The following is a 103,727-nucleotide window of genomic DNA, read 5'->3' as shown; positions in this document are numbered from 1 at the left end:
AAAATACTAATAATATGGCAATTATTTACTATTACTAATATTTAAAAGAACTGTTATAAACAAACAATATACACTCACCGGCCACTTTATTAGGTACACCTTACTAGTAGCGGGTTGGACCGCATTTTGCCTTCAGTACTGCCTTAATCCTTCGTGGCATACATTCAGCAGGTTATTGGAAATATAGTGTATAGTGTACAAATAATAAAAAATGTCCTTTCTTTGATTAATCTACGAAACTGCACTTTTATATCAGACTTCCCTGGTTGGGAAATCGTTTCAATAAGGTGTTGACTTTCTCAGAGAAAAGTAGTGATTTTGGTTCATATTGACATGATAACATTACACAGTTGCTGCAGATTTGTCAGCTGCTCATCCATGATGCGAATCTCCTATTCCACCACATCCCAAAAGTGCTCTATTGGATTGAGTTCTGGTGACTGTGGAGGCCATTTGAGTACAGTGAACTCATTGTCATGTTCAAGAAACCAGTCTGAGATGATTCGCGCTTTATAATATAGCACGTTATCCTGCTGGAAGTAGCCATCAGAAGATGGGTACACTGTGGTCATAAAAGGATGGACATGGTCAGCGACAATACTTAGGCAGGCTGTGGCATTGGCAGGATACTCAGTTGGTACTAATGGGGCCAAAGTGTGCCAAGAAATTATCCCCCACACCATTAAACCACCAGCAGGAGCCTGAACAGTTACAAGGCAGGATGGATCCATGTTATGTTGTTGATGTTAAAAATTTTGACTCTACCATTCGAATGTCACAGCAGAAATCGAGACTCATCAGACCAGGCAACGTTATTTCAATCTTCTATTGTCCAATTTTGGTGAGCCAAAATTGGGGTTACATTCAGTATAGGGGGGTGCGAAGTGGATGGCAACATCAACAGCCTGAGTTATCAAGACATGTGTGCTGCACATTACATTTCAAACCACTGGAGAGGGCAAATTCTTCAGCAGGTTAGCGCTCCTTCTCATACTTCAGCCTCCAACATCAAAGTTCCTGAAAGCAAAGAAGGTCAAGGTGCACCGGGATTGGCCAGCCCAGTCACCAGATTGAACATTATTGAGCATGTCTGGGGTAAGATAAAGGAGGAAGCATTAAAGATTAATCTAAATAAAAGAATCTTGATGAACTCTGTGAGTTCTGCAAGAGCGCTTTATTTGTTGTTCCTTAAACTTGGATAGGGGACAAGACTTTTGTCAGGTAGTGTATAATATTTAATATAAGGCTATAATTACATATCACTTCTCATAACACTGAAACATCAAGCTTTCCTTTTACAAAGAGCTGGATGAAAGTGCCAGACTATCATTAACTGCAGTGCCAATTATGCAAATGGAAAAGCAATACGGTCATTTAGGATGCATTGCACAACCAGCACTAATACACACAGATCTAAACCACAATTGAGAGGCAGCACTTCTTGACATGGCCCAGAGTGGAACCATTAACCTGTGGTTATTTTTCTCTCTCTCTCTCAATACAAGTACAATCCATCTGGGACTCGCTTCCCCGCAAAAAAAACACACACACAACGCATGACAGAGACGGCAGCTCAAGCACTGCTGGAGTATATGAAGATGTCTATCAGTCAAGGATAATGTTGAGTGTTAGATGTCTCACCATGATTCGATTGTCTTGAAACAGGATCTTGAGATAAAGGGAGGGCGCAGAGTGAAAAGAGACGGGAGGGAAAGAGAGAGTGAGGAAATGGACGGGACTCAGATTGGTGAACAAAGTCATCAATGCGCCAAATGCAATAATGAGCAAAGTGGTTTTTAGCGCCATGATTGGGAGGGAGACAAAATCCACAGAAACAGAACAGATACAAATAAGGGGAGTGACGCAAAAATAGGACGTTGTGGCAGTGGAAAAGAGGTGGGAGACACACACACAAACTAGCTCACTCACTTTCCTTCAGGACTTACCCTGATTTGTCAGGAGTCACCACAGCGGAATGAACTGCCAACCACTCTGGCATTAGTACAAGTGTTGGACAATGAAAAACAAACAAACAAACGCTGGTTTCATGGCTAAATGTGAACAGCCTGGTGGCCAATCTTCATCAAATGCAAATTCTACCCATAAGAGCAGAATGTGCAGGTTTAATCAGCAGAGTAAAAGCAGAGTTTTGCTTGAAATATTGCAGTGCACACAACATTATGGGTGACATATCAGAGAACAAAAGAGAACAAATTGTTAGTGCGCATCTTGCTGGCACATCTGTGACCAAGACAGCAAGCCTTCGTGATGTATCAAAAGCCACGATATCCAGGGTAATGCCAGCATACCACCAAGAAGGATGAACTAAATCCAACAGGAGTAACTGGACACAAGAGGAAGCTGTCTGAAAGTCATGTCTGGCTGCCAACTCGGATTGTATAAAAATAAAAATAAAAAAAAAACACAGCTGCTCAACTCACTGCAGAATTAAATGTGCACCTCAACTATTCATCAGGAGTTCCACAGGGTCAATACCCAGCAGGTACAGGATGTCAACATGAAGTCAGATTGACATTGTACCCAAACTTCGGGGGTCGTTGAATTTTGTTTGGAAATGAAAATTAGGTTGATGTCAGAACCCAACAATAATGTCCAACCTAACATTAAACAAATATCAACGTCTAATGACAGTTTGGTGTTGTGCGGTGGTTACCACTATGACGTCTATCAGACTATCAGTTGGATTTTGGTTGCCAGACCTGACAAATAAATGTCAGTATTTGATGTCAATATGATGTTGGCTCAACATTGGATCTTGGTCATTTTCCAACACAACCTAAAATCAACCAAATGTCAACGTCATTTGACATCATCATTGGACGTCAAAATAACGTTGTCCTTAGACGCTGGCTAGACATTGAATTTTGGTCACCTGACGTCACAACCTAAATCTTACCTAATATTAACGTCTTATAACGTGTGCCTGCTAGGTACATGGCCGGGCTGCTATAGCCAAACCTTTGGTCACTCGTGCCAATGCCAAACCTCTGTTTTAATGGTGCTGACAGCTAAAATTTTGGGTACATGTGAAACGTGAATTGTTTTCTGGTGAGTCCACCTTCACTGTCTTCCCCACTTCTGGGAGAATTACGGTGTGGAGAAGAAAGAAGCGCACCACCCACAATGTTTCAAGCCTAGAGGAAGGCATGGGGGGGATAAGTGATGGTTTAGGCTGCAAAATCAAGGCATTCCCTAGACACAATTCTTGTGCTAGATGGCACAACTGCCAAGGACTACTAAACCATTCTGGAATACCATGTGCACCCAATGGTTCAAACATTGTATCCTGAAGGCAGTTCCATGTATCAGGTATAAATTATAATACACCAAGCAAGACTGGTGACAGAGTGGTTTAATGAACATAAAGATGAAGTTGAACATCTCCCATGGCCTGCACAGTCACCAGACCTAAGAATTATTGAGCCAGTTCGGTATGTTTTGGAGGATCGAGTCAGGAAACATTTTCCTTCAGCATCACAGTGACCTGGCCACTTTTCTGCAAGAAGAATGGCTCAGAATCACTCTGGCCACTGTGCATGACTTGTATCTGTCATTCCCAAGACAAACAGATGCTATATTGGTTGCAAAAGGAGGGCTCTATACCATACTAATGAATTATCAAGGTTTAAAACCAGGCATTTCAGTTTCATTATCCAAACCTTGTATATCTTGCTAGTGCTTTTTGCATTCAGAACTGCCTAATTTTTTGTGGCAAAGATTCAACAAGGTGCAAGAAACTATATATCATCTCTCAGCTGCTGTAGATTTGTCGGCTGTACATTCTGTTCCAGAACATCCCAAATGTGCTCAGATGGACTGAGATCTGGTGAATGTGGAGGACATTTGATAGTGAACTCAATCACATGTTCACAAAAGCAACAGTATGAGATGATTTGAGCTTTGGCATGAAAACCTGCTTGAAGTAGGCACCATAAAATGGGTACTCATGCAGTGGTCAAGGTCAGCATGATGGTGTCATGAATAACTTAATTGATTTCCTCACATTTACAAACACAAACTCAGAACTGTACCATTGTATAAACAACAAACCGTCTTGTCAAAATCAAATATAGTGCAGTCAAGAACACATTCACTTCGCCTGACAGGATACAACTTTGACCTCAGATGACATACAGCGCTTACAAATACACAAGAGTACTTCTCTGCCCACAGAGCACTAATAAGATCAATTCAAAACACTGTTACTAAAACCTATTATTGGCAATTAGCAATCATTTTGCTGCTCACAGCAAAGAGAGTGTATACTGTCAAATGCATCAAGTTTATAGGAAAAAATACTTTCATATGAACAAAGTGTAGCCTAAAATATTAGTGTAGCATTTTTTTTGTTTATAGACTTCTGGTTATAGCAATGGCAAGATTCTTTGATTCCCAAGTAACACAAATAACAAATGCACTATAAGTTGATTTGTGAGATAAATGAGCGTAACTTTAAGTCTTTATTAAAGTCTGGCGCAAAGTTTGGAGGTCATAAAGTTTTGTCCAATGTTAAGTCAATGGGACTTTTCCAAATTTTCCAGGTCAGTTTTCGGAAAACTGTAAGTCAGATCAAGTGAAAAAGATATAGCAACCCGAGTCAGACCAGTTTGGAGGTTTGGAGTTGGTTGTAGTAAGAACGGTCTAGGAGGAGATGCATATAGAAATGAGTCTCAGAAGAAGACGGAAGAATAATAAGTTTATGTGGTATAAGAGTACTCAAGCCGCCATAATAATACCCTTTTAACTTTTATTTAACGTTTACAATGCAAATCCAATAAGATCCACTTATTTGGTAAACAAAGCAAGTCTCACATGTAATATATACACTAAAAGGCGGAAAATTCATTCATTCATTTTCTTGTCGGCTTAGTCCCTTTATTAATCTGGGGTCGCCACAGCGGAATGAACCGCCAACTTATCCAGCAAGTTTTTACGCAGCGGATGCCCTTCCACCCGCAACCCATTTCTGGGAAACATCCACACACACACACTCGTACACTACGGACAATTTAGCCTACCCAATTCACCTGTACCACATGTCTTTGGACTGTGGGGGAAACCGGAGCACCCGGAGGAAACCCACACGAACGTAGGGAGAACATGCAAACTCTACACAGAAACACCAACTGAGCCGAGGATCGAACCAGCGACCTTCTTGCTGTGAGGCGAACGTGCTACCCACTGCGCCACTGCATAACTCTGCATGTGCAGATTCTGTGTGGGCCTACTTGTGATTGATCAGTATTGAAATAACATCACAATTCATGCATGTAAACATGATCAGCATTAATGATTAGCATATTAATTCTGAAGATTCACAGGTGCAAGTGAAAGAATGTTGCTAAAACTTTATACCTCCATTATCAAACGCAGGCTATCAGTTGGGTTTTTACCACTCTTAACCCCTTTTACTGCTGCTACAACCACATTATCTTAAAAACCACACTACATTTCCTCCTGCATTCCTGACGAGTATTGATGAGCATGTATAGGAGGATGCGTTGCAAATTGTTGCATGGGTTGCTGTTTCATGGGGCTATTCAATTATTATGCCTAGTAAATGAATATACTTGTTTTAAATTTCTAGAAAAAAGTAATAGACAATAAAGTGTTTTTTTATACATATTTTAATGCACAACAAATGTGTATAATTATTAATGTGCACATTTCAAAATAGCGTATAAAATACATGTTGAGCACTGATCATAACCGAAAATGGTTAAAGAAAAAATGAAAAAATGATTTGACAATTTGTTTCATAATCTGCCATTCCAATGCAAATATGTGTAGAGCAAGCTTAAGAAATGTCAACGGTACAGTTTCTAATCTTTCTAAAAAGCAGCACTGTAAAATATCTCTGTACAAACAGGCAAACAGTGGTGGTGTAACGGATCACAAATGTCACAGTTCAGATCACACTACAGTTTTTGAGTGACGGATCAGACCATTTTTCGGATCAGCAAAAAAAAAAGGAGACAAATGTCATTTGCTTTCCATTTATACAAAAATATTACTGCAAAAACTACTGGTTTCAACAAACAGAACTTGAAACCTGTAGTGTTAATAAAAATTAAAATCAAAATCAAGAATGAACCAGCTGAAAAGTAAAATATTCAATATGAAAAATGATCTTTGCTACTGTTTCTGATAATGCTAAATATAAAAACCTAACATTTTGTGCAACATATATTTATTTCAATTAATGATTCAACAATTCACACATCAAACTTCTTGTTTCACTATAGGTGTATCATTTTTGAAAACCTTTTCAGTGACATCATTTTGATGGTTGTTTGTCGCCACCCATTGGTTAAACAATGTAATTACTACAACATTCACCAGCGTCAAGTTCCAGTAGTTGGTGATTTTAATCTTTACTATAAACGTGTTTATATCTGAACTATAGACTGTCCCAGCAGCCACACAACATCATAAGATGTTAATATTAGGTTAGATTTAGGTCATGATGTCAGATGACCAAAATTCAATGTCTAGCCGGCGTCTAAGGACAACGTTATTTTGACATCCATTAACATCGTCAAATTATGTTGTTGGAAATGGAGAAAAATCCAACCTCTGGTAGATGTCATAGTGGTAACATCAACACAACGTCAAAGTGTAAGTAGACGTTGATATTTGGTTGATTTTAGGTTAATTTTAGGTTAGACATTGACGTCGGCCTGACATTGGGTTTTGATGGCAAACTCATTTTCAACGTCAATATGTCATCATGTTGACGTCCTGTGCCTGCAGGGGTTATCCCAGTACTTCTGTGTAATGTAACTGTTTGTAACAAACTGAAAAAGTGTAAAAACTGAATCTCTCTCGATGAAACCCAGATTCGACAGCAGCTCTTTGAAGGATTAATAAACATTTGCAAATTATTATCATTTATAATTGATGTTGCGCGGTTTGAATAGAGTTCAGTATCTTTTAACGTTTAATTGTGCAGCTTTACACTGAGTGCATTAATGCCAGCTAAACAAACTGTGACAGAAAACACCTTTAATTAATAACCTAAGGAAAGCATTTAGGTCCCACCACAACTTGTTCCGTCATCGTAATATTTATATCATATTACAGGAAAGCCAAAATGCTTTCATTCACTTGATTTGATTGACGCGGGAGGCGATCTCTCTGCAACTGTTATAAATGTTGGATTAACCTACAAATTTAAAAGAAGTTATTAATCCGGTGGTCACGTGCATTCCGAACTGTGGGTTGTGATCCGTACAGATCATGGATCATCCGTTACACCTCTAGTAAACAGTCATTAGAACACGGACAACACTAAAAGCAAAAGTAAAACGAATACACAGCATTTTTAAAGGGACAGTTTACCCTTGTGTTCTTCTGAGCCTTGATGTACTGTAAAATAAGTAATCTTGAATCATGACAGCTCCAGTCTCCTTTAACACAATATTAGATCATTAGATTAGCAATAAATGACAGAATTACAATGTTTGGGTGAACTGTCCCTTTAAAGTGAACATCACCATTTCCAAAGGTATAAACACTTCAGAATCTTAGCATGTTACGATGCATTATAGACTAAAATAAGAATTTCATCAGGTCATGTGCAATACAATGTAGTGAAAAAGTAGGTTAAGGTTATGTTCCACTGTCCTGTTTCTGTGTCTTTCAGTCTGAGCCGGACTCTGAGCTGGCTGGAGTGCTGACCGCTTCCTCTTCTTTTTCATTATCAGACCCCTGTGTAAAGGGCAGCAGGAATGAGAGCGAGACTGTTAATACTGTACACCCGTTGGTATAAATAGATGTATACCAGCATGCATAATATACTGTGTTTTAAAATGGAAACCCAAAGGCCCAGTCTGCACCTGGTATTAAAGTGCTTTTTGTCTTTTGTCCGATCACATGTGGACACAGCACTAAATACAGATGTAAAGGGGAACTGAAAAACTCAGAGCTTGGCCACTTTCTACGAAAATCAAATCTAGTTTCATATTATCATAGGCCCTTTTTGCACCTGGAATACTGTATTAGGTGCTTTTTGCTGGCCTAATCACCTGAGGACATTGCTAAAAACAGATGTACACGGGAACTGAAATATCCTCAGTGGTGGAAAAAGTACACAATTTAGGCACTTGAATAAAAGTACAGAGACACTAATAAAATATAACTTGTGTCAGCGCAATAGCCTAAAGGTTAGCACGCTGACATATGGTGCAGTAGCACTTCAGGGCATCCCGAGTTTGAATCCCGGCTCAAGGACATGTCCCAACCCTACCCTCTCTCTCTCTCCCACTTCGTTTCCTCTCTAAAATACTGTCCTATCCTCTTAATAAAGGCAAAAGGGGCAAAAATAAATCTTTAAAAAATATATATAACTTGTTAAAATTGATAATATTGTTATAAATATTAGTCCTTCTACTAAAATGTCATAATACAAAAATACTATATTTTTATATACTTAGTAAAAATTTATTTGCAAGACAAAACTCATCACACTATGATAACCACGATAATTTATGATAAATGAAGCAAAACCACATTCACACGCTGAACCTCACTTAGATCTGTTCATAAAATCAGTGAATCATTTCCTGGAGACTCACTCTAAATAGATCATTTAAATCAGTAAATTGTTTACTGGAGGCTCAGGGTCCTGCCTTCAGAGGGTCCCTGTGGGGATGGGCACTTCTAAATAGAGTGCAGTGTCTGACACCAAACAACTTCCCTGCCAAACCAAACAAAGGATCATGGCCTGAAGTGTCCATCAGTTGTATTTTACCGTTTCTATGTGCGCCTGCAGCTTATGACCGCTGGATGACGTTTTAACCATAGATTTTCAGCTTTACCCCTTCACAAGACTAGATAGCGCGATGGCGATGCAGTGGCGCAGTAGTGTCGCCTCACAGCAAGATGGTTGCTGGTTTGAGCCTTGGCTGGGTCGGTTGTCATTTCTGTGTGGAGTTTGCATGTTCTCCCCACGTTCGCGTGGGTTTCCCCTACAAGTCTAAAGACATGCAGTGCAGGTGAACTGGGCTATAAACTGTCTCAGCAGACACACAACATTAGATGTTGATATTAGGTTAGATTTAGGTCACTCAATGTCTAGCCAGCATCTAAGGACAATGTTATTTTGACGTCCATTAACGACGTCAAATTATGTTGATATTTGGTTGATTTTAGGTTTTGTTGGAAAGTGAGCCAAATCCAACGTCTGATAGATGTCATGGTGGTGTAACATGAGTAGACGTTGATATTTGGTTGATTTTAGGTTGACAGTTTACCCTTGTGTTCTTCTAAGCCTTGATGTACTGTAAAATAATTCATCTGGATTCATGACCGCTCCTGTCTCCTTTAACATAACATTAGATCATTAGATTAGCAAATAATAACAGAACTATTTCAGGTGAACTGGGCAAGCTAAAAGTGTCCGTAGTGTATGTGTGTGAATGAGTGTATATGGATGTTTCCCAGTGATGGGTTGCAGCTGTAGTAAAAATACATGCTGGTGAATGTTCGCAAGAAAATGGAATTACCAAAACTTGTCATACTCCTCAATGATAATTTATGATAAATTAAGCAAAACCACAGTCACACGCTGAACCCCACTCAGATCTGTTTATAAAATCAGGGAATCATTTCCTGGAGGCTCACTCTAAATAGATCATTTAAATCAGTAAATCGTTTACTGGTAACTAAGGGTGGGTTTCATTCAGAAGGGATCATCCCTATGCCCTAATTCCTTCAGAGGGTCCCTGTGGTGATAGGCACTAACACAACTTCCCTGCGAGAAGAGTCCATCAGTTGTATTTTTCATTTTAAAATGTAATTTAAAAGCACCCGTCTAAATTCACCAGCATGTGCAGCTTCTATGGTAAACAGTGTTGCTGAAACAAATTTCCTTTCAAGAGTTCACACTTAGCCGATGATTGATTATAAAGCTTGTTTGGCATGCTGTCCCGGGAGAGAGCTCTGAGCTCAGAAGATCCTCGAGCCCGGGGCTCCCTCTTGTTGCAAGGCGAGAAGGGAGTTTGAGCTCGGGTAGATCTCGAGAACTCTCCTGCTGTAGTAGCTAATGAACAGAGAGTGATTGCTCTTAAAAGATAACTACTTACTATGAGCATTTCTATGGTGCTGATTTGGATAAGTCAAATAACTTAAGGTGCATGTTCTCCCAGTGGGCAACCCGGGAGAAACCCACGTGAGCATGGGGGGAAACCCACATGAGCACGGGGAGAATGTGTAAAGTCCGCACAGAAACGTTGGGTGACTTGGTAAGGACTAGATCCAGTGACGTTCTTGCTGTGAGGCAACAGTGCTAACCACTAGGCCATCGTGCCACCCATCTAGGAAAGAAGGAGGAACTTAGGGTATTTATAGTGACTTAGGAATCGTCTGATTGGTGAATCATAAAGTGGATAATGTGGGACCAGCCGCAAACAATCATAACCACATGATCCTCTCGAAATTAGTTTATAAATAAACTTCACTTGTGTACATTATAATCAATTCGAAATCATGCATCGAATATTTAGAAAACTAAATCTTTGCATTTGCAAGTTTCATTCCCTTAAACACTACGATATGTACTTGACATGTTGTAATGTTTACGTTTGTAATATTTGATAATAATATTATTAATATTATCCTGATGAGGATTTTTATAACTCTGAATCTGCGTCTCATTTTATAGGCTGCTTCTGTCCTCTTAAGCTCACATTTTTAGCCATGCCTGCATAAAGTCTTTATGGATGAAATGCAATACGTTGTTTTTTGCCATGGCAACACGGGGTGCTGAAATACAATTGGGTAAACTGGCGTTAGGCGGAGATACACAGACTAAAACAGACATTCCGACAAGGAACGCACAAACAGTTGAAGTCTTAGTTATTAAATTCTGTTTAACTGAGAGCAGATTTCTTCAACACATTTCTAAACATGATAGGTTTAATAACTCATTTCTAATAACTGTTTATCTTTGCCATGATGACAGTAAATAATATTTGACTAGATATTTTTCAAGACACTTCACTACAGCTTAAAGTGGCATTTAAAGGTATAACTAGGTTAATAAGGTTAACTAGGCAGGTTAGGGTAATTAGGCAAGTTATTGTATAATGATGGTGCTCTTTAAACTATGAAAAAGTATATAGCTTAAAGGGGATAAAGATTTTAACCTTAAAATGGTGTTTAAAAAAATTAAACTGCCTTTATTTTAGCCAAAATAATACTAATAAGACTTTCTCCAGAGGGAAAAACATTATCTGACATATTGTGAAGATTTCCTTGCTCTGTTGAACATCATTTGGGAAATATTTCATTTTCTTGTCGGCTTAGTCCCTTTATTAATCCGGGGTCGCCACAGCGGAATGAACCGCCAACTTATCCAGCACGTTTTTACGCAGCGGATGCCCTTCCAGCTGCAACCCATCTCTGGGAAACATCCACAAACACTCATTCACACACACGCTCATACACTACGGACAATTTAGCCTACCCAATTAACTTGTACCACATGTCTTTGGACTGTGGGGGAAACCGGAGCACCCGGAGGAAACCCACGCGAACGCAGGGAGAACATGCAAACTCCACACAGAAAAGCCAACTGAGCTGAAGATCGAACCAGCGACCTTCTTGCTGTGAGGCGACAGCACTACCTACTGCGCCACTGCTTCGCCCGGAAATATTTAAAAAAGAAAACAAAATTAAAAGGGGGGCTTATAATTCTGACTTCAACTGTATTTAAAGGGGTGGTCCACTACAATATCATATTTTAAACTTTAGTTGTTGTGAAATGTAGCTGTGTGAACAAACAACATCTCTGAACATCTCTGAATGTAATACGCTCAAAGTTCGATATGTAAAAAGTCATGAATTATGAGGTTTATGTATTTGTAACCGTGTTACCTTGCGCTTGCGTTTCTTTCCTTTGTCAGACTCTGATGAGCTCTCTTCGCTGGATATGAACTCTCGACTCTTAAAGCTGTCGTTGCCTGTAGATCGCTCCTTCTCTTTCTCTCTCCCAGCCCCTGATTTCCTTTTCCTCTTTTCTTCATTCCTCCCTCTTTTCTTCTTCCTTTCCCTTTAGGAATGAATGTGGTAAAAGAGTGAGAAGTCGGTTACTCAATGCTGAGATTGTACTTTGGAACAATTCTCCATTTGGATGAACTCTCCAGTAAAATCTGATAGTTGTGAGTACTTTTTGGAGCTGCCAGATGAGCCTCCGCCACTCTCCCTATACTCTCTCATTGCTCGATCGTACTCTTTCTTTGCTTCCTCTGCTTTTCCATCCCACTCCTGATGAAAGGATTAAGACACAGTTATCAGTTTGAGTTTAACGTTGACCAGTGAATGTGGTGAAGTGTGTGTGTGTCACCTCTTTCTTGTCTTTGCCAAGTTGTTTCCACATTTCTCCGGCCTTTTTGGAGATTTCTGTGATAGAGATGCCTGGATTCTCTGATTTAATGCGGTCTCTGCTTGAGTTAAGCCAGAGCATGTAGGCACTCATTGGCCTCTTGGGGGCGCCGCTGTCTTTGACCTTTTTCTACACACAAAAAGACAAAAGCTGCTTTTTTAATGTACAATATGGTAGGGTTATCAAGTGGTTGAACTAGCTGTTGAAGTCCAAATTCAAAATATTGAAGAGGGTTTTTTCACCCGGCCCCTTCTCCTTTATCATGAGACACAGCTAGGTTGCCAGATTAAAGACACCAACAGATATTGAGCATGTCTAATGTTGTGTTCACACAAGATGTGGAACGCACGGATAAATCGCGCTATTTGCGCGTAAATAGCCGCGTGAACATTTGAGTTTACTAGCTTCATTCACGCATTAAATCCGCTTCATTCGTGCATCAAATTCACTTCAGAACTAGTGGATTCGCATGATGGGCAGGGCTTCTGTCTGCCCGGTGACTCTAGCTTTGTTGCTAAATGGCTAACATGTATTTTATTAAGAAAATAACTGTGTTTATGTGCTTTAAGAAGGCTGAAAAACAGCATCAATATGTTTAGGGCTGTGTCTGAGTCCACTAGATCCTTTCAGAGGTGCGTCCAGCTGTGTGAGCTCATAAACTCCTCCAGAAACGTAACATGGATGATAAAGGCTTTCAGCAGTGCTTCTGACTGAGCCGAGTTCAGTTTGATGAACTGTTGTCGGTGTCTGCTGGAGGATTTCACCCAGGACACCAACAACAAACACGCCCCTACAAGAGCAAGCTCCTGATTGGTTAATGCGGCGCGAATGTCCGCTTAAGTTCCGATTTTTAAACTCGAGCGATTCAAAACGTGCAAAGTGCTAATTTCGCGCCCTACCATTTGCGCATATTGCGCCACGCCATTCGCGCAATTCTCGTTATTCCCACTGTGCCTTTCGTGTGTATCGCGCCGCAGGATGTCTATTCACGCGTTTGCATTGATTTAACATGTAAATCACTCGCGCTTGATGCTCCTTCTGCGTCTGGTGTGAACACAGCATTAAGGTTAAGCCTTACACTGTATGTCGATCAGCTAATGTTTATGTCTGTAATATTTGTTCCTCTGTAATATTTGAACCTTTTATAGGCTGCTGCTGTCCTCTTAAGCTCACATTTTCAGCCATACTTTCATATATTGAGGCAGTTTTCATGGATGAAATGAAATATGCAGCGTTTTCCACCATGGCACCCGGGGTGCTGAAACATAATTGGGTAAACTGCCGGTGGGTGGAGATACACAGACTAAAACAGGCCTTCCAACAAGGAAAGCACATATTTAAAGGAGAAAATGTACCGATAAATAAATTTCTGGAGTTGCTAAATACTTCCTAGGAGGTACTTTTTTTGCAGTTTTTGTTTTTCGCAAGTGCCATTCGCACCTGCTCTTCTCACATGAATCCACCAGAGACTGCTGTTGACTGACTGACTGATTGACTGACTGATCAACTGACCTATTGTCCTCCTTTCCTAAACCCAACCAATAGTGTTTTCAAAAGCACAGATTGACCTAAACCACCCTCATCCCTAAACCCAAACGACCGTCTTTTAAAAAGCAATCTAGAATAAGAAAAGCCCACGTTTTCAGATTTTACCACATTCTCACCCTGTTATTTACTTGTTTGTTTAATTTTTGGGCTTCTGTTTTCGTCTTACCTACTTTCTGGAACCATTCTTAACCGGACTCAAACCCCTGTCTTTGTGGTCAACTCCTCCATGTGTCTCAAGTCCGTCGATGTACATGGCGAGCTACTGGACAAATTGGTAACAGCAGGAAAGCCGTCGACACGAAGGTAATTGGTCAGCTGCTAGCGCAAAAAGAAACAGCGTAATACCGCCTCGTAGCATTCGTTTTAAAGACAGAATGCAGCCATACGTATTTCTGGCTACATAACTTGCAATCTCCAGAAATGTATACGTTTTCAGAATGAGCCTATGTTGTCAACTGTATTATGGAATTTTGTATAATTTAGAAGAGTCAAAAACTTACACATACTGCACCTTTCAAGTAGGTGGGATTATTGCTATAGTTGCACAACATCTACTACCATCATCGTAAATGGAACATTAACAAACATGGAACACAAATCAACCCACAATGTAATAGCAATAGATGCTACTGATGGAATGGTGTTCTGCTGACAATTTAAATATAGTGGGTTTGGTTTCTAAACCAATTATGCTGGAATTAACGATACTTTCAGACCAGAAATCATCATATACGACACGTTTTGTCACAAAAAATAAGATATGAAACAAGGCCCAAAAAGTGAGCCCTACCCAACTGTACCCATTCAAAAATGATTGTTTACATTTCATGCTTTCCTACTCCTCACCTCTTTCTTGCGTGGTTTTCTTTCCTTGACAAATTTGACCTTCTTAGCTGATTTCTTCTTGCGGTCTTCATCACTGTCTCCTTCTTCAGCACTGCTTTCACTGGCAGAAGCCTTACTGTCATACCTGACACACACATTAGATTGTTTAACAAAGTAGATTGTTATTCATGCTCTGCAGATAGGATAGTTGTGATATGACAGTAAAGCTGTGAGCGCAACAGAACTACATCTCTGAGTTTAAACAAAAGGCTAGACGCTAGACTTTAATTGATTTTAAGTGATTTTAAGTATTAAGTAATTGAGTAATTAAGTAGTGGGAAACATTCGTACACTCTCACATTCACACACATACTTAAAGACTAAGCGCATGCCTATAGCGCATGTCTTTGGACTGTGGGGAAAACTGGAGCAACCCGGAGGAAACCCACGTAAACATGGGGTGAACATGCAAACTCCACACAAATGCCAGCTGGCGCAGCTGGGACTCGAACCAGTGACCTTCTTGCTGTGAGGCAACAGTGCTGCTAACCACTGAGCCACCGCAACAGTAATTGAAATAGTGGTAAATGTGAAAAGTAAAGCTTCCTACTCTTCTGCTATGTCCTCATCTTCTTCACCAGGATTAAACGATTCATCTGAAAACAGAAAAGTCCATTCAAATTTAAATGACATGTTGTGTTTATCGTGTTATATTAGTTATTATTTTATCAATATAGTTCACCCCAAAATAAAACTTAACAGGATAACAGGATATCACAGTATCCAATTAATGCAGTACTGTGCAGCCCTACCCTAGTCATATGCAAAAAAAAACATTAGCTTGCCATCTGATTGGCTCATAGAGCTGTCACTCACCACTCTCGCCCTCCGAGTCATCGCTGTCATTGCCCTCTTCGCGGATCTTGCCCTCTTCTTTCATACGCTCCAGATATGCATCGTGCTGGTCTTCGTCAGAGTCACTGTACATGTCATCGTTACCTTTCATACCCTGACAAAAGCACAAAGTCATATTAATGGAATATCAACATCACAACAAAGCAAAGTTAGCATCTGTAACAGTGCAGACAAAGGAAAGCATTTTTCAAGCAAATATTTCAAGATTTCCTTTTTCCTTACTGGCATTTTTTACTCTCTCTCTCTCACACACACACAAACACACACGCAAATGTTCGTATAAGCAATCAGTGTTAACTCATTCAAAAGCACTCCCCTGAGCTACACTGTGTTCATCGCACACAGAACTGTCTGGCACACAAAAGCTTTTCTCCTAAAGTGACCACAGATTTCAGGGGAAACACTTTTGTAATCCTAATGAAAGTCTCTCATGTAGAAATCTGATACATGGAAACATATGAACAAATTACAAATATGACATACAGTGCTCAGTGTATATGAGTACACACCCCGTAACAAATCTCTCTCTTAAATTAATATTTTATATAAGATGCTATACAGTGTTATATTTATGCATATACATTAGATTAGTCAGTGCTGAAGCCAAATCTAAATATTAATTTACAATCACGAAAGGCAGAGGGTTGTTGAAAAACTTTCAGAGAGATTTCAGCTGCTGTGTGGGCTTTCACTGCCTTTCTACACCTCCCATTCTCTTATGCGTTCAGTACTTTTTTCCTGTGTCATTTCACTTTATTATGCATAACTTTATTTTTAAACTGATTCGATTTGTTTTTTTTGGTTCGATGGATTTCTTTGGTTGTTATCAAAATCTGGCGAAAACTTTATTAGGTACACCTCTCTAACTGCTTGTTAACGCAAATTTCTAATCAGCCAATCACATGGCAGCAACTCAGTGCATTTGGGCATGTAGACATGGTCAAGACGATCTGCTGCAGTTCAAACCGAGCATCAGAATGTGGAAGAAAGGGGATTTAAGTGACTTTAAATGTGGCATGGTTGTTGATGCCAGACGGGCTGGTCTGAGTATTTCATAAACTGCTGATCAACTGGGATTTTCACGCACAACTATCTCTCGGGTTTACAGAGAATGGTCTGAAAAAGAGAAAATATCCAGTGAGCTGCAGTTCTGTGAGCACAAATGCCTTGTTGATACAAGAGGTCAGAGGAGAATGGCCAGACTGATAGAAAAGCAACAGTAACTCAAATAACCACTTATTACAACCGAGGTCTGCAGAAGAGCATCTCTGAAAGCACAACACGACCAACCTTGAGGCAGATGGGCTACAGCAGCAGAAGACCACACCGGGTGCCACTCCTGTCAGCTAAGAACAGGAAACTGAGGCTACAATTGGCTCAGGCTCATCAAAAATGGGCAATAGAAGATAAGAAAAACGTTGCCTGGTCTAATGAGTCTCAATGTCTGCTGCAACATTCGGATGGTAGGGTCAGAATTTGGCATCAACAACATGAAAGCATGGATCCATCCTGCCTTGTATCAACAGTTCAGGCTGTTGCTGGTGGTGTAATGGTGTGGGGGATATTTTCTTGGCACACTTTGAGCCCTTTAGTACCAATTGAGCATCATGTCAACACCACAGCCTACCCGAGTATTGTTGCTGACCATGTTCATCCCTTTATGACCACAGTGTACTGATCTTCTAATGGCTACTTGCAGCAGGATAATGTTTCATGTCATAAAGTGCGACTCATCTCAGACTGGTTTCTTGAACATGACAATGAGTTCACTGGACTCTAATGGCCTCCACAGTCACCAGAACTCAATCCAATAGAGCACCTATGGAATGTGGTGGAACAGAAGATTTGCATCATGGATGTGCAGCCGACAAATCTGCAGAAACTGCATGATGCTATCATGCCAGTATGGAGCAAAATCTCTGAGGAATATTTTCAGTACCCACATTTACATTCCAAACATTCCACACTGTCATTTTTTTTTGACAAGAAAAAAAGGAGTGCAGTGCGCTTTTTTATGTCCCTAGGCAATGACTAACTATGCTGGGTATTGTGCGAGAGTGTTGCTATCGACATTGGTTTAATTTTAATACTTAATAATATTGTGGTAATCAAGATTTGTAAAGTCATACAGCTCCGGATAACTCAAAACAGCAACCACAAGTCTTTCCTCCATCTTCAAAAGTCTTTTTTGTTGTGTTCGGTGTAATCGCAGTTCTAAAGGCAAAAGGGGTCCAACCCGGTACTAGTAAGGTGTACCTAATAAAGTGGCCGGTGAGCGTACAGTATGAATACTATGAATACTGTACTTATATATATATATATATAAGCAGCCATTATTGCAATATTTCTAAATATATCCTGCGTATATGAAATATATTTTAAAAATGTGTGTAACTTGCGTTTATCACATATATCAGATTACTACATGAGCTGAGTGATCCAAACACAGTGATCTGCTTCTAAAATCATTATCAGTGAGCATTTCCACCTTCTGATCTGCTTATAGCCATCAAAGATAAACGAGAACACATTTGACACTCGAGTTGTGATTAAGACACGCAAACAAACACCATGCAAGCAAGTTAAAGAAGGACCCACACCAGACCAAACCAAAACAAACCGCACGGCAATACCAACCTTTTTCTACATCAACACAATATAGACACATAGCACAAACACAAAGAGTCATGTAAGTGTCTTTCCACTGTAAGATGGGTACATAAGGACGACCGGCAGGATGAATATTATGTGCTGGTTGGCAAGATGAATAAAGGATTGAAGGTGTACCTCTTTGAAGCCTCGGTTCTTTATGCTTAGCTTCTTAGCATTGACAAAGTCGAAGAGCTTCCCATATTCCTCCCTGTAAAAGACAGAAGAGTCAAACTGAACAAATAGAAGGTAAAAGCAAAGTCAAAGAGGTTAAAGGGGATAGTTCACTCAAAAATGAAGACTTTTTCAACAGTATAAGATTTTTTTAGCTGAAAAATGGTCCCTTTGATTCATATTTCTTTATTTTCATTGTCAGAAGCTGTTGACTTGATTTTTATGAACATAAAAAACAATCTGCATATATTATACAAATTTGATATAATTAACAGATATCACCCATTATAAAACAGATTGTAAGTAAATAACTAATGTTCTCCACTGCTGGAGAAATCATAAATGCTCAGAGGAGTCTGTGCTCACCTCTATAAACATTCTGATCATTGAAGAAAAAATATTCAACTAGTACGAATGCATGGTTTTTTATTAAAAATAATCCAGGGCTAAGCATAAAATGTTTGCATGTTTACATATAATAAGAGTCTTAAGTTTACAACATTTTTACATTTATTTGACATCTGTGCGCTTGTTTTACTTTGTCATAATTCTATAAAGCATGTGTTGTTAATAAAAGAAATGCATCTTATAACTTTTTGGTGCCTTTTTCCCCTTTATTTACAAAAATTGTGGATGGTTTGCTTATGATATATCCAAGAATTGCTGATATCATGATATATATCAGGGGTGGCCAACCCTGTTCCTGGAGAGCCACCTTCCTGCAGATTTCAGTTGCAACCCAGATCAAACACACCTGAACCAATTAATTAGGACCTGAACACCACGTGATAATTACAGGCAGGTGTGTTTGATATAGTCTTTTGTTAACTTATCGTGTTTATTGTGAAATTCGATGCGTATGTTTTAACAAACACATGTAGACTGCAGAATTGTATCAAATCACTCAGTTCAACTGTTCATGCAGACGTTGATGTTAATTCCTGGCAGTGTTTTCTTTGAATTTAGCTTAGATCCAACCCGATAAATATCTATCACTCTCTTTTGTCAAGTTTAATCATAATTTAGTTTTTATCCACAACAGAAATGAAGAACAAAATAGGTTAACATTACTCGGATTGGGTTTTATATTTGTCCGTGTTCGCATACATTATGCTCTGTCTGTGTGTCTGTAAAGGGAGCACAAGCTTATTAATATTCATGACATGAACCATATATGGTCAATCATGGACCTTCTGATTCTATGGGTACTTTATAGAGTATTAAATGACCTTATAAAACAGTTTCTGGAGATTTTTTTAAACCCAATATGTAGATATCAGAGAATAATTTAACTAATTAAACTAATGCAGTATATGGCATAGCCGTGAGCTAGCTCTCTGCAACTTTCACATGGTCGCCCACTGAAGCTAAGCAGGGCTGCAACCTGTGCTCTGTGTGGGTCCCAATGCCCCAGTATAGTGACAGGGATAGTGAGCGGTGTCTTTCGGATGAGACATTAAACCAAGGTCCTGACTCTCTGTGGTCATTAAAAATCCCAGGATGTCCGTTAAAAAAGTGTAGGGGTTTAACCCCAGCATCCTGGCCAAATTTGCCTACTGGCCTCTGTCCATAATGGCCTCCTAAATCATCCCCATACCATAAATGGCTTCATCACTCTGTCTCCTTTCCACCAATCAGCTGGTATGTGGTGTGTGCTCTGGCGCGATATGGCTGCCATCCAGGTGAATGCTGCACACTGGTGGTGGATGAGGAGATTCCCCCCAATGTGTAAAGGGTTTTGAGTCTCCAGAAAAGCGCTATATAAATGTAAAGAATTATTATTATTATTATTATTATTATTATTATTATTATTATTATTATATTAATATTTTAAGGCCCATTTACACAAAACATTTCTTTGTGTCTAAAAATGTGCTCAAAAGTAGTAGAAGTAGTTTTTTTTTTAAATTCCGCCATGTTGCTGTCAAATAAAACAGCCGTCTCCCAACTTGCTAATGTAAACAAGACACTTGCCCCGCCTCCAACACCTTCTGATTGGCCCACAATCAGAAGACTTTGAAGTAAATTTATGTAAAACTTTAAATTCTTAAAAAACTTGACATGGCGTCTTAAAGTCTATGTACACATCAAGCACATATTACATAGAAAGACAATGGAAAAGTTGCACACTGGAATATAAAAAACGTCTTCTGTGTGAACGGTCCCTTAAAAGTTTTCCGGACACATTGTTTCTGGCACATTAGTGTGATGTGATTAACTGATGCCTTGCTGTATTGATTCAGTCATAATGTGCACCCAACAGAAAATACAATAATGTCCATAAAGCAGCTTAGTTTTTGCCCCCTCAACGTGCAGATGGGGGTCAGGTCACTAAAAGAGAGGGGCTCTTTTACACCAGTGTTAAGACAAAAACAGAGAGAATGACCACAAAGAGCAGGCATTGATTTTCAATGGCAGATGGGGGTTAAGTGCTCAATGACATAATAGCTGGAAGTGCCTGGAAAAGGGTATGAACAATGCTCTTTTCATTACTGCTGTGATCTAGTTCCCTTCAAAGTGATGTTCCCGACAGCCAGACAAGAGTATCATCGGGGGTTCTGGGTACCTCTCGATGCTGCTGAAGGTGTACTGATTGCCTTGCTTGGTCTCGATCTCGAAATCGAAGGAGCGGGTCGTGGTGGTCCCGCGGGCGAAGTTCACACAGGCGATCTCCTCAAAACGCAGGTGCACTGGGGGCTTGTGCACGTAGATGAAACCTCTTTCCAGGGGATACAGCAGCCCTGAACTGGCCTTATAGGAGCAGGTTATACACTGAGCTCCTGAGTGACTACAGAGAACAGAGAGAGACAGGAAATTAGACACTTTTATTACAATAAATTACCACATTATCAAGTAATTGTTCAGTATGAATGCAAACACTATATATATATATATATATATATATATATATATATATATATATATATATATATATATATATATATATATATATATATATATGTGTGTATATATGTATATATATATATATATATATATATATATATATATATATATATATATATATATATATATATATATGTATATATGTATGTATATATATGTCAGTGTTGAATGCAAATGTCATTGAGTGTTTTCAGTGTTTTACTGTATCGTTTTCTACAGTGTAAATATGCGTTTTACCCTTGGAAATTTCCAGGCACTGTGATCTTCCTGTTGACCAAGGCTTTCATGACCCTGCTGACCATCTCATAGAGAGAGCCGGACATGTTTTTATTAAGTTTTCCTTCAAAACGCCTCTCCACCTCGTCCCTGCACAACATAAGAGAACGATATTGCTGGATGGCAACCACTGCACACAACACAACACGACACGATAGAAACATTTAAATACCAGCCATTCTTTCAAATACCAGCCACTGCACTCACAATAAAATGGTAAGAGTTATAAACTAATTAATACACTTTAAACCTCTTTAACATTATTAACAGGCTACTGAGTGACGGATGTTGTTTTTTTGCACAGTTCACACACATTTCAGAGTCATAGTCCTAACTTTTATTTTCAAACCGATTGCTAGTTATTTAATTTTTTACATCTGAGATTAACTATTTGCTACTGCCTTAAGTAGTATGTCACGTAAAATGGTGTTCAAACTCACATTAACACTGAATAAAGCACATAGTCTGATTGTTGTTTATTCATATATTTTCTTTTCAGCTTAGTTCCTTTATTAATCCGGGGTTGCCACAGCGGAATGAACCGCCAACTTATCCAACATATTTTTACGCAGCAGGTGCCCTTTCAGCCACAACCCATCTCTGGGAAACATCCACACACACTCATTCACTATGGACAATTTAGCTCACCCAATTCGCCTGTACCGCATGTCTTTTGGACTGTGGGGGAAATCGGAGCTCCCGGAGGAAACCCACGCGAATGCAGGGAGAACATGCAAACTCCACACAGAAATGCCAACTGACCCAGCCGAGGCTCGAACCAGGGACCTTCTTGCTGTGAGGCACTACCTAGTGCGCCACAGCTTCGCCATTGTTGTTTATATAAAACATTTCTATAAAGCATTGTGGATGGTTAGGACAAAAGGTCAGACTTTAGTTTGATGGTGCTTTTGTTCAATGTAAGTTACATTGTATCTACATGCTAACTAATTTTCATTAGATTATAAGACCATTAGGTTGGGGTTAGGGTTGGTGATAGAGATAGTGTGAGTTGGCATGTAATTGCAAATTTTCTTATAGTATGGTAAATGTCTGTTGAAGGAGCATTTCAACAGATATTAAGCAGACAGTCTACTTATACTCAAACTGACCATCAAAATAAAAAGCTATCGAACAAAAATGTGTAATAAAGGACACCATTATGCAAAAAAATTGAGTTGTGAATCTAACCAGCTTCTAATGGTAAAAAGTAATAATATTTTTATAATCACACTTGATAAAAACAATCTAATGAGACACTTTTATTGACATTCTCCCTTTGTAAATGTCTTCAGAGGGAAAAAGCCCCGCCTATTGGTGAAGAACTCTCCCTCATTGGCATAGGGGCTTAGTCTTTATTTTGAATATGCCACTATGCTGACTCACAGCCATTTGTAGCTCCGCCCTATTTTGAAAAGATCTCATTTGAATTTAAAGGGTCACGAAACACCAAAACACATTTTTTGAGCTGTTGACAGTCGTATATGTGTCCCACACTGCTAAAAACACTATTAGGACACCTATATTTCACTAAAAAGTGTAAATTGGTTGTTTTTGCGTTATTTCAAGCAAATTCGTACTTCCGGTTTGAAACGAATTTTTGAAGCCGCGTCACGGTCATGACATAATAGCGTGTATTGCAGCGTGCAGACTGGGCGTCTGTGCCAGAGTGTGTCTTATTACGTCTTACAGTGTGATGCATTAATGCATGAGTAAAGCTTGGTTCAAACCAATCAGCGCGCTCTATTGTGCAACTTCATTAATATTCATTACTGTCACATGAAGAGATGCCACGTTGTGTTGGCAAAACAAGCGTGAAGTGTTGCTTTTATTGTTTGCTGCAGTTAAGTTTCGTTTTCATTTTCTCTCTGTGAGAGCTCATCTGGAGTCACGTGAGGATTAACAGTGTACGCGACGCTCGACAACAATAGCTTACATGTCTAAGGAGGATTATTGTTTACCTGAGAGCTGTTCTCATCTGCAAACGCAGAGATCCGGATTTGCTTGTAGTATTCTCTTAATAAAGACGCGGCTCTAGTTGCTGGTGATTGTCCTCTATAGATTTGGTAAGTGAGCGACCAGTGCTCTTTGTTTATTCAGTTTATTCGTATCGAACTAAGTTAACTATTGCACCGAGTGTAAACACGTTAGCACCACAACCAAACTTTAACCTCGTGTAGGGTTTTTACCGCATTTAGTGACCGGAATAACACGCGCAGCTTTCTGACGCTACCTGCCGTGTGCATCTAAGTTTCCGGGAAATGCGGAGGTTTTTTTTCTCTCATTCGGAGTGCGGTATCAAACATTGCATGGAAAATACACGCTTAGAGCAGTTCCTCGAATCAAATATCTCATTTGTCGGGAGGGGCATGAATAAATCCCTGAATTAAAGAGCCAAACTGCATTTAAAGTCCACCATTTAATAATTTGGCAAATAATTCCACTACAGATGTCCATGTAGGTTAAACACCATCACTTACTACTGTGTGTGTGTGTGTGTGTATTATGACTCTGAAGCTCGCGCGTGCCCAAATAGACACTCCCACACCATCCCACTTTTCTTCCTCCGACACTCCCCCCTAAACAGAGCTGGACACGCCCACTTTTCTGACTTTTTCCAAAGTAGAGGTGTGAAAACACCCTGCTGAAACGAGGGGGTTTCATGGCCCTTTAAAGTGTCACCAAAAAGACACAATTTGGATCAAAAAGGTAAAAAAAAAAAGTCAAAAAGAGACAGTTTCAAAGAGTTATGAAACATTATTTGTGAGGTCTCTTGAGCTAAAACTTCACATACACGCTCTAGGGACATCAGAGACTTATTTTTACATCTTGTATAAAGAGGCATAATAGATGCCTTTTATCTTTATTTACATGTCGCAGCATCACGCCGCATCGCTTGTAATTAGGACACATTGCAATTCCTTTAACCTCAGGTTGATTTAAGCTAATATTCTTCGTAAATAATAATACATTTTTGGTCATCTGCTTTTAATACTGTTAGTAAAATGTAAATAGCGGACTTCTGACATCTTTCACCAGTGTCTCTCAATCTCTTTCAGGTTTTACTCACTCATTCATGTTGAGTGTGAGGCTGATGGTTTCTTCCTTGGAGAACAGAAGAATGAGAAAGTGATAGCGTGTTTGACCCTGTTTAATAGGGGGGTCCAGACTGATCTGAAACAGAAGATGGCCTTATAACCATGACATGGCATGAATATGAAGGAGATTATATCTATTCTTATGATCACTGTCATTGAGTGCCATTTGCTCAGCTATGTCGTGTTAAAAGCAATGATGACATTGTTTGAGATGTCTTTGCTAAAGTACAAATGAAATCAAAACTAACCAGATGATTTTAATAGCTCATTTTGCCATTTTGAAAAGTTCATCTGTGCATGTCATTAAGAAAAAATAAAGTTTGCTCTTGTAATCTTTAATTGAAATATGAAAGCACACTTCCTGTTTGTTTTCAGTTAAATTTTCACATTAAGTCTATCTGAGATAATGGGCGTGGCTAACATATTTAACCACACCCCTCCAACTGTCAGTTTTGACAACAGAAATGGTGAGGAGGAGGAGTCTGTTAGGTTGTAATAACAATCCTAAAATTTTCCTGATGTTTGTGAATGAAATGCCTACTTTACTACATCCAATCAGCTCGCAGTAGAAAAAACAAGCCACACCCACTGTTTTCTTATTTAATATTCTCGAAGAACAACGTCACAATACAAAAAAAAACATGGTCGCAGCTTCAGGTTCATGCAGACTTTAAGGCCAGTTGACATAAATATATTCAAATTTTTATGTCATCAAACTTGACTATTATTAAGACAACATAACCAGTCATAAATCCGTCATAAACATGATTGTCATGAGGCAATGAATTGACACCAACAAGTTGTGACACATTTGACTTAGTCAAGTTGTCATAACAAAGACATATCAAATAATGTCATCTTTGAATTAAAAATGACATAAAGGAGCCAATGACACTTCACAACTATTGTGATAAACGTAAATAATATGCATAAAATCACTTTTATATTTACGACACGTGTCATGTCACGATTATAACCGTACGCTCACACCGAAAGTGGCGAGAGCGTCAAAGTAGCTAGAGGTCATTCGTTTTCAATGAGAGCCAAGATAAGTGGCAAGGAGCAGCGCAGCGCATCTTCGCCGGTGTGGGCGTCGAGAAGAGTTGAAATCAAGTCAACTCTATGGTAATGAGGTATGACGCGGTTTGGCGGCAAGCAATCAGAATGAAAAATCCACCGCTTGAGAGGAGTTCAGAGAACACAGACCTGTGAACTTTGGTTTTGACCAAAGTTGTTCCCAAGGGTTTGATCATTGCGGTTGCGGATTTTCAATTATTTACAGTGTTTTCTTACAGAAACATACATTAAATAAGTTACTGGCGAGTTACTAATGTGCATTCATGTTATAGATATTTATCTTTAAAAAAGCAGGAATCTCATGCGACAGTACAAAACAGTACTGCTGCTTCAGGATATTTCAGACATATAGACACAATGGATAATTAAGTGGAGCAAAGCCACATCACATGTAACTTGATCTTCCATGGTTAAATAAATTTAAAAAGAACTGCGCAACAATTTCCCGCTAGAAAGCATGTTTTATGCAGGAATGTAACTGATATAATCTTGCAGCGGCCCCTTTAAATATCAGATCAATGTTTTGAATTTTGACACTCTCGCCGCCAGAGCTGAAGGCAGACAGCGTTGTCGCTAGGGCAGCCAGAGTGACCTTAGACGCTCTCACCGCTTTTGGGGTGATCGCACAATTAGGGTGTCATGACAGTCTTATGAACACCTCTTCAAGTAGTTACCACCCTGTCTTACTATATATATTGACAACACACAACAAAAATAAATGAATGCTATGATAAAGCTGTTTAATACTAGCTAGAAAAAATGGATCCAGATCCATCAAATTTGTATAGTTTTAAATTTGTGAACACAAAAAAATATGATATGACAATTAGCATATCACAGTGAGCATAAAAAATACATGTAATAGCCATAATGCAGGGAGTTGTGCAATAATAATCACAACCGCAATAATAAAAAGGGCTATCTTTGAAAGAATGAAAGAAATATAAATTATGAAAGAAATATAATAAAAAATAATATAAATTAAGAAGATTTTTTTAATGTATCAAAGGTTAAGTAAAGGTAATATTAATGGTTCCAGATCCAAATAAAAGATTGCTTTATAGACCATGATCCTCCACTCACCACGAAGAACATTTGCCGCTGGTCTTTATGAGGCAACAGGAAGAGGCGGAGCACTGTGGTGTACGGGATCTTGTAGTCAAATGTCTTACCGTGTAGATGAAGGAATGTTGGATAAATACGGATATCGTACCTAAAGAGAGAGCAAGAAAAATCAAATCACACAATGCCAGTTCACACCTTTGACATTTTTATGTTAAATAAACAACCAAAAAGTATGATGAGAGTATCCAGATGTGTGTATGTATGTACCTGCCCCTAGGCGTGAGGCACTGCAGCTCTCTGAAGATACAAACAGCATCTCCTGTGGCCTGGATGACATCTGCCTTCGACAGCACATTCTGAGCAAATGCCTGAAACATAACGGTTTTCATTACTTCTCAGATTAAGCGGGATTTACAGATATAAATATTGTACAGTAGGACTACAAGAAGAGGGACAGAGGTTTTACGCAAATGTTTAGACGTGTCCCATTGCTTGAAGTCTTTTCTCTTATAACAGGCATCACCAAACTTGTTCCTGAAGGGCCGGTGTCCTACAGATTTTAGCTCCGACCCTAATCAAACACACCTGAACAAGCTAATCAAGGTCTTATTAGGTATACTTGAAACACCTAGGCAGGTGTGTAGAGGCAAGTTGGAGCTAAACCCTGCAGGGCACCGGACCTCCAGGAACGAGATTGGTGACCCCTGCCTTATAACATTTCGTCACCTTGGAATTGTAAGATTCTATCTGCGTTCTAATGATTTTGAGATATTGAGCTTCGAAGTTTTCGCATTTCATATAGGAAACAATATGCATGTAACAGTTCTCTTTCTTACATTAACATGACAGAGAGCCTAAATGTACTCTAAATGTAAAATATCAAAATTGTCTTAAAAAAAAAACTGGGTGAATGCAGATGCAGAACCTTGTAATTCTAAAAAGTCTTATTCTGCTTAGAATTATAAGGTTCTATCTAGCAGATCAATAATTGAAGCATTGCTTTTCAAAAATACGATCAGTCTGCTTATTAATTTAAAAAATAAAAACTGGTATGTTTTATTAAGTTGTTGTTATATTTTTGCTTTCTATGACTTTATTTAATGTTTTAGGATGAAACTTGTTTCTTGTTCAAATGAACCATACAAGGCTGTGCTAAATATTTTGTCCAGTGCAGCTGTTAATTGTACACTAAGAATTGCTAGGTTATTTACACCCAAACTGGGTAAAATATGGACTAACTCAAGCATTGGGTTTAATTTAGTCTTTATTTATTTAATTAAAAAATTAACTCTGCAGTTGGTTTAGTCCATATTACACCCAGCATAAGGCTGAAATACCCCTAGCATTTTTAAGAGTAAATGTAATTAATATGGTAATATTTATTGAATATATGCTTTATAAAAATAATTGAATTATATTTATTGAATTATATGCCGCATTAATTAAATTATCTAATATTTGCCCTTCGAGGTTTAAGATTAAATTTAAAGACTCTAAAAAAACGCAGACAATGAGTGAATGAGTTTTAATAAACACTGAAAAATGTTTCACTGACAATATATACACAAATAAAAATATTTCACATTTAATATATTACATTTTTTAAATAACTGTTTCTTTTTCAACAATGTAAAATTGAACCTGCTTCTAAATCATCACATTTACACACATCTTTTCAGTTTCAGGTTTCTTTTTAATTTTGTGAGGTGCGGCATAATTTAGTCGACTTGTATTGTGTTTCCTTCTGGTCTTTCCAGCTGTCGACAGAGCAATCTGGCGAAATGACAAAGAAAGCTGTTCCTGATTAGTCCTCGTGGGTGCATAAGAATGGCTCACAGAAAAAAACTTATAAAGCCAAGACAGAGTTCGACTTTGTAGTTTTGTAAATAAAACCTCTTCAAATGTAAGCAACTAAAAAAACATTCCATAATGTAAATAAGTTGTCATTTAATAAGAATATGTGAATAACTCAATTTTGACAAAAATGTCAGATAGAATCTTATAACTCTAAAGTGACAATATTTTAATGATCATTCAAAAGCTTTAAAAATAAATATCCTTTATGAAATCATTACTTTTGTATATGCCACATTTAAAGCTTTTAGATTGTCCCAACCAACCCCCCAGTAGGTGTCAATCTTCATATTACAAAATGCACTAGACTATTTTATAATCTTAAAATTTATTTAATCTTGAAAAAGGACATAAACATGCATTTGACAATCAGGACTCCATATTTAGTGTCTGTTTTGTAATAGACGTACTAAATGCTTTGACAGAAACTGATTGATTTGTGACACAGAAATGAATTTCAGTATCACCTGCTGTGTACTTTTATGTAACTGCAACTTTATTTTTAACTACAAGTTTTAGAACATACCTTAATTAGACATGGCCATTTAAGTTGGGATAGAGCCAATAAATGAATAAACAAAATAAAAAAAAAAGATATAATGAACTAATTAAAATAAATAAATACAACTCAGTTGATATGTATTGTATTACAGTTGAAGTCAGAATTTTTTGCCCCCCTGAATTATTAGACAGCTTGTTTTTTCCCCCCCCAACTTCTGTTTAACGGAGAGAAGATTTTTTTTCAACACATTTCTAGTCATAATAGTTTTAATAACTCATTTCTAATAACTGATTTATTTTATCTTTGCCATGATGACAGTAAATAATATTTTACTAGATATTTTTCAAGACACTTCTATTCAGCTTAAAGTGACATTTAAACGCTCGACTAGGTTAATTAGGTTAACTAGACAGGTTAGGGTAATTAGGCAAGTTATTGTATAACGATGGTTTGTTCTGTTGACTATTGGGAAAAAAATTGCTTAAAGGAGCTAATAATTTTGTCCCTGAAATGGTCTTTAAAAAATTAAAAACTGCTTTTATTGTAGGCAAAATAATACTAATAAGACTTTATCCAGAATAAATAATATTATCAGACATACTGTGAAAATTTCTTTGCTCTGTTAAACATCATTTAGGAAATATGTAAAAAAGAAGAAAAACTAATTCAAAGGGGGGCTAATCTGACTTCAACTTTAATTCTTAGTTATAATTAAAAATGTAGTATTTATTTATTTTTCATGTTTTTATTTTGTCATTTTATATATTGTTTAATTTTTTATCCGTCTAACGGTATATTGAGTAAAAATTATATTTTCCAAATAATATTTCACTAAATGTACGCAAATATTACTTGCATCTTTATAAATGAAATCTTCATACAAGGACCCAATGGTGATGGTTATATTTGGGCATCTCTAATTTTAAGACTAAAAAAGGCTCCTGCTTTAGGGGAATTGATCTCTTGGTAACCTGCGCCATCTGCTGGTCAGTGTTAGACTGGGATGAACATGCACACTCTTACCTCTACCGGGTCTGAACCCTCGTCCCCTGTGGTGGGTGGGACGTAGAAGCGCACCTCCATGAGAGACACCTCTGTGTCATCATTCTGATGAAACTCCACTGTCACCTCATTCTTACCCGTCGTACACTGGGATACACTGGAGAGAGGAATCTCAAATGTAGGGCTGTCATTCACGTCAAAGGAAAGCAACGGCCCTGAAAATACACAGGAGAGCAGTTTAACACATAGATGAGGCCGATTTTTTAAGCTGAGTTTAATAAAATACAAAGCTTGAACATGGTTAGTTATTAACAGTGTTTCATTGTTCGGCCCTGGGGTAACGTTCAGTGCTTGGCTGTATCAGAAGGAAGTAGACCTGTGCCAAATGACGACAGTATATAAATTTTTCTGCTTTAGCAACCCTGACAGAGTTACAGAGGGACAGAGAGCAGCCTTTACTGTTTCTATATAAAGTATTTCATTATATATTGTGGTCAACAGGTCAACAACTTAAAAATGTACCAAACTATGCTTTAAAAATGTATCATTACTATTATAATTGACACACACACACACACACATACATACATATAAATATATATATAGAAATATAGAAATAAATTTTTACTTGCATAGAGCTTGATACTGTAAGCCTCTTTTACTATTTGTTGCATTATAATGAATAAATAAATAATGAATAAATAGGTGGCGCAGTGGGTAGTGCTGTCGCCTCACAGCAAGAAAATCACTGGTTCGACAAACGACTGGGTCAGTTGGAATTTCTGTGTGGAGTTTGCATGTTCACATGGGTTTCTTCCGGGGTACTCTGGTTTCCCCCACAGTCCAGACTCCAAAGACATGCGGTACAGGTGAAATGAATAAGCTAAATTGGCCATAGTGTATGGGTGTGAATAAGAGTGTATGGGTGTTTCCCAATGTTGGGTTGCAGGTGGAAGGGCATCCACCGCATAAAACATATGCTGGATAAGTTGGTGGTTCATTCCACTGTGGCGACCCCAGATTAATAAAAGGACCAAGTCAAAAAAGAAAATGAATAAATGAGCCGATATATCCACTGTCCCATTAAGCAGGGTCTAAAATGAAAACATTTTTGAAAGCAAGGAAAAAACAACAACTATAAATCTAAGCTTTGTAATGGCACTGTTGTTATTAATAATGTAATTACGTTTATTTACACAATGTATATTTATTAAAATTATATTAATTGTATTATTATAAAAATAATATTACTGTTATATACTGTGCAATAGTATCACAATAATATATATTTTATGGACTTATTACATTTTTATAATTAATTGAAAAAAATCTAAAGCAAATTGTAATTACAATTGAAAGTAAAATGCTACACAGAATGCATTGCTTATTTTGTCTTACAATAAAGTCAGCTGGCGAAAAGGCGAGGCGAGAACATCTTGTAAGACATCTTGTATGTCCTGCTCTTAGTGCTCCAACAGCCTGAGTATTTACAACATTTACACTACAACATTATGTATTTACCTTGAATTAGCTACATCATGTTTAATAATATGTATTTTTGTATTTATTACATTTTTATAATTAGTTAAAAAAATCAAACATTTTAATTACAATTACCGATTCACATCACCATACATAACATACAAGAAACCTATTTTTATAGTGTTATTTTGCTTTTGATTATTAAAAAGCTTTAAAGATATGTTCATCGAAAGGTTCTTTGATATGGAGCGAATAATATGCCAAAACAATCTGAATTTTCTTCACTGTTGATGACCCCTGACCTACTTTTTGCTAAATCTGAATTTCACAATCTGATTTTCTGGTTTTAAAATTTAAAATATTGAATTCGATGCTCTGAATTTCTTCATCTTGAAAACTCAAAACTGTATTTTCACAAGCTCAATATCTGCAATCTATAAATTTAGAACGAAAAAATCTGAAGTTTGAAAATACGTCAATAGAAATCTGAAAAAATTCAGTTGTCTTAAATTTCAGATGTTCAATATTCAAGTTAAGAAATTCAAATTCAAACAGTTTAATAGCATTTAATATTAAATTTTATTAAATTACAATTGCTATTGTGATTCAAATTTGCACAATTTAAATTCAGATTGTTTTTCCATATTATTTGCTCCATACTTTTGGAAGACAAACATACTAAAAAACAGTGTTTAAGGTCACTACTGTCACAATCACCAGCGATCTAGACCAACGAATCCTGTCATGCACCTCACACACACCTGTTCCAGTTCTCTGTTGATTACACACACACACACACACACACACACACACTTTTTTGAGTCTTGTTTATCTGTGAGCATTACGACGTGTTTTCTCCCTGTTTAGCCTAGCTGTGTTTTAACCCTTTGTCTCTTTGTTTTGATTCTTTGCTGCTTGTTCCGACCATTCGCCTGTTCTATGACCACGACTCTGGATTCTCTGTATGTATCTGTTTTACCCTGTTGACTGTTGCCTGCCTGACCATTCTAGTAACAAACCTGTTTGTTAAAACAGAGCAATGAAATTTTCACAGTATGTCTGATAATGTTTTCTTCTGGAGAAAATCTTATTTGTTGTATTTTGGCTAGAAGAAAAGCAGTTTTACATTTTTTAAAAACACTTCAAAGACAAAGTTATTAGCCCCTTTAAGCTATTTGTGTCCGATGGTCTACAGAACAAACCATCACTATACAATAACTTGCCTAATTACCCTAACCTGCCTAGTTAACCTAATTGACCTAGTTAAGCCTTTAAATGTCACTTTAAGCTGTATAGAAGTGTCTTACAAATATCTAGTTAAATATTATTTACTGGCATCATGGTAAAGATAAAATAAATCAGTTATTAGAAATGAGTTATTAAAACTATTATGTTTAGAAATGTGTTGAGAAAATCTCTCTGTTAAACAGAAATTGGGGGAAAAAATAAACAGGGGGGCTAATAATTCAGAATGGCTAATAATTCTGACTTTAACTGAATATCTCAGACAAAAAGCGTTGCAACAGGAATGCACTGACCATTAAATTTAGCAGTGCCCCAATTCCAGCCCTTAACACACATGTCTTTCTCTGTTAGCTCCACTTTGTAGTTGTCTTTGAAGTATTCTGAGATCTTCTCAAGGTCCTGCGCAAAAAGAAACGGATGAAAATTTAAGACCTGGAATGAAACAGCGGATCAAACTGAGTGATCAATTGATCTGTAATTTGCATCTCAGACTCACTGCGTCTTTAAAGCCATCATATTTGTAGATGTGGCCAGTGCTGGTCCATAGTTTGATGCCGTGACCCAGACAGACTCTCCTCCACTGGGCCTGAGTGAGTTCAGGGACCGGAATAGTGTCCACCTTCCCGGTCTTACTGTTTTTATACACCACTGTCTGCTTACTGAAGCGCAGGCGGCCGTCATTCTACAAGAAAAGACAGTCGGTCAACTTTATTGAGAGTTTGATAGAAAAACACCTCAAGTTAGAGAACAAAACCTTTTTTAACTCACCCATGAGCCCTTGACCTCCTGATAAATTTCATTGAACTCCAAAGTGTCACTCATGTCAGAGTAGACAGAATGGACCTGTGACGTTTAAAAGCTGCGACAGTTATTAATATACATTATACATTATACAATTTCCACTGCAAATGGCAATATGAATGTGTTATGAATGATAGAAAACTCCCAGTTTACTCTGGTGTCAACAGTAGACTTTTATTATAGGTTGTTTTGGATGTAAAAATCTAGCTTTGTGCTTTAAGAAAAGCTTTTGCGAGTGTTATTATTTTGTGGCTGCACAGCGAGATGATGTCTAATAATAAACAAATAAAGCTAGCAAAGCTGGCGTTCAGGCATCAAACAGCGGCTTTTGTGACGAACGACACGTTTGCAAATTTACAGCAAATTTACAGCAGGCTTAGTACATTTCGAACGCTTTTGTTGCATATGTTATGAAATATGCGAGAAATTTGAATGAGTATTACTGTTATTCGGCGAGAGGATCAAGGCCGAGTCCCGTGAGCGTAGATGTGCGGCGCGCAGGAACGCCTTCGTCATGACGCAATCGCGCAGTGTGCGTGGCTCAGCCCTGCCTATCGAACGTCAGTCTGTTTTGTAAACGATCGAAACACAAAGGGAAAGTTAAAAGGCTTTATTGATGAAGACTGCTGCTGTCAACATTTACAAATAATTTATCATATGACGATATCCTATCAGCGTCCAGGTATGCAATATATTTCAGATATACTTTTTTGACAGTAGTGTTTCAAGCACTGTTGTTCGATGGATCAATAAATAAAGATCGCCTTTACTGGTGATTTTAATGCAATTTATTTAGAAATTAAAATGAAATGCTACACAGAATGCATTGCTTATTTTATGTTTTAGACCGAAAGCATCTAGTAAGATAGTATTTGCATGTCCTGCTCTTTGTGCTCTCACAGCCAGAGTATTTACAACATTATTGACGTTACAACATTATGTATTTACCTCGATTTAACTTGTTGATATATCTTATTATGCTACATCACGTTTAAACTAGGAAGCTAACACGTTAGTTAACATGTACTAACAATGAAAATACTGAAACTGTTGTTTACATGTGCCTTGTACTTACTAAAGTAATAACAGTGAATTATTTATAATTACGCATGATAAACTGATACCAACCCCTTTTCTTAAACATATACTATTATAATAAGTTAAATATAGTTTTTTTTTTGTGTGTGTGTGTGTGTGTGTGTGTAAAAACACTGGAACAAAGACTCTTAAAGGGGATAGTTCACCCCAAAAAAAGAAAATTCTGTCATCATTTACTCATCCTTCACTTGTTCCAAACTTGTTTGAGATTCGTTCTTCTGTTAAACAAAAACAAGATAATCTGAAGAATGTTGAAATAAAAAACAGCCTATGACTTGTTTTTGATAATTTTTCCAACATTCTTCAGAATATCTTCTTTTGTGTGCAACAGAACAAAAGTTTAGGAATTTTCATTCTGTGTGAACTATCTCTTTAATTATTGTATAACTGAAAACACTTTCAAAGTATATATTCATTTTAATGCATTACCATTTATCGATAGTTCATTGATTGAAGTTACATACATACTGTAGCATATGTATTGCTCATTGTTTGCTTTATTTCAGATATGACACCAAAGCGTGGCCTCATCACCGACACCTTTAAGGTTGTGAAGAAGGCAAGGAGAGGAGGCAAGAGAAGCAAGTCTCCTTCACCACCGAAAGCAGGTCAGATAGTATTTTGTTCTGTGTGTTAACATGCATCTTTAAGCAGAAATCATTCCATATCACTATGGTCCTAAAGTGTGCAAATGCTTTAGAGGCACATGCAACCATGTAATGCATTTATAACCTGTTATTACTGCTCAGAGCCTGAACCCCCACAACTGAGTGAAAGAGAAAAAGATATACAGGAGCTGAAGAACTTTGATCTGGATTGGAAGTTTGGACCATGCACAGGTAAACGTCTGTTTTTGATTTTACATTGATTATAATAACGGCAGCATGGTTGCGCAGTGGGTAGCGCTGTCGCTTCACAGCAAGAAGGTCACTGATTCGAGCCTTGGCTTGGCCTGTTGTCATTTCTGTGTGGAATTTGCATGTTTTTTTTTTATTACAAGATTTTAAGCTTTAAATATATATATATATATATATATATATATATATATATATATATATATATATATATATACATTATAAGAGCAAACATTGGCTCATACTTTAGAAATACAAAAGACAGTATAAAATAAAACTAAAAAGAAAGGAGACAAAAAACACACACACAACATCACAAAACATACATCAAAACAAGAGGGGTTATATAACTTAAACCTCAGAGTGGTCAGTAGATTGCTTTTTAGATATTGATTTGTCAAATAAATCAAGAAATTGACTCCAAGTAGCCAAATATTTTCTGATGAAGCTAGTCCTTAAAAATCTGAGTCTCTCCATCTGAATAACAGACATGATATCAGAAATCCAGTTCTGCAATGAGAGGCGTAAAGGTGATTTCAAATTTATTACACTATATTTGTTTAGCCACCATCATGCCTTGCATTAAAGACTTTTGCATTGTTTGAGAGAGAGAAGATGTGATTTGTGAGAAGTCAAAGATGGCAAGTTCGATATCTGGCAGAAAAGGCCTGCTCTAAGCTCAGCCTTCCAGTTCTGTTTGTCCAGAATCTGTTCAGTAAGGGAAAAATTGGCATGTTCTCCCCGTGTTGCCATGGGTTTCCTCCAGGCTCTCTAGTTTCCCTTACAAGCCCAAAGACATGCGCTATAGGTGAATTGGGTAAGTTAAATTGTCCGTAGTGAATTGGAGTGTATGGGTGCTTCCCAGTGATTGGTTGCTGCTGGAAGGGTATCCACTGTATAAAACATATGCTGGATAAGTTGGCGATCCATTCTGATGTGGTGACCCCAGATTAATAAAGGGACTAAGCTGAAAAGAAAATGAATGAATGAATGAATGAATAAATGATAATAACTATTGATTAACCCTTAAAGGGATATTTCATCCAGTAATGACAATTCTTTAATGTTTTACTCATACTTCTCTTGTTCAAAACCTGATTCAGTTTCAGTCTGCTGTTAAACATAAAAGAAGATTTTTTGAAGAATGTTGAAAACAGGTAACCATTGACTTCCATTGTATTTTTCCCCATACTATGGGAGCCAGTGGTTACCAGGTTTCAACATTGTTGGACAAAATAACTACTTTTGTGTCCAACAGAAAAAAAGGTATGAAGGTTTAAAACTACATAAAGGTGAGCAAACGATTACAGAATTTTTTTGAGAGGTGAACTATCCCTTTAAGGACAGACCTGTTGTGTTCTCTGATGTTTCTTTTGGTTGTAAATGGTCTGGTTGAATCCTCCTGTTTGCATTTTTCAACTTATTTTTAAAACAGCCATGTTCAATAGCTATATTTATGCAGAAAACTGCATCATCCATGATGCTTTACTGAAACCAACAACCTAAACGAATAATTTCATTCAATTCATTTTTATATATATTTTTATTAAATCACTTTATCATTTGCAATGCTTGATGGGATTATAGTTCTCTAATTAAAACAGCTAAAGTAGTTCACTCAAAATGGAAAATCTCTCATTATTTACCCTCTCCTGACTGTCACAAACCTGTTCTTCCTCTTTTTTCTGACAAAATAAGTTATTTAGAAAAATCTTGGAAACAGGTAACCATTGACTTCCCAACTTTGTTTTTCTCTGCTATGGTTGTCTATGGTTACCTGTTTCTAACATTCTTCAAAATGACTTATTTTGTGTTCAGAAAACAGAAACTCATAAATGTTTGGAAACACTTGAGGGTGAGTAAAAAATGTTTATTTTGGGGGGAACTGTCCCTTTAAGTACGTAATCCTTGCCTTTGTTATTATGTCTGATTTGCATACATATCTTTGCTTTACATCAAATTTGGTAGGGCTATGATTCTCATTGTAGTTCATGGCTCATAAAGCTTCAACAAAGACTAAAAAATCCCTAAGGGGAAAATGCGTCCTGGAAAAGTGTATGCGCGCTAATGCACTCAGCATTGTGTGTTTGTGCGTTAGGGATCAGTCGACTGCAGAGATGGGAGAGGGCAGCACTGCATGGGCTGAATCCCCCGCAGGAGATTAAAGACATTTTGCTGAAGGAGGACACTGACCCAGAGTACACACAGAGGTATAACTAACACACGCTCGCATATTCTCTCTCTTCCGTTTACACAGAAACCACAGAAACCGAAACCTTTGTATCTTTAACACTTTGCCTCACTCTGTTTCAGTCTCTGGCGTGACTATCCTTTCTGACAAACAGATGGAGAGTGACAGAAACGGAAGGAAAAAGGAAAATAGTTTTGATATGTTCTGCTATGTTTGCTTTGCTGTTTACTACACTACATTTTATTAAACATTTGTATGCAAAAGCTTTAATTATTGAGTCATTTTATGCTTTACTTTACACACACCATGCTACAGGTGCATAAAGAGATCAGTCACTCATATCACTATATACACTTTTTTAATCCCATGTGAAAAAATACTATAGTCATTTATAGTAAATACTATAGTGTTTTAGCACCATACTACAGTAAATACATGAAATATTTCTATAGTTCTGGTAATCAACACACTACAGTAACATAAAAACCGACCCAATAGTGTAATAAGCTTTCTATAGCTTTAGATAATATATTCATTTTCCTTCAGCTTAGACCCTTATTTATCAAGGAGACCTGATAAGTATTTATCAGTTCACTACAGTTAGTTAGTGTTGTAAATACTATAATATATACACTATACACTAGTTACTTTAGATTACTGTGATATTTTTTCATGTGTGTTGTACTTTTTATATTCTCTGACAGTTTTTTTTATACACTTGAATTGCATTTACATTTTAGGAGTTTTTCATAATCTAAATCACAGAGTGAAAGGCAAAGGGCCATTGAATGTAAACTTCAGTCTATAACGGGGTGTCAAACTCAATTGTTGGAGCGCCACAGCCCTGCAGTGTTAAGTTCCAACCCTGCTTCCACACACCTTCCTGTAGGTATCAAACAAGCCTAAAGCACATAATTAGTTTAATCAGGTGTGTTTGATTTGAGTTGGAACTAAACTATGCAGAGATGCAGCCCTCCAGGAATTGAGTTTGACACATGTGGTTTATAATCACCAATAATTGATCATCTTACACCATTTTGAGACTACATGCCTGTAGCCAGCCTGGTGAAAGAGGCGGTTCTTTTTTGGACATGTCTTGCAGTTATTGGCCTCATTTTCTATTTATTATGAAATTTAAATACTGACTTTTTGTGAGATTTTAAGCACTGTTTTTATTCTTTTGCTGGATTAGTTTGTCAAATGGTCACCTTTTAATGTACCAAAAACATTTTCTAAAGATTTAGAATAAAGAAATATAAAAAATAGGTTACTAAAATGCAAATTCATTACATCATACTGTAAATCACTAGGGGAAAAACAACAATCTGTTAAGGTTTTAAATTAAAAACTAGCCTAGTGCCAGATATTAGGCAAATAACAAACTGGCCAGCACATTCAACTTTTCTCTGCCAGAATTTGTCCATTTGAATAATAATAATAATAATGTAGAGCTTTACATTTTTCCTAAAAAAACATTTTTAAATTCATGGATAACAACAATAGCCTATAAGTAATAAAAGTAACTTTATTTATAAAGCTTTACTACTTTTTATTGGTCTTTTTTTCCAAGTGTAAGGTCCAAGATTTAGAATAAAAGTTACTTGTAAAATGTTTTCTCTGTTTAACAACAATACAGTGGAATTTGACTTTTCTTGCGTCAGTTTCCGCTTGGTGTTAAAGACTTTTTCAATGGGTTAGTTTGATCATTTATGATGGCAATCATGGCATAAAAGTCAAAATAGGACAAATGAGCTCATGTATGGGACTAATTCTGCATCTTTGTCAGTGGAGGGGTGGGTCTTTCGAACCATCCAAACACCCTCAGGCCTAAGCTATTTGTGGTGAATTTCCCTTTTAATATTTGAATGATTATATTCAAGTTGGAAGCATTATTGTCAAACCGATGGATTAATAAAGATCACACTACATTCCTGGTGATGAAAATGTGTATACTAGACATTTTAAATATATTTTTTTACATTCATACACTTGTTTTGGTGCAGCAAGAAGGTCGCTGGTTTGAGCCTTGGCTGGGTCAGTTGGCGTTTCTGTGTGGAGTTTGCATGTTCTCCCCGTGTTCGTGTGGATTTCCTCCGGGTATCTGGTTTCCCCCACAAGTCCAAAAACGTGGTGTAAGAATTGGGAAGGCTAAATTGTTCGTAGTGTATGAGTGTGTGTGAATGAGTGTGTGTGTGGATGTTTCCTAGTGATGGGTTGCGGCTGGATGAGTTGCTGGATAAGTCGGCGGTTCATTCCGCTGTGGCTATCCCATATAAATAAAGGGACTAAGCTGAAAAGAATGAATGAATAAATATTAAATGCTTGGTTGTGTAAAAAGGTTTGATGTATTTAGTCAGTAAATGCTAAATACTGTGCAAGGAGTGGAGAAAAAAGTAAATATTCTGATTAAATATTTTCCAAAAAGTTTTTTAAAATAATCGTTAGTGTTTTTCCCACAGTACAAATTTCTTTGTTCAAAATTTATAAATCAAGTGTTTTAATAGTATAATAGTTTATTAACTTGTAGTAACCTGTTATGGTCAGACATATCATTTATATCTAAAAGATATCCATTCAAAGAATTACAGCATTTTCCTCTAGAGAGTGATATTAATTAGGGGCAGATAATTATGGCACAATTGAAATAGGTCAGATCCCTCTCCATCCATCAGCCTCAAATGTTGTCTTTGATATCCTCCAAATATCGCTTTTAAATCTATATAGTTAATGAATTTAGGCAAAATCTACACGATAATCACCTCGACCTGGTACACTCATGACCTCACTATACACTAGCGCGTCACCAACGCAGCCACAATGTACCTTTTTTTGAGTGACAGATGGACGCGCGGGGGGAGGGGCTGGATTATTGACCCGAGCGAAGTTGTCCCGCCTCCCTACGAAGAAAAACGGTTTCTTATTGGTTTACATCTGCGTCACTTACCATATACGCGCCCAGAGTGGCTTATGTAAATATACATGTTACGGCGTACACTGTCGCACGCAACGGTCACTGGTTAAATGGAAAACCTCAGTGCGTGTTGAAGCCCCGCCCTCCTGCAGCAAGACCGAGTAGGCGGGATTATCAGTAAAAGAACAACGATGATTCGTCCGTTTTGTGCGTCGTGATGAAGTCTTGAGTGCTGATTGGCTGCAGCGCCGTCCATCGATCCCTGAAGCACCTACGGTAATAATGTCGCTCAGTGACCTAGTATTAAATAAAGCGACGGTTATGTAGATAGGAGGTAGCGGCGGATTACAGCATCGACTTTACCGTTTTGAATACTACCGGCGCATTCAGAAAGACTTGACAGCGTCGAACATTCCCTGAAGACGTAAATCATTCACCTTCCAGTGGATGTTTGTTTGAATAATTTCCCGGATCATGCTGAAATCAGAAGGAAAACGCATAGCAGAAAATCATCATCATTCGCCTTGAGCAGCGCTGCAGTGCGATCACTCTCTGCCCCTCTCTCTCTCTTTCTCTCCTATTGGATTTCAACAACAGATCGATCCACAATACCACACCGCATTGGGTTATAACCGGGTTATTCTCTCTTGTCGCGGTTTAGTGGAATAGTTAACAGTATAACGGACGTTATTGGTTGACAGGAGGACTGACTTACAGTTAAACTGGTGAGTAAGGTTGTGGTCGGCATCACGCTGTGTTTGATAATACGGTAAATGGGGAAATATCGACCCCTGTGCCTGCAGGATCAGTCATTTCGAAGGCATCTGATCAGCGGTGTGAACGCGTATTTTGTCCAGTCAGCTGAAAGTCAAACTATAAACAAATGACAGCTTGCGATCTGTCACTATTATGTACGTTACATTAGCATCGCCATTTGCTAGAGCATCAAATTAGCTACGACGCTAAAGCATTTTTACATTTATGTATACATTTATGCATGTATAGTCTCCAAATATGTGTTTTAAGTGATAAATATATGATATGAAATGGTTTACTTAAAAAAAGTCAACATAATAACTGAACTTGCAGGTACAGTAACAGGTGCTTAGTAGTTTCGCCATTTATGAATGTTGGTTATTTTATTTAGCTTAGTTAACATTACATTACGTTTATGTTAGTATTCTTACACTGAATATATATATTTTTTTATCGTCCTCCATTTTTTATAATTACCATTCAAGAAAAAAAAACATATACAAAGACACAATAGGAACAAAGAGACAAAATTGGTTACATAAATAGAATAAAATAAATTACACAGTCATTATGCACATCTGTCTAGTTTGTTTACACTAATTAACATTAGAAAAGTGCCTGTCAACATCAACATGAACAGTTGAAACACAGGAATTGATGAGTAGTTAAGGATGAGTTAATGATGATGTGCCCCTTCAAATAAAGTCATGGCATAATTATGCATTAAAAGCTCATGAACTCATGTTGGTTGCATTTAGCTTTAACATAAATGTTAAATAATGCATTAATTAACAACATGTACTAACAAGTAGTTAAGGTAGCCGTTATTTACACATCTGGTGACTCATGTTGTCGTTAAAGTTAATTCATAAATAGCGGATGCCTTTATGTATTAATTTAGTTTACGCATTATTACATCATTATTCATGTACTGTTATTGTTTAGTGTTACCCAAGTTTAAATGATTTACACCAGGGAATAGTTTTACATGCAAATATACATATTAGAGTCTTTTAAGGAGTTCACATATAAATCAAAATCCTTTCTGAAAATAAAAAAGTGAGGGTGTTCATTTATGGATGTACAATTTAGCCAGAAAATGCAATAAATTAATGATACATTTACAATGAGAGGGATCTAAATTCAGAGAGTAACCAAAGAATAAAATTTTTGGGGATATACAAAAGTTTGGACATTAGAATGGAAAAGTCAACCCAAAACACTCCCAAAATAAATCGTCCTCCAGTTGCAGAGTTCACCATTTGGAGTTTAAAATGCTGCGGCTGTCCTTATTTGTACTTTATTTCTGTTTAAACCTGTAAATGTTTGACACAAATACTCGCCATTAACTTGAATTCCTTCTTTATTTCTAAGAATGAAATGTGAATGAGATTATATCGATTGTATTTCACATATATGCATGCTTCGTTATGTTTGAAACATCATACATTGCATTGAGTAACCAATGATGGAGTTAGATTTTGCTGTGTTGTCCCTTTAAAAGCATCTTAAAGGGATAGTTCACCGTAAATGAACGTTTGCTTTAAAGGGATGGTTCAGCCAAAAATGAAAATGTCTAAATTTCTTTCTTCTGTTGAACAGAAAACAAGATATTGTGAAAAAATGTTGCTAAAAACCATGCGTTGATATCCAGAGAGGGAACAAAAAACACAGCAGAAGTAAATGGCTGTTTTTGTTTTATCGTTCTTCTGTATAATATTCCTTTGTGTTCAACAGAAGAAAGAAACTCAAACAGGTTTGGAACAAGTTGAGGATGAGTAAATGATGACAGAATCTTCATTTTTGGGTGAACTATCTCTTTAATTTACTCACCATCAGGCTGTCCAAGACATAAAGCTATTAAAATGATTCATAAAAGGAGGTCAAGTGGATACAGGGGCACTCCGAGAGTCAAAAAACATACAATGTGAACACACCAAGTCAATGTGAAGATACATGAAGTGAAACGATCGGTCTGTTATTTACGACAGGTATTAATCCACAGCCTCTGTAAACAATCCCAACTGAGTCAACACAGTCTGCAGCGTGAACTTCCTGTCGTGTAATGACATATCAAACATTGGGAATCTGTTTCAAGTCAATGTTGTAAAAACAAAGGGTGCCAGTTTACATGTGACTAATCGTTTTACCCTATTTTTTTCTTGTCAGGAGCTGCAGGTATCCATTTTGTTTTGCTTATAGATGTTTGTTTTGTGCTGTTAGCACTGTTAGCGCCATTTTGAATCATTAGATTAATTGACAATAGTTCCAGCTCAATTAGGTGAAAAAAAGGCTAATTTTGTTTGAACTATCTCTTTAAATGTATACTTTTGTCTGGTAGGGATGGACAATGCCCATACAAAGACGGTTGAGGAGGTGCTGGGATATTTCAGTGTCAATGAGACAACAGGGCTGAGCTCTGAGCAACTGAGGAAAAGCAGGGAAAGATGGGGCCCCAATGGTACTGCATAACATGCTAAAATACAACAGTTTGTTGTGCTTTATAAACAATAAATAAGATTTAATGTAAACTTTATCATGTTTTTCTTCTCCCTTTTTTTCTTTATCTTGCTACAACCTGTGCCACAGAGTTACCCGCAGAAGAAGGTAAGCTGCTCCCTTGGGTTTGAGTAATTATTTGCAGATATTTCATCATGTCTCTAAGTTGAACGTCTCTCCGAGCTTACCTTTGCTGCATGGGAGATGCAGGTTGTGTAGTTAATTAGAGTTATTATTAGAACCCCTTGAGAACGTTAGATGAGGTTTGCACTCTCTTTGTTGATGAATAGATCTTGATTGAATGCGGATATGCAGTATTTTTGATGGTTTACATGTTACAGGTTATTTAGTTTGGGGAGTTATTTGACATTTAATGGAAAGTGATCTTGAAACCTGTGTCTGTAACCTTTTTTGGGCTTGTGTTTACAGGGAAGTCACTATGGGAACTCGTTCTGGAGCAGTTTGAGGATCTTCTAGTTAGGATTCTCCTCCTTGCAGCCTGTATTTCCTTTGTAAGTATAGATCAAATATTGTATTTATTGTAGGATATATAACAAATAGATAGATAGATAGATAGATAGATAGATAGATAGATAGATAGATAGATAGATGGATGGATGGATGGATGGATGGATGGATGGATGGATGGATGGATGGATGGATGGATGGATGGATGGATGGACTGACGGACGGACAGACAGATAGATAGATAGATAGATAGATAGATAGATAGATAGATAGATAGATAGTTAGAAATGAAAAACAGATATATTCATGTTAAATTCCTTAGCATTTAACTTAATTTGATAAAATATATATGTATAAATTGTATTAAATTGCATATTAAAATAATAAATGGTCTTGATGACAAATTTGGTCTTCATCCTCAATGTCATCAATTAATCATTGTTCTAAATAGGCTTGGTAAGATATTGACAGTTGGGTAAATGGAATTTTGTGGGTAATATTTTCTGTAAATCATGAAAAGTATGATTATACATTATTATAGATGCTTTGTTACATATATTATACATAGCAGGGTGTCTGCGGGGTCTTAAAAAGTATTAAAAGTTGATCAATCCATTTAGAGAAATTTAAGGCCCCTAAAAAGTATTAAAAACTCCTAAATGCTATTTAACAAGGTATTACATTTTGTATCAGTAGGCTAAAGTTTGCCTAATTTTAATCTGTAAATATTGGGATGTTGTGGAGATTTTCGGAAATCGAGATTTGACATCACGCTGATTTGTTTACTGCTGTAACCAGGGAAACACTGTCATTCCTGCTGTTCTCTAGCGCCACCTGTTGGATTAGCATTTTTATTTAGTGCATGAATAATGTTGTAGTGACCATCAGTATAATGTTTATTACCCTCAGTATTTATTAAATATACTCTAAGTTAAAATGTCGGTGATGAGGTCTTAAAATGTATGGAAAGAGTATTAAATAAGGACGTATTTAATTTCATTCCTGTATATACCCTGACATACTTATTTGCTCAGAAAAGAAAAAAAATAAACTGGAATTTTTTTATATACAAAACAATAAATGAATACACGCACATAATTCTTCAATTACCTTAATATTATTCATATTTATGAAAGATACTTTTATTAATTAACAGCGTGTGCTGTTTTTGCATATTTGTGCTTAAAACATGGATATAGGTATTGTTACTTTAAAATCATAATTAATTAGTATGCTAAACTGTATGTTATTTAAAGTGTAGATATAACTCCAGTCTTCACTTAGAATTATGTGGTTAATTTAGGATTTTCTTATTTTGAGAATCTGTTGGATTGTTCTTTATGGTAACTTTTTCTACACATTACACTTGTGCATGTTCGTCAATTAAAAACATTGTGCAGTATATTGTTGTATAGAGGTTAGGCAAAAGATGCCACTGATCATGTTTTAAAATCAAATGTTCTGTTTCAGACTCTGGCCTGGTTTGAGGAAGGGGAAGGAACCATCACAGCCTTCGTAGAGCCATTTGTCATTCTCCTTATTCTTATTGCCAACGCCATTGTAGGAGTGTGGCAGGTACAGGCTAACTAATTATTTTACTACAATAACTTCATTTATAAAATCAGCAAATGGATAATACAAATGAGATATTTTACAAATTAAATTAGCAAAGCACAATTCTAGTCATTTATTTAGTAAAATATCTTATTGTGTTTTTTATTGTGCCTTACTTCCGAGATAAACCTTTTATAATAAAGAAACTTTAATAAAGCAGTTTTGGGAGGCAAAGCAGTGGCGCAGTAGGTATTGCTGTTGCCTCACTGCAAGAAAGTTGCTGGGTCGCTGATTCGAGCCTCGGCTCAGTTGGTGTTTCTGTGTGGAGTTTGCATGTTCTCCCTGCATTCGCGTGGGTTTCCTCCTGGTGCTCCGGTTTCCCCCACAGTCCAAAGACATGCGGTACAGGTGAATTGGGTAGGCTAAATTGTCCTTAGTGTATGTACGTGTGTATGTGCGTGTGCGTGTGTGTGTGTGTGTGTGTGTGTGTGTGGATGTTTCCCAGAGATGGGTTGCGGCTGGAAGGGCATCCGCTGCGTAAAAAACTTGCTGGATAAGCTGGCCTCTTATCAATAAAGGGACTAAGCCGACAAGAAAATGAATGAATGAAAGCAGTTTTGAATAATAACACAAATTATATCAAGTGATCTCTAAAAAATTTTTATTTTTTATGTGGGACATTTAGGGAAATGTGTATTTATGTGTATGTTGGCTTAAAAATATTACCTTAAAAAGTATACACTATACCAGGGGTTCTCAAACATTTTTAATTTCAGGGCTCACCTCCTTTTCTGAAATTTTGAAGGCCCACACTGTAAAAAAAAAAAAAAAACCTGTAAAAAAACAGCCGATAGATCACTAGTGATCGTCACAGTTCGCATAGCAACATTGTTGCAGTAGTAAAATAAACATTTCCCTAGTTTAACAGTGCATGCACACACCTGCTAACAGTCCCGTTTTTCCCGGGAGTCTCTTGTATTTCAGAGACATCTCCCGTATTGTTCCGTCTCCCGGAAAACTTCCGGAATTACACCCCCCTCTCCCCCCACTCCTCAGCTTTTTGGTACAGTCCCCATGCACACCAAACCAACGCCAAAGAGCTTAGAATGACCAAGAGGCGACACTCAATAGTTCCATTGCAACAGCAGCACCCAGCAACAGCCCCGGATTCCGCCATTTTGGAGTGAAAGCGATCGGCTGTCCATTGGATCTTATTGCCTCTTGGTGATTCTATGCTCTTTGCCAACGCGCAACCATCCTCATACCCCCTCCCCGCTCTTCATTTCGCGCACATCTTACGTTCCAACCACCATCCTCCCTGCTCTTCACTTTGCGCGCACCCCCGGATAAAATCTCCCGGATTTTATGATCCGAATGTTGTCAGGATTGTGCATGCATTATATGCAGCCTACAATGATAAGCAATTATTTCACTTTATTAACCTCATGCTAATCTTCATATGTTTACTGTCTTCACTAAAAATAATTTGACTGAATTTATGTTTCCCTATTTTTACAGGAATTATCTGTAAATATCAACGTAAAATTACGTGTTACTCTCTAAAAATACATACAATTTCCTTTAAAAAGCTGAAAAATAACGTAATATTAAATTACAAGCAATAACTGTAAATTTAATGTTAGATTTTTTTTTTATTACAGAACATATCTGTAAAACAACAGCTATTTCACTGTATAATAAAAAACCTGGAAAATTCTGTAAAAAATACAGATTATTATTAAACAAATTACTGTGCACCTGTCTGACATTTTGATTTAAACTGATTGTCTAAAGAAAATGCTTATTTTAATTTTTTATTTATTAGCAAAACATTTCTTTTGCCTTCTACTATTATTCTATTATTCATCCACAGCATTTTATAAAAAAAGAAACATTATATACATAACACACATAGATTCAAAGCTCCTGAATTCTTTACTTGAGTTATTTTTTACAACTACAGAGTATCTGGGCCTTTTCTTCAATACATGAACCTGACAGCACAACAGGAGATGGCAAAAAAAAGCTGCTGTTTTGAATTGGACTGACACTATTCATATCCATTAAAAATAAACAAAGAAATGTAAAATAACTCTAAATCTGTTAAAGCACATCAATCTGAAGGCAGTTGTGTTTGCAACTCCATAACAAAGTGTTCACACAAAGAGAGCACGTATAGATTGTGAATCAACAGACTTTGGTGACTCTGATACGGTATGAGTTGCAGACGAGAGGCATGCGCAAGTTGGTTATTATAACTAATCATTATTATCTTTACATTTACGTGATGGTTTGCTTTATACAACTGAGAATGGAGTCCTAGTTGGCATGCAGCGGTGGTAAGTTTAAGCCACAGTTAAGTCTATATTTAACAGTGAGGCTGTTTTTGCACTCAGTCCGAAGTAATCGAACACACAAAGCAGCAAATGCCATTACTTTGATCATTGTAATATACCATATTTAATAATGAAATCAAATAATTAAAGTGTAATTTTTAAGTTAATTTTAAGCTATCTTTCAGCCCTCCTGCAGGATCGCTGAGGCCCACCAGTTGAGAATCCCTGCACTATACCTATTTTTGACTATCTCTGCCTCCTGAATCCTACAGCTATTATTATGAAAAAGTTTAGTCTAATTTTCATCACTTTGTGCTTTTTATTCTACTAAGTTAAATTTAAATGGTGAAACGTCTATTTTCTGTATTATTTGTAATTTCAGTAATAAAGAATATTGTCAACTTTGCTGGTGGTTTAAAAAATAAATAATAAGTTAACCAGCAATCATTAATAGAATCAAATGTTCCCTATAACATTTAAGCATTTTACATCAATAACGGATTCAGTTTAATGTCAATTTTACATGTTTCTATATATCATTTCAGTTTGGGGAAAATGAATGCAACAAATCTTTTGTTTCTGTTCTTTGTAGGAGCGTAATGCAGAAAATGCCATTGAAGCCCTAAAACAGTATGAGCCGGAGATGGGGAAGGTGTACAGACAGGACAGGAAGAGTGTACAGAGGGTCCGAGCTCGAGACATTGTGCCTGGAGACATTGTGGAGGTGGCTGGTAAGAATGAGAACTAAACCTGGTATTAACATGTGTTTTCATTGATCCGGTCACAAGTGGACAATGCTAATAACAGGTGTAAATGCAGTGTGAGACGTTTTGAGCTTGTCCACTTTTGAGCTCATCCAGAGTTGGTCGAAAACCCATCTAATCAGATAGCTGTTGTAGAAACACAAATGCAGTTTCTGTCCACTGACTGACTTCATTTGTTAACATAACAGGTCATGTTGCTAAGGTGAAGCGTGCTGGCCAGAAAAGCTTAAACTGCCATTGATTCAGAATGTTCTCTTAGTAGTTTCCAATATATTTAAAGTTTTTTCGTTTGTAAAAAATAAATACAAATAAGGGCTGCACACATATATTATCGATATGGCAATGTGTATTAATAGTCATATGGCAAGATCTGCAATGTTGAGTTGATATTATTGTTGGCCAGGAGCCACAGTTCAAAACACATGATATTTGTGCTGAGTGTAACTATGATTATATTTGCAATATTATATACTGCAGAAAAACTCTATCGCAATGTCAAATTTTTTCATTATTGTGCAGCTCTACTACAAATTAGATTTTTGAAAGTAGAGCTCACCGGAAATAAAGCATTAAGCATGTTTAGTAGATTTAGCAATTTTAGTTCTATGAATGTTGACAAACAAAGTATAATTAGAGCGTTTTTGTACAGTACAAGGAAAATCGTGCAAGCTTATGTCTAGTGTTGTCACAAAATTGAAAAATATTAATATTCAAAACTAGTCAATACCATGGGAAATTAATTCAGCAACATTAAAATTATGCAAATAAACTAAAATAGGAAAAAAATAATGGTTACAGTTGAAGTGAGAATTATTCACCCCCCTATTTATTTTTTCCACAATTTCTGTTTAACAGAGATTTTTTCAGCACATTTCTAATCATAATAGTTTTAATAACTCATTTCTAATAACTGATTTATTTTATCTTTGCCATGATGACAGTAAATAATATTTGACTAGATATTTTTCAAGACACTTCTATACAGCTTAAAGCGACCTTCAAAAGCCTAACTAAGTTAATTAGGTTAACTAGGCTGGTTAGGGTAGTTAGGCAAGTTATTGTATAACGATGGTTTGTTTTGTAGACTATCAAAAAAATATAGCTTGAAGGCGCTAATAATTTTGACCTTAAAATGGTGTTTAAAAAATTAAAAACTGCTTTTATTCTAGCCGAAATAAAATGAATAAAACTTTCTCCAGAAGGAAAAAAATATTATCAGACATACTGTAGAAATTTTCTTGCTCTGCATCAGTTGGGAAATATTTAAAAAAGAAAAAAATTCAAAGGGATCTAATAATTCTGACTTCAACTGTATATCAGGTTTGTCTGTTGTCCTTAAGTCTAAAAGGCAATAAATTACAAAAGAAAAACTAAATTAGTGCAATCTCATCTTATTTTTTGATTAAAACAAAAGTGTTAAAGTCTTATTATTATTAATCATTTTTTATCTCCCTGTTGGTGAGAAAAGAACGTGCGAGAAAGCAAAGCCAGTATTCATACTAACCAAAACTAATATTGTTTCATTTTAAGTATTTCAGCATCGATACATCGATATTTTTGACAACACGACTTATATCACATAATTGGATTGTAAGAGGTGTCATGGTGGTGCAGTGGGTAGCACGATCGCCTCACAGCAAGAAGGTCGCTGGTTCGAGTCTCGACTGGGTCCGTTGGCATTTCTGTGATGAGTTTGCATGTTCTCCCCGTGTTCGAGTGGGTTTCCTCCGGGTGCTCCAATTTCCCCCACAGTCCAAAGACATGCTCTGTAGGTGAATTGAGTTAAAAGCTAAATTGGCCATAGTGTATGGGTGTGAATGAGTGTCTATGGATGTTTCCCAGTGATGGGTTGCAGCTGGAAGGGCTTCCGCTGCGTAAAACATATGCTGGCTAAATTGGCGGTTCATTCCACTGTGGCGACCCCAGACTAATAAATGGACTAAGCCGAAAAGAAAATGAATGAATGAATGGATTTAAATAGGAGAGAATGCCTATACAAAGATATGCATTTAAATGCCAGGTGTAAATGGGAATGGGTTACTCTTGTTTACTTGTGATCTGATCGACCAAATACACAATACAAATATGTAAACAGGGTTTTAGATATTTGGATCTCTTTTTATTTGATTCTCATCTTTATTATTTGCCACAATTGAATTCCCTGAGAGACTTTCAGAACGCTGATATGTTTCATTTATGTTGCTGTAGTGATTTATAATTAATGTTAAACTAATTCATTTATTTGAGGTTACAGTAAAAACATTAGACATGTGTTTCCGAAAAGACAAATAAAGAGGTCTGCTGTCAAAGGATATATCTGGATATATTTTAGGATAATGCTGAATCAAGATAGTTGTGTTCTGACTGTTTGTGTAAGTCAATCAAATGTGCCCAGCAAATTTTCCTGCATTAAAGATATTTCTCAAGAACACAGCCAGCTGTTCCCACAGTTTTGTTAGTTACTATTTTGGCATACTTGGATTTTTCCCAAAAACCATGCAGAGTGATTATCTGACGTAACAACTGTCAAGACTTTCTATCCAAACCTTATGAAAAATCCTCATCAGATTGTTCATTTTCCTCATTAATCAATGGTTAAACTTGTTTAATCAGACTAACCAGTTACTAAAAAGTTTCTGATAAAAACCACTGTCTCACATTCCAGGTTCACATAGTCTTTAGTTGATTGAGTACTGTTTATATCTTTTTGAAACTGCGCCTGGGCATTTGGCCAGTTATATACACCGAGCTGTTCTACCATTCTTGTGGGTGAGCTGTGACTTGCTGCCACTGTTCCTTTTGCGTCAGTGCTTTTTCCAGATTTATTGTTATTTATTACTGGTAGCAGACTATTTTCCAACATGCATTAAAGTGTGTTGATGCACCTGCGATTGGAGCACTTAGCGTCTTGCTAACTCTGTTAGTTGCCTCCTGTTGCTTTGAAAACTCACATCAAAGTCTTAATTGTCTGACCTCGTCCTTGCTGCTAATTGGCAATCAGCCTAATTTGACTGTCCTTTGTGGCTGCATTTGTAAGTATGATTTGGTCACTTCAAAGTTCAGTCTGTAATTCATTTATATACACTCCCCGGCCACTTTAATAGGTACATCTTACTAGTACAGGGTTGGATGTTGTACTGTTGACACAATGTTCAGTTGACACAATGTGCCAAGGAAATATCCCCCACACCATTACACCACAACCACCAGCCTGATCTGTTGATACAAGGCAGGATGGATCCATGCTTTCATTGTGTTGATGCCAAATTCTGACCCTACTATCCGAATGTTGCAGCAGAAATCGAGACTCATTAGACCAGGCAGCATTTTCCCAATCATCTATTGTCTAATTTTGGTGAGCATGTATGAATTGTAGCCTTAGTTTCCTCTTCTTAGCTGACAGGAGTGGTACCCGGTGTGGTATTCTGCTGCTGTAGACCATCTGCCTCAAGGTTGGTCGTGTTGTGCAGTCTAAGATGCTCTTCTGTATACCCCGGTTGTATCGAGTGGTTATTTAAGTTACTGTTGGCCTTCTGCCAGCTCGAACCAGTCTGGCCATTCTTCTTTGACCTCTGGCATCAACGAGGCATTTGCCGCTCACTAAATATTTTCTCTTTTTTGGACCATTTTCTTTAAACCCTAGAGATGGTTGTGCGTGAAAATCCTAGATCAGCAGTTTCTTAAACACTCAGAACAGCCCACCTGATACCAACAACCATGCCATGTTCAAAGCCACTTAAATCACCTTTCTTCTCCATTCTGATGCTCGGTTTGAACTGCAGCAGATCGTCTTGACTTGGACAGGTGTTCCTAATAAAGTGGCCAGTGAGTGTACATTTACATACAAAATGTCTAAAAGATCACATAAAAAATCTGGGATTCAAAGACACAATTTAAGATTTTAAACAGATTTTCAAGTCCCTTATAATCATTTTAAATGGCCAAATTGTCCACATACTGTAAGTTTGTAACATTGATGCTTTAAAATATGTTTTAAGGGATGGTTCAATCAAAGATGATAATGTTTCCACCATTTACTCATTCTCCACCTGTTTTAAACCTGTTTGTAGTTTTTTTTCCCTGTTAAACATAAAGGAAGATATTCTAAAGAATGCTGTATATATTGTTTTATATAATTCTTCTGAATGTCTTTTTTTGTGTTCAACAGAAGAAGGTAATTAATAGAAGTTGAGAAAATGGAGAAAAGTTTTTTATTTTTGGGTGAATTATTCCTTTACGTCATGTATAGGTTACTAAAAGCGCTCATCAATGGCCATCGTTTTATTTTTCGTTTTATTTCATTATTATATTTTTTCTGTCAGCTTTATCTTTGTTTTTAACTTGTGTTATATATTTATATGTATATATACGATAGTGTATTTTGTGTTATTATGCTTTGTTTCTATTTTTAGCTGTGGCTTTTTATCATTCTGTCAAGGGTCTACAGATGAAAAATAACCATTCTTGGCTAATTCTGGCTCATTTTACAGTAATGTTTATTAATGTTCCTTGCCCCTGTAAACAAATAACTAAACTAAACCGAGGTGGCCAATCAAAGAATACAGGCTTTACTGTAAACAAAAGCTAAATATGTATTTACTTTCAGTTTTCAATTGGTGAAATAGTGTGAGGCGAAATGTAAATAGCTAAATATTTAATATCTGCCCTCCATTTTATGACAGAAATGTCAAATGACAAACATACAGCATAGTATTACAAACTACTGGAGATTTGTCAAATTTGATCATTTTACCATTTTAAATTATATGTATACACACTTACTCATGTCATTTTTAAAGTACATAATATTAGTTAGTGGTAGTAGTAGTTGAACATTAACAACAATAATAATAATATTCATGGTTGGGTATGCTAAAATTGACCGTAGTGAATTTAGTGTCAGTGTAAAAGAGTGTGTATGTGTTAGCAGAGATGGGTTGCAGCTGGAAGGGCATCGCTGCGTAAAACATATGCTGTATAAGTTGGCGGTTCATTCCGCTGTGACGACCCCAGATTAATAAAGGCACTAAGCCGACAAGAAACTGAATGAATGAATAATATTCATAGTCTCTGCATTTTGTCATGTGACACTGATGACTTTTTTTTCTCTGATTATAATGTCAGGGCTCTGAAATAACATTGGATATTTGAAGAATAACAAATAACATTTTAGTTTGAAGAAATTTCAGTTTGATTATTTTTTTGTGTGGTCTTTAATATCAGATTTGACAGAAAGGGTTAAGACCCAGTCTCTGAATTGTCTTGGCCTGCCACTCTGCCTGATCTATTCTAAGACTCCCAAAGCTAATGAATAAAAATAAGGTTGAGGTCTTTTTTTTGCGTCAGTCTGTATCTTGACTGACGTTGGTTTCCAAAGATAGATTGTAAAGAATGAGGTGCTAAATAGCAGAGTTTCAGTTGAAACCTCAGGGCCTCGCTGTTAAAATAAAAACTCATTAGTTATTTAAAGCAGTTAACTAGTTTACTCGATTTATAGCTTTTATTGATAGCAAATGGGAACATCTCAAGAATTAAAGGTTTTCTAAATATAAGGTCAGTTAAGTTACACAGTTTTTTCATTGACTTCTGTTCATATGGAGTCACTGCATTCAATTTTGGTGAACTCTGAACTGTGAAATAACATCATGTAAAGATGTGCAGATAATGTAAGATATCTGTGAACTGAATTCAAATTAAAACACTTAATTAAAGTCTGCATTTTGTAATTTTGTTTTTAAACAATGCCCTCTACAGTCATTATCCCAGCAGACACAGTGTTATAAGGCGTTAATAATAAGTTAGATTTAGGTCACCTGTGTTTAAAGACAATGTTATTTTGACGTCCAATAACGACGTAAAATGACGTTGATATTTTAGTTGGAAAGTGGCTAAAATCCAACATTGAATCAACCTTTTAAACCGCCATACATTTCTGAGCGGAGTTTACACGTTCTCCCCGTGCTCACGTGGGTTTCCCCCAGTTTCCTTCCACCATCCAAAAACATGGAACTTAAGTTAATCGACTAATCCAAATCGGCACCATAGACATGCTCCTAATAAGAAGTTATCTCTTAAGAGCAATCACTATCTGTTCATTAGCTACCACAGCGGGGGAGTTCTCGAGATCTACCTGAGCTCAAACTCCCCTCTCGCCTTGCAAACGAGAGGAAGCCCCGGGCTTGAGGATTTTATGAGCTTAGGGCTCTCCTGGGACAGCATGCCAAACAAGCTTTACTATCAATCATCAGCTAAGTGTGAACTTAGAACTGTCCGACGTTCGATATTGACGCCTGCCTAGCGTTGGGTCATCCCGATTTTTATCTCCAAACAAAATGCCAAAAAATCACACAGGTAGAAGAGATTAAATAATAGATAAATATTACAAGTACTTTTAGATGAGTTCAAAAATGTATTTTGTTAACCTATATTGTTTTGTTGCTATGTATTATTGAAACACTTTAGCCCAAAGTTGTTGAGTGCTTTTTCTTAAAGACTTTTCTTTAGCCCAAGACTTTTCCCTGCACCACTTCTGCTCTGAGATATTTCTGTCTTTCTTTAAGTGTCGTTTAACGTCAAGGAGTGATTTTGCATGTTCATTCTGCCAGTGAAAATCTCTCAGAAATGAATGATGAAAAATGTCTCTCACTGACATTATGTGCCAAAAAATTTTGATGGTGTTCAGAAGCCTTCGAAGGGTACATAATATGCTTCTTTTTACTAGCTGTTGATGTCCCTAGACTGTGTATGTAAAGTTTCAGCTCAAAATACCACACACATATTTTTTATAACTCTTTGAAACTGCCTGTTTTAGGCTTTGACACAAATTGTGCCATTTTAGTGACTGTCGCTTAAAATTCAAATAAGATTGTCCTCTTTTCAAAAGAAGGCGGAGCTTTTAATGCCTATGTGTCAGCATAGTGGCAGATTATGAAAATGTCAATGGAAATTGCTCAGAAGGAGTCTATGGTGTTCATTTGTGCATCCTAAAATTACACATTTATATCGCCTCTTACGCCCCGTTTACACTGTCAGGTCTTGATGCCCAATTCCGATTTGTAACCTATATCTGATTTTTTTGCCTGTCCATTTACATGTTGTTTTAATTGTGACACATATCCAATTCTTGTGTTAAACTTGCCATACCATTTACGATGTCGCGCATGCATAAAAGTCGAGGTTCTAGCATCTGTGCCACACTAGCCACGATGGAAAAAATTGTCTTGTTTTTAGCTCTGCAAAATATGCGAAGCGTAGTATAAGCAGTGAATGGTTCAGTCCAGATCTACCCCCATGCAGTTTATGTAATGGTATAGCCCTGATGTGTGTGTGTAGCTGAAGATGTAGCCTTTGCCTGTGTGCGCACTGGTGTTAGAGAGAATAGAGTTGTTCTATGTGTATAAATAGCGACAAAAAGCAAAAGTGACAATACAACGTTCGCCCAACTTAAAAATGATTTTGAGGTGGAGGTGGTGAAGAGATGTCATCGCAGCTTGCACCTATGGTTTATATATGGTGTCCTCCACCATTCAGAGGAATTTGTGCACCTGACTTCTTTCCTTCTCCATGTTTCCTCTGTTGATGTTGATTACGACATTGGTGTCTCCACACACGCTCTTTCTTCTATGTCATTAAACCGCGGAGAAGCACCACATTGTCACAAGGTTATTAACATATAAAATGGAAGGCCTCAATAAATCAGATCTGCCTGTTTACATGACAGTCGCATTGTTACATATCCGATTTATATCTGATTTATTTCCACATTTGAAGGAGGCCTGAAAACGATCTCTTTTTCGTGTTTACACGGCCATAGAACAGATCCGATCCGTGTCACATATAAGCAAACAAATCGGAATTGGGCCACATTTAACCGGCAATGTAAACAGGGCCTTAGTCCCTGACATTATCCATATCAGGTATGGTGCTAAAACTTTAATGGCAGATGGCTGCTTCTCACTCAGGGCTGTCTTTGCTTATGAGAGAGTGATTGTCATTAAGGCCGTACTCACACTATGTACAGTTGCCTAAGCCAAAAGTGAAAGCCCAAGTGAACCGCGCTCAGGCCCACCTCTTCCAACCGGGCCAGGGCCAGCCAAGTGAACCGTGCTTGAGCCCGATTCAGCGCACTCACACTTCTCAAACGATCCGGGAAACGGGCCTGGGCACGGTACGCATGGCATAGTGTGAGTAGGCCCTAATGGGTGGGACTTTCCCACCTATGATGACACGTACAAAGGGAGAATGTCAATCAAAGTGTTGTTTTTTATCAAGGGTGATTATAAAAAATAGAATTGATACATTTTTACCATTAGAGGCTGGCTGTATTGGTACAGTCTTGCCACACAACTTTTTAAAGCCCTTATGAAAGTGATTTTTGCATAAAAGCTCTCCTTTAAGCATTTGTACTGAATACACATTAGTTACATTTCTGCAAATTATGCTCATCTGTTATGCTTTTAAATCTCAAACAAAATGACAAGTGTACTTGTTTGCACTTTTTTTTTCTTTTTGCACCTCTTCTTTCCTCCAGTTGGAGATAAAGTCCCAGCAGACATCCGACTGACCTCCATACGCTCTACTACTCTGAGAGTGGACCAGTCCATTCTGACAGGGGAGTCTGTATCCGTCCTTAAACACACAGACCCAGTGCCTGACCCTCGTGCCGTCAACCAGGACAAGAAGAACATGCTCTTCTCCGTAAGATTATCTCCGGCTTCTGTCTCCTAACATGATTAGGTTTTGGATTTGACGTACGAGATGTGACTGTGCATTGTTGTTTGTGTAGTGGATTATGTCCGGTAGTGGCGAGCCTGTGTGTTGAATAAAACATCACTCATATTGTTTGCTCCCACATGGCTATGGACTGAGTCATCACATCACACAGGCTTTGAGCTCCCAGATGGATAATGACCAGAGAGTACCAGCCTCAAAGACTCCACACATATACACACACATACACAGACACACACACACAAGCCTCCATTACTTCTTTCCTGCCGAGAAAATCTAATGGATGCTTGACCATGTAAGGACAGGAGCATAAACAGTGACCTGGAGGACCATGACAATGAGTGAAGCTACTTGAAATATTTTATATACACCAGTTGTAAAATGTAAATTTTTGCTTCAGCTGCCAGGTGTGGGCAAGTTTAGAATCAGCCAAACAGTATTTTGTTATATAACATATATATATATATATATATATATATATATATATATATATATATATATGTATATATATATATATATGTATATATATTATATTATATTTTAAATGGCATTTTAGAACGACAACGATTTGACATCCACAGTGGCGTGTAGCATTTCTGAGCAGCCCTCCTTCCTCTCTACCTCTGAAAATGCACATCACGTGACCACACAGACACAGACGCACTCACAGCCATGCGCTCGAGACAGCAGGTCCAGGCAGTTTCACGACTGCTTCAATCTTTCACTCACTTGTACTTAGTCATTTTAGCGAACACCTCAGATACTGTTGGCTGGTCCCTGTTGGTTGTGCGTCTTTTTTTACCGACGTCATTATAACGACACAGATGACTGCCTATTCACGAGTCTCGCAGAAAAAAGTGATTGACAGGTGGTAATTATGTGTGTATCTTGCCTTTATTCATTTACTGTATGATTTGTTTATGGGTAAAACAAAGACCATGCAGGTCAGGTAGTTTAAACGGTAGGCTACAAATAATTAATTGGTCATTAATTAATTAATTATTCATAATCGAAAATCGAATCAAATCGTGCCTTTAGAATCGAAAATGCAATCGAATCGAGGACTTGGAGGATCGTGACACCCTTAATATATATATATATATATATATATATATATATATATATATATATATATATATATATATATATATATATATATATAAAACATAAATACAAATAAAGAAGAAAGTAGTGATTTCTAAATACTTTGACTTGTATTTCATTGCTGACAATACAACATTATTTAGTGTGTTCCTCAAGATTTTTATTGTATTTTCCCCCAAAATAATCATTTCTTGCCAATAGTAATGTTTTATTCACTTTCCAAAAGCCAAATTGGCTCTTGATTGGTGTCTATTTTATGCCCTAAACAAGTCCTAAGCTTGATAAATCTAATCTAGTTTATGTTTGCTCCATACTGTAAACTACATCTATCCTTACCAATTACTTTATAAGTTTTCAATTCAAAGCCTTCCACACGTCTTACACTGATATAATTATGTGTTTCCATAGGGGACGAACATTGCAGCGGGGCGAGCGATAGGTGTTGTGGTGGCCACAGGCGTGCACACAGAGATTGGGAAGATCAGAGATGAGATGGCAGCCACAGATCCAGAGAGAACTCCTCTGCAGCAGAAACTAGACCAGTTTGGAGAACAGCTCTCTATGGTAGGACCCTCTTTTTTTTTATCTTTACTCTTTTTTTAATTTTTACTCCCATTTCTTTGTCAAGTTGTCAACTAAACTAAAGCTCTCTATATTCCATGTGCAATTCAGAGCATTTTTCTGTTGTTTGCATGAAAAACAAAGCACTAATTGTGATGATTTTTTTTAGATATTCTAAATATATATTTCCAATAAATGCAGCTTAATTAGTCCAGCATTTTAAATATATTCTACATTTTTTTTACATACACTACCTGACAAAATTTTGTCATCGATCCTAGTTGTAAGAGCAACAAATATGAATGACTTGACTTATAGTTGATCATTTGGAAAAGTTGCATAAGTTTGATTTTTCTGATGCGTCGTCTGTTGAACTGCATCCCAATCATCACAAAAACTGCAGAAGACCTACTGGAACCCACATAGACCCACGATTCTCACAGAAATCAGTCAAGTTTGGTGAACTAAAAATCATGGTTTGGGGTTACATTCAGTATAGGGATGTGCGAGAGATTTGCAGAGTAGATGGCAACATCAACAGCCTGAGGTATCAAGACAAATTCTTCAGCAGGATAGCGCTCCTTCTCATACTTCAGCTTCCACATCAAAGTTCCTGAAAGCAAAGAAGGTCAAGGTGCTCCAGGATTAGCCAGCCCAGTTACCAGACATGAACATTGTTGAGCATGTCTGGGGTAAGATGAAGGAGGAGGCATTAAAAATGAACTCAAAGAATCTTGATGAACTGCAAGGACATTCTTTGCCATTTCAAATGACTTCATTAATGAGTTATTTGACTATTGCAGAGATGTATGATGCAGACCTCCAAGCTCAAGGGAGCCATAAACAATATTAATTCTTTTTCCACTGCAGCATAACTTTATATTCTATACTGCACATTCTTTCTGTTAAGTGAAAAGACTTTTGTCTAAGCAAAGTCAGACGTTACTGTCCTAATTAAATAAATAAAAATCAAGTCAAGATCATACTTTATTTTGGTAAAATAAGCATAGTCTAGAGACCTTTGCCTTTCATATAAGCCACTTCTGATATCAAATGATCAACTAGAAGTCAAGTTGTTATTTGTTGTTTTTAAAACTTGGATAGGCAACAAGACTTTTGTCAGGTAGTGTATATGTGAGTATATACATGTGTATTCAGTTTTAATATTAATTTCAGTAACATTATGGAATAATATACAAATATTTTGATGATTTATGCAAAGTACAATGAGTAAAGTAATATTTTCTTTGTCTTTTAGTGAATGTCTATAATGGGTGATGGTTAATAAGTTATTTCTTCATTTAATATGTCTAGTTTTCATCTCCTATACTCTTAAAATCATTCTGCAGATTCTTTTAGATTTATTATAATTATTTTTCACACAAAATTCTGCACAGAAATAAAAAATCAAAAAAAGTCTACAGTCTGGACTTACTTAAGTTTATAATAATTTCTTTATATGTATTATATACAGGATGTAGAGAGAATTAACTTGCTGGAGTACAAACACAAACCCTTCCAACCAATTAAAACACTGCACATTCAAAACAACATATTCCTGCTATAGTATTGCTGTTTCCTGGTATACTTGATATCAGTGTGTTTTTAGGGCACTGCAATGATAATATGCCATTTTTGTTCCTCATTATCACACCTCATTATTTTGGCTATTTCAGCTCTTTTTTTTTACCCATTTTTTACTATTCATGAACTCAGTTGCTACATCTCTATTTATACACAATGCCATTTGCGAAATAATTGTCATCTGCCATTTACACCTCATTATAATTACACCAAACCATATTTTTATTCCTTGCCATCCAGATTGAACTGGTCTATCTTTACCTCATTCCATTCGCACTTGTACTGGTATTTCAGTAATATATAACCGCACTTTATTGGATGCGTACTTTGCCCGATAACAATAACATTTAATGTAATCTAATCTAATATCTAGTATTTCATCACAGAATTACAAAAATGAAAGTGTTTTTTACTGCAGGATTTTAGCGACATACTTGTTTATCCACTATATGACCGTCAGGATACATTTTATTGGAAAATGTGTGAGCATTATTTAGCTTTTGTTCTGTCTGTCTTTCTGTGAAGGTGATCACGGTGATCTGTGTGGCAGTGTGGGGAATAAACATCGGTCACTTCAATGACCCGGTGCATGGAGGCAGCTGGCTGCGTGGAGCTGTATATTACTTTAAGATCGCCGTGGCTCTGGCTGTAGCTGCTATTCCTGAGGGTGTGCAAATGTTACACTTTTTCTTTCTTTCTTTCTTAAAGCAAGCAAAGGCGGCACAGAAACCAAAACTGAAATTAATATCAAATAAATAACGTTTTCAAAAATGTGTATTTACATAAACTGTTTAATGTGGCATGGCAACTTTACACTGAATTCTGAGCAGACACAGACCCGCTTTAGGGCTGCCTTAAATCGGCTGTGTTAAGATGACTTAATAAGGCCAAATTATTCAAATATACATTTCTTAGAAGTACTTGTCATCCAGCTGTTTGTTTGTGGGTGTCCAAAAGTTTAAGAATGCATAAAAATGCAAATATGGATTATAAAATTATACAGACATGTGGAAAATAAAGATGTATTATTATTTGTTAAATATACAGTTAAAGTCAGAATTATTAGTCCCCTTTTGAATTTTTTTCTTTTTTTAAATATTTCCCAAATGATGTTTAACAGAGCAAGGAAATTTTCACAGTATGTCTGATAATGTTTTTTCTCCTGGAGAAAGTTTTATTTGTTTTATTTTGGCTAAAATAAAAGCAGTTTTAGCCATTTTAAGGTCAAAATTATTAGCCTCTTTAAGCAATATTTTTTTTGATAGTCTACAGAACAAACCATCACTATACAAAAATTGCCTAATTACCCTAACCTGCCTAGTTAACCTAATTACCCTAGTGAAGCCTTTAAGCTGTATAGAAGTGTCTTGAAAAATATCTAGTGAAATATTATTTACTGTCATCATGGCAAAGATAAAATAAATAAATTATTAGAAATGAGTTATTAAAACTATTATGATTAGAAATGTGTTGAAAAAGTCTTCTCTCCGTTAAACAGAAATTAGGGGAAAAAATAAAGCTTATAATTTAGGGGGGCTAATAATTCTGACTTCAACTGTAAATACACATATAAAAAAAATAATAATTTTGTTAAACATCACTTAGGGAAATATTTAAAAAAAGAAAAATTATTCAAAGAGGAGCTAATAATTCTGACTTCAACTGTGTGTGTAGCATCAGCATAAAAAGAAAAAAACTCATGTTTAAGTTGTCAGTGAATCCTTTCATTTTTACCATTATTCAGATAAGAACAAGATAAACAAATATGCATAAACAAATAAACCTAGCCCAAATTATAAAGCCATCTACATGTTTGTCAAATAATCCAGAAAACTAGTCTATCTCTGATTAAAAGTGTAGCTGGAGTCCAGATGCTTTTACGGTATGTAGCGTTTTTGTCATACCCTGATTTTCATCAAAGCTTAAAGGAACACTGCACGTTTTTTTTTTTTTTTTTTTTTTTGTAAATATGTTCATTTTAAAACTCCTCTAGGGTTAAACATCATTTTTGAATCCATTCAGCTGCTCTCTGGGTCTGGCATTAACACTTTTAGCTTAGCATAAATCATTGAATTAGAATCAGCAGCAAAGTTCCTCGAATATTACGCCAGAATGAGTCTATAATTCTTAGCTACTGTACATCTACCTAGAAAAATCTAACTTTTTATTATATGTCTATTTTAGTACGCAATGTAGCTACATTTGGTTCTTTGGTCATTTTTGAGCAAGATGCTAAAGATCTAATCCGATTCAATGATTTATGCTAAGCTAAGCTAAAAGTGCTCCAGCTAGATCGACTGAATGGCTTCAAAAATGTTAATTTTCGCTAATTTTCTCCCTCCGTGCTCCACTAACTCACTCACTCTCTTTAAAATTCTTATTTCTCACAGGTCTTCCTGCCGTCATCACCACATGCCTGGCACTTGGCACACGTCGCATGGCCCGCAAAAATGCTATAGTTCGCTCGCTCCCATCTGTGGAGACACTCGGCTGCACCTCCGTCATCTGCTCCGACAAAACAGGCACTCTAACCACCAACCAGATGTCTGTCAGCAGGGTAAGAAAGATATTTGTGTTTACTATACTCTAATATTTCTAGCAATTCTATCATTTTAAGTACGTCTGTAACATGTAACAATAGTGTCTAATGCTGTTTAGGGATCCTAACCGTGTGGATTAATCTGTTTTGGTAGTTAGGAGATTAATAACATGGAATGATGCTTGAAAGTTACTGATCAAACTTACTAATCATGTTGTGTGTATGCATGTGTGTGCATGTGTGTTTGTGTGCGTGCAGTTGTTTATTGTAGACATGGTCGCAGGTGAGAGGTGTTTACTGAACGAGTTTACAGTAACTGGATCTACTTACGCTCCTGAAGGAGAAGTGTGAGTTTATTTCGCATTTAACTACTCAGACACACACACACACATGGATGTGTTACAGGAACCTTTGGTTTGTTCAGGTTAGGTCTACATAAGTACATTTTCTTTTTAATATGGCATTTTGAAAATGATTCTCATTCATTCTGGCATTTATACTATGTTTTTTTTATTTACACTGTAAACTGTTTTTATTTACACTGTGTTTACACTGTATTTACACTTACACTGTATTTTACGTATTGTTTTTTATTTACACTGTACAACCAAAAATGTAGTATATACTTTATATGTAATATACTTTACGTTATAATGGTATTTGTGATAATCTGGTAATCAGTTGTGTAGAGAGAACATTTGTCAAATTTTAAAGCGGAAAATTCTTTAAATGTTATTTTTTTATAACAGAACTAACAATAACTTTATTATAATGATAAAGTTGGTATATAAAACTAACTCTAATTGTGTTTCTCATGAGCAAAATACATCTAGTATTAGTGCTGAAAGAGAGAAAGAAGTATGCCACAGTTAATCATTTAATTTTTAAAATCATCTCCAGCTCATTCTGAAAAGATACCGCTTTATACATTTCTGGAGAGTGCTAAATACATCCCAGGAGCTACATTTTTTGCAGTTTTTGTTTTCGCAATCCACCAGAAGCCGCTGTGTACACTTTTTGAAATTTCAAATTTCTCTTGCAAGTGCCATTCGCGTTTGCTGTTCTCACGTAAATCCACCAGAGGCCGCTGTCGTCTGACTGACTGAACGATCGACTGATCCACCATCCTCCTTCCTTAAACCCAAACAATGACCTCACCATAGTAATCGTTGTGCATATTAAAACGAAAACATGCTAGTGTAAATGCAAGCTTAAAGGGCCACGAAACCCCCGTTTTAGCAGGGTGTTTTCACACCTCTAGTTTGGAAAAAGTCAGGAAAGTGGTTGTGTCCAGCTCTATTTAGGTGGGAGTGTCGGAGAAGGGAAAGCCTAAAAATTTGCATAAAAATGTGAGTTTCGGTTTGGGTACACCTTGATTTTCACAGAGACAAAACAAACACACAGACAGGGCAGAAAGACAGTGACTGTGTTTACATGGACATCAGTAATCGAATTATTTGCCAAATTCAAATTAAATGGTGGACTTTACCTGCAGTTTGGCTCTTTCATTCAGGAACATTTCATTCATGTCCCTCGTTTGAAACGAGATATTTGATTTGAGAAACTGCTGGAAGCGTGTATTTTTAATGCAATCTTTGATACCGCATAGCGAATGAGAGAAAAAGCCCCTTCGCATTTCTTAGTAACTTAGATGCACTCGTTAGGTAGCGTTAGAATGGCGCGTGTGTATAGACCGCGTTAGATTGCGGTGTTTACATGTATACAGCATTTACAGCGGATCTTTCAGTCCAAATAATTTTGACTAAGGTCTGTCTTTAAACACTAAAGGAGTACTGCTGATGATACAAACTAACTGTGCCATCTGAATAAACAAACAAAGATTACTGATCGCTTACCAAATCGGTAGAGACAGGACAATCCAAACCAACTGGAGCCGCGTCTTTTTTAAAGGAGACGAGTATTTCACCATTTATAAATGAGAAAAGCTCTCGGGTAAAAAATGTACCTTAGACATGTATTTTTTGTTGTGCATCGCATGCACTAGTCCACACGTGAGTCCAGCTGCGCTCTCATAGCGGGAAAATAAAAACAAAACCTTTAATGCATCAAATTATAAAAGCAACAATGAAAACCTGTGTCTCCGAACAATTTTTCTTCTTCCACTTGTTTTGGCAACACAACGTGGCGTCTCTCTGCCGTGTGAACACTGTACAGGTACAGGTCTTCGAAGCTATCATGCATATTAATGAAGTTGCACTGCATACACAATGGAACGCGCTGATTGGTTTGAACCAAGTCTTTCCAATGAATGAATGCAGCACACTCAGAGACGTCGAGATGCACTCCCATACAGACATCCAGTCTCCACGCTGGATTAAACGCAGGTATCTAATCAGCGTGACGCAGCTTTAATAAATTTGTTTTTAACTGCAAGAACAAATTTGCTCGAAATAACACAAAAACAACCAATTTTCTTTTTTTTTTTGTGACATATTTGTGCCCTAATAGTGTTTTTAGCACATTTATGACTGTCAACAGCTCCAAAAATGTGTTTTGGTGTTTCGTGACCCTTTAAAGGCATAGTTTACCGAAAAATGCCTATTTTCTCATTATTTACTCAAACTCAAGTGGTTGTAAACATTAATGAATTTCTGTTGTCATTATGGGGTATTATGTGTAGATTGTTGAGGAAATAAATTAATTTAATTAATTTTGGAATAAAGCTGTAACTTAAAAAAATTTGTAAAATGTAAATTAATTTAATTAATTTTGGAATAAAGCTGTAACTTAAAAAAATGTGGAAAAAGTCAATTAATTTATTTTATTTTGGAATAAAGCTGTAACTTAAACAAATGTGGAAAAAGCGCTATGAATACTTTCTGGATGCACTGTATTCTGAAGTATGTAAAAAAAAAACAGCCATTGACTTCAAGTGATTTTTTTCCTACTGTACTATAGATGTCAATGGCTGTCAATATCTTCCTTTGTGTTCAACAGAAGTTAGAAAGTCAGGCAGGTTTGAAATAAATAAGTGAAACAAGAGTAAATAAGTAATGACAGAATTTTCATTTTTGAGATTGATGATTTTCACACAAAATATTTGCTTTCTTTTCTTAATCAGCCTCTTTCTCTCACTTTACCCATTGTTTTCTCAAATTCCTCCTTAATTCATGCAGTCCTCCTCCAATCCCTTCCACCCTCTTTTTCTCTGTGTTTCAGGAGTAAGGATGGGGTTCAGGTGCGCTGCAGTCAGTATGAAGGGCTGGTGGAAATGGCCTCTATCTGTGCGCTGTGTAACGACTCTTCCTTGGACTACAATGAGGTGTGTTTGTGTGTGTGCGTAGGCATACGGACATGGACATACATTTTGTGTTTTATTGTCTGACCTCTAATTCCTCTCTCGGACAATCACAGAGTAAAGGAGTGTTCGAAAAAGTGGGTGAAGCGACAGAGACGGCTCTCTGCTGTCTGGTGGAGAAGATGAACGTGTTTGACACAGACCTGAGAGGCCTGACGTCTGCTGAGAGAGCAACTGCCTGCTGTTCAGTGAGTGCTCATACAACATTATGACAGATTTTATTTTTATTACAAATGTCAACATCTTCTATGCATAATCATTAATTTCTTTTCGGCTAAGTCCCTTTATCAATCTGGGGTTGCCACGGTGGAATGAACCACCAATTTATCCAGCATATGATTTACGCAGTGGCTGCCCTTCCAGCTGCTACCCAGCACTGGGAAACATCCATACACTCTCTTTCACACACATACAATAGGGACAATTTAGCGTACCCAATTCACCTGTATTGCATGTAATTGGACTGTGGGGGAAACCGGAGCACCCGGAGGAAACCCACGCCAACATGGGGAGAACCCAGTCAGGGCTCGAACCAGCAACCTTCTTGCTGTGAGGCGACAGTGCTACTCACTGTGCCACCGCGCAACCTTCTATGTAATGTATTATCACATGCACTAAAAGCATCCTCTCCTGATACTGTCTGTGAACCCCCCACAAGCATCAATCCCCTCAATCAGCACAGCTATGCTCTGCTAAATCCTCCACAAGCACCAAACCATCAACACAGCCACATTCTGCCCCAGCAAGTCAGTTTCAAACATAAAAACAAAAAAAAACAAAAAAAAAACAAACTTTGTGTCTGTTTTGTGGCTGGCAGATGACAATAGCAGGGCTGTATCTTTTAGTATTATATAGAATACTTTTGTTCTGCCAGATCCCCCAGGCAGGGTTTTATTTAGATTTATTTAGTTAATTTTAGTTTTTGGAATTCTGTGCATTGGAAAGAAGTTCTTTCAGAAGAAGAACAGTTTTTTTTAAGTATTATTTGTTTTTATTCTGTCTATTCAGTGTCATTGAACAAGAACGGTGGTGGTGGGGTTCATAATATTCACAATGGTATTTTATTAGTTGTTGGTTTAACCATGGATGAGATAATGGCTTCTATGTTATTTTCTTTTCAATGACATTTCTTGTCACATGTTCAAAAACAACAACCAATATTGTATGTCTATAATTTATATAATGGGTATAATTAAACAATACTTTCACTATAATGTAAATTAGAAGTGTAATAGAAAAAATATATATTTTTGCGCCATTTTGAATTTTACTCAAATACAAATACAAATACAAATACTTTTCCCCCCTTAACAAATACAAATACCGGCTTCTCCGCACATCCCTAATGTGTAATTAACAATGTAATTTGCCACACTTGTAAAGTGCTGGAAAAGTCTGAAAATGCACCTGAAAAGTGCTTGAAAATTGCTTAAATTTGACTCAGGAAATTGTGTAAAAACCCAGAGTGATGCGTATCAGAAAAGCCTAAAAAGTGTGATATGTGACCATTTACACTCACTGCATGTGCAAATATTTTCCAGGCATCCGTACTAGCAGTTTGGCAAATGACCATATGAGAAAGACTTGGATCAATCAAGGAACGATGCACAATATTCCAGAGGACTAATCAGTAGGCCCACACGGAATCTGCGCGCGCAGAATTCTGCAGATTTTCCACATATTTTCCCCAGATTTCTGCAGATTTTTAGCCCATTATTAATTCTGTTTATTTACTTGAGTAAATGTGTAAATCTGAATTTATTCAGTTTTTATTCAGTAAATTATTATTTTTTATTTAATATATTAAGGTTTTAGTTCTGATACTTCTCTGGATACTCCCAAAATAATTCAGCAGAAATCTGCAGATTTTTACACAAATTCTCTGCAGAAATAGCTAAAAATGTCAGCAGATTCCGTCTGGCCCTGCTAATCAGAGATCGGTTGTGGATAGCCCCGTCTTCATTTTCAAAAGTCTCATTTCAGTCCATCTATACCAGGGGTGCCCAAATTTTTTCTTATGAAGGGCCAAAATATCGAACTGGTTAGAGGGCCATGGGCTGAAGATAAATATATGAAACTGTAGAATAATATGATAATTTCCTCATTCATTTCAAAATAAATAGAAAACATTTCTTTAATCATATTAACTAATGCAATATATATATATATATATATATATATATATATATATATATATATATATATATATATATATATATACACACATTTTTTTGCCATTTTATAATGAACCTATTAAAATGAAAACATAAGGGTTCCATTTATAACACAATGGAGTTTAATGCCAAATACATTAGTCAAGCTGCACCTGTCTTTGCCTGGATTTGCTCACTGAGGACTTCTATTGTGTTCGATCTGTTGAGCAACAATATGTTCATTTAAAAAAATTGATTTAATTTAAACATTTAATTCAAACATTTGTTTTTTTAGCTTAACTATAAAACAAACCATTGAAAGGTTACATTAAATTAGAAATGACAATGTGTATTAAAGGCATTACGTTAACAACACAAAATTCTCAAGATTCTCAGATGAAAAGGCTGGCCAAATCAAAGGTCACCATGGGCCAACTTTGGCCGACGGGCCTTAGTTTGGGCGTCTCTGATGTATACTGAAACAGAACCACAGAATTTGCATTAAAACAGGCTCTTTGGCTTTTTTGTGGATGGAAGATGCTGGAATTAGTTAGACCAGGGATGCCAAAACTCGATCCTGGAGGGCCAGTGTCCTGCGTATTTTAGTTCCAACCCCAATTAAACACACCTGAACCAGCTAATCAAGCTCTTTCTAGATATAAAAAGACAGGTGTATTGAAGGAAGTTGGAGCTAAAGAATGCTGGACACTGGCCCTCCAGGACTGAAGCTGCGTCCCAAATGGCACACTATACACTATGCACTCATGCACTATTTACTTATGCACTTACACACTCAACAGGATAGTATATGTATGTAGTGTCGTCCCAAATGGCACACTAATGTTTTTTTTTTTACTAAGCGGAAATTCAAACCGTTTTCCTGATGACGTTTGACGGTTGCCAAATCAGTGAAATAAACAACCGAATTATCAAATAATACCTGCCGTAAGTATTGCCGCATTTACCATCGGGAGGCGCTATAATCACTCTCGTAGGAGAATTTTGCTTTCACCATCCAAAATAAATAAAGTTATTCAACATGTGCGCCGGATAGCTCAGCCCCTTCCGCTACGAAAGCAAACCTGCGGTCGTTGAGTGCGTGAAGTGTCCATCATAACACACTTCATTTTAGCAGCTGAATGAGTGCATCATCCGGGTAATTAAAGTGCACTTATTATTTTTTAGAGTTTCATTGTGAACACACTACTTACATTATTTATACTACAAAATGGCGAAGAATAGTGCATAAGTATGCGATTTGGGACGCAGCTTGAGTATACGCACCTCTTAGTTAGAAGCTAGATTTAACCTTGACAAAACATATACGCACTTGTGTAAACAGCACCCAAGAATGCTTTGCCTGTTCTCTTACCCTGAAAGAACTCTTTTCAAAATAATTTCTAAACTAATTTCTAAAAAAAAAAGCCTAAATAAATTGCCTCCACTTCTCCCTCGCACTTGCAGGTCATAAAGCAGTTAATGAGGAAAGAGCTGACGCTGGAATTTTCTCGGGACAGGAAATCCATGTCTGTTTTCTGCTCTCCAAACAAACTCACTCGCTCTGCTTCAGGTGCCAAGATGTTTGTCAAGGTCTGGCTTTTATCCTTTCTTCAAGATTTTCTTTTCTTTTTTTTTCTTGGACAGTTGCTAAACTGTATTTCCAAAAATATGCATAAAAATAAATGTATAAAATTGTTTAAGAGAAATCTTGTTGAAATATTGATCTAATGTGAAATATTATTGCATTCTATTATTATTTTATTTATTTATTTATTTTATTATATGATTATTTCAATATATCTTAAAATGTAATCCTATCATTAGGCATTTTTCACTATGATCTTTTTATTTAATGTTTGCATTTGAATAATTAAATATATTTTTCTTTATACAACAGTTCTATCTGGTTCTCGAATCTGATTGGCTGATAGCTGTGCGATGTTCTGCAATAACAGCACTTGTACAGCCTCTTTACTCGTGTATTACTCCGTCCACATAGAGTGACAGCAGATCAATAAACTCACTACAGTTTGACAAATATTGCAGCAGTTGGACAACATGATCTATTCTTGGGGCTTTTTTTGGCGAGAATGTAGTTGTTTAGATTGCATCTATGCAGTTTATTTATAAGGACAGTGCCTATTTTAAATATTTATAATTTCTGAAAGAAAGCGCATCGGCGGCCATCAGCCTGTCATTGAGCAGAGCAAAGATGGTTGACGTTGGTAACAGAGATAGCATAATAAAGCCCTTAGAAGAGAAATGATCAGCGTATTTTCAAATTACAGCTGATCAAAACATAAAAAAATTGGTGAGTAACATTCAAGTCGATCTCAGTCTTTTTTATGATGTAATGCTGTATTTATACCAAAGTAATTGTAGTTTATTGAGTATGAGATGGGACCCACATATCAGAAATGGTATGTATTTTGCATTCGCCATTCCTTGTATAACACTGACTTCTTAGTTGGCCATTTGTTTGTTTCTAATGAGTGTCCTGCTTTTGTTACTGCAGACTAGTTCGGTAAAAAGAAAGAAAGAAGAAATGCCCGCATGTGTTTAGTGTCTTACCATATCGCAAACACAACAGTAAAGTGATAGTGTTTGAGTTGCTTTGGCTTTTTTGGGGTTAATCATTGTGATTGCAAAAGAGAAATACTGGGAAATCTCTGTAGACTGATGGCATTTCATGCCGTTCAGCCTTATAATCCTAAAATGTGAGCAAAATCACCTGTTTTGTTATCACTTTAGACATTATGCTAGAGAATCATTAAAATACTAGCTGACGTTGGGAAAAGTGATGTTGGTGAATTAGCAGCGGTTTCTGCTTTTCTGACGTCAGCTGCAGATGTGAATGAATGGCAGAAGAAAGTAGTTCCTCTTACTAAAGGCTTTTGAGACTGTTTTATATACATGATTATGCCGTTGAACTGTTGTATAAACGCAATATCACACTTGTAGCAGTGCGATATGGCTGTATATTGTCACTGGTGTCACTGCAGCCTCGTTCCAACACACACCCCCCACCAGTGCCAATATACAGCCATATCGCACTGCTACTAGGTGAAATTGCTCAATTAAAAAACTCATTCTGACTCCAAACAGTGCTATATAAAAATTTTACTGTGTAAGTGTTTGTATGTACAGTTATATATTAATCTTCTGACTTTTGGAATGCACATTGTAAAAAATTATATTGAACATATGTTATGTTACTTTAACTTATTTTAATAAGTTAATCCGGTTTCAACTACATTTTTTTTTACAAAGTTAATATTTTATACTGTTTGATATACAAACCTTTAAAAAATGTAATACAGCAGAAATTTTCTCTGTCCATCAATCTGCATGTATTTTGTATGTATTAGTTTGTATCTTTATTTCGTGACCTCACAGGGGGCACCAGAGAGTGTGTTAGAGCGTTGCCGCTGGATAAGGGTCAGTGGCGGTACACGGGTACCACTGAGCTCCGACCTGAGGGAGCAGCTCTTGAGCACTGTTAGAGAATGGGGCTCGGGACGCGATACTCTTCGCTGTCTCGCAATGGCCACCAGGGACTCACCTCCAGACCCCCGAACCCTGAACTTAGAGAACTCTGCAGCCTTCTCAGAATATGAGGTGAGCAAGTTAGTGGAGATTAGTTCTAGAAATACGTTCAGAACCAAGTAATTCCAAGTTGACTGAAAACTAACTATTGCTGTTAATTGAATGTTTTTTATGTGTTTCTCTCAGTCGGACTTGACATTCGTGGGATGTGTGGGAATGTTAGATCCACCCAGAAAAGAGGTGTTGAACGCGGTGCGAATGTGCAGACAGGCTGGCATACGAGTCATTATGATCACAGGTGGGCTGAACACATTTTAAAGTGATAGATCACTTAAAAATGAAAAAAGAAATATTTGAATAAATAAATCATCATGGTCATCGTTTACTTATATTCATGCCAGTGCAGATGTGTAAGACTTTGGTTTACCTTTATAATATAAAGATATTTTTAAGTAATCTTAAGCTTCCAGATCAAATATGGTAATAAAATATGAACCTCAATATGAACGGAACATATTCATCTGAAAAAATATGATTATATATAATTCCCTTATTGGATTTAACAGATTTAATTTAGGCTTTTATTTATTTTAAAATAAATGACGTCTCAAAATCTGGGTCAGTTGGCGTTTCTATGTGGAGTTTGCATGTTCTCCCTGCATTCGCATGGGTTTCCTTTGGGTGCTCCGGTTTCCCCCACAATTCCAAAGACAGTATAGGTGAATTAAGTAGTCTAAATTGTCCATAGTGTATGAGTGTGAATGAGGATAAATTGGCAGTTTGTTGGATAAGTTGGCAGTTCATTCCGCTGTGGCGACCCCGGATTAATAAAGGGACTAAGCCTAAAATTAATGAATGAACTGTGAACTGAAATAGGCCAAAAGTTTTGTGCTGAATTTTATGTGTGTGTGTGAATGAAATTATAAATTGTTTATTATATGAAGATTTTTTTTTGTAATATCTCGATTGATGCGTTTTTGACCTTTTTGCATATTCCCAGATTTGGTTTCCTGGACTCTCTGGACTTCAGAGCTACAGAAACCTCTCAGGTTCCATTAAAACAATTTAATTTGTGATTAAAACTAACTTAATTTGTGATTTTAAGACTACATTTAATCATTTAGCAGACACTTCTATTCATAGCCTTATGGGCCAGGGTCGGTGAAGATATATTTTTGGATTAAGCGACCCTTTAAACTCTAGATTAAAGTCAAAAGTAGTTGCTCCCAACTTGAGTTCCTCTTCCGCTGAAATTGAGATTTGTGGACCTTTTTAAAAAGCACCGACTTGCTTATGTCTATTCATTCGTTCAATTTCATTTCTGCTTAGTCCCTTTGTTAATCATGGGTTGCCACAGCGGAATGAACCGCCTACTTATCCAGCATATGTTTTACGCAGCGGATGCCCTTACAGCTGCAACCCATGACTGGGAAATTGTTCAAATAGTTTTAATTCAGTATTTTGTGCTGTAATTTCTCTCTAACCGTAACTGTTCTCTAACTGTCATGTGGGGTTTTTTTGTCCTCGTTATACAATTTTGTTTTAAAGTACTTTGTGACTCTTGTTCTTAAACCGTGCTGTAGAAATAAATAGACCTTACTTGCTTACTTAATTACTTACTTGCTTACTTAAAGGCAGAGTTCCACAAAAAATTATGCGCAAATCTCAATAACTCTTGTACCCAGTCTTTTTTTCCCCTCAAAAATGTTTTAATTGAACATGTTAGAAATGAAACATGCAGTAGAAATAGCTTTTAAATTTCTTTTTTTAGACAACAAACAAATAAAACATGTCGCACACTTATACATTTATAAACATATGAATAATATTAGGGGCGTCATGGTGGTGCAGTGGGTAGCACAATTGCCTCACAGCAAGAAAGTCGCTGGTTCAAGCTTCGGCTGGGTCAGTTGGCATTTCTGTGTGGAGTTTGCATGTTCTTCATGTGTTCGCGTGGGTTTCCTCCGGGTGCTACGGTTTCCCCCACAAGGCCAAAGACATACGATACAAATGAATTGAATAAGCTGAATTGGCCATAGTGTATGTGTGTGAATTCAAGAATGTATGGGTGTTTCCTAGTGTTGGGTTGAAACTGGAAGGGCATGCGCTGCGTAAAACATATGCTGGATAAGTTGGCGGTTCATTCCACTGTGCTGACCCTAGATTAAGAAAGGGACTAAGCTGAAAAGAAAATGAATGAATGAATAAATGAATGAATAATATAAAATAAAATACAAATAAATAAAAATATTAAGTAAAAGATACTTTTTGTTTTACAACACTAAAACAAAAAGTACTTTTAAAACAAACTAGTATTTCATGTACGGTAAATGTGTTCTACCTGTGTTGTTTTGTCTAGGCGACAATAAAGGCACTGCCCTGTCTATCTGTCGTCAAGTGGGCATCATCACCGAGCAGGAGGAGGAGGAGGCTGAAGGCGGGCTCTACGGCAGTGGCCTCACAGGACGAGAGTTTGATGAGCTTCCTCCTCACCTGCAGCGCCAGGCCTGCCGCACTGCACGCTGCTTCGCCCGCGTCGAGCCAACACACAAGAGCCGCATTGTAGAATATCTCCAAAGCCTCAGTGACATCACAGCTATGGTATTGATGTTTTTTAGTTGAAGTCAGAATTATTTGCTTCCCTGTATATCATTTTTTCAATTTCTGTTTAACGGAGAGCAGATTTTTTTCAACAAATTTCTAAACATAATAGTTTTAATAACTCAATTCTAATAACTGATTTATTTTATCTTTGCCATGATGACAGTAAATAATATTTGACTAGATATTTTTCAAGACACTTCTATACAGCTTAAAGTGACATTTAAAAGCTTAACTAGGTTAATTAGGTTAACTAGGCAAGTTACGGAAATTAGGAAAGTCATATATAATGATGGTTTGTTCTGTAGACAATCTGAAAAAACATTCTAAAGGGGGCTAATAATTTTGACCTTAAATATTTTTTTTTATTAAAACTGCTTTTATTCTACCTGAAATAAACCAAATAAGACTTTCTCCAGAAGAAAAAAATATTATAGGAAATACTGTGAAAATTTCCTTGCTCTGTAAAACATAATTTGAGAAACATTTTAAAAAGAAAAAAAAATCACAGGAGGGCTGATCATTTTGACTTCAACTGTATGCACCCATTCAAACAGTGCCAAAAAATGAGATGAGATGAATGAACCCTTTCACTTGCTTTCTCTGTGCAGACGGGTGATGGTGTGAATGATGCCCCTGCTCTGAAGAAGGCTGAGATTGGCATCGCTATGGGCTCGGGCACGGCTGTGGCTAAATCTGCTTCAGAGATGATCTTGGCAGACGATAACTTTTCCACCATTGTGGCTGCAGTGGAGGAAGGCCGAGCCATTTACAACAACATGAAACAGTTCATTCGTTACCTCATTTCCTCTAACATCGGAGAGGTGGTCTGGTATGTGCAGACAGAAATGCTGGCATCACCTTCAGAACCAAGTCTGCATAAGATTGAGACTGTTATGTCAGTATGTTGATGCACTTCCTACTGAAAGGGAATATTGAGTAGGGGGTGGGGCTTTTTTTCCGTATAATTTGCTCATAGCAAACTAATGGTAAGAGGGGCGTGGTTAAGAATATTAACATCAACAGAAAAGGATTGCCACTCCCACAATGTTTTTAAAGGATTAACTTGCACAGATTAATTATTCACCTTAAGAATAACAATGTAAGCTGGCAAAATAAACAAAAAACTTTTGATTTCACACAAACTGACTTTAAACCTGGTATTAAAGGGTAAGTGCACCCATAAATGAAAAGTACCTCATGGTTTATTTTCCCTCATGTGGTTTTAAAGCTTTAAGTTTCTTTCTTTTTTCTTCTCTATTCTGTTGTGCACAAAAAAAGATAGTTTGAAGAATGCTGGTTGTCCCATCGACTTCAATAGGAAAAAAAGATTCATGTAAAGTGTTGGGTCCCAGCTAAACACCATTTTTCAAAATCTCTTCTTTTGTGTGTAACAGAAGAAAGAAACACAAATAGGTTTTGAACAAGCGAAGGCTGAGTAAATGGAGACAGAATTTTCATTTTGGGTTGAACTATCCCTTTAAAATGAATTTTCCACAAATGAGATCTTTCAGAGAAAGTATTTACCTACACCTTCCCTCAAAGTCTGTGTGGAATTAAAGTTTACAATGTTTATTTGCTAGTGCACGTTTCAAATAATCTGTTCAAGTTAATCCATTGAAATGAAATGCTATGGTAGTTTTGGTAATCTTCTGTCTGACCATTTGCTTTTGCTTTCCCCATGGTCCTTTTCGGTTGATGTCAGTTTGATTACTTCAGACACAATTTTCTTAGCCACGCACTATGAAGTCAATATAGGGCCAGATATATTTGCAAAATAAGAGAAAGTTGTGCGAGGCTGTTTTTACTTTACTTCACGTTTCTGCGCTCTTCACTTTGTGGCTCTGATTTGACAAGGGGGCGGAGTCAAGGAAACTTGGGCGTTTACGGCAGGCCTGGATCTGCCTCCATTTAAGCAATGTCATTAGCTGGAGATACAGTATCACCAAGGTGGTCTTACAGCCCAGTAGGTCCAGGCCTGCAGTAAACGCCAAGTTCCAACATGAAGTGCAAATTGAAAACAGCATCGCAAACTCACGGTTGACTAAAAAGCAAATCAAAATGAGCATTGCAATTGACTGGACGGGTTTTGTAAAGGCAATGCTATAAAAATATTTAGCAAATATATATAGTTTTTTTTTTATTGCAAATATTTTATTATTATTATTTATTTATTTATTTTTTTTGCTTTTTCATTTTTGGTTCTCAAAATCTAATTTTCCCCTTGCAATTCTTTCATTTTTGTTAGCAAAATAAATGTTTATTTCTCAAAAATATATTTTCGCTTTGCAATTTTTGGAGATTTGCATTTATTTTTATTATTTTGCTCAATACTTTCATTTTTTGTTTGCAAAGCTTTCTTTCATTTTGCAAATATATAAGGCCCTAGACTGACTCCATAATGCCTTTTTACTGTTAGTTTGCTATGAGGCAATGATGCAAAAAAAGAAAGCCCTATCCCCTACTCAATATTCCATTTCAGTTGTAACTACATTAACACACTCAGAAAATTCCGGTTTATACAGACTAAAATAAAACACTTTTTTTTTCTGAGGCCTTTTTATCAGTGCTTTTGGATTTCCACCCATAAACAATATCCCCATTTGCATAGACTGCTATTAAAATAGCTGTGAAAATTGTGGTAAATGTGATCACGCCTTCTTCATTGTACCTTTGTCTCTGCTTCTCAGTATTTTCCTCACTGCTGCTTTGGGAATGCCTGAGGCTCTGATCCCAGTCCAGCTGCTGTGGGTCAATCTGGTGACTGACGGCTTCCCAGCTACTGCCCTCGGCTTCAACCCTCCTGACCTGGATATCATGTCTCGTCCCCCGCGCTCCCCCAAAGAACCACTCATCTCTAGCTGGCTGTTCTGCAGATACCTCATCGTTGGCTGTGAGACATTTAAACGCCCATCACTTATTGCGTTATATGGAATAGCGTTTTAGTTCAAAATCAGAGATAAATCAAGATAAATAAATCATAGGCTGCGTCCCAAATTGTCTACTTCTCAGTAGGTACTGCATTTGAATTGAAATTTACTACTTGACCATTAGAAAAGCATGTTCTATACAGTTTGAATGTGGGTAGTATGAATGGAACTCAGATGTACCACATCAGTCATTTTGTCCTGATCACGTGATTAGTAAGTCATCTGGGTACTTCTCGCATAGTGTTTTTTTGAATTAATGACATACTATTCGGCTTGCATACTGTTTTTAGCGTACTATATAGTATGGAAGTATGCGATTTCGGATGCAGCTATTATTTTTGTCTTAGCTGTAGTGGTGTTTTAAAGAGTGCAGTTTTTGCTTATATGATAGCATGTAGTAATCGGCACCTATTTACTCTTCTATTGATCTTTAGCTGTATTATTGAGAAAATAACAAGCTATTGAAAAACTTGTGTTGAGTTACAATGTTATTTTAAATTGAAAATCCAGCATTTCTTGTCGTAGAAATATAAACTTTTCTGTGTTTTCAGTAATGTGTATTTGCTATTTCTTTTATTATGAAACAAGTTGATTCATGGTACCAAAATGTTTATGATATTGCAATCCCATATCCCATTATTTAACTCAATAATTGCAATATAAAATTTCTTCCAAATCTTGTAGCCCTACAAAAAACTGACCTGGGGGAAAATAAATAAATAAATAATTTAAATATATATATATATATATATATATATATATATATATATATATATATATATATATATATATATATATATATATATATATATAATTTTTATTTATTATTTTAATTTATTTTTTATTTTTTAAAACCCTTATTAAAATTGCAAAACAGTCACTCATAAGGTTTTCATAAAAGAATTTAATTATTTAGTTGCTTCTTCTAGGGTGTCTATGGGTCTTAAATGTCTTAAAACGTCCTCAGGACTACGGTGTCTTAATTGTCCTATGTCCAAGTAAAATACAATACAATTCCAAATTAAATTCCCTAATTGGGAAAAGAAAACTAAAGCATCACATCCCTTTACATGGTCTTCTATTAATACAAAAACTATTTACAGAAGTAACTGGGCTATTAGAAAAAATCCTTAGTGTTTAGCTCTCCATAAGTCTAAAACTTTGTTCGTAATTGTCTTAAAAGAGTCTTAAGTCTTACATTTCAATTGAAGAAACCTGCAGAACCATGTTCTTCCTTGTTGAAATATAAAAACTTTGAATATTAAAAAGTTTGGTGACAAAAATGTGTTCAAGACAGATCATTCTAATATACAATAAATTGAATATTTCTAAGAGTTTAAGTATAATATTAATTTAAGTAATAAGAAGTTTTAATTAAATAGATAGACAGACAGACAGACAGACAGACAGACTGACCGAACAGCAGACAGACAGACAGACAGACAGACAGACAGACAGACAGACCAGCAGACAGACAGACAGACAGACAGACAGACAGACAGACAGACCAGCAGACAGACAGACAGACAGACAGACAGACCAGCAGACAGACAGACAGACCGACCAGCAGACAGAGACAGACAGACAGACAGACAGAGATAGATACACACACACACACACATGCACCCACACAAACACACATACATACATCCATACATACACAGTGCATAGATTTATATCCGGTTTCTAATGCTGAGGCATGTGGTTTGACATGTCACTATAAAAATGTTTTTTTTAAAAATGTTTATTGTTTGAAATCCATAATTTAATTTCCCAGAATTTAAGGCTGTTTCATGAATCTAACAGTAAAGCTTTATTCTAGATCTGACAGAAAATTACATACATGTAGACAAATCTTTTACAAATTACAATATTTTACTGGAATTATTAATTTGCATATCCCTCTTTTTCTCTTTTGTGTGTAGGTTATGTCGGTGCAGCAACAGTTGGAGCTGCGGCCTGGTGGTTTATGGCAGCTCATGACGGACCAAAGCTCACTTTTTACCAACTGGTAATAAACCCTAAAATTTCCCCAAGATTCAATGAAAACATTACTTTTTTTTCTATCAAAGTAACTTTTTGTATATAAAAACATCTTGTATGTGTGTTTTCCTCTGCAGTCTCACTATCTGCAGTGCAGTGAAGGGCATGCTGAGTTTGCAGGAGTTCAGTGCTCAGTGTTTGAGTCTCCATATCCCATGACTATGGCGCTGTCTGTGCTGGTCACTATAGAGATGTGCAACGCTCTCAACAGGTAGGAGATTTTTTAGAGAAAAGCTGTCATAATAGAAAATCACTGCTGGTAAAGCATGAAGCTAATTAGCTGGCTAGCCAGTTAGGTTTTAGCTTAGCTAGCACCAATTTTGGGTTTAGGTAACATGAAGGCAGCTTGACTGCCTTTGTTTCCATGGTATTATAGAGCAGCTGAGCTACCCTAATGCTACCTAAAATCCAGAATTGGTGCAAACTAAACCGAAAGTGAACTGGCTAGCCAGCTAATCTGAATTCATGAGGCCTCAGGGGTCTCTTTTATTAATATGGATATGTGTGTGCGCAGCTGTAAGTAAACTCTGAGTAAACATTTTATATATTGACTTATTAGAACCACTTTAAATCACCATTTGAGCCACAGTCATTCATAAAGAAATAAATATTTATTCTGCTGTACTTCACAGAAGGTTTCTATGCTAATTCTATGAATTAGGCCCCTGGTATTTTTGTGTCAAAGCTACAGAAAAAAAGGACAAAATCTGGTAACACTTTACAATAAGGTTCATTAGTTAATGCATTTACTAACATGAACAACACATTTACAGCATTTATTAATCATAATTGAACATTTACTAATGCATTATTAACATCCAAGTCCATGCTTGTTAACATTAGTTAATGCAACATGAGTTAACATGAACTAACAATGAACTACTGTATTTTCATTAACTAACGTTAACTAACATGAACAAATACAGTAGTAAATGTATTGTTCATTGTTTGTTCATGTTAGTAAATGCATTAATTAACATTAACTAATAGGGATGTAACGGTATCAGAATTTCACGGTACGGTAATACCTCGGTATGAATGTCACGGTACGGTATTTATTGAATCATTTACAGGAAAAAAAAAACTTTTGAAAATACTCCCAAAAAAGTGCCAAAAGTGTCAATGACATACAAATTAGCCATCTATCTGTTAGCTTTGAAACAGGAACTTCAATTTTAATAACAAAAAATTATTAAACCATGTAAAAAAAATAAAGTTTCAATTTAGTATTGTTAAAAACTCATCACATTTAACATTTAATCACTCACTTAGATAGAGATGGGTTTAAAGGAAAATTATCATATAATTATAATCTGGTAAAAGCTGGTATCTCTGGGTATTTACAATGTCCCCTGCAACAGAAAAAAACCCTCTCATTTGGGACTGAGGATTCTGGGACAAGAGAGATATGACTTGGCCCATGTTGACAGCAGTGGGGTAACGTTGTGCATTGTCTTTCCCCCACTTGAGAGGACAAACCATGAGTGAGATAGAGATCTCTTTGCGGTACAAGTCAATGTCTGCATCAATCTGAACAGTGTGCTGTGTTTCTGCAGTCCCCATGACTGTTATTAGTCGTATTCCCCAACTTGCAGGCACGTGCACACATAGGGCTCAACCTGTGCAGTGTACATGCCCTTTTTAGTCTTGGATAGAAAATGCCCTTCCAAAACGATCAAAAGTGCCCCCGCGACGCGACACAACCTCCGTCCAGTCCAGCCCTTCAGTAGGCGCGCGATAACACCTCTCTTGAGTATGCGCGCTCAACCCCCCCTCGGCGCTTTACAATACGCGCGCCACAACACAGCTGATCAGAACGCGCGCGACAGCACCGCTATTCAGCACGCGCGCGGCGACAACACCCGCTTTAGGTTCGATCATTTCCATCTTTTTTTCATCTCCGCTACTAGCAGCACACTCCATTTCCGCATTACTGGATCTGTAGCGACAACAGACCGCAAAGGATTATGGCCACGCCGGGGCTGATGGGAAATGAAGTTCCAGCTACCTCCCGTTCGCTTCATTCGCCTGAGCAAATTTTCTCAGAAGACCTATAGTTTTACCGAGTCATGCGACTTCGGTAATATCGAAAAAATTTAATATTGCGGTATGACGGTATTTACAATACCGTTACATCCCTATTAACTAATGAACCTTATTGTAAAGTGTGACCCAAAATCTTGTATTAAAGTGTTATTAAGATATTGTGAAAAAGGTATTTAAAAACAGGAATGGCAGAGGCAGAAGAACTGTTCACTTTGTATTAGGAGGAATTCACATTTTTTGGTTTATTTTTTGTTCTGGGGCTGCACAATATATTGTAATATGCACATCCACAGTAGTCACATTGTAGTACGTGCAATGTCCACTCATGATTATAGTTAAGCAGGTATAATTTCAAGTGAGCTTAAAAGCACAAGAAAATCTAACATATGTGTCAGGGTTTTGCCACCCAGGTCTTGTGGATTCTTGTTTTGGAGTCCAGACACAAGTTCTGTCTTGTTCTGTATGTTGTGCTCTGCTCGAGCTCTTATGGGTCAAGCACTTTCTGTATGGGCGCCGTTGTGAGCAACTCCTGCTTGATGTGGGCGCGCGAGGTCTGTGTGTGCTTGGGATGCGCACTCTTGTACCTGTGTTAGCAGTGCTTAATTTGTGAATTACGAGGCTTCAAGTGCAGTGGGTTAGGCATTGTATGGCGGGGTGTGGCGGACGAAGGATGAAAGTGAAGAGTGGGGGGTTGTTACGAATGAAAGTGAAGAGGGTTGGGAAGTCGCGGAGGGCGGTTGAGGAGGAGGATTGGCAAAATGAGGTGCCGGATCAGATTTTTTGTGCGTGTTCTTGCTCAAATTAAGCCCTGCGTGTTTGTGTTTTGTTCTGTCTGCATTGCGCGGTTTCATTCTCAGCGTCTCAGTCTGGTTGGTCTTGGTTTTGGTTGACACTGAGATGAAACATGCACATTGCATATGTGTGAGGCTGTGAGCACACGGGAAGGTGTTTTTCTCCATCGTGTGCCCATGTCTAGCAACTGTTTATGTTGTCTAAGCACGTGGCTCAGTATTTACAGTGTGGCCGCGTGCTTCAGTATTGTTTTTAGTGTTGTCTTGCGAACACACGGTTAATGAGTTCTCTCATTGGCTGCTTGTCCTTTTCCCGTTTTACGTGAGCTCATGGCTTGTGGTGTGTTCTTGTGTCCCACCCTTCTTGTTAACCCATTATCAGTTTATTATGTTCACCTGTTTGTGTGGCCATTTATTTCTGCTTATATGCTCCTCATGTCTGCTGTCCTGTGCCAGTTCGTTGTCGTATATTGTCTTGTCCTGTTGTGTGTTCCAGTCCTGATCCCTGCCAGCCTGCCCAGTCATGTTTGTTTGTTTTATTAATGTTTTCCCTCTCGGGTAGTTTGTTTTGCCTTTTATTTTATTTTATTATTAATAAATACCCATTTTTACTGCACCTCGCTCCTTTTCCCCTACACAAAACGCGACAACATGTAGCTTTAGATTACAAAGAGTATGTTTATTTAATTATTATATATACAACGAAGAATATACAATGATAATTTGGATTTAATTACTCAAGTTCTGTGTCTTAATACTGTACAACTTGTAGTAAAATCAGAAAAGCACAGTTTATTTTATTTGCATCTTTGCTCTTTTGTTTTTATCTGTGCTTGTAATTTGATTAGTATGTGTTGTGTAGAATAATCCTAATCAGCCTAAATTATGAATTCTCCCCCACCCACCAAATAAGCTATTTAAGTCATCTGGTGAAATTGTGTTATCACAAAATATATTGCAGAAAAACTAAATATCGCATTATTAATTTTTTTCCAATATCGTGCAGCCCTAGTCTTTTTTTAGTAATAATTATGCTGTGTTATGTTCACATTTTACACAGGGTGTCTGCGGGTCTTAAAAAGTATTAAAAGCTGATATGATACATCAATTGAGATAACTTTAAGGACTTTAAAAAATATTAAAAAGTCTTAAATGCTATTTTTCAAGGTATAAAGTTTTGTATAATTTTTGATTGTACAATTTATATTTGCTAAGGTTTGCCTGAATTTAATCTGTGAATATCGAGTTGCAGTGTAGTATACAAAACCGATCAAATCCTGCTAGATTGGTCCTGGTTACTACTGCAGTAACCAAAGCAACATTGTTATTTCTGATGTCCTTTAGGCGCCACCTGCTGGATTAGCATAGTATTTTAGTTTAGGATTAGTTTCTTACCATCAGTTTTTTGTAACTATAAGGTAAGTTAAAGTGTCACCAATGTTACTGTTTGAAACCTAATGTGGCAACGAGGTCCTAAATGTATGGAAAGAGTCTTTAAAAAAGTCTTAAAAGCTATTGAATTTCACATTCTTGTAAACACGCTGTTACATTAAGGTCCTGTCAGTTGATGTTAATGCATTTCGTAACATGAACTAATAATAAACAATACTTATACTGCAGTTGTTGTTGTTTTTTAAACATGTTTTTATTTGTTTTTTTTTTCTTTTTAGACATACACAAAACTAAAATACAACCACAACATAAAATGCCTGACACAAAACATAATTGCATATACAAAAATATACAGTTGAAGTCAGAATTATTAGCCCCCCTGAATTATTAGACAGCTTGTTTATTTTTTCCCTAATTTCTGTTTAATGGAAAGAAAAAAAATTTCAACACATTTCTAAACATAATAGTTTTAATAACTCATTTCTAATAACTGATTTATTTAATCTATGCCATGATGACAGTAAATAATATTTGATTAGATATTTTTCAATACACTTCTATACAGCTTAAAGTGACATTTAAAGGCTTAACTAGGTTAATTAGGTTAACTAGGTAGGTAAGGGTAATTAGGCAAGTTATTGTATAATGATGGTTTGTTCTTTAGATTATCGAGAAAAAATATAGCTTAAAGGGGCTAAAAGGGGCTAATAATTTTGTCCCTAAAACAGTGTTTTAAAAATTAAAACTGCTTTTATTCTAGCCGAAATAAAACAAATAAGACTTTCTCCAGAAGAAAAAATGTTATCAGGCATACTGTGAAAATGTTCTTGCTCTGTTAAACATCATTTGGAAAATATTTTTAAAAGAAATACATTCGAAGGGGGCTAATAATTCTGACTTCAACTTCTTCCTGGCCGCAAAAGTTAACAGGCAGAACAGTCGTTGTTCATACTTGTTCCTAATTAGTTTGCAAGGAAAACCCAGGAGAAGGGACAGAGGGTCTATATCTATGTCCAGACCAAAAATGTTGTTTATTTGTGCTATGACTCTGCACCAATAGGCCTGAATAATCTGAAAGTCCCATATGCAATGAATATAATGCCCTATATTTGACTTGCATTTAAGGCATAGAGGTGAGCGGGTTGCATTGAATTTGTATCTTAATTGAGGTTTGATATGAATTCTATGAAAGATCCTGAGCTGAATGGCTCTATCTCTATTGCAAATATATTGCAGTTGTTAATCATAGTTTAACATTTAATAATGCACTATTAAAATCCAGTGTTGTTAACATGCACTGTGTAAACTGTGAACATTTACAAAGGTGAATAAATACTGTAATACATTGTTCATTATTTATTTATGCTTGTAAACACATTAACTATCATTAAATAATGGAACCTTGTTGTAAAATGTTACTGTATTATGCACATACCATCTTTAAATGTTTCTCTTTTATTTTTGAAATTGTTACAGCATTTATTTGAGCGAAAATACAATATAAAAATGATACAGTGAAGAGATTTTAAATTTAGTAGTGATGTTTTCAGTTCTATTATATTTTAAAATAACATTTATTGTACTGATGCGTTCACACTAGACTGCTGAAATTAATTCAGAGAGAGCTGTGAAGCATACAAATGTGCATTTTAAAACAATAATAATAATTCTGAAAGGGTCAGGTCTGTTCAGCAGGTGATCAAAGATTTCTCTGATTGTTTTGTTTGTTTGTTTGTGTGTGTGTGTGTTTTTAGTCTGTCTGAAAATCAGTCTCTGCTGAAGATGCCGCCATGGTCGAACCCGTGGCTGGTGGGCGCAATCTGTCTCTCCATGGCCCTGCACTTCCTCATCCTATATGTAGACCCTCTTCCTGTAAGTATTCATCTGTGTGTGACAAATATATGAAGGATGATGAAGGTGAACCTCCGGAAAATGCTTGTTTTTAATCAAAGAGGAATGTCAGAGTCTGACAGGTTAGACTTGTGCCTGCCCGTCTGTCGATGCTCGTCATAGTGATGCAATAAAAAGCTGGCTGATAAATGTACTTTAGGAAATGATACATTTTTACTGTTCTTTTCACTCACGTGTAAAGGAAATGGCTGAAGAAAGGAAAACCCAATGTCATCACACTTTAGGGAATATTTGTGATGTCTTCAGTAGAGTTGAGCAATGCTTGAAAAAATGATGCCATCCTTAAGAATGGAAAATGTGTTATGTATTATTTAAAAAATATATATTCCTTATTTTTAACAAAACTTTTTATTTGCTAAAATATAAATAAAGGACACTAATGTTGTGTAATATTATTGCAATTAAAAACAGCTTAATTATTTTATATTGATGTTTTTAATAAATATAAATACAGTTGAATTCAGTTATTAGCCCGCCTGTTTATTTCTTTTTTTCCACTTTTTGTTTAACGGAGAGCAGATTTTTTTCAACACATTTCTGAACATAATAGTTTTAATAAATTATCTCTAATAACTGATTTATTTTATTTTTGCAATGATGAGAGTAAATAACATTTTACTAGATATTTTTCAAGACACTTCTACACAGCTTAAAGCAACATTTAAAGGCTTAACTAGGTTAATTAGGTTAACTAGGCAGATTAGGGTAATTAGGTAAGTTATTGTATAATGATGGTTTGTTCTGTAGACTATTGAAAAATATAGCTTAAAGGGGGCAATCATTTTGATCTTAAAACGGTTATAAAAAAAATGTAAACTGCTTTTATTCTACCCGAAATAAAACAAATAAGACTTTCTCCAGAAGAAAAAATATTATCAGACATACTGTGAAAATTTCCTTGCTCTGTTAAACATAATTTAGTAAATATTTAAAAAAGGGAAAAAAAGGGGAGCTAATAATTCTGACTTTAACTGTATATATATATATTAGAGCTGTGAACCTACACTAGTCTCACGGTTCGGTTCGGTTACGATTATCATGCCATCGATTCGGTTCAATTCGATATTTCGGTGCATCACGGTGCATTGACGATGCTTTTATATTTTTTTCACAGCAGCAGCTCTTGTATTAAAATGTATGAATATATTTATATAGGTATTATTTGTAATACAATTGTGTCATTTAATACAAACAGTCAGATATATAAACTGAAACTTTAAAAAAAACGAGCATTAAGCAAATAATATAAACAAATATAAATATCCAGCTCAATTTCTGATCCTTGTCTAGTTCTCTTACACCCCTTTAATTGGGATTGATTGGGTTGCGATTGGCTCTTGCGCGCTGCGCTCTTCAGATGAATGATAAGCGGCAGGCGGCAGCGGCGATCTCACAGCTGATCTATGATAGACCTGGTGGAGAAAACTCTGCAGACATGCGCTCGTTTCTGTATCCAAAAGTAACGCTGACAGAGCGAGAGAGAGAGAGAGAGAAATGGAGTAGGCTACTTTCATTCTCAAACTCACACAGTGAAATTGTACACAGTTCATGAGTATTAAGTAGTTAGAGCATTGTAAACACTCGCGATCGTCTCCCTCGCGACAGAGCGCATATGAGGTAAATGACGTCAGTAATAACCGGTTATGATTATTACTGAACCGATACCGAATTGTCCGTGTCTGCATCGCGGTGCATCGAAGAAACGATGAATTTTGACACCCCTAATATATATATATATATATATATATATATATATATATATATATATATATATATATATATATATATATATATAATTTATGAATTGTTTTTTATTTATTAATAATTTATTACTTATTAATTTATTAATAAAAATTGTGCTTTAGACTATGTGCTTAGATCATTAAACTGGAGCCTAATTAGACTAATTAATTACAATAAAAATGTTGTATTATTTAATCAGACACGTCTGAAGCATCTGTGCACAGATAGTCCCTGTAGTACACCACTTTTATTTTGGTTAAGTACTCGCACATGACTACGGATTGAACAAATTAAACACTTGTGTATGATGTCACTACTTTGTAGTTTACACTGAGCCAATAATGATCTCATTTATCAAAGTTTGCATTTTCAGGCCCTCAAAACTGCCATTGTTGAGCCAAAATGTAAAAAGTCTTTTTTTCTGTTGAAAAGTGTTGTGTGAAGGCCCTTATAGTCGTCTTATGTTTATTAACAAGTTCTTCTTTAGTTCACCCAAACATGCATATTCTGCTGTCTTTTACTCATCCCCCACTTCTAAACATGTTTGAGTTTCTTTGTTCAATTCAACACAAAGAAGATATTTTGAAGAATGTTATAAACGAGTGACTTTTATAGTTATAGTATTTTATAGTATTTTTTTACTACTGATATCAAAGAGACAACTAATAAGATACACGAAATTAGGGCTGCTCGATTATGGGAAAAATCATGATCCCGATTATTTTGGTCATAATTGTAATCATTCTTGCAGCTGGAAGGGCATCCACTGCATAAAACATATGCCAGAATAATTGGCGGTTCATTCCGCTGTGGCAACCCTTGATAATAAGGGACCAAGCATCTTCACTGTAAGAAAAAAATATATTTCAAGAGTTCACACTTATCTGCTGATTAATTATAAAGCTTGTTTGACATGCTGTCCTGGGAGAGAGCCCTGAGCTCATAAGATCCTCAAGTCCGGAGCTTGCTCCCATTTGCAAGGCGAGAGGGGAGTTCGAGCTCAGGTAAACTCAGTAAACTCCACACCAAAACATTGGCTGGCTTGATAAAGGACTAGAACCAGTGACGTTCTTGCTGTGAGGCAACAGTGCTAACCACTAGGCCACCGTGCCACCCATCTAGAAAAGTGGTAGGAGTAGGGATGGAAGGGGGGATTCTTTAAAACGAAGATGGCCGTGATATGCAACTTAGGGTATTCATATTGGCTTAGGAATTGCCTGGTTGGTGAATCATAACTTGAAAAATGCAGGGCCAGCTGCAAGCAATCATAAGCTCGTGATCTTCTCGAAATTTGTTTATAAATAAACTTCACTTTGAAGCTACTGTACATAAGTGCTTCAGTCAAGAGCAGTGAGTGATTTTGTCCTTTTGTTGTTTGATTAAAATTGCTAAAAACAGTCGGCAGCAGAAATATAGCGCACTGTCACTTTAAGATCCTCGCAATTCTGATTTAAATGTCTTTTCCTTCTCAACTCTTTAAATCTGTTTAACAAACAAGGGTTAATGTGAATAATCACTAAACATCGCGTTGCATATATTTGATCATTAAAGCGCTCAGCTTAAGATGACTTTGGATGACACACACATACACACACACACACAACAACAGCATGCTTCCTCTTTAGTGCTCGAATGCAAAAGTCACATCCCATGCTTTTACTAATTTTCACGTGAAACTAAGCATTTCATTGACATAAGTGCTGGAAAGGGGGACAGGATATGAGGCAATAATCATTTTACCTTCATTAAGTTTTTACCGTAATCGCTGGAGGCCAAGAAAAACAAAATCGAAACTGAATTCTATACAGGGGTTGCAACCACATGAGGGTGTGTAAACATTCATTCATGCATTCTTTTTCCTTTTCACACACAAACATTCATTCATTTTCCTTCAGCTTAGTCCCTTTATTCATCAGGGGTCGCCACAGCAGAATGAACCAACTATTCCAGCATATGTTTTACATAGCGAATGCCCTTCCAGCTCTAACACAGTACTTGGAAACACAGATACACACTCTCATTCACACACATTTATTCATTCATTTTCCTTTGACTTGGTCCCTTTATTCATCAGGGGGTCACCACAGTGGAATGAACTGCCAACTATTCCAGCCTATGTATTACACAGCAATTACCCTTCCAGCCGCAACCCAGTACTGGAAAACATCCATACACACTCATTCACACACATACATTCATTAATTCCTTTTCCTTCAGCTTAATCCCGTTATTCATCAGGGGTTACCACAGCGGAATGAACTGCCAACTTATCCAGGATATGTTTTACACAGCAGATGCCCTTCCAGATGCAACCCAGTGCTAGGAAACACCCATACACACTCGCATTCACACACATACATACATTCATTTTCCTTCGGCTTAGTCCCTTTATTCATCAGGGGTTGCCACAGCAGAATGAACCGCCAACTATTCCAGCATATGTTTTACATAAGGCATGCCCTTCCAGCTCCAACCCAGTACTAGGAAACACCCATACACACTCACATTCACACACACACACACACATTTTTTCATTCATTTTCCTTCGACTTAGTCCCTTTATTCATCAAGGGTCGCCAAAGTTAAATGAACCATCAACTATTCCAGCATACAGTATGTATTACACAGCGGTTGCCCTTCCAGCCACAACCCAGTACTGGGAAACATTCATACACACTCATTTACACACATACATTCATTCATTTTTTTTCCTTCAGCTTAGTCCCTTATTCATCAGGGGTCGCCACAGAGGAATGAACAGCTAACTTATCCAGCATATGTTTTGCACAGCGGATGCCCTTCCGGCTCCAACCCAGTACTAGGAAACACCCATACACACTCACATTCACACACATACAATCACTGTGTCACCCTGTTGTGTAAACAAAGACAAGATATTCAATTTTGGGTTATCGATCCCTCTTTTTTTTGCTAAATTTGCAAATATGATCTCTGCATTTAGTTACAAAAAACAGCTCACATTCCTGATTTTCAGCCGAGTGTGTTTTGGGACTCGGTCCCACACACATGTGGTCAGAAGCATTTTTCTGAAATTACGCAACGCAGCTTTCAGTCCTTTTCTGGCATTCCAGTTCACCGATTCAGTTTTTCTCATAAATTTGATTAGATCAAACAATAATCTGGCTCCTGTAGCTACTGGCATCTTTAAAGCATCTCTTGCAGTGTTCCTAGGAAGAATAAAAGGCAATTAGCATGAGTAAAAGATGACAGGACTTTCGTTTTTAGGTGAACCTTTCCTGTAACCATTACTGTTTGTTTCTGCAGGTCATATTTCAGATCCGACCTCTGTCTTGGCCTCAGTGGGTAGTTGTCCTGAAGATGTCTCTGCCTGTGATTTTGATGGACGAAGCCCTGAAGTTCTTGGCAAGGAACTACATTGAGCCTGGCAATGACCTGCAGCTGGATGAGGACAGGGGTCCCGCTGGAGGGGTCGTCGGCAAACTGCAGAGTGCATTTAGAGGCATTTCGTGGTCGTTCGTCCTCATCTCCGCCCCGTTGCTGGTCTGGATCTTCAGCCTGGACTCAGACATTACTAACATCTTCTGGGATTAGAAGGAAGGAGTGTGTATGTGTGTGTGAGTATGTTTGTAAGTGTGAGTTTGTCTTAGTCAGAGAAAAAAAAAAAGAGGCAGAAGCAGTGAACCGATTTGGGCGCAAAGCTTAGGACAAGGACAATCACAGAGAAGGAATGATGGGGAAAGTTAGCGGCCGATGGTGGGAGAACTTTAAATTAGTCATTGAAAAACAGCATGAGCGATTACTTCAGCCTTCCTCATGTGTGTCTCCGGTTTTGCATTGCTTTTTTATTATTTATTTATTTTTTAAAATACGTTGGAATTACACATGCATCCGCATTTGTTTTAGCCTGGATGTTTAAAAACTTTGGTAATTTACTGGTTATATTGTTGTTTTTTTTAACATGGAGTTTCTGTATTAGGATCAACACATTAGTTATTATCTATTGGGACTTTGTTTGAGGATGGCGTTGACACAGAAATGACTCTTTCTGTTAAGCAAATATAGCTGTGAGGACCCAAAGGCACTACAGAGACTCATTTTTCGTGATAAACAGCTTTTTTTTACCACACACAGCCACATATTTCATTTTTTTAAACATATTTTTTGTTTGTAAGAAGCCCCTAAAATATTTAAAATAAATGTATAAGGGTTATTTTAACGTGATTGATTTGTTTAAAATAACCTCACTTGGGGAACTTGGGTGCTTGGGGAAAAATGCACACATTGGTAGCAGTAGTCAGTCGACACTTACATTATCAGGCGTTTTCTATTCATTATTTGTTTGATACTCAAACTATTAAGTCCATCATTTACAGTTATGTCTTCATTTGATATGGATGGTGCGCGTCGTATCCGGAGCACTTCGCCATTAATGAAAACAGTCACTACTTAGCAATACGTCAAACAAACAAAATACTATGACTTTATTTTGGCATGCAAGCTTAATTCCGACTAGCATGTGCCATCACTTAATTCGTTCCCCTTTTTTTTACGAGGTTGAGGTTTTCAAATGCTAGCGTTTGCGTTGAATCATTACTTTCGAAATCACAAATAGGGGTTTTCTGAAGTATTTTCAAGGTGACTGCTTTTGTGCCTGTGTGGCGGGGAGCTTTAATTTCTGCCTTTGTCTTTTTTTAGTTGTAAAACCGATCGGCTATTAGTCAAAAGGGGCCATTTATTGCTTGTTAAACGGTGTAGTTCACCCAAAAATAAACATTCTGCATTTAATTACTCACCCTCATGTCATTCATTCAGGTCTTACAGGTTTGGAACAGCATGATGATGTGTAATTAAGAACTGAATTACTTTCCTTTTTAAGACCAAGCACCATATTAAGACCAAACAACATATTTTAAGATGAATGGAATGGAATAGTGATGGAATGGATGCTGAAAATCTGCTTTTTTAAAATAGTTTAAGGGTTCAATTGAGGATCAATTAGAAATATGGAGTGATTAAGCTATATTTCTAACTGCGGTTAAGTTCAGAGAGAAAGGAAATGTTCATAACCTCTTTATTTTCTGTCTTTACCATCTTGGTCTTTGATTCCCTGGCTTTATTTTCATGTTTGCTTATGTTCCCCCAAAAAGGAGCTTTATAACCGAACGATAATCGATTTGTGTCATTTTTAGATTATATTTATGTCCCGTTTCTTGAACATAACACATTTTGTAGTTTTGTTTTGTTCTGTCGAAGCCGGAATTGTCATTAAATTGCTGTTTCATTAACAGGGAAACGGAAACTGCTTCATGAAATGGGAAAATAAACTTGATTTAAAATTCATTAGCCGTGTGTCTTAAAGTGTTTTAAAACCATTTAATGAGGCAAATGTTTATTTTCAAAAAAACAATTCTTTATTGAAATAAGCATATCAAAATGTATAAAAAACTAACCCGTGATGAACTGCGGTTGTAAATCTTACATTTTCTTTCCCCAACTTTTTAAATTCGGTTCATACCAAAGGAAATAAGGAGCACAAATAACATAACATCATATAAAACATACAATAAATTATAAATATATCATTCATTCATTTTCCTTTGGCTTAGTCCCTTTATTCATCAGGGGTCACCACAGTGGAATGAACCGCCAACTCATCCAGCATTTGTTATACACAGTGGATGCCCTTCCAGCTGTAACCCAGTACTAGGAAACACTCATAAACTCTCTGTTTCACACTCATACACTACGGCCAGTTTAGCTTATTCAATTCACCTATAGCGCATGTCTTTGGACTTGTGGGGGAAACTGGAGCACCTGGAGGAAAAGGAGAACCTACAACTCCACACAAAAATGCCAACCGACCCAGTCAGAACTTAAACCAGCACTTTCTTGCTGTGAGGCAACAGTGCTAACCACTGCGCCACTGTTCAGCTGATAAATACATAAAAAAAAAACTCAATTCAATTCATACCAGACGTAATGTGAAGTGCACAAACAACATCAAATCATATAAAACAAACACTAAATGATAAATATATCAAAAAACCAGAGTTAATGTCAGGTGCGCAAATAACATCATATCATATACAATAAACGATAAATAGAAATGTAAAACAAGCAAATACAAAAATGACAACATATTCCAGACATTTCTTCAGCTGTTTAGGAATCTTCAGGGCACACGTGTTGCGTTATATGTAAACAAGCCTCAATGACCTGTCGCACAAAGGCTATAGTTTTATGCCAACTGGAGAGATCTTCAATTTCCGGAGGACACGCGGGTTCGGGTAAATGGCACGAGCTTTCGTCTTCTAAGCATCTGAGGATCTACAAGAACAAAACATATGTTATATGACTTAAATTGTGTCGAATTTAGACATCCATCAAGATTAAAGCTGCAATTACCAAGTTATCAATCAGGCCTTGAATTTCTTTCTTGATTTCGCCATCTTTTGGAAACATCACCTCGCATCTATTGTAACTGGCGAGCTTCTGTTTAGAAAAAAGAAAAGCAAAACATTTCAGATGCAGGACAATGAACTAAATCCTTCATGTTTGTGTTGGGAAAACATAAAAGAATTAAGTTAGTTTACAAATTTAAATGGAGTGAGCAAAAAACAATTAAGTTTATCCCAAAAAAAAAAAACTCAAACATTGTGTTGTTTCAACTAACTTTAAATATGTTTGAACAAACAGTAAACATTATTTATTTGAGGGTACACTCAAAAAAAATAACATTTACTGTTTGTACAAACTACTAATTTAAAATAAGCTGAAACAACACAATTCCTGAGGGTTTATTTAGCAACAAATCAATAGTTTTACGTTCGATCCACTTACATTTGTACACTAACTTAATTCCTTCCTGTTTCCCCAACACAAATCGCTTCTGTGGAGTCAGCATTTATTACAGTGTACACTAGAATGCCAAAAGTAAAGGTGAACCTACCGTTCTGCATTCATCTTCAGTCGAGATAATGCCACTGCTTGCAGTTGGAATTGGTGCAAACTAATTAACAAATAAGATGCTTTTAGATTTTTAACTCATCACAAAATGACAGTGAAATTAATGATGAGAAACACTTACATGTTCAATAGTCAACATCTCTTTTATCCTGTCAGCCTGCAGCCTTATATTTCTGCAGCTTTCTGAGCTCTTCTTCTCTAAATTGCTGCTTCCGTGTGGCGCGCAGCTCCCAAAACTCACACACAGCCCCAGAAGTACGGTGAAAACCCCTGAATTCACTGTAAAACAAAAGCCATATAGACCATTTCAATGTGGTCATGTCATTGGCCCATGACGATCTTCTGCTTGTTATTAAATTATTTCACAACTGTAACAAGAGCCGATTCAATCATAACTCAATGTTAGAACAGCATATGTCATAACAGTATTTATTAATATGTGGCTATTTTTGGATTGTCGAAAGCTATAGAAATTAAAAATGTAAAGCAGGAAATATGTTGGGACCACTGTTTTTGATTACATCCCTCAAAATGATCAAACAGTCATTTTTTTAAAGTCAACTAATCCCTTTTTTACAGTGTCAGACTATTTTAGCACGTCTGTTTTCAGATAATTACTGTAATTATCACAATATTACATATTTGGTGCTTCATTAAGTCTATAAAATCCACAATTATAGCCTGTATTGAATTTAGAAGACACACTGCAGTCTTGAAGAGCAGATTTATTTTACTGTATGTCTCTTTGCCAGACACAGAAAAGCTGAAAAAAACTAATATAGTAAAGATGTTTTGGAAAAAAGTAGGTACAATTTACATAAGTATAAAAATTTAGTCAACAGTTCCACGTTACAACGGATTTACTTACATTATTTTTGTAAAGTCAACTTGTTGCTTTTAAGGCAGTTGGTTTACCCACTTTAAGTAGCAAATCACTTTTTACAGTGTAAGATTTACTTGATTAAATGCTTGCATGAGCAGCAATTTGAGTACATCAGACATCAAGTATTAAGTACAATTAACTTGTTAATATCATCTAAAATTTACTTAATAACACTCCTAAATTATTTAGTTCAAAGTTAATTGATTCCCTATATTATTGGTTATTATATTTGTAGCGTATTTCATGCGTTATTATTGAATAATGATATAATGTTGTATTAATATTATTGATTACACCGTAAAAATGCTGGGGTCTACACAATCGATTTGTGTTGGGACAACATGAATTAATTAAGTTAACTTATTAGTTTTTGCAAATTGAAGTGGATTGAACTTAAAACAATGAAGTTGTCCCCCCAAAAACACAAGAATTATGTTGTTTTAGCTTACTTTATATAAGTATTTTTTTCAAGTGTTTTAAGTGTGTTTTTAATCATTTTTATTATTTTTTAAGTGTTCTTTTAAATGAATCAAGGAAAGATTTGAGTAAGATTTCTTTAATTAAGATTTAAGCAAATAATATTAGTAACAAGTTTAACTTTATTTTATAATATTTTAACTTGCTTTGTGTTATCAATATATAATAAACGGAAATCGACAGTCAACGGTTTTAAATTAAAAAAATTACTTAATATTAGTAGGTTCATTTGCAATGATTAGAAAACATTTAAATATTACAAGCAAACACTAACATTGAACACTTTCCACTCAGTAAAGGTGTAAATATTCACAATTTTACTTACAATGTAAACAAATTCTTGTTGCCTTAAACTTTTAAGCTGAATTAAGTTAACTTTATGAGTCCATTGAACTTATATTATGCTAAACTGACTTAAAACAGCTTGCATGACTTATAAAATTAAGTTTGAACATGATTATATAGTTACAATGAGCTAAAAACATATGCTGTCAGTACTAATCGATCATATCATTTTTTACAGTGTATAGAAGTTGTAGTTTCCCTGAATTTTAATATTACAATTCAAAAACGATGACATTAAATGAATTTTACCACACTAAAAAAGTCATGTAAAACACTATCAGACATATTCACAAGCTCAATCTCCTAAAGTCTTACTTGTATCTCCTTGACTGTGTTCTAGAGATGCGAGGATCACTTCTGCACCAAGGCTTCTGCAAATGCTCCTGAATCTCCATCTTATATATCTTGAGCTTCTGTCCTGTTTCTTCCAGTAATCTGGATTTGAAATTTGAGAGAAAGCTCCTGCAGAGTCATCAGTCGGGTCTGTGTATGTGATTGGATGTGCCTAAATGCCATTGTTATTCATTAGAAATTCGTTCAAACTGATCCCTGTCAGCTCACCGCTTGTCACTTCCTCCAGGGAAACGGAGGTAGCTGTGATGTAATTCTGGTGTAGATTTCCCAGAAGCTGGAGGTCTAGCCACCACTGTCCTACTTGCTGCGTGAACATGGTCGTAGATGATTGAAGGATACTCATTGCTGACTCTTACTTGGTGATTTTTTTTTGTTCATTAATCAGGAAAATTGTCACAATTTATATTTATGGGCTGTTTGACTGTGAGTAACTTTGCAGCTTGCAGGCTAAACCTCATTGGAGTATTATTCTATTGTATTGTTTATCATATAGTATGGGATTATTAGGGTAAGGTGATTAAATAGGCAATCTTATAAGTTAAAGTTACTTCAATTTGGTAAGCAGATATTAGCCATGATCAAAATAATTTTGTGTATTTTTAGATTTTATGGCAAATTACAGTAAAAACCTAAAATAAAAATATAAAATGTATAAATAGAGTCATCTGAAGCACATACAATGAAAATAAAAAATATATCAACAAATAAAAGGGTAAATAATAATGTGGATTGTACAATCAGCATCACACCAAGTGGAGTATATTTATAAACTAGTTTCGAGAGGATCACATGCTTATGATTGACCACAGCTGGTCCTGCATCAGCCATCATATGATTTACCAATCAGACGAATCCAAACACACATAAATGACCAGATTTTCTTACCTTATCATCTTGGTCTTGAAGAATCCCCCCATCCACCCCTACTCCTCCCCCATTTTCCAAGATTAATCCAGGACAGGTTGGGATGGTAGCTCGGTGGTTAGCACAGTTGCCTCACAGCAAGAAGGCCGCTGCTTTGAGTCCTGACTAGGCCAGTTGGCGTTACTGTGTGGAGTTTGCATGTTCTCCCCGTATTTGTGAGGGTTTCCTCTGGGCACTTTCCCCCCACAGTCCAAAGACATGCTCTATAGGTAAATTGAATAAACCAAATTGTCACAGTATATGAGTGTTTTAGTACTGGGCATTCATTGCATTGGCTTATGCTGGTATAGTTGGCAGTTCAATCTGCAGTGGGAACCCTTAATAATCCCTATTACGGCCGAGCGAATGAATTCAAAGGGAGCTCTCGAGAATCTTATGTGCTATTTACTTAAAAAAAATAGTGGTAACACTATTGCACATATTATTTTTAAGTTTGAAAACTTGATTTTTTTCTAAAAACTACTTACAATTACAAAATTTTGAGTGTTAGATGAGGATTTTAATATTATTAGTGGAATGTGCTTTTATAATTTAAGCAAATCCACCACAATTTACGAATTTTTTTTTTTTTTTTTTTTTTTTTAGCAAAAACCACTTAAAAGAATCATGTGAAAATGACTTTGTTTTTTTGAGTGATAGATAAGGATTTTAATATTAGTGGAATGTGCTTTTATAATTTAAGCAAATCAACCACCATTTATCATTAATCACTCATTAATAAAATGTAAAATATATCATTTTTAATGGAATACATACACAATGCATTTTGGCCAAATATCATTTTATTTTATGTTCCACTGATTACAAAATGGTACAAATTGTTAGACAAATCTATTTAAAATTGCAGCAATGTTAAGCTCTGAAAACCTCCTGTATACATGTCCTGGAAAAAAAGCTTTCTTTTGTAGGAATAGTCACGTTTTAGACAAAATCTGACAGAATTTGTGTATTGCACAACATATAAAACCAGTGTAAAAGCTGTATCCTAAAATATGCAATATAATCAACCAACCAATGCAGTAAAAATTCCCAAAAAAGTTTGTAGTAGTGAATTTGTGTCAGAAACGTATTATAAGTTTGTTTTTGGGTGATTTTAATTTGGGGAAAACTTGTTTAAATTCAGTTCAGAAATTCTAGATTTTCCAAGCCAGCTATGACATTCATCCTCCAAGACAATGCAGAAGTCCTCATGGTTGGTCATCCCTCTGGCTGACAGCAATTCTCTGCAATCCCACATTGTAAAATAAACATTAAATTTATGATTTTGAAATTATGCAATTGTAAATTTTAAATGTTTAAGGTTTAATACAACACATTATGTAAATACATTAAGGAAATAAACCATTTCTTTGTATCTCTGTGAATAGCAATTCTCCAAAATGTTTGAGTAGACATTGCTGACTAACACTACAAGTACACAAGTATTTTGACTAATAATGGACAGGCTGTTTTCAAATTGTATACTATGGTACAAAGAAATACGCTTAAAAAAACAAACCATATTTACAAGGAATAGTGCATTTACCGATGTAGTGTTTGTGTTATGTTTTTGTTTTTTGTATAAATGCAAAAATATGAAAGGCAGTTTCTGACACTTACATTGCACTTCTGGATGAGCTCTTCCTCTTTTTCATACAAATACACCAGCAACAGAGGATGACATCTCTTATCTCCTCCCTGATTTAATGTGAGGTCTGATGCAACAAAAGTGTAGAAATTAGTAATATTGCCTAATAATAACAATACACAAATAACATGATTAAAAAATACCTGCTGTATAGCACCCATAAATTGCTCCTCTTTTGTGGGAAAATACTATAAACATTTTCTTCATTAATCAGAAAAAATAAGCAAATAAATATTAGTATTTTAATACAGTATTATATATAAGCACAGTTAATTACATTACTTCATCAATGCTGTAAAAGGAACCTTATGAAATGGAAAAACACAAGCTGTGCATAAACCCCATTGAATAGCTATATAGCTTACATACTAGCCTAACCAACAAGTTCACTGTTGTTTGTCCACCCTGCTTAAATGTTGCCTGATCAAACTAGGATCCCGAACAAGCTTGAACAGCATGTGTCTTTCCTGAAAGAGTTTATTTAAGACAAAAAAAAAAAGATAAACCGAAAAAAGAAATTGCTCGCTGTTGATCTGCTCTGATCACTGCCGTTGTCGAGATTCATATGCAAACATTTCAATCAAATCCAATTAATTGAGTCAGTTTTCTTAAAATAAACTTGAAGCCATCTTTATACATAATACATAATTTTATTAGCCTAATTGGTTTCTCAAATTAAGCCTAATAATTGCACTGGATTCCTTAAAAAGAAGTTACATTTATCTCTTGATTTTATTAGCAAAGTCTTAATATTTTGTAATAAATCCAGAATATAATTTTATAAGAAATTATGACCATTACTTTTAATGACCACATCATTTTTTTAATGAAAATTACAAGCCTCAAGATTCGTTTTTTTACAGAGCTCACTCAGACTCTCCTCTCTCCCGATGAAACGGGAGAGCTCTCTCCCGGGACAGCATGCCAAACATGCTTTATTATCAATTATCAGCTACTGTAGGTGTGAACATTGTGACGGTCGTAGTGTTCCATTACCCGGGTCCACTAGATGGAGGTGTTTCGTGATCTGCTATTCTTTTTGGAGTGTTGAATTGTTTTATTAAACAACAGCAAATATACAATTTAAACATGACATCCAAAAAATACAAATGTAACTAATAGCATAAAATAAACTAAAAAATAATTTACATAAATTAAACAAATAAAAATATATTTTAACATAGAGATCTTTACAATGATAATATTTTAACCTAACCAATTGACAGCAAGAATACTGACCAATTAACTTTAGTTCTTTTGCCACAATAATTGTATTTTTAAATTTTTCGCTCTTAGTATATTTGAGCGATTCTTTATACAAATGAAAATCCAAAGACGTTATTTTTTATTTAGTTTCAAACAATTTATCCGTGGAATTTTTATTGAATCTTTTGGTTTTGTTCGATAAATTTCATGTTCATGAATGATGGTTAAATAACACTAAACCTTGTTTGAAGGTTGCTTTTTAAACTGGTGCGGTGTTTTGCCGTGATTACGTTTGGATCAGGTGCGGAGTGTTACCTGTATTGTGCGTTTGGATGAAGACCAAGAGAACAGGACTGCGGGCGTTCATCCTTCCCTCTTCAGCTTTGGAGTTTTTTTTTCTTCTTCTTCTTCTTTTTATCTTTCTTTCTTTCTTTCTTTCTTTCTTCTCGTTTCTTTTTTTCTCTCTTTCTTTCTTTCTTTCTTTCTTTCTTTCCTCTTTCTTTATATTTATGTATCATTTCACTTAATTTTTGATTAAATATATTTAAGTTGATTTGATTTTGTGGTTTGGATCTTGATTTGGTTTTGTTACTACTATCTCGAGCCGGGAGGTTGTAACAAACATAGAAAAGGAAGAGAATGCATTTGCTGGCACAAGGAGTCCGTCTATATCTGACTCTTAAACATGTTAGACATATTTCCTAAATGATTTATTAAACTGGTTGGTTGAACCCCTAGAAAGTCTCATTTTTTCCAATTTCATAAGAAAGATGACATCACTGTGTTGGAGATGGAGGTTTCTAATAGCCTACTTCCACATAAGCAATATTAGTCACTAGGAGCCAAAATACAATGTTGCCAATTCTGTAATCCAATATGTGACCACAAAACCAGTCGCCTGTTCAGTTGTTGAAATGAAGTGTTAACGATGCATATTACTAATCAAATATTAAATTTTTATTAATTTACAGTTGGAAGTTTACAAAAAATATTCATGAAACATCTTTACTTCAAATTACATGGATATACACACATATTGCTCAACATAAACGAGAAGTCACTGATTATCTTTAGAAATAGAAAGACAATACATTTAAATTCATGTAAAGTTGGAAAAATTTACAAACTACAAAATATCGAAAAAAATTTATATACATTTTTTGTTTCTCTTAAATTTTGCTGTTGATTTTTTTTTTACACAGCGCATGCCCTTCCAGCTCCAACCCAGTTCTGGGAAACATCCATACAAGCTCTCTCACACACCAACATTCATTAATTCATTTTCTTCGGGTCAGTCCCTTTATTCATCAGGGGTCGCCACGGGGGAATGAACCTCTAACTTATCCAGCATATGTTTTACTCAGCCGATGCCCTTCCAGCTGCAACCCATCACTGGGAAACATACACTCTCATTCACACACATACACTACGGACAATGTTAGCTTACCCAATTCACCAGTACCGCATGTCTTTGGACTTGTGGGGGAAACCAGAGCACCTAACCCACGCGGATGCGGGGAGAACAGGTAAACACCACACAGAAATTACAACTGACCCATGCGAGGCTCAAACCAGCGACCTTGTTGCTGTGAGGCGACAGGACTATCTACTGCACCACCGCATCGCCATAAATATACACACACAGTTGAAGTCAGAATTAATAAACCCCCTTTAAACACTTTTCTTTTTTAAATATTTACCAAATGCAGTTTAAGAGAGCAAGGACATTTTCACAGTGTGTCTAAAATGTTTTTTCTTCTGGAGAAAGACTTTTTTGTTTTATTTCGGCAGGAATAAAAGCAGTTTTTTTAAACACCATTTTAAGGACAAAACTATTATCCCCTTTAATCCATAATTTCGATAGTTTACAGAGCAAACCATCGTTATAAAATAACTTGCCTAATTACCCTAACCTGCCTAGTTAACCTAGTCAAATATTATTTACTGTCATCATGGCAAAGATAAAATAAATCAGTTATTAGAAATTAGTTTTTAAAACTATTATGTTTAGAAATGTGATGAAAAAAATCTTCTCTTCATTAAACGGAAATTGGAGACAAAAAATAAACAAGGGGCGAATAATTCTGACTTTAACTATATTTGTGTGTGTGAGGGGGGGTGTATATTTATTTATATATATGTCGGCTATATCAAACAAATCTAGTGAAGTTTTTTATTTTATTAAATTGACATGATTAATAATTGATTTTTAATAATAGGTGAATTTTCCCGTATGATCCTCCTGATGCATGCAGAGTTGCTGTCTCGTGCATTCCGCGTGAATACAAGTGATTCGTGCTCTGTCACCACGAGTTGCTTCAGTCATATTGTGAAGTGAAAATGTGCAATGGATTGGTCTAAAAGAAGGAAGATCATGTCCCGCCCTGCAGAGTTTATTACAAAAAAAAAAAAAAACATTTGTTTTCATTGTGACAATTTTAAATCCCTGCCATTAGATTTGGTTAAAGTTGATTTATTGTTCCAGATTAACATTTATTTCACAAAACAAAACTCTTTACAAAAGTCAGTGGTCAGTTTTTGTGCTACCACATTTGTGGTGTGTTTTTTGTTTTGTGGTAAAAAAATGGTTTAGCTTACTAATTTCTGCACGGGTCAGCCTGACTCACATGCGGCAGGCAGTAAAATCTTTCCGCAGAATTTTGCTCCAGTGTGAAGGAAACCCCCGTATATCCCACAGGGTTGGTGGTGTAGGCCACCA

The 103,727-nt window shown here is 36.4% G+C and overlaps 3 protein-coding genes across 4 annotated transcripts; 2 read left to right on the top strand and 1 right to left on the bottom strand.

Moving 5' to 3' along the window:
* Nucleotides 1–5,630: 5,630 nt before the first annotated feature.
* ssrp1b (structure specific recognition protein 1b) lies at nucleotides 5,631–34,325 on the bottom strand. 2 transcript variants are annotated; one of them, XM_001923121.8, is made up of 18 exons: nucleotides 34,264–34,325; nucleotides 33,788–33,878; nucleotides 33,516–33,701; nucleotides 33,313–33,418; nucleotides 30,314–30,507; nucleotides 27,202–27,302; nucleotides 26,953–27,082; nucleotides 24,765–24,868; nucleotides 21,659–21,787; nucleotides 21,084–21,305; nucleotides 18,482–18,554; nucleotides 15,656–15,788; nucleotides 15,390–15,435; nucleotides 14,801–14,924; nucleotides 12,368–12,535; nucleotides 12,191–12,288; nucleotides 11,899–12,073; nucleotides 5,631–7,731 (listed from the first exon to the last, which is right to left on the bottom strand). In XM_001923121.8, exons 2-18 carry the CDS (start codon nucleotides 33,839–33,841, stop codon nucleotides 7,663–7,665), a joined length of 2,112 nt encoding a protein of 703 aa, XP_001923156.3. In that variant the 5' UTR covers nucleotides 33,842–33,878; nucleotides 34,264–34,325; the 3' UTR covers nucleotides 5,631–7,662. The 2 variants fall into 2 exon arrangements, with proteins under 2 accessions (XP_001923156.3, XP_068077696.1); XM_068221595.2 differs by having other exon boundaries at nucleotides 33,788–33,862.
* Nucleotides 34,326–34,351: 26 nt separating this feature from the next.
* On the top strand, nucleotides 34,352–38,233 carry pold4 (DNA polymerase delta 4, accessory subunit). Its single transcript, NM_001256200.1, has 5 exons — nucleotides 34,352–34,502; nucleotides 35,425–35,526; nucleotides 35,668–35,757; nucleotides 37,871–37,982; nucleotides 38,086–38,233. Exons 1-5 carry the CDS (start codon nucleotides 34,478–34,480, stop codon nucleotides 38,108–38,110), a joined length of 354 nt encoding a protein of 117 aa, NP_001243129.1. The 5' UTR covers nucleotides 34,352–34,477; the 3' UTR covers nucleotides 38,111–38,233.
* A 2,932-nt stretch (nucleotides 38,234–41,165) lies between these two features.
* si:dkey-28b4.8 lies at nucleotides 41,166–93,566 on the top strand. The gene is made up of 23 exons (XM_679135.10): nucleotides 41,166–41,599; nucleotides 43,972–44,091; nucleotides 44,220–44,237; nucleotides 44,559–44,641; nucleotides 46,068–46,172; nucleotides 49,080–49,218; nucleotides 57,782–57,948; nucleotides 59,494–59,649; nucleotides 61,756–61,897; nucleotides 63,621–63,787; nucleotides 64,028–64,116; nucleotides 66,950–67,052; nucleotides 67,145–67,276; nucleotides 70,706–70,831; nucleotides 72,638–72,859; nucleotides 72,974–73,085; nucleotides 75,147–75,388; nucleotides 76,000–76,220; nucleotides 78,079–78,281; nucleotides 80,244–80,329; nucleotides 80,439–80,572; nucleotides 86,345–86,462; nucleotides 91,530–93,566. Exons 2-23 carry the CDS (start codon nucleotides 43,974–43,976, stop codon nucleotides 91,815–91,817), a joined length of 3,171 nt encoding a protein of 1,056 aa, XP_684227.1. The 5' UTR covers nucleotides 41,166–41,599; nucleotides 43,972–43,973; the 3' UTR covers nucleotides 91,818–93,566.
* The last annotated feature ends 10,161 nt before the right edge of the window (nucleotides 93,567–103,727 follow it).

Source organism: Danio rerio, chromosome 1 (assembly GCF_049306965.1).
Source record: "Danio rerio strain Tuebingen ecotype United States chromosome 1, GRCz12tu, whole genome shotgun sequence".
NCBI lineage: Eukaryota > Metazoa > Chordata > Actinopteri > Cypriniformes > Danionidae > Danio > Danio rerio.
This window is presented reverse-complemented; position numbering and strand designations above follow the sequence as displayed.

Excerpts from the sequence above, each read along its gene's own strand:
- ssrp1b (XM_001923121.8), bottom strand. The coding sequence starts at position 33,841 with ATGAGTGACACTTTGGAGTTCAATGAAATTTATCAGGAGGTCAAGGGC. Across the intron at positions 14,925-15,389 it reads GATGAGGACATAGCAGAAGA|GTATGACAGTAAGGCTTCTG; the intron begins GTAGGAAGCTTT and ends TGTGTGTGTCAG. Across the intron at positions 12,289-12,367 it reads TTGGCAAAGACAAGAAAGAG|GAGTGGGATGGAAAAGCAGA; the intron begins GTGACACACACA and ends TCCTTTCATCAG.
- pold4 (NM_001256200.1), top strand. The coding sequence starts at position 34,478 with ATGACGATATCCTATCAGCGTCCAG. Across the intron at positions 35,527-35,667 it reads TCCTTCACCACCGAAAGCAG|AGCCTGAACCCCCACAACTG; the intron begins GTCAGATAGTAT and ends ATTACTGCTCAG. Across the intron at positions 37,983-38,085 it reads GACCCAGAGTACACACAGAG|TCTCTGGCGTGACTATCCTT; the intron begins GTATAACTAACA and ends ACTCTGTTTCAG.
- si:dkey-28b4.8 (XM_679135.10), top strand. The coding sequence starts at position 43,974 with ATGGACAATGCCCATACAAAGACGGTTGAGGAGGTGCTGGGATATTTC. Across the intron at positions 49,219-57,781 it reads AGACATTGTGGAGGTGGCTG|TTGGAGATAAAGTCCCAGCA; the intron begins GTAAGAATGAGA and ends TCTTTCCTCCAG. Across the intron at positions 59,650-61,755 it reads TTGGAGAACAGCTCTCTATG|GTGATCACGGTGATCTGTGT; the intron begins GTAGGACCCTCT and ends CTTTCTGTGAAG.